At 42.0% G+C, this 144,179-nt stretch overlaps 1 protein-coding gene across 2 annotated transcripts; it reads left to right on the top strand.

The window, feature by feature from the left end:
• Positions 1–81,940: 81,940 nt before the first annotated feature.
• nedd9 (neural precursor cell expressed, developmentally down-regulated 9) lies at positions 81,941–143,739 on the top strand. Of its 2 annotated transcripts, none has more exons than XM_028817328.2 (7): positions 81,941–82,185; positions 109,369–109,815; positions 130,936–131,028; positions 131,187–131,291; positions 134,595–135,722; positions 138,595–138,684; positions 142,652–143,739. In XM_028817328.2, exons 1-7 carry the CDS (start codon positions 82,174–82,176, stop codon positions 143,159–143,161), a joined length of 2,385 nt encoding a protein of 794 aa, XP_028673161.1. In that variant the 5' UTR covers positions 81,941–82,173; the 3' UTR covers positions 143,162–143,739. The 2 variants fall into 2 exon arrangements, with proteins under 2 accessions (XP_028673161.1, XP_028673160.1); XM_028817327.2 differs by having other exon boundaries at positions 81,944–82,185; positions 130,933–131,028.
• Positions 143,740–144,179: the final 440 nt, after the last annotated feature.

Here is a 144,179-nt window from a genome sequence, read left to right as displayed (position 1 = left end):
CCCACTAGAGGGGGATATAGTGATAAGGGCAAATGCAGGGTCTTTAACACATCAACTGCTCAACCATTTATTACCAGGACACTGCTGTATAATTAGCAATAAACTCTATCAAAAATTGATAAAAAATGTAAAGAAAAGGATTAGAAAGCAACAAGTCCCATAAAATATCTCTCTATTATAAAAAAAATGTTTGAAGGAGACGAGACATGATTGTCTCAGAGACACTTTCACGTCCCGCGAGACAAGCGATGTAACCACGTCCAGGGCCGGAGGAGCTTATGCAAAGAGATTTGGAAAAGTCCAGTGTGGTTATGTCAGACACATTTCTTGGAGAGAAAAAGAAATGATATTCACTCACAGGCAGTTATACGTTGCGTTGTCACGATGTAAGCCCAAACGCGGAATCAAAATTCAATGCGATATTGATGAAAAGGTTAAAGCGAAAAGAGATGGAATATATGGACATAGGTGATATGACAGAAGTGCGCCACGCGAGATGCAGATCAAAAGCAGAAAGCCAGCAGCTGATCGACCAAAGAGGAGGTAAAAAAATACTGTGTGTGTCTCCCATTGTATCAGCATTTAAGAGGGGGTGTCGGAGGAGCGATCGCGTCTCCTTTTGGTGCGTTCAGCCCCCCTCCTCACAACACGAGCAGCAGAGACGCAAAGTTGCAGGCCAGGGGGGACTAGCAAACCGAGCAGGGGGAAAAACCCCCTACTCTTTATAAATGAAGACATTTATTGACAAAAGACAAATATAGGAAAATACGACAAAAATGCTCGAAGAGCAAAAAACAAGCTGATCAAAAGGCAATCAGAAGCAAACAAGTCCCGAAACACTAATCTAAAGACAGGAGCAGAATTAAATTTTAAAAACAGTAAATCTAAATACTGCAAACAAGTCCAACACAAAGTTAAAGGTCAACTGCTGAGATCCTCTCTCTGACTCATTAAATAACCAGGGGGCGGTCCAAGGAGCAGTGACGTCCAATCAGGGTGTCCCAGCCTCTTGGGGTTCCACCCACAGTACACACAGGATGGGCAGTATTTAAAGACACTGTATATAAAGGTTAAATCATAAACAGACATAACATAAATGACATAAAAACAAGTAAATAATTCTTTAAAATGAGCTAAAACACGATAAAACATTGACATCAATGCTCACAATAAGGACATTTGTATTTCCGTAAACCTAAAAAAATGTACTCTTAAATATCTTTTAGAATGACATTCCCCGTGTCAGGCACTGTATAATATTTGCTCGGTCCTTATTCTTAGTTGATTTCAAGAGCATTTTGAGAAAGCCAAGGTAATGTCACGGCCATTGAGTGGTTTCAGCATCTGTCCTCTTAATAAAGACAACCCTGTAGTCCAATCAATTGCATGTCTTGTTTATCTGTCCATCTGTCTGTCAGCACAAACCAACTCAGCTCACAGCGGGCCACTTTTATTGTTCAAGAAAATCCGTTGGGAAAGTTCAATCTTCATTAGGATATCTTGAATAAAATATGTGCTGCACAAACTTCTGAAATTTCAAAACTCCGATTTAAAAAGCATTTCTGGATTTTCAAAATTGTCTGTCTTAACACAGGGAAACACGTGCAACCTAAACTGCTGATTACTTTACTCTATTTTGAATTGACCCTTTGAGAGGTTTTTTTAACTTGTATATTTAATTTTATATGTCTGATGGCCACTCCTGACGGCAAAAACAAATCTGAGTCACTAGCACAGCACTGAGCTCGCCATCTCAGTTATTCGGGCACACAGATGCACCTCTTTACCCATCAAAGCTCTTGGTGATGCTCTGCTATTCAAAAGGATTTGAGTACAAAATACAGAAAAAATGTCAAAGCAGTTGTAAGAATTTGGTGTTCTGTTTTATGTTTAAATGTGTTGGAAGATTTTCAAGTAAAATGTTTTCATCTAAATCCATCCCACAAGATGAATTTCATCTAGTAAACCACTTCAACTGCTTTATTGCCAACTACAATGACGGACACCTCTAGCTCTGGAGGGAAATGATTAGCCATTTCATGCCTGTATTTTTAGTTGCTGTATATTTTTAATTGTGTATTTTGGAGGTTTTTGGGTTGATCTGATTTATTTTAAGAAAGTTTGTTTTTTATTCCTGTCTTGTTCCTTGTTTTTGCAATGCAGCAGGATGCAGGAAGTGACTGTAGTTATCGTATCAGTTAAATCCCTGAGAGTGACGATATAAATATGGCAGCATTTCTGTGGCACTTTATCCCTCAGTTGGCACTCTCATTAGCAGTAGTTAACAACAAAACAAGTAGGCCACAGTGTCGTGTTTCATTTCAGTTTATTAGAAATCCTTTCTGCCTTTGACTACTGCTTTCTGTCTTGCCCTTTTGTTTCAGTTACCTAGTCTTTTGTCTACTTTACTTGCGACCTCGGCTCACTCCTGTTTCACGTAAATCATCTACTGGCTATTATTTTTCTTCCTGACAATAATCCTTGGAGTCACTGACTGTCATAACGATCTCAAGAAAGAAAACAACATGCTGTGCTGGACCGGCTGACACACCCAGGATGCTAGATGGCATCTTCCCTGCAGCCTAGAAGTGCCCCAGGATTCCTGCAGGGCATCATGAGAGATGGAGTTTGGCTTCACAACCCTGCTGGGTACCGTGGGTGCCAGCGTGTGATGCTGCAGGGAGATGCAGGGATTTTTGTTTCCCATATAGCTCGGAAGTACTCCCAAGTCATGGGGACGGAAGAACAGAAGTACTTCCAGGCTGAAGAAAAATGTAACTCCTCATTTAACAAGAAGTGCTGACAAGTCACATGAACAGAAGAGGAGAAGCACTTCCGGGTGAAGGACTATATAAAGGACTGGTGGAGACCCAGCAAGTCACTTTGTGACAATGCTAATAAAATTAAAACATACAGGGGGTTCTTTTTATAGATTTTTTGTGTATACTGAATTAAACTCATATGGCAACATTAAACATTTTAATAGTTTAATTTATTTGTTTGTTACTTATGATTTTTACTGCAATGCTACTTTGGTTCCTGATTGCCCCTGTTGTTTTGTGATTGGGTTGATAGGATGCAAACACGGACAGGCAACAGCAGTCAACTTGTTATATATAATGTCATCTTCTGCAACTGTATTTAATCCCCTCTTTGGGTAGTGCAATCATCCGTCTTTTAAAAAGAACATTACAGCAAATTTCTCTATCTTAATAAGTCTTTCTGGTTTTCCTTGGATTTTGTCTTTCAGTTTGCATGTTGGGTTAACATGCTTCTCTCTGGATGATCTCCCATTTATGACTCCTTGCTTTGCTTCTCTACGTCGCATTTTGTTGTTGCGCTTCTGATCCTTTCTTCCTTTCTCTCTCTGTCTGCACTACAAGCAGTATACTCGCCAAATGGGATCCTGACTCCTTTACCACGCAGACACGGGGAGAACATGCAAACTCCACACATGGAGGACCCAGGAAGCGAACTCAGGTCTCTTTACTGCGAGGCAGCAGTGCTACCCACTGTGCCACCGTGCCACCCTCACTTGGGAAACAGTCAGTCAAGTTTACATTTTAAAGATAGGACTGGGACTCACCTCACATACAGCGTTAGTCTCTCACAGGCCTAACTGCACTTTTGAGAAGATAGCTAAACTAAGTTTGAATGAAAGTCCACAGTAGCATCTGTGCAGACATTAGGAGAGCGTGCTCGCTTGACACAGACAGAAGGATCTGGACACAGGACCTGGCAGCACAAGCACACTGTGACGTCAGCATTTCAGTCGGAGGCACCAACATTCATTGATTCAGGCCTTCCAGTTCAGAGAGTGTGGTCTTGAGGCTGAGACTTTGGACCTTAAACCACAAGCTTGCTGGTTCATTTGCCGCTTTTGTGTGTTTCTAAACAAATCTGTTTATTGCTGCTAGGGCTCCAATTTGGATATTTGGCAAAAAATGACGGCACACTGTCACTACGAATGAAACTACATGGAGTTACACCACACTTATAGACACTCAACATTAAGGAGAAACAATAAAGTGCAATGGAAACTGAGTTCAACTTAGGGCTCCTCAACACCCCTCAACACCTGGCTCTTTCACAGAGAGATCATGATAGATAGATAGATAGATAGATAGATAGATAGATAGATAGATAGATAGATAGATAGATAGATAGATAGATAGATAGATAGATAGATATGAAAGGCACTATATAATAGATAGTGTGGTGGATTGCCGGCATTTTACTCCGGCCCTCACCCCCAGGCCGCCAGGAGGAGCTCTCCCGACAGCATGATCGTGCCCCGAGTTCCAGCAGGGCCTCATGGACTATGTAGTGTTTATACACAACCCTGCTGGATACCTTGGGGGCCACCGGGAGTCGCTGTAGGGGGGCTAGCGGGCTCTTATGTGCCCTATAACCCGGGAGTGCGTCATCATCACGTGACAGGAAGGAACGACGTGCTCCCGGGCTGAAGAAAGGACTGTTTACCCTGACCCGGAGGGAATAAGGACTTGTGGGGTTGGCCAGGAACCACTTCCGGGTCAGGGCACATACAAGGACTGTGGGAAAGCCCAGACACTGAGCTGAGCTGGGAGGTAGGAGGGCGAAGTGTCTGGGCAAGGAGGATTGGTTAGTGAGAGAGAGAATTGTGTTTATGAGTAGTGTGGTGTGGAGAGTGCTTTGTGCACAGTTTAAGTATAAAATAAAGAAGTATTATACTTTCACCTGGTGTTCAGAGTGGTACCTGAGGGTTCAAGAGGTGGACAAAGCCTCAATCTGTTACAATAGATAGATAGATAGATAGATAGATAGATAGATAGATAGATAGATAGATAGATAGATAGATAGATAGATAGATAGATAGATAGATAGATATGAAAGGCACTATATAATAGATAGTGTGGTGGATTGCCGGCATTTTACTCCGGCCCTCACCCCCAGGCCGCCAGGAGGAGCTCTCCCGACAGCATGATCGTGCCCCGAGTTCCAGCAGGGCCTCATGGACTATGTAGTGTTTATACACAACCCTGCTGGATACCTTGGGGGCCACCGGGAGTCGCTGTAGGGGGGCTAGCGGGCTCTTATGTGCCCTATAACCCGGGAGTGCGTCATCATCACGTGACAGGAAGGAACGACGTGCTCCCGGGCTGAAGAAAGGACTGTTTACCCTGACCCGGAGGGAATAAGGACTTGTGGGGTTGGCCAGGAACCACTTCCGGGTCAGGGCACATACAAGGACTGTGGGAAAGCCCAGACACTGAGCTGAGCTGGGAGGTAGGAGGGCGAAGTGTCTGGGCAAGGAGGATTGGTTAGTGAGAGAGAGAATTGTGTTTATGAGTAGTGTGGTGTGGAGAGTGCTTTGTGCACAGTTTAAGTATAAAATAAAGAAGTATTATACTTTCACCTGGTGTTCAGAGTGGTACCTGAGGGTTCAAGAGGTGGACAAAGCCTCAATCTGTTACAATAGATAGATAGATAGATAGATAGATAGATAGATAGATAGATAGATAGATAGATAGATAGATAGATAGATAGATAGATAGATAGATAGTGTGACCTCCAGGAGGGATTGCAGTACCCCCAAACCCCAGACACAACCACACCAAGACAGTTCCAGGTGCAAATAAATGTTTTTTATCTTCACAAATACCTCTCTGAGTGTTCATAACACATTCTACAATTCCCAATAGCTCCTTTTACTCCTCCATGTGAGCTTTGCCCTCTGCCACCCAACTCCAGCACAGCCTCTTGTATGTTGGACCCAGGGCTACTTACGGTGCCATAGCACTAAATGGCAGAAGCACTTCCAGGTCATGCAGAAACCCAACAAAACAGGGAGTCCTTCTCCCTGCAGTGCCCTCTGGTGACACCCAAGGACCCCGACAAGGTTGACCCTCAAGACTATGAATCCCATGGATCACTGCAGGAGTCTGTACTGGGACCATACCAGAGGAGCACTGCATTCTATTGTACTAGGGCAGGAACTACTCTTGACAGACAACCTCCCCAAAATCCATCCATTAATTTTTCACCCTGATTGGGATAATAATCAGCCGGGTATTGCCTCCTATAATGTTGTCCTTCCATGCCAGTTGCGATGCCACTCTGTCCACCATGGCACTTACAATAGTTTTGCCTCTTGTGTTTTAGAATTGTGTATAAAACAGAAAAAAAAAACAGTAAGATGGTAGATACTGAGAACTAACAATTCAGTAAGAGCAGACACAGCAGCTGCTGCATTGAGTATGAGATCACTCAAAGTGAAGACTCAAACACTAAGGCCAATGACACAGCTACCAGGATTAAAGAGAACATTTCAAATTCTGGAGCCTTTCAGCTCCTACAGTAGTGACTTTTGCCAATGCCTCGATCTTATGACAAATACAAAGAAAGCCACGATTAAAGGGACGGAGGTGACCGCGAGAAAGAAAAGGTCAAGAAAACAGGCCACAATTGTCATTAACAGAAGATCCGTCCTTTTATCTGTCAATTTAAAAGGCTGACCAATAAACTGAAGTCTTTTTGCCGGAAACTAGAATACCTAAACACCAACCACCACTGTAAAGAGGACTGCTTTGGATTTATCCTCAAACTCAGATGACATCAGTGCCACACACCTCCTTGCACAGTGTCTGTTTTGATTTGGAATCTTTAATTAATTTTATGTGATTTTCCCAATCATTTTGAACGATCGAGTTAATGGTAGAGTGGCTAGCAAGAAGCCACTCTTCAGTAGATGACGGCCTGCAGAAAAAGATTTTCTGGGGTGATGAGACCAAAACTGAAAACTTTGGGCAGAACCACAAGCAGTGTGACCGGTGAAAACCACGCATTGCTCATCACCTTCCTACAGTGAAGCACGGTGGTGCCATTGGGGTCCTCCTGGGGACAGGGAGACTGGTCAGAAGTTAAGGAAGGAAGAATGCAGTCAAATACAAACAAGTTCTTGAAGAAAACCTCCTCCAAAGTACAGCCAACATCGGAACAGGGGCGACAGTTCACTTCTCAGCAAAGCAATGACCGGAAACCTACAGCCAAGACTACCTTGGAGGGACTGTCCTTGAGTGGCTCAACCATAGAAGAACCCTGAGGGAGACCTGAAGGAGGATGTTTACAGATGCTTCCCAACCAACGTAAATGAACTTCAAGGATCAGCCAGGATGAGTGGGATAAATTGTTCAAATCCGGGTGTGCTAAGCTTGAGGAGACTTAGCTAAGAAGACTTAAACCTGTAATTGCTGCCAAAGGGGCTTCTACAAAGTACTGAATACTTACATGATTAAGAGGTTTCAGTTTCTGATTTGTTCTCATTAAGGGTTATTACAATACAATACAATACAATTATTTTTGTATAGCCCAAAATTTCACAAAAAGTGCAGCAGTTGGCGTTAACAGGCCCTGCCTCTTGACAGCCCACCAGCCTTGACTCTCTAAGAAGACAAGAAAAAACTCTTGTAGGGAAAAAATGGAAGAAACCTTGGGAAAGTTCAAAGAGAGGCCCCTTTGTTTGTAGGTTGTGCGTGCAGTGGGTGTCAAAAAAAGGGGGTCAATACAATACACAGAACAGAACACAAGTCTTCCTCAATACAATAGAAATATTACAAGTACAGAGCCGAATTCAACACTAGATGATATCCCATAATACAATTCTGAATGGTTCAGAGTCCTGGAGACCTCAGCTATCAATCTGCCTCCCCCTATTGGCCATTCCACAGCTGAGGCAGTGCTGGGCCAGCCAATCCGATGAAGGGACCCCCTCTACCTGACGATTCCTGCGCTCCTCCATCAGAGATGACTTTACCTTAGGCAGGCAGAATAACTTGGCAGGTGGGCAGTGGCACCAAGTGCCACATTTGAGTACAGTTGAGTGTAGATTGATGGGCAAAATGGCAAATCCATTTAAAATTAAAACTACAACACAATACATTGTGCTAAAAATGATCAGGCCCGAATCCTTTCTGAATCCACTGCATACGAATGCCACGTCATTTTCGAACGTGCTGCTCACTGAGCTTGACCCCGCTGTAAACTTTTCTCTGTTTTTTTTTTTTCTTCCATTGCCGTGTTTATCAACTGGAAACCTTATCTCTGATTTACCTGCAAGGGGAAAAACAATATAATGTGCTGAGTTCAGCGAAGGCTGGCTGCACAAATCCTGACAGCTCCAAACCACATTGTAATAGCACATTTAACACATTGCGCTTAAGGCTACAATTTGGAGATGGTGTGCATGTAAACAATACACTGACAGGAGGGTGGAGGGGGGCTTCCCACTTGTTTAAAAATATGGATGGGTGGGGAGGAAAGGCTTAAGGCGAAAGATTAACTCAGAGGGCTCTGAAAACACCGAGACGGGCTGCACGAGCATTCGTGAGTCTGACTGAGGGTGGGACGCGCCATTCTTCAGTACTGCAGCCTGACGTTCACACTGCGCTTGTCTAGAAGACCCGTGCGGCATCTGGGATCACAGATTTCACCTTTACTCCTGACCTTATTTGTTCAATGTTCATATGTGCTGGATGACTGCTGAACTTTTTGGGGTTTTTTTGGGTCAAATTTTTTAAACACAAGAGTTAGCATTTTAAAGAGAAACAAAACTATTTTAACAAGTCTTAAAATAGTAACCCAATACATGGTGCCCACCCTGCCCCATAACACAACACAAACTTCCCATAATCAAAACTAAAAACAAGAAATCCACATTCATTTATGGACGCCACAATGTTGGTTCCTCCCCTGGCTGGGCTTCAATTCCTTGTTTTATGTCCTTTTTGTTCATTTTTGTCTCATTTACTTTTGTTTATTATCTGCTTTGTTTCATGTGCCTTGGGTCTTGTGGGTGGTTCCCTAAGAGGCGGGGCCACCCGCCAGTCACTGCCAGGGACCGCCCTCATCCCTATAAAGGCCACAGTCTCCCACAGTTTCTGGCAGTTCATTGCAAGTGTGCTAGGGAGATGGAGAGGGGTCTCCTGTGATTTTTACAATTTTTATTTCTGGATTCCTGACCTTTTTTTGCTCATCCCTTGAAAGCCGAGGGTTTCCCACAGTTCCAGGTGGTTCATTTGAATACGATAGGACATTCAAATCACTCAAAATTGGTCACCTTTAGAGTTGCGGTGGGTCTTGACTCACCGTTATATTCAATGGGAAAGTGTAGTGAACAGTTTGTGAAATGTCTCGTGATGGGTCACCATTGCTCCGCTATGACTGTCACCAGCAATTCCCCCCCCAATCTGACAGTCATCATGGACTGAGTCTTGAAGATACTAAGAGGAGCAAGATTGATGTACAAGAAAAGAAAGTTTAAGAAACACTGTGCCAGGCCGTCAGTGAGGCTACTTGTGTTTCTCCTGTGCTTTTGTGATTTTTGACTTTATGTTCTGTTTTTGACTGCATTTCTAGATTCTGTGTTGGGACTTTGTTTGCCTTCGATTGCCTTTGCCATTCCCCGGAGTTTCATTTTGTGCATCAGAGCATTTTTATGAAAATACACCTTTCATTTTATAAAGATCCTGTGTTTGACCTTATGTCTAGCCAGGGTTTGATGGTCATACCCCACCTAACCTAATCTTCTCAACTGCGTCTTCATCTTTGTCATTGTCCCATTTTGTATCCAGCACTTAGCGCTCAGTAGATATCACTGCTGTTCTTCTTTTTCTTCATACTAACTAGGGGGCTATGCACCCTACTCGCTTCTCTCACCAAACCCCTTTCCACCCCTGCCAGCACTATGTGCTGTTGTGAAGAGGCGGGCTGAACGCACCCCAAGGAGATGCGGTCGCTCCTCCGAAACCAGTCTTAAACTGTGATACAACGGGAAACAAATACAGGTTTTTTTACCTCCTTTTTGCTCGATCTGCATCTCGTGTGGTGCTTCAAACATTTAAAAGCCTGTACAGCACCTGTCCTTTTGTCCGACTGCCTTGTCTCTCTTGTCCCCCAGACATCCTCACACACAATTCAATCTCTTTTCACTGTTCCGTTATTTCACAGAGTAATATTTTCCATATATTTGAGCTAATGCGATCTTTACTCTCATTTTTTTGAGACTTTTGGATTTTCCTACTTCCATTATCTCTAACCTGCTCTGCATGTGTATCACGGGACTTGCTTCCTAAGGTCGTAAGTATGACGTGACTTGACCGTCTTGCAGGACGTGAAAGTGTATCTCTGTCTCTCTGTCTTTCATCAAAAGATCACATCTCATCACAGGAAAAAAGTCTTGTATCGTCCCAAGATTTTTTTTTTATAATAGAGAGATATGGTATTCTTCATCACATAATCTGCTTCTGCAACTTGCTTGGTGCTCAGCAGATGTGACTGCTCTTCTTCTTCTTACCGGTATGGTATTCTTCATCACTTAAGCAGCCTTTGTGATTTGTTTGACGCTCAGCAGATGTCGCTGCTCTTCTTTTTCTTAACCGCCATGTCACTTGGTTTCACAATACCTGAGGCATAATAAACACATAATCAAAGGTCGCTTGCCGAGGTTGCTGCTACTTACATTTTTTTAAATTTTCAGAATGTATCAGGTCATGTGCTTTCACTCAAGGCCAAAGTTGAGGTTCTAGCCCCATTATTTCATGTGTAATCGTGCCATCTCTTTGACCCCATTTTCACTCAAAACAGCTGACACCCTGCACAAACACTACAGGAATGGCTGGATGTGTTTTCATGAGTCCTGCCGCTTGATCGAAAGGAGTAGAACAGGTAATCGAGGGAGGACTACTCTGTAGACAAGTGGGGACAAATGAAGAAGACAAGTCAGTCCTCCACAGCCAGATTAGGGCTGGTTTCCTTCTTTCCCATAAACCCTAATAAGCCTCGAAGTTGACTTGGCTTCCACCTCACAGACCTCCCATCGTGCACTTTCACAAACTGGAATCTTTCTAAAGTGGAAAGCTTTTCTCTCAATTGAATACGCTGTGAGTGCCATTCCCTTCAATCAACTAAAGGACAATGCCATACGGTCGGGGACAATACAGCGTCACCTTCCTGCTGACATGGCTTTTTTTTCTTTCCCAGAAAAACTTCCTTGTCACAGTAATAAGGTTCTTTGTGACACCATTGTCTGAGCTTTGTCCTGTGATCCACCCAAAATAAACTCAAAATCCCCTCTTTAAACAATTAAGGAAATGCTTTCGCAATCTCGTTTTGCCTCCCTTGTGCCATTTCAAACTGGCGAGGCCTGCCTCTCATTCCGTGCAGCACAGCTGGCTCCCGTGTGACAGGCTGGTGGGAATTCAGCACCTCCCAAAGCCCCAGCAGATTACAAAACCTGATGTAATTCTTATTGAGTTTGTGTAGAGCTATGTCAGTGTGCATCTGCAGAATGAAACAGCAAAATTAAAGCTTATATTCACGAATAAACTGTTTCAGCCTTTTAGTTTAATGTGCAGCTGAAAGGAAAAACAGGTGACATATATGAGAGGGGAACAAGGAGGAAACAACACCAAGGTAGATGAAAGGAGAAAAGGTGAAGGTACAGTGGGTACAGAAAATTATCGCCCCCTTTGAAATATTCCCATTTTTTTGCTTTACAGCCTTAAATGAAAACACACAAACCAATATTTTTTCCAGCTTTACTTACTCAATGCAATCTATGACATCCAAATGAAAGATATCACAGCTACAGTTCAGAAGAATTTTAAAAAATCAAAAACAAGAAATACTGAGATTAATAAAGGATCCCCCCTCTCCTAAACTCAATCAGGTGTAAGTGCCCATCATTTCCATTGTGGTTACTGGCTTCCTTCCACCTGTGATCAATTGTAATCTGTGTGATTAGTGAAGCTGTTCCTGGAGCGTTCATTCCCTTGCTTGGCAGTGCAACTGACAGCAAACAAGCTGACTGTGGGTGACAAGCCACGTTCAAAAGATCTCAGGGATAGAGTTGTGGACAGACATAAGGCAGGAGATGGATACAAAACAATCTCAAAGGCTTTATCAATCCCAATGAGCTCAGTAAAGTTCATCATAAAGAAGTGGCAAGTGTTTGGTACTACTAGGACCTTTCCTAGATCCGGCTGTCTCTCCAAACTGGATGGAAGAGCAAGGAGGAAACTGGTAAGAGAGGCTACCAAGAGGCCAATGGCCACTTTTGAAGGAGTTACAGGATTTTATGGCAAAGAATGGTCATTGCGTGCAGGTGACAACAATTTCACAAGCGCTCCACAATTGTGGCTTGTTCAGGAGGGTTGCAAGGAAAAAGCCACTTCTCAAGAAAGGCCACATTAAGGCTCATTGAAGATTCTGATGCCAAGTGGAAAAAGGTCTTATGGTCAAATGAGACCAAAATCAAACTATTTGGCCTCAATACCAAACAGTACACCAAAGCAGCTCACCATCCACAACAGACCATACCTACAGTAAAGCATGGCAGTGGCAGCATCCTGTTGTGGGGGGCCTGGGGCTCTCGTTAGGGTAGAAGGAAAAATGAATGGGGCAAAATACCATCAAATTCTTGAGGAAAACCTGCTGCATCTGCCAAAAAGTTGAAGATGGGCAGAATGTTCACCTTTCAACATGACAACGACCTGAAGCACACAGCAAAATTGACCACACAATGGCTGAAGGAGAAAAAGGATTTGAAGATAGCAGTCCACCAACACTCACCATCCAATTGGACCGAACCTGAACAGTTAAACTGTAAAGAAGAGTGGGCAAATATTGAGTGGGCTCAATCTACAGTGGTGTGAAAAACTATTTGCCCCCTTCCTGATTTCTTATTCTTTTGCATGTTTGTCACACAAAATGTTTCTGATCATCAAACACATTTAACCATTAGTCAAATATAACACAAGTAAACACAAAATGCAGTTTTTAAATGATGGTGTTTATTATTTAGGGAGAAAAAAAATCCAAACCTACATGGCCCTGTGTGAAAAAGTAATTGCCCCCTTGTTAAAAAATAACCTAACTGTGGTGTATCACACCTGAGTTCAATTTCCGTAGCCACCCCCAGGCCTGATTACTGCCACACCTGTTTCAATCAAGAAATCACTTAAATAGGAGCTGCCTGACACAGAGAAGTAGACCAAAAGCACCTCAAAAGCTAGACATCATGCCAAGATCCAAAGAAATTCAGGAACAAATGAGAACAGAAGTAATTGAGATCTATCAGTCTGGTAAAGGTTATAAAGCCATTTCTAAAGCTTTGGGACTCCAGCGAACCACAGTGAGAGCCATTATCCACAAATGGCAAAAACATGGAACAGTGGTGAACCTTCCCAGGAGTGGCCGGCTGACCAAAATTACCCCAAGGGCGCAGAGACGACTCATCTGAGAGGTCACAAAAGACCCCAGGATAACGTCTAAAGAACTGCAGGCCTCACTTGCCTCAATTAAGGTCAGTGTTCACGACTCCACCATAAGAAAGAGACTGGGCAAAAACGGCCTGCATGGCAGATTTCCAAGACGCAAACCACTGTTAAGCAAAAAGAACATTAGGGCTCATCTCAATTTTGCTAAGAAACATCTCAATGATTGCCAAGACTTTTGGGAAAATACCTTGTGGACTGATGAGTCAAAAGTTGAACTTTTTGGAAGGCAAATGTCCCGTTACATCTGGCGTAAAAGGAACACAGCATTTCAGAAAAAGAACATCATACCAACAGTAAAATATGGTGGTGGTAGTGTGATGGTCTGGGGTTGTTTTGCTGCTTCAGGACCTGGAAGGCTTGCTGTGATAGATGGAACCATGAATTCTACTGTCTACCAAAAAATCCTGAAGGAGAATGTCCGGCCATCTGTTCGTCAACTCAAGCTGAAGCGATCTTGGGTGCTGCAACAGGACAATGACCCAAAACACACCAGCAAATCCACCTCTGAATGGCTGAAGAAAAACAAAATGAAGACTTTGGAGTGGCCTAGTCAAAGTCCTGACCTGAATCCAATTGAGATGCTATGGCATGACCTTAAAAAGGCGGTTCATGCTAGAAAACCCTCAAATAAAGCTGAATTACAACAATTTTGCAAAGATGAGTGGGCCAAAATTCCTCCAGAGCGCTGTAAAAGACTCATTGCAAGTTATCGCAAACGCTTGATTGCAGTTATTGCTGCTAAGGGTGGCCCAACCAGTTATTAGGTTCAGGGGGCAATTACTTTTTCACACAGGGCCATGTAGGTTTGGATTTTTTTTTCTCCCTAAATAATAAAAACCACCATTTACAAACTGCATTTTGTGTTTACTTGTGTTATATTTGACTAATGGTTAAATGTGTGATGATCAGAAACATTTTGTGTGACAAACATGCAAAAGAATAAGAAATCAGGAAGGGGGCAAATAGTTTTTCACACCACTGTAGATGTGGAAAGCTGATAGAGAAGTATCTCAACAGACTCAAGGCTGTCATTAAAGTAAAAGGTGCTTCAACAAAATATGGACATTGGGGGTGGGAGGTGATCCTTTATTAATCTCAGTAGGTCTTGTTTTGGATTTTTTATCATTTTTCTGAACCGTAGCTGTGAGATCTTTCACTTGGATGTTACAGGTTGAAATTGAGTAAGTAAAGCTGGGAAGAAATATTTTTTGTGTGTGTTTTCATTTAAGGCTGTAAAGCAAAAAAAAAAATGGGAATATTTCGAAGGGGGGGATTCTTTTCTATACCCACTGTAGGTGAGAAAAAGCTGCCATTCGAGAAGAACAAGGCAGGGATTCAAATGTTAGTTGGCCATTAAGACCTGGAGAATCACGTGATCTGACTTTGACTTTGGCTTCTTCTGTACTTCTATGAAAGAATAATAATAATATTAATAAGTTTTATTTATGTGGTGCCTTTCATACACTCAAGGACACTTTACAATTCAACAAAACACATTAACAAGACAATAGAAATTACATACAAGAAAATGAATAATACTCATTGAAGAGATGTGTTTTTAACAGGAGTTTGAAATGAATAGTAGATTTTTCCTCACAAAGGCCAAGAGGAAGAGCATTCCAAATTTTAGGGGCTATCACACTGAAAGCTTTGCCCCCCATAGTTACTAACCTGTATTTAGGTATAGTGAGTAAGTGAGCGTCCGATGATCTTAATGCACAGGCAGGAGTGTAAGGAAGCAGCAGCTCAGACAGATAATTGAGGGGCTAAACCATGAGGGGCTTTAAAGGTGAGGAGAATAATTTTATATTTGATTCTTGAAAAGACTGGTAAGCAATGCAAATCCTAGAGGACAGGAGTGATGTGAGTAGATTTTTTACTGTGTGTAAGTAGACGATAGTGCCGGGCGGTATGACCAAAATTCTATATCACAGTATTTTTCAAAATTGTACCGGTTTCACGGTATTCGACGGTATTTTTTTCCCCATGCATGAATTAACCACATTTTCCATTGCAATTACTGCTAAGTAATAACTAAGAATAACCTATTCCACTGTCATGAGAATTGTACACTGTACAAAAAAAACATTTTAATGTGCACACAAGTATTAATACAGGCTTGCATGGCCCCATAAAGTGATAGTTTTCAAGGGGGTGGCACTAATGAAGAGAAGGAATCACATTGCATGACAGTTGCAGTCAAAATATAAAACCTTTTTATTGAACAAATTTTGCAAACAACTTAAACTAAAAATTTGACAACACATTGTCAACCATCCAAAGAGGCATTCAGACTTAATAAAATATCCAGAGGTGCTTGTCAAAAGTTGTATTGCACTGAACATGTCTTAGAAAAGAAATAAAGAGTAAATATTTTTTGTAAACCAACTACACTTTGTTAATGTTAACAATCTCTGTCCACTGACACATTAATGTGACTTTTTAAAGAACCTTACCATCATTAAAATGCATAATATTTAAACTAATAAATGATAACAATAAAATAAATAATAGTGCAACTTCCAGTACTAATACTATTACCTCAGAACTTCAAGCCCAGGTACATTACACAGTATTCACCAAAATAAAATAAAACAAGTGCAACTTGGTGATGATATCTTTACCAACTGAACCGTCATTAAGGCAAATTGCATTAATATGGACCTTGCTTCAAACTAAGCTATATACATAAATAATAAAACTGCAACTTGCATTTATAATACTACTAGCAAAATAACTGAGGGAAAATATACCAATAATTATTTGTTAAGGATCTCTTTGTATACCACGTTGTCAGTTCGCCCTCCGGTTGTAATATGACGAAGCTGTGCGCTGAGCTTACTCTTGAGCATGCAACGTATATAGTTAGGTCCATAAATATTTGGACAGAGACAACTTTTTTCTAATTTTGGTTCTGTACATTACCACAATGAATTTTAAATGAAACAGCTCAGATGCAGTTGAAGTGCAGACTTTCAGCTTTAATTCAGTGGGGTGAACAAAACGATTGCATAAAAATGTAAGGCAACTAAAGCATTTTTTAACACAATCCCTTCATTTCAGGGGCTCAAAAGTAATTGGACAATTGACTCAAAGGCTATTTCATACCATGTGAAAAGCAATCTTGCCTCAATCAATGCCAACCTTTTGTAGGGTCTGTCCCTGAGACTTATTAATTGTCATTGCGAAGCAGAACCTTACTGGAAATTGGAGGCATTTGAATTGAAATGGGTTTCATCGATAACTTCGCATCCAGCTTTTGAGAGTTTAAACATTCATAAACATCAAAGTGTCCACTACTCAGATCATCACCTGTGAATCTAAGATGTGTAAGAAGCATTGGCAGTTGTCCAAAGGTATAAAATATTTGGCCATTTCGGTACACTTGAAAGCAACAACTGAACAATTCAGCGGCAGCCATCAACTCACATGCAAAACCATAGGTGAAGGGCTTAAGCATTTCACTCTTCTAGTGCTCCTGTGTAGTATAATTATCTCCTGTACCGTCATCAGTCCACACCTTGAACCTGTCCCAGTCATTTAATACATACAACACAATGTTCTTCCGGATATCAAGAGTGTGCCTGATATGGCCGTGCAATATGTAACACAGAGAATGGAAAAGGCAGTCGCCATCTCCGGGCATGGAAACCACTCAGTAAGTGACAGTTCTTTGATCGATGGTGATCACCTCGATAGACATGTTAATGGGGGTACGGTTGGAACGATAAAGGAAATGGGTACCTGAACAATGTAAACTAAGTCTAAAATATCTACACAATAACTATAATAGTAATAAACGAACAATAAAACAGCGGAGAAGCCATGGATTAAATAAAAAGGCTGCAGTTATCAGCAGGGAGACGTGAATACCGTGGCGAAGCAAGGAAGGGAATGAAGAGACCGGCGCGACAGACAGCCTTATATAGGCAGGCAGCCAACTACGTGGGAGGCGTGGGAATGGGGGACCCAACGCCGCCTCACACAGCGACTGAGCTACAGGCTATGGACGTATATATGTACGTAAGAAGGATTCAGTTAGCGTTGCGAACCCGCGTACCAAATTTCTTGAAGATGGGCCCATAAGTAACAAAGACTGTTGGAAAGTTCAATATGGCGGCCGACGGTGGCGTCATACCACCGAAATAAGTACGTATATCACTTTCGGTTAGCGCAGGGAAGCCGCCTACCAAATTTCGTGAAGATGGGGCCATAAATAAGAAAGTTTAACATGGCGGACATTGTCGACCGTTATGACCATTACGTGTAGAATTTCGTAATGAAACCTGCTTAACTTTTGTAAGTAAGCTGTAAGGAATGAGCCTGCCAAATTTCAGCCTTCTACCTACACGGGAAGTTGGAGAATTAGTGATGAGTGAGTCAGTGAGTCAGTGAGGGCTTTGCCTTTTATTAGTATAGATTTGTGGTATGGCGGGTCTGCGGCTTCAAAAAAAAAGGTCAGTTTATAAATCCAGCTCACCTTGTCTGTCTCCGTGGGCGCGATTGCACGACCGTGGGGAGTTGATAAAGTAATTGGGGCGAGTCGCACCCAATTGTTCTCAATTGTTTGATTGGCTTAGTGCGGTGTGTGAATAAGGCGCTGCACCCACAGAGACGTATATTTATGGGCCGGCACGATAGGAGGAAGGAAAAAAGAAAAGATAGAACACAAAGAGGTTAAAGAAGGGAAAAGGCAGTCATGGGAGACGATCCAGACACCAGGAAGGTGAAGGCAGCATGAGCTGGGGCTCTGTGAGGGGGCGCAGGCTGAGGCGATCTAGGGGCTGGTTCACCCCACTGACTAAGCGTGTAGAGTGGGGCGAGTGAAATGTAAGACCTCCCAATGGATCTGAGGAGCGACTGAGTGAGTGTGAAGGAAGATGGGAGGTGTGCCGACCTTGGATGGTCTGGCTGCGCAGTGTGGCGGCAACCAAGACAGGGGTTGGCAGAAAGTAGTTTGTGCTGCAAAGGTTCCGACAGTGAAGGGTGACCCGTGGTGACAGAAGGTGGTGTGCTGCGATCAGACGAGAAGAGAGACTGCATTTTAACCTCTATTTTAATGGATTTATTTATCATGGATTTTATCTCCACGTTTCACTGGTTTTATGGATTTGCTATATATTTGGGTATTGTATTTTTCTGAACACTACACAATGGACAATTTTGGTTTTACTTTTGACTGTCTTTAACAAAAGCACTTGAGCACTTTCCACCATCCCCTGGCTTCAATGTGATTTCTCAGCTCATCTCGGTCATAACTATCGACGGTGTTGGTTCAACAGACTCCCATGTGGGAAGAGGGAGTCTGTAGGGGACCGGCATCGTCACACTGTTACACAGTAACCAGATAAATTACACAGTATTGAAAAAAAATAAAACAAGTACAACTTGGGTTGCAGTATTATCCAGTAGTATAGAAACAGTATTCACACATTTGAACATAATGGTCCACATCCGAACTTTTAAAACCAAACTATCTTCAGACAACACAAACGGCTCCTTTTCTCATCAAAAGTTCTTCTGTGTCATCATGTTCAACTTTATTGTCTGCTACAGCTTCCATTTAGGAATGTTCTCTGTCCATTTTCACGGCTCAATACCTCCACTAACGCATGTACTCCATTGCATGCCTGTTTAGCAGTGCAGCAGTGAAAAAGGTCCCTCCTTAAACAGTTTCACACTACACCATGTTCCGAACGTTGATTAGGCTATTTAAACTGGTGTTCCGGTATAAGAAAAATCCATATCATAAAAAAAATTAAAAACGGTTTTTGGTATGAACCGGTATACTGCCCAGCACTAGTAGACGAGCAGCAGAATTCTAAACATATTGTAATCTATTGATATATTTAGTCGGGAAGCCGTAAAAAAAATGCATTACAATAGTCCAGATGGGTGGTGATGAAAGCCTGAATCCGTGTTTCAGTATCCTTCACACTGAGGAAAGAGTGCAGATGAGCAATGTTGCGGAGATGAAGAAAAGCTGTCTGTACCATTGAGCTAATGTGTGGTTGGAAAGTAAGGAGCTGATCAAAGATGACACCCAAATTACGGACTGATGCTGAGGGTTCAACCGGGATCCCATCAACATCAATTTTTAGCCCACGAAGGGTAGAGAGGGCAGATTTGGTACCAACTAATAAGATTTCTGCTTTATCAGGATTAAGTCGTAAAAAATTATCTGTCATCTAATGATTGATTTCCCGAATTCAATCAGTCAGTACAACAGGTTGTGTAAGAAAGTTGTGTTCCATTGGCAGAGCAGTGGAAGCTTAGACCATCCTGACGAATAATCTCATCTAATGGGAGCATATCTCTCTATTATAAGAAAAAAATCTTAGAAGGTTGGAAGGAGACGAGACATGATTTTCTCAGAGAGACACTTTCACGTCCCGCGAGACAAGACTTTGTGCCAAGAGATTTAACCACGGCCAGGGCCAGAACTAAAAGACAAAGAGTAGATGACAAAGTAGAATGTCGTAAAGAATTCAAAAACGGCGCGGTACACATGCAGAGCAGGTTAGAGATAATGGAAGTACGAAAATTTGAAAGTCTCAAAAAATGGATGGGAAAGATCGCATTAGTGCAAACAAACGGAAATTATTATATACGGAACAGCGAAAAGAGATCGAATATATTGTTCGCATTTAAACTTTTAGTCAGAGACTTGTAGATCGTCTAATTCGTGTTGCCATCAGGGAAAAAAAAGCAGTGTTTCCTCCCAATGAAGAGGAGCATCCACGAGAATTAAAAGATTTGTTGTTTGGTGAAAGTGAAATCCCGTGAGAGAAATCATTTCTTATTTGTGTGAATGCTATTGCCAGACACATTTCTTGTAGAGAGAAAGAAACGATATTCACTCACAGGCAGTTATACATTGCGTTGGCACGATGTAATTCCAAACATGGAATCAAAATTCAATGCGATAGTGATGAAAAAGTAAAAGAGAAAAGAGATTGAATATATGATTATAGGTGATAGTTTCAGTGCTATGTAGGGCTCTGAATCCAGACTGAAAAGGCACAAGCACGTCATGCAAGTTTAAATAATCATTAAGTTCAGCAGCAACATCCTTTTCTAAGATCTTAGCCATAAATAGAAGATTAGAGATTGGGCGATAAAATTTAGCTGTAACGGATCTAAACCATATTTTTTCAAGACAGGGGATACAGCAGCAGTTTTTAAATCACTTGGAACAACACGGGGGTGGAAACTACAGTTGATAAAGTGAGAAATGGGAGCAGAAAGTTTATCAGTACAAGCCTTAATCAGTAAAGTAGGGACAGAGTCTAAGTGGCAAGTAGATTGAGAAAGAGTCTTTGAAGTCCAGTGAAGGAATACAAACAGAAAGATCAGTGTGGCTAAGAACAAGGATGTGAAGTGTTCTACAAAAGGCTTTGCAAGGTCTTTGATGTTAACGGTTCGAACATGCACCCCAAACTAGTCTGTTGGTGGGACACTTGTGGTAAATATCATTTTTATGGCTAAATTGAAATAGTAAATATGGCTGGTTGATAGAAGGAGATCAAGGAAGGGTTACTTTTTTGGGATTTTTTTTGTGAGGTAAACTCCATTCCCAAAGTCACTCCGGAATGCACAGGAGATTCCCTGGGAAGAGAGAAAGCACTGTCCATCCAAACTTGGAGCCATTGCCCCTTATCCCAGCAGTTGTTTGGTATTCTTGTATGGGCCATATCTGGGTACAGAGAGTGGATGGTGTCCTTAGAGTTATTGGCTTGTTTGCTCTCATTCGCCAGTCCCCCCATGGCCTTGTGGGCTTTGAGTTAGGGTTAGGTTCTGAGAAGTAGCGTCCTTGCCTCTAAGCTCTGCGGTCTTCTCCTTTGGCCTTGTGTGCTGTTATTATGTGGGCCATATCTGGGTTCAGATAGCGGAGAGGGTCCTTAGAGTTACAGCATCTGCTTGTTGGTTCTCCAGCCTCCCCTTTGGCCTGCGGTATGGGTCTGGCCATGGAGTAACCAGCCCTCGTCATCCAGGCTCCCTGATAGGATTTATTCCTGGCCATGGAGTCTTATGGCTTTCAGTCCTGGTCTCTGAGTCTTATGGCCCTCATCATCCAGGCTTGCCCCTTGGGTGTAGTCCTGACCCTTGTCATTCAGGCTACCCTGGCCCTGTAGGCTTTGAGTAACCTGTAGGAGAGACAGTATGTTAGGGTGGAATGGGAGTGGCTGTTACAAGGTCTCCTCCTACCTTGATTGAGGGTCCTGTCTACAACAAGTGGAGGGTATCCACTATCATTGAAGAAATTCCTCATTCTGTGTGCTTCATCTACCCAGGTGGTGGAGTCTAAGATGCTTGGAGAGTTTGAGAGTTCGAGGCTGAGAGTTTTTAGAAGGCCAAGGACTGAAGGAGCTGCAGAGATAGGAACTGTGTGAGTCAGTTGACTTGTAATAGACAGAGGTTTCAAGTCATGGAAAACTGGCAGAAAGACTGATATCTCAAAATGGTAAAGTTGTGGTGGAAGCCTGAGAGATGGATGCAAACTAGTAAAGCCATTAAAGAACTCCTGTAGTTGGCTTCTGGAGCAAAAGACAGCACCAACACAGCCATTGATATATCTTTTGTACAATGTAGATGTCGCATGGGCTGAACCAGCATTGCAGCCTGAAGAGGGAATGGGAGACTCCTAGTAGGCAGACAGGCATACCAGCCGGGGAGAAGAAGGGGATCAGACTCAGATGGAAGGGATAGACGGACAGCCCACTGAAGAGGGAATATGTCGCTGGGGACTTTTTACTCCCCCCAGACGCTAGATGGCAGCAGCCCTCCATGAAGGTGCCCATTCAGGAACCAGCAGGGAATGCTGGGAGATGTAGTCCAGCAATACAGCCCTTCTGGGGCCATGGGTGCTGCAAGAGGGCGCTGTAGGGAGTTGTGCTCCCCAATTTATGGGATTTCCATGTGACCTGGAAGTACTTCCATTGTGCAATCACCCTGGCACCAGAAGTACTCTGTAATAAAAGGGACCGCACTCCCTTATCTAGGCAAGTCAGAGCTGGGAGGACGTAGAGCAACACTTGACTGGAGGAAGGCAGTGTGGCGGTAAAAGGAGAGAGAAAACTTCTCTGTTTGTGCTTGTGTGACTTTGTGAAGGAATTCCATCACAACTGGTTTGGTACAAAGCCCAAGAAGGAAGAACATGAAACGATCTTCCACTCAGCTGATGAAGATGTTGGCATAGCGACATCCCATTCTTGTTCTTGTTGCAACCCCATTGACCTGGTGAAAAAAGTTCAAAAGATCAGAAGAGAAAGCACTGAGAGTAAGAAGCAGCTCTGCCAGTCTAATGAGGGCGCTCATGGGAGGAACCTGGACTGGACATCTGTTGAGTGCCTGCCTGTGGACAACAAGACCTCCATCAGGAGGAATGACTCTGTACAGGCTTCTTGTGTCTTTCATGGGATCTTCTTTTTGAAAACACAGTCACAAGGTATTCAACAATGGTTCCTTATTTTTAGAGCAGTGTCACGTCAACCTGCAACATGAGTGGAGGGGTTTGAGCAAAAGCTCAATATAAAATGTATTTATGTGGCGCCTCTGCACCGCGAACAGCACATTACATTTGGAGGTCTGTCAGATAAAGTGGGCCACACTGGGGTGGGATTGAACCAGTGGCCTGGTGGACTACAATGCAGCACTTCAAACACTAGCGGGCACAGGTTTCCATGGCAACTGCCAGTGCAAAACACCTCCAACCAGAAAAAAAAAAAAATAACCTAACAATGCCACATCATTTTGCTTGCTACAATAAGGACTGATCACAAATCACGAGGACCTTACCAAATATTTTCTCTTCGTATTAAAAACCTGGACACTGACACAAACAGATGAACAAACACTAGCTTGGTCCACAATAGAAATGAAATCCTGCAGCACCTCTTTATATTCCTTGCTTTGTACTCCAGTAAATATGAGTTATCGCCAATACACTAACAACCCGATTGTGCTTCATTCACTCAGAATACGGAACCAATGTAGGAAGCACTTCAAGTTAGAGAATATTTAATCTGTGGCCCCTCTACATGATAAGCACCTTTTTCCACCCTCTCAAACTTATGCAGTTTTTAATGTTTTGGAAAACGTATGGGATAAAATCATTTAGAGATTTGTAAATAAGTAGGGGGCTCTGCCCCCTGCTCGCTTTGCACGCCAACCCCAAGGCAGGAGCTATGCGCCAGCCACTTCACGTCTCTGGATTTCACTTTCAACAAACAACAAATCTTTTAATTCTCGTGCATAGGCCTCTTCATTGGGAGGAAACACTACTTTAAAGTTTAAAGACGAACAATATCTATATAATTCTGTCATATCTCCTATGACCATATATTCGATCTCTTTTCGCTGTTCCGTTATTTCACCGAATAATAATTTGTGTTTGTTTGCACTAATGTGATTTAGTACTTTCATAATCTCTAACCTGCTCTGCATGTGTATCGCGCCAATATCTTTGAACCTCTTTACGATGTTCTACTTTGTCTTCTACTCTTGGTCTTTTATCTCCGACCCTGCTTGGAGGTGAGAGTGCAGGAACTGTGTCTGACATAGCATTCACACGAATGAGAAGTGATTGGACCGTGGGCGCGGTTGTAAATGTTTGAGAGGAAGGTGTGACTTGTCCAAATTTCTTGGCAAAAAGTCTCATCTCGCAGGACCTGAAATTATCTCTCATGGGAGTTGAAATTATCTCTGAGAAAGTCTTGTCTCAGGATTTCCTTTTATAATAGAGAGCTGTCTTTGTATCCCACACTCCAACTTTAGTCTCCCATCAACACAATGTTTCCACACTCTCCAAATTAGAAACTTTGCTAAACAAAATCTGCCCAATTTTCCTAACCTCTCACCTATTTCTATTCCAGAAGAGATATTGATCAGTCTTGAGGACTCAGGCATCATTTCTGTAATATATAAAACCATTTTAAAGTCCTTTACTTTTAAAGATCCCAGAGTACAGTGGGAAAAGGATCTCTCACTCAACATTTCAGAAAAGGAGTGGAAGGCAGCAATACACAGAATTCACTTGAACTCCATATGTGCAAAGCATTCAATTATTCAACTTAAAATCTTTTATCGAGCACATCTGTCTCGTTTAAAATTGTCCAAAATGTTTCCAGGGTAAGATCCAACCTGTGAACATTGCAATCGAGCTTTAGCCTCACTGGGTCACATGTTTTGGGCCTGCACCAAACTAACATCATTCTGGACCAGAATCTTTAAATGCCTATCAGACAGCCTCGGTGTGCCAATCCCTCCTAAGCCACTAACAGCTGTGTTTGTGTTTGGTGGCCTCCCAGATGGGCTTAAAGTGGAGAAGGACACACAAACTGTGATTACCTTTACCTCACTACTGGCACGTAGACTTATCTTGCTCAACTGGAAGAATCCTACCTCACCTCTGTTAAGTCAGTGGGTAACTGTTATATATTATTTGAAATTGGAAAAAATCAAATTCTCTCTTAGCGCATCTATGCAAAACTTTTTTTTATAACTTGGCAGGATCTAATCAATACCATTTTAGAATAAACATTTAGGACTTCTTTCTCTCTTTACTACTCTCAAACTTTTATTCTGCCGGTCGGCCTTCCTCTCTTTCTCAAGGGTAGGGGAGTTAAATTGAATTTAGTTGTGTTAAGTTTGACTGATTTTATGGAAAGTTACATGCTTTTAATAAATTCAATAAAAGATATAAAAGAGTAAATACGTCCAGAAGGGAAAAAATAAAAAAGGTGCCCAGTGACTAATTCTCATTGACGGACACAGCAGTTCCTGGACCGAATGCTCAGATTTCAATGCTGGGCTATGCCACTGGTACTGTGATCAGCTGAGTGAATTCCAATAGGGGGGCCACTAGGTGGCAGTAGCTTCAGAAGTGGAGTCACGATGTGGAAGGGAGACCTTCCTTTTTTTTTTTTTCTTTGCCACTGTGATGTCCCTGTACCTGACAGGCGACAGTGGGCACCGAGAAGGGTTACTGGAAGTTACTCTTCACAAAAGGAGGAGAGTGATTCTTTCTATAGACATGATATTAATCCTGCCGATTTAACAACCCAGCCTTTTATGTGTAACTGAGGCGCTTTGAAAACAAGTCCCGTTTTGTCTCCCTTGAGCTTAACACTTTTCATCTGAGGTCACGCACAAGGAAAAAAGGAAAGAAAAGCAAAGCACGAAGTGAACAAAGGGCCGGCCCGAGTCCCAGTGGGAACAAGCCTGGCACACTGTAGCATTTCACATGGCTCTGGCTGAAGAGGTGGGCTTTGTAACCCCTCTATCTCTCTCGGTGACAGACCTTAAAAATAATAATACACAGACATCAGAGGCTCATCTGGATAAAGAGCTGGCCAGACAATGGACGCATTTGTTTTGATCAAAGAACAACAGCCGGTGTTGGGGTGACACACTGGCCTTGGTGCTTCTACTAATTCTAATTTGGAATGTTTTCCTGTGTGTTGTATATAGCGCCCTGTTACTCATTGCTCGAGAGTGTACCGATCTCTCCATGTTTGCATGGATTATTAGCTACTTATTAGATACACCAATGAGACGTGATGTTTGATGCTGTTTGTGTTATTTAGCAGATTCTTTGATCCACAGCAGCCTATGAAGTGAATGATGTGTTAGTGGACATCACAGTTCACACTCCTAGAAATAAAAAGAGCCAAAGTGGTTTTTGAGAATGATGCCTTAGGGCAGGGGTCCTCAATCACGGTCCTAGAGAGTCACAGTGGCTACGGGCTTCCATTCCAGCCTGTGTCCTAATTAGATCTCAGTCCTTGCTGATAATGAAAGTTGGTGTTTAACTCTATGCCTTGTTAGTGCCTTCATTCATCAAAGACAAATTTGAGTTACTTTGTAGATCAGCAGTCCTCAATGACAGTCCTGGAGGGCTGCAGTGGCTACAGGTTTTCACGTTAACCAATTTCTTAATTAGAACCCTTTTATTTACTACTAAAGCAATATGTTTTTGGGCTTAATTTTAGTTCTCTTGTCTGTTACCATTCAGAACCCTCAATTGCCTATTTTAGATTTTAATTGTTGCCTGTTTTCTTAATCATCCATCCATCTATCCATTTTCCAACCCGCAGAATCCGAACACAGGGTCACGGGGGTCTGCTGGAGCCAATCCCAGCCAACACAGGGCACAAGGCAGGAACCAATCCCGGGCAGGGTGCCAACCCACCACAGGACACACACATACAGCACACACTAGGGCCAATTTAGAATCGCCAATCCACCTAACTAGCATGTCTTTGGACCGTGGGAGGAAACCGGAGCGCCCGGAGGAAACCCACGCAGACACGGGGAGAACATGCAGACTCCACGCAGGGAGGACCTGGGAAGCGAACCCGAGTCTCCTAACTGCGAGGCAGCAGCGCTACCCACTGCGCCACCGTGCCGCCCTTTTCTTAATCAGACATTGATTAATAATGAGACGCAGATAACCAACAAGCCAGCAGCTCTCTAGATAATGTGCATACGTGATAACAAATGTTTAGAAATGAATGAGAGGGGAATTGGAAGGACCATTAAGTTAAAATCTGTCCTTGTCCACAAAACACGCGGATTAATGTTCTCACAGAAGGAAACTGTACAGTGCAATTCAAGTTGCTCTTGGATGAATGCGAGCGTTAACAAGCTACATAGTTCAACACCAAGTTTCATTATCAGCATGGACTGCTTTCTAATTAGGAAACTTGTTGGAATAAAAACCTGCAGGCACTGCGGCCCTCCAGGAGTGTGATTGAGGACCCCGCCATAGGGCAGTGCTTCCCAAACTCAGTCCTGGGGACCCCCTGTGCCTGCAGGTTTTTGTTCCCACCAGCTTCATAATCAGTGACAACACCTCATAATACTGATCTCATTTAATTAGCTTTCATTAATTAATTTCTCTTATTCTACATTTAGAAAAGCACAGCAGCAGGATTTTTACATTTGTAGGACATATAGAAATATTTCTGCTTTTGCTAGAGATTGAAATGCTTAATTCTCTTGTGTTGATTTCATTATATTTTACCCTTTCTCTGTGTAGTTTGCTCTCTTCGTTGTATCTTATTAATGACAATTAAAAATGAGCAGAGCAGACACGCAGGCAAACAACACAGAATTGTGAAAGGCTGCAGCTACTTTAGCATCAGACCCACTAATTAGTAAATAATGGATTAATTAAACAATTAGAACACCTGGAAAAGTAGAGCAAAAGCAAGATGAAAATATTGTTAAAAAGAAAAAAATACATTATTCCTATACAACTGCTTGATACATTTTAATATACATTTTTTTTTTTTACCAAACTTAGTTTTCTAATTTCTATATTGTTCCGAAAACACAGAACTTATCAGTTCACTTAATTAGCCCAGGAGCCCAATTAAAAACAGAAGCTGGTGGGAACAAAAACCTGCAGCCACAGGGGGTCCCCAGGACTGAGTTTGGGAAGCACTGCCCTATGGCGGGGTCCTCAGTTACACTCCTGGAGGGCCGCAGTGACTGCAGGTTTTTATTCCAATTAGTTTCCTAATTAGAAAGCAGTCCATGCTGATAACAAAACTTAGTATTGAACTATTTAGCTTGTTAACACTCGCATTCATCCAAGAGCAACTTGAATTGCACTGTACAGTTTCCTTCTGTGAGAACATTATTCACATGTTTTGTGGACCAGAATAGATTTAAACTTAATGGTCCTTCCAATTCCCCTCTCATTAATTTCTGAACATTTGTTATCACGTATGTACGTTATCTGGAGAGCTGCTGGCTTGTTGGTTATCTGCGTCTCATTATTAATTAATGTCTGATTAAGAAAACAGGCAACAATTAAAATCTAAAATAGGCAATTGAGGGTTCTGAATGGTAACAGGCAAGAGAACTAAAATTAAGCCCAAAAAACATATTGCTTTAGTAGTAAATTAAAGGGTTCTAATTAAGACATTGGTTAAAGTTTAAACCTGCAGCCACTGCGGCCCTCCAGGACTGTCATTGAGGACCTCTGATCTACAAAGTAACTCAAATTAGTCTTTGATGAATGAAGGCACTAACAAGGCATAGAGTTAAACACCAACTTTCATTATCAGCAAGGACTGAGTTCTAATTAGGACACTGGCTGGAATGAAAGCCCGTAGCCACTGTGGCCCTCCAGGACCGTGACTGAGGACTCCTGACATGAAGGTTCCAGAATAAATCTCATATATTTATTTAGATCTACGGTGGGTTCCATAAATATCCATGACTAGATGGTAACAGATCTGTCAAAAACCAAAGGGTTGCTGATTTGAGAAGGACGCTCACAACCACACAGGCCAAGTTCAAGTTTACTGATCCGTTAGTAGCCTGCTGGGTCACCTCCTGTCCATTAAAGACACTAGGGAGGTGGTGAGTGTACTTGTCTTTATTGTGATTTTGAATTTATTCCATCTCTGATGTTTCGACTTTCTGCTCTGTTTTTGAACCTTGCATTTGGAAGTTGTTTGCATTCACGTTTATTTGGTTGGCAGACGCTTTTATCCAAATGCGACTTACAAAAAAGGTCAACATAATCGAGAGCTAGGGGCCTGTCTGTTCCGCAAGTGTAGTAGGACGGGTAATAAAAGTTGATTACCCCAAGAGTAAAGATGTAATAACTCAAACATTTACAATCAAAGATTACAATCCGTAAAGCAATTAAACTTAAACAAATTAACCAAGAATACAAAGTATCGCAGAGTAAAGTCATCAATTAGACAGGTGGGTCTTCTTAAATACAATGAGGGAGTCAGCAGTATGGATGGAGGTGGGCAGCCCGTTCCACCAGCTAGGGGTTACACAGAACTTGAGTGGGCGAGAAGGGGTACAGGGGCTTGACCGGTGTCTCCAAATCCTCAGTGCTGACCCATCGACTACTCTGAGGGCAACACCAGGGATTTGAACTTAATATGTGCAGCTACAGGGAAACTGGATTAGGACTTGTGGCTTCGGATTGCCTTCGTGTTTCAGGTGATGCTATTTCATTAAGACTGAATGTAATAAGTGTACAAGTTTAATATGTCACTGTGCTCTGTGCAAATATATTTTATAAATCTGCCTATTTCTACTCACATGCACAGTTGACACAGAGCTCGATTTAGCACAGGGACTCACCATACTGTATAAGAACTGCTAGGCAAGCCTTATAAGACAAGACAGATAAGGACAACTGCGAAATGGGCAGTCACCCTGAGGACCATTTTATATTATTTTTGTGGGTCAAAGTCAGCATGAAACTGCATCCTCTTTTGCCTTGTGGGAATCTGAACATGAAGAAAGAGTATAAAGCCTTGGAACATTGCCGAGCACACCTTTGAAGCCCACAGACAGATGGAAGATGACGTCATCTGATCCTGAAAATCCTTCCAACGCAGCAACGAAAATGGCAGATTCTACACACTGGGCCCCCACTCCCGAACTGGGCTCTTGCCATTGGCTTCCTTCATCTGTTATGCAGCGTAAGCCGTCATTAAAGAAAGCGAAGTTATTTCTCCTAGGTGATTTCTTACCACCGTATCACTAAGGGATGGGTATCGCCTTTTAATATTGTATCTATATACTGTAGATTCTTGTTATGTAACACGCCGCAATTATAAAAGAACTCATTCCCAGGGAGCTAACGCCCCCGCTGGATACACTGAAATACTTTTTTTGTGTGAAGGAGTAATCTTTTATTTATAAGGGTTTGGCTCTTGCCCTTATTACTAGCTGGGGTTTGACAGTGGTGTCCCCCTCTAATGGGCATCATTGGAAGTGCATTGGAACTCTTGGGTGCTTAGGACTTCTAGTTAACTAAAAAGAATGTAAAGTTACGACTATCCGACACGATCATCTAGGGTGAGACAAATAACACGAATCTCTTAGGACTGAGAGAGGGACAACGTGCTGTGTGTTAGCTGGACATGCAAGTACTCCACACATGATGACCACAATCCTCCTGCGATCAGGTACAGCCAAGATTCTGCTTTACTGTTGTCTTTCTTAATCTTCAATGATCTTATACTCTGTTCTTGTGTTGTTTATGTAATGTTTGCTTCTTATTTAATCATTATGGACTGTTTCTTTAACTTTCTTTGTGCTGCCAATCGTGGTACTTTGTGGGTTGGGCCCCAGGAGGCGGGACCACCCTTGTGTCACTCTTTCTGGCTTTATATTGCAGTCAAGAATTGGGACCAGCAGTGGATCATTGAAAGTCTTTGGTGTTCGTTTTTCATTTCTCTTTTTTAATTTGTCAGTCAGTCAGACAGTCATTGTCTAACCCGCTTTGTCCTGAACAGGGTCACAGGGGTGCTGGGGCCTTTCACAGCCAGCATAGGGCGCAGGGCAGGAACAAAACCAGGACAGGGTGCCAGTCCATCACTGGGCGAAGACACACACACGTTAGTTTAGTATCGCCAATCCAGCTGACTTGCATGTTTACTACTACAAGGTGCAGCCATGTACTGTATTAGCAAAAACTGACTGATCACGTCAGCTCGTGTTGCAAAGTTGACTAAGAGGGTCGCTACGTGACATAAAGTCAGCTTATTGGAGGAAACACACACAGACACGGGGAGAACAAGCAAACGCCATGCAGGAAGGACTCGAGACGTGAACCCTGGTCTCCTTACTGCAAGGCAGCCGCACTGCCACTAGCCCACCACGCTGCCCCCGTTCTCAATTACTGGATTCTGTTTTGCTTGTGATTTTCCTTGGATAATTTATTGGGGTTTGTTCACCTTTGTTCACCTTTTAGGCAAATCAGTTTTTACACTTTTCTTATTTGTTATTCTTGTCTTGTATTTATTTCGACAAATGTGTCATTTATAAAGAATCAAGTCAGTTATAGAGTTTTTCTTCTCCATTGTGAGACAATTTTTTTTGGTAAATTTTGGAACTTGGATTGCATTTTGAACTTTTTAAGCCCAGCTCACCATTTTGGGCCTGCGAAAGCCAAAGCCTGCATGTAGTGTCCAGGGTACAAAGGAGAATAGTGACCGACCTGACAGACCTGCAAAAACGTGTAAAGAGAAACAGACAGAGGTCAAAAACCAAAAATCAAGCCAACCAAATCATCAAAATACAGAGCGCCAGGTGGAAATCAGAAACAAAGAAATGAGAGCTCAAACTACAACATCGAGAGATCAAAAATAAATCCATCTGAAGGACAAGGCACACAAAGTCAGATGCGATGACATCGGGTTGGACAATCTTTAAACCGATCGGCAATTAGGACATCATCAGTGCTATGCCTCCTGTGGAATGCTGGGATTGTTCCCATGGATACAGGCGATATAAACAACACAAAATAGTGGGAATCGAAGACAGTATTGTGGTAAACAAAATAAAAAATGAAATTAGAAAACTGAAGGAATTTTCAGAAACCTTCATCTAGGAAATCCATACAACCATGGACAGATCATGGCCAGGGATGTTACAAAGCCCGAGAAAAGAAAAACAGAAATAACTCCTATAATAGGTAGTAGTTGGGGTCTGGCTGGCTTGGGGTGCTGAAGGTCCTGGCCTGCTCTGTGACTCATTTTGGAGGTCTCATGCCCCTGTTTTGTTGTGTTCCTGTCACCTTATCATAGCACCAAGGTACTGAATGATCACATCAGCACGTGTTGTAAAGTTGACTAAGAGGGTCGCTACAACAACAACAACATTTATTTCTAGAGCACGTTTTCATACAAATGATGAAGCGCTTTACAAGATGTAGAAAGAAAAAAGAATAAATATAAAAATAAAATTGGGCAGTACTAATTAGCAAAGAATAAAATAAGGAAAAAACAAAAAAACAAAATCTGCAGGGGTTCCGAGGCCACAAGACTGCCAAGCCCCCACTAGGCAACGTGAGGTAAAGTCGGTTCACAATTTGTCAACAGAGTAGAGCAGAGCGGTCCATCAATTAGGCGACACAGGCAGGGCAGTCTTATCTCAGGGGTGCCATTTATGAAAGTTAAGGGAACACCCGCTCCAGATACTGTGGGGGACCCCTTTATCCAAATCTGGTCGGCAAGCTATGATAATCATGAGTGGGTACTGTTAATGAAGGTAAACCTGAGGGGGGCACACAGTCCTTAGTGTGAAAAGGTATGCTGTTTGTGCTATTGAAGGGCCACAAGCTCTGGACTTGACCCCCCTAAACCGGGTCATCAAAGTCTATCAATTTCCCGCTATGAACAACGAGGGGCAATATTGTTCAACCCCACCAAGGACAACAAATGGGTTTCAAGTAGAGGGTAATCCAATGGTCCCACAGGTGGTGCTGCTCCCTGACAGCCCTTGAGCCCCCCGTCCTTTTGTTGTTTAACCCTTCATGTCAAGGCTCATATGGATTTCTAATGTCAGCCATCAGCTAGACTGGAGTTTTTCATTTTTGCCCCTGGTTGGGCATCCAGAGTGGGTTCCTGCTTTGCACCCATTGCTATTAGAATAGGCTCTTCAATGCACAGGATTATTATAAGGTGGCATGTCTGAAGCATGAATGGGGGGCCAACTTCCACCAAAAAAGACTTTTCATGACAAGGCGCACGTGAATGACATTCCCACACTCTGAATCGCTTTCAACAGAAGGAGCTCACAGCCCCCAAAAGCCAAAGAAAGTGACGGCTCTCCTAATCTGACATCCAGTCAAAACAGCGGGCTGGTGGTGGAGGTGGAGGGGGGCAGGCAGGCAGGCAGGCAGGCAGAGAGCTGGACTGGAGCACTTGCCTGGGAAGCAAACACATTACATAATGGACCCATTGGGTGATCCAAGTCACTGTGCCTTTGAAACGATTGGACGAGGCTCTGCGCTTGGGCACTGTGACTTCGTGGCAGTATGCCAGGAGGCGCCTTTTATGCCACTTTCATTTCCTTGGCTTTTGTGGTGGCCTTCAGTTCAGAAATCCTACCACCCTGTCCCCGCCTTGAAGCACTGATTAGATAATAGGGAGGCTGAATGCCATCACCCCCCCCCAAACAGCCCCCCCCAACAAACCCTACGAGACAGACTCAACTTTAAGTAACATCTACCTTGGCACCAGAAAAGCTTCGACCTTCAAAGGTGGAAAAAAACAGACGGTCTCTCGCCAAATTTCCTGAATATTTTCCACGCTTTCCCAGCTGTTAGTCTGCTCTGTGCGTCTGCGCATACCACCCGTTGTTAAAGTGCTATTTCGTGCATCAAGAACCTCCATAGTGGAGATGCAGGAAACACGCAGGAGGAGCACTGGCACAAAGGCAAAGTTCTACTTTGTGAGGTGGGCCTGTTGTTCCTAAGCCTACCTGCTCGGGATGAAGTCGAGACCACCCACACTGTGAACGGCGGATGGTGTCACAGTAAAGGTGCAGATGCTGCCTTAGCCTAACAGCAGACCTTTCATTTATATAGCGCCTTTTTAGATGGAGCTCCATTCAAAGACATCTGCCAGTTAGGCACACGGCCACAAGCCACAAGAGACCCCTGGGGTCAGTGACAGCCCCAAGTCCTCCTACATGCTGACATTACACTTTGATGACCAGATACCCAGAACTGCCTGTCCTTCGTGAGCTCTTTAAGTGGCAGGTCACTAAACGGTGAGATGAGGCCGTGTTCAGTCATATCACTGGACGCCCATCTCTTTTACTTCAATGCCAGCCCTTGTCTTCTTACTTCTAACCTTTTATTGACTCCAGCCTAATGAGCGGGTGGTCTACTCTAAGTCGGTCCTGAGACTTCAGCGTTGTGCAGATTAAAATGCTACTATCCAGACACGCCAACCATAAGGGATTGTCCAAGGCTGCCCCTATATGTGCCAGTGGAGCTGTGGTCGCCATTGTGATCTAACGCTGCTTGCTGCTTCCCTTAGACCTTGTAATTATCAATGGCTGAAGTATAATTGTCTCATTTTTTCCTATTACATAATTAGAAAAGCTTCCTGTAAATGAGAAGAGATGCAATTGTTTACTTTGCTTTCATTAGTCCTCTAAGTCTTGAATTACCAGCACCCATGCCACCTGCACTTCAGAGGAGGCCATCCACCTGCAGCTAAGCGTGTTCAGGCCCAGCCAGGACTCGGTGGGAGACCAACCAGGAAAAGGGATAAGGCTGCTGCTGGAAGAGGAGTCGGTGAGGCCAGCAGGTGATCTGAATGCGGACCCCAATGCCTCAGTGCAGTGATGGGACACTCTGCTGTAAAAATGAGACATAAAACCGAGATCCTGACTCTCTGTGGTCATAAAAAATCCCTGGGCATCCTTGTGCAGGGTGCATCCCGATGTCCTGTCTAAACTCCCCACCACGGCCTGGTCATTCTGGCCCGCCTAATCATCTCCTATCTCTCTTACCACCGAGCAGCTCGTATGTGGTGACCATACTGGCATAAAAAATGGCTGCCATCGTACCTTCCAGGTGGATGCTGCACATTAATGGCTCCCCACTTACTAAGCGCTTTGAGGAGTGAGAAGGGCGCTATATAAATGGAAAGAATTATTACGATGAATTTCTAGGGAGGCGGCACGGTGGCGCAGTGGGTAGCGCTGCTGCCTCGCAGTTGGGACATCTGGGGACCTGGGTTCGATTCCCGGGTCCTCCCTGTGTGGAGTTTGCATGTTCTCCCCGTGTCTGCGTGGGTTTCCTCCGGGCGCTCCGGTTTCCTCCCACAGTCCAAAGACATGCAGGTTAGGTGGATTGGCGATTCTAAATTGGCCCTAGTGTGTGCTTGGTGTGTGGGTGTGTTTGTGTGTGTCTTGCGGTGGGTTGGCACCCTGCCCAGGATTGGTTCCCTGCCTTGTGCCCTGTGTTGGCTGGGATTGGCTCCAGCAGACCCCCGTGACCCTGTGTTCGGATTCAGCGGGTTGGAAAATGGATGGATGGAATTTCTAGGGATCCCCTTTTATCCGTTTACAGCATTCATCAGCTTGTACTTGAGGTGCTGCAGGACTGCACTGATGATGTCAAGCAGGGGGGGCTCAGTCTCTGTAGGTGGAGAGCCACGGTGGGCTCTGCTTGCAGCCAAAGGGCTCATTCCATCCTCTGAAGGAAATCCATGGAGAATTTGCCTTCTTGATTCTGTGGATTTTAAACAGAGAGCAGGGTCTCAGCTAATAAAGGTGTCAGTAAATGTAAAGGACGGAGCCGACTATACTTCCTTAGAAGGCTGGCGTCCTTCAACATCTGCAATAAGATGCTGCAGATGTTCTATCAGACGGTTGTGGTGAGCGCCCTCTTCTACGCGGTGGTGTGCTGGGGAGGCAGCATAAAGAAGAAGGACACCTCACGTCTGGACAAACTGGTGAGGAAGGCAGGCTCTATTGTAGGCACGGAGCTGGACAGTTTGACATCCGTGGCAGAGCGACGGGCACTGAGCAGACTCCTGTCAATCATGGAGAATCCACTGCATCCACTAAACAGTATCATCTCCAGACAGAGGAGCAGCTTCAGCGACAGACTGCCGTCACTGTCCTGCTCCACTGACAGACTGAGGAGATTGTTCCTCCCTCACACTATGTGACTCTTCAATTCCACCCGGGTGGTAAACGTTAACATTATACAAAGTTATTGTCTGTCTGTATACCTGCATTATTATCACTCTTTAATTTAATATTTTCTTTATCAGTATGCTGCTGCTGGAGTATGTGAATTTCCCCTTGGGGATTAATAAAGTATCTATCTATCTATCTATCTATCTATCTATCTATCTATCTATCTATTTAAAGAATTGTGTTTTATCACCTTACTCTGTTAATTCTTCAGTTAGCTCTGCTGCTCCTCATTGTACACACACACATTATTATTACTGGAAAAAATGGGATATCCGCACTCTTAAAAATCAAGGAGCCAGAGCGGCTCTTCAGACCGATGTCACAGGTCAGTGGTGTCGAACTCCGGGCCTGGTGGGCCGCAGTAGCTGCAGGTTTTCATTCTAACTGTTTTCTTAATCAGGGACCAGTATTCACTGCTAACTAAACACTGCTAGCCCCGTTTTTAAGGATTCAGTCCTCTGAATTCTTTTCTTCATTTAATGGCAGCCAAACAGCAATGAGATGTGAAACGAGCCAACAGATGACCAGCTAAATTGGGGCTTCAAACTCCAACCAATTCCTTAATGAGAAGCTGATACTCGCTGTTAATTAACCCTGTTACTTAATCCCACGGCTTGTTGCTGCTCTCATTCTGCCATGGCAGACATTTCCAAAACTGTTGATTTTCTGTTTTTTCTAAGATCACCGTCAAAATGTTTTGGTTACCTGAGAGATCAACCTTACTGAGACCTTTCTTTATTTTCAGATATTGTGTGATGGGCACAGGTCAGGTGGTCATGTGGCGGCTCCTTTTGTGTCTATTACTATTGTTTGGCTGCTAATTAAGGAAAACGAAAAAAACAAAGGGGCCTGAGTCAAGTTAATTAAAATTAAGAAGTTAATTAGCAGCAAAAATTGGTCATCCATATTACTAACCGAGAATGCTAAACCGGATGATGGACGCAGGCACATCCGGCCATGGGCCGTAGCTGCAAAAAGACGTACTGCGCCGGCGCAACAAACAGTCCGCGAGAGTCGGCTGAGGACCCGAGAAAGGCGGACAAAAGAGGGCGAGAGAGGCGGATGAGGGTCCGCGAGAGACGCAGGCGCAAAAAGAGTCCGACAAGAGCACAGAAAACAGGAGTGAGCACATACAGAAAGGAGTCACAAAAATGAGGCTCAACAAGCACCAAAATAAGGAAAAAAAACATTACAGAGTACTCAAACGAGGGGAAAGCACGAAACACATTGCACACGAAACTAAACACAACAAAAAAAAAAGAACAGACGAGCGCACAATAGCAAGGCACGACCATACCCCCGCCACCCTACAGGCACGGGACGGGACACACACCAAGAGGGGGATTCAACAAGCCCATGGAAGACCAAAAAAAAGAACACAAAACCACCCCACAGACCCTACAAGCAAGGGACGGGACACACACAAAGAGGGGGATTCAAACAAGACACAGGAACACAAAAAGAAACAAAACGCTCGCGCAACAACGATCCCCCCCACACATCCATAAGAAAAAATGTCTCGACTCCAAAAACGCAAAGCTCAACTAAAGCTTCTAACTAACGATGTACCTAAAAGTAAAAACTTTATGAACTGCATTAGATCCTACAATAGTTCATTTGCTTTTGCATATACCGGAGTAAATATCAGGCCACCAAAAGGCAATGGCCCATACTGCTTTCGCATATGTGCACAAATACTGCATCGCATTGGAACAGTGCACCCTGAAACAAATCAACAACGCAAATATGCACAAATCTACATCCTAGATCCACATTACGCAATCTATCAATCAAAGTGTTGCATCGCAACAGGCACGGATTCAAAACGAAAAACCTCCCATCTCAGACATACGTTAATGGCAGCGAAGGCTACAACGGGCTTCTCACACAGCACAGGCAAATCGATTACAGCTCCAAAACAACACGTCCCAAATACTACACATGCAACAACGCGCCTCTCAAACGGCACAAGGAAAACATACACCAGGAAAATTCATTCGGATTAATGAATGTCATTTGCAATCATTGTCATTCAGTTCACTTCCCTGAAGAAACAACTGGCAATACAAGTTATACATTTACACGTTGTTGTCAAAAGGGTCAAATTAGACTGCCTTCTTTACATTCATATACTGAATATCTACAGAAGCTTATAACTGACGATGTACCTGAAAGTTAAATCTTTATCAACTGCATTAGATCCTACAAATCGGTATCCACTATGAACATTAACGGTGGCACTGCACGTGACATCCGTCTTGAAAAAATGTTGTTTATTGATGAATGTTCAATGACATGAAGTCACTTACTCAACACCATTCATAAACTTCTACAAACGTTTATGAATAATAATATTCGATTTGGAGGAAAGGTACTTTTATTAGGAGGAGATTTTAGACAGTGATTAGCTATTCTTCCAGATGCCATGCACTCAGCTATTGTTCAGTGCACCTTAAAATACGCAGACAATTGGCATTACTTTCAAAAGATACAGTTAGGGTTAGGGTAAAAAAGATACGATGTCCAGAACCAGATCATAACAATTGCTTATTACAACTGAGAGATGGTACACTCACCAATACAGATGGACTTCAGCCACATATTATTACAATTCCTCAAGCCTTTATCTGCGACGACTTAGTTACAGAGACATTTGGAACAGCAATCTCATTAGACCAAATGCCCCTTTTAACACAACGCACTATATTATGTCCAAAAAATATTAATATGGAAAACATTAATACCCAAGTCATTCCATTACTTCCTGGAGAGACACAACTCTTTCTAAGCTCTGACAAACTTGACTCTGATCACAACAATAACCATCTTAAATGACCTTACAAGTTCTGAGCTGGAATTACCTTTTACACTTAAACGGCGTGTACAAAGAAATTTTCAAATAAACCTTTACACTGTGCCACACACTTTATTGTTTGATTTCTATTTGCATCATCTACACCGTCACACTATTCTATATCTCATTCATACATCACGCTCTTTGTCATTCCCAACACCAGGGGTTGGCAAGCGAAGCCCACCCCACAGACCCTACAAGCAACGGACGGGACACACACAAAGAGGGGGATTCAAACAAGACACAGGAACACAAAAAGAAAGAAGATGCTCGCGCAACAACAATCCTCACCCCCCCCCCCCCCACACACACACACACATCCATAAGAAGTGACACCCAAAGCCACATATTCTAAAGTGAACGTCAACACCTTCACACTAGACAGCATAGGTGTCAGCATAGGTGGATCTCCTTACAATAAAGCACTATTAACCGTTCAACTGCAGAAAAGGAAACATATTAACAGTGACTGCGATCCTCCGGAGTGGCAGCAAATCTGTTAATAAATGGTTTTACATGTCACTCAATATTCAAAATACCGGTCCCAATCACAGAGACATCAGTATCTACTATGAACATTCACAGTAGCAATGCCCGAGACATCCGTCTTGCAAAACTGATAATTATTGATGAATGTACAATGGCATCCAGTCACTTACTCAACACCATTGATAAACTTCTACAAACGTTGATGAATAATAATATTCCCTTTGGAGGAAAAGTTCTTTTATTAGGAGGAGATTTTAGACAATGCTTAGCTATTGTTCCACATGCCATGCGCTCAGCTATTGTTCAGTCCACCTTAAAATACGCAGACAATTGGCATTGCTTTAAAACAATACAGTTGGTACAAAACATGCGATGTCCAGATCCAGAATATAACAGTTGGCTAATACAACTGGGAAATGGTACACTCACAAATACAGATGGACTTCACCCAGATATTATTTCCATTCCACAATCCTTTATCTCAGACGACTTAGTAAAAGAGATATTTGGAACAGCAATCACATTAGACCAAATACCCCTGTTAACACAACGCACTATATTATGTCCAAAAAATATTAATGTTAATCACATTAATAACCAAGTCATTTCATTACTTCCTGGAGAGACACAGATCTTTCTAAGCTCAGACAAAGTTGACTCTGATGACGACAATGAACATATAAATTTCCCCTTAGAATATTTGAACACTATTAACCCTGCCGGATTACCACAACACGACCTTGCCCTTAAAAATGGAACAATAATCATGTTATTAAGAAACCTTAACACAAAACAGGGTTTATGCAATGGCACACGGTTAGTCGTCAACACCATGACACGCAATGTTATTCAAGCGACAGTTCTTACAGAATCACATGCTAACAATACTGTTCTCATTCCTAGAATTGACCTTACAAGTTCTGAGCTAGAATTACCTTTTACATTGAAACGCCGACAGTTCCCCATTAAACCTGCATTTGCCATGACCATCAACAAATCACAAGGACAAACCATGGACAAGGTTGGCATCTACCTCTCTGAACCCGTTTTTGGACATGGACAACTTTATGTTGCCTTCTCACGTGTTCGCCGTTCATCTGACGTTAAAGTTAAAATTATAAATAATCCATGCCAAGGAAGACTCATTCAAGGACAAGACACCATCTTTACTGCTAATGTTGTATACAAAGAAATATTCCAATAAAACATTAATATATGACAAACACTCTATTTGTTATTTCTATGGGCATCATCCAAAGCTGCACACTATTCTATATCTAATTCATACATCTGACTCTTTCTCATGTCCCAACGCCAGGGGTTGGCGAGCGAAGCGAGCAGGGGGCGGAGCCCCCTAGTTAATGAAGAAGATGGTTAGAATGAAAACCTGTAGCCACTGCAGCCCTGCAGGACCGGAGTTGGACACCCGTGGTTCCCAAAAGACCCATCGACATGAACATTCCAGAAAGACCCTTCATTTATTTAGATCTATAACATGCTCCATACAGTAAATAAGCAGGAATAGATGGTAGAGGATTTGTGAAGTCGGGATTTTAAAAGGACGCATACAGCAACATACGCTAACTGCAGGTTTTCTTAATCTATTAGCATCCTGCTATATCACACATTAAAAATGTCAGCTTTTTCAAGCACAGAGAACCAACTTCATGTTGAAAGAACCCACCCCAGAATGGAATGGTGCTTTGTCAGGCAATGGAGGAGCCAAACAAACCAGTAAAGAACCACTGTAATAAGCGGTCTGTGCTGCTGTGAGGGTCACCCCAGGCTGGACGCCAGCGCACTTCCTTACATCCGTTCCTCCAGCTTCTCCACACTAGAGCTATTGCCCCCTAGTGGCTATTTCTAACCTACAGTCCGAGCTGCAAAGGTCCTGCAAACATCTGCATCCCAATGACAGCTAAAGACCCGCCTGACGGCGCTGTGGACCGGGCCGAATCATTGACGCTGTTGATGCCTCGGGGGGTGGGCTCCCTCTTGGAGTTTAACAGCTGTGAAAGTTTGAGGGTGTGTACCCTCTGTCAACATTGGAGGGTGGGGGAAGGAGGGGATTAGGGTCTTTGGGTGGTCACACAAGCCTTTATAAAATAGCACCAAAAATGCACACCACCAAAAGAATATTTTCCCCCCACACAATGATTTCAACAGTAGCCCAATTTGGGGTGAAACCTGCACATCTGGCCACCCTGCTTACAGTGGCTTCACTCTCTTGTATCTTCCTACTCAACAGATGACTCGTCTTGGACATTTTCCCAGACCTTTTGCCCTCCTGGCACCCACCTGTCTAAGAGATGCCCTGGACACAAACTGTGAACTACAGAGACTTGTGGCGAGGGGGCGTCTCATGTATTAAAGAATCCGTGAGGGTCTTATGGTGAGAGCCACGACATGAAAAGATTGGAAGTGAAGGTGCAGCTCCTTCTCCAGCGCTGTTCTGCTTTCAATTATCAAAGCTGCGCTGCCAGTTTCTTCCACGGTAGCCTCTTGAGCGGCTCACCAACTCGGATTATAAAAAAAAGAAAGCAGTTGCACACTATAAAACTAGCAAAACTCATATTTTTAGCCCACAGCTGCTCCTCAGACTCTCTAAATGCATTTGCCAGCAGGGGACTTTTTTTCCAAGTTACTTTTTTTTTTAACATAACTTTAAATCTCTTCTCCATCTTTTATTTTATTTTAATTTATGTTCATTACTGTTTGCGGAGACAGGCATTCTAGGATGACACCACAAAACTTAAGGGCATATTGATTCAATCTTACGCTTTCCATACTTTTCTTTCTCAGTTTAGCATCTTTAAAAGTGCAGCTTCTATCCTTTCTTGTGCATATTTTATAATTCATATTTTCACAAACCTGCGGTGGGCTGGCGCCCTGCCCGGGGTTTGTCTCCTGCCTTGCGCCCTGTGTTGGCTGGGATTGGCTCCAGCGGACCCCCGTGACCCTGTAGTTAGGATATAGCAGGTTGGATAATAGATGGATGGATATTTTCACAAACAAAGCAACTCCGACAACGCGTCGTTCACACTTACCACTCGCCCATTGATGACTTCGAGTGCCACTGCATTTGATTTTACAGGCTATTTTTTTCCTCTGCAGCAGCGTGTGCTTATTTTTAACACATACAGTGTATTCTCTGCACATGTGAGGCACGTTTACATGTCTAATGGGGTCTTTTTTAGGAGACTTTCCTACTGGAGACATCACAATCAGAAGCTTTCTGTCTGTCGGACCGGGTTAACGACAGCAAAATCTCCGCCCCCTGCTTTGAGCCCCGCCTCCAGGAAGCGTTGGATTGGTTTAGAATTGTGACACTCAATGAACCTTCTAATTGTTCCCACCCACCTTCCTTCTACTATACGTGCCACAACTACTATTAAGGCAACTCCATTTTCACCTTCTGTTTTTTACCTTTTCACTATTGTTCTTCTTTTTCTGAATAAATCCTTCATTTATAAAGACTAGGGGGCCTGTTCGCTTCACTCGTCCACACCCTGGTTTGGTTTACTGGATGTACAATTTAAAGAGATTGTTATTATCATGGGAATTGTTACATATGCATTATTTTCACTTTTACTTTAAAACTTTTGTAAAAACAATATTTGGAATTAACTTTTCTTCAAGATCACATTGAATTTTAATTCCATGTTTGGACTTACATCGTGACAATGCAACGTATACAGCCTGTGAGTGAATTTCGTTTCTTTCTCTCTAATAAATAAAACGACTTTCTTGAATGTTTGTTCATGCTCTTTCTTCTTCACTTTGTCATTGACGTGTCATTTAGAACGTATAAAATTATTGTCCTGATAAAATTTATAAGAGCTGAGAGCGCAGGAAGTGTGTTTGACAAAAGCATTCACACGACTGAGGTTAGATGACCGTGGTCTTGTTTGAAAATAGTTGTAAGACGTGTCTCCATCTCACGGGACTTCATACCGCAACAATGTTTTTGGAATCTTTAAATTCTCGCTGGCAACACAAATCAGATGATTTATAAGTCTCCCACTCAAAGTTTAAATCTGAACAATATATTCGATCTCTTTTTGCTGTTCCGTTATTTCACTGAGAAATAATTTCCGTTTTTTTGCACTAATGCGATCTTTACTATCCTTTTTTTGAGACTTTGGAATTTTTGTACTTCCATTATCTATAATCTGCTCTGCATGTGTACCACGCCAACATTTTTTAATTCTTTACGATTTTCTACTTTGTCATCTACTCTTTGCCGCGGGTGTGGTTAAATGTCTTTGTTTATGGGACATATAACACTGCTCGTGTTGTGAAGGGGGGGTTGAACGCACACTAAGGAGATGCGGTCGGATCAGCTGTTGTTTTGCTTTTGCTGCTGGTGAGCTGTGTGTTCTGCTTGTCACGCTGCGGGTCGATCATTTAAAAGCCTGTACAGCAGCTGTCCTTTTGTCTCACTGCCTTGTCTCGTGTGATGTCAAAGTGTCTTCCAAGAATATCACATCTCGTCTCCCTCCCAAGATTTTTTTTTTTATAATAGAGAGATCTTTTGCTTGAGTGGGTGGTGCAGTTGTAGCATTGCTGCCTCACACTATGGGGACCAGGATTCGTGTCCCAGGTGGTCCCTGCATGGAGTATGCATGTTCTCTCCATTGTCTGTGTGGGCTTCCTGCGGGTGGTCTGGTTTCATACCACTGACATCCTCATACATGCAGGTTAGGTGAACTGGCAAAGCTAAACTGGCCCTGGGGTGTGTGTGTGTGTGTGTGTGCGTGTGTGTGTGTGTGTCTGTGTTTCTGTGTGTGTGTCTGTCTGTGTCTGTCTGTGTCTGCGTCTGTGTGTGTGTCTGTTGTCTGTCTGTGTCTGTCTGTGTCTGTGTGTGTCTGTCTGTGTCTGCATATGTGTGTGTCTGTCTGTGTGTCTGTACGTCTGTACGTCTGTCTGTGTCTGTGTGTCTGTGTGTGTCTGTCTGTGTGTGTGTCTGTGTCTGTGTGTCTGTCTGTCTGTGCGTCTGTGTGTCTGTCTGTGTCTGTCTGCGTCTGTCTGTGCGTCTATGTGTCTGTCTGTGTCTGTCTGCGTCTGTCTGCGTCTGTCTGTGTCTGTCTGTGTGTGTGTGTGTGTCTGTGTGTTTGTTCGTCCTGTGATCGACTGGCACTCTGTCCAGGGTTTGTTCCTGCCTTGTACCCCTTGCTTGCTGGGATAGGCTCCAGCCAACCAGGTCTGAAATAAACAGGTTAGAAAAGCACACAGCATGACTTTGCTTGGGTTGTTTCTGTTACATTTTCCATTTTTCTTCATTTTTTAAAATTTTTTTTGAAGTGTTTCCTAAAATATTTACAGGTATGTTTAGCTAAGGGTTTTTTAAACCCAAAGATTCTGGATCATAACTTCATTTTTTTTCTCCATCTTTCCCAATATGCCATCCTCTTTATCATTTGTGTCGCCATTTTATGGAACAGTTGCTGCCGGGTTGCTTAGGAAATGACACGATAACGGCCGTGACATCACAGGGTCATGGGTGTAAAGATCACAAAGAGTATTTCCCTTCTATCAGAATTTACCAAAAAAAATTAAAAATAAATAATAATAATAATAGAGGGTTTTAATTTTTAATATGCTCCTGGTAAGCCACGTTTTAGGGTTTTAGGGTATTTGATTTTTGGCTTAACAATAGTGTTTAATCGACTTCCTTGTTGGAATTATCGTTGCTTATTTTTTTGGTTTATGTCTCTTCTTCTGGGTCTTTATTTTAATAATGTATTGTCACAATCGTCTGTGACAGAACATTTTCAATAAGCCAGTGGTTTACAGTTACCCACTTGCATAACTTGGGGGGTGGGCAGTGGGGGTGGTCCGCCCCAGGCAGCTCTTTTTAGTAAACTTTAGTACAACATTTTACACTTTTTTGACAGTTTTCTTTGATAGGGCTTTGGCAGGCTAATGTGTGTCATCTATGTCAAAACAACACCATTTTTGCTTTGCACCCTCCACCTCAATTACCTATCGTCTATGGGGTAGAGGAGCAAAAGATTTAGATTCATCAGAAATTCCGATCACCGCTTTTCGATGGATCTCGGTGTTTTAGGGTCCTTTGATATCGAAACAACAATATCTCGATGATGGGTGTGTGTCAGTCTGTGTTTGTGTCACAGTTTCTTGAGGATGGTCTCGAAACTTAAGCCTGTTATGAGATGACGACGTGCTGAGTAATGTTTGAGCAAAATTGTGCAAGAGAAAGAGGCCCTCTAAAGGAACCCCCGTAATTCTAAAATTAATTATGAATTCTTCTCGTCAGCTGTTATCATAATGACCTAATTAATGATCAGAAGGATCAGCATCAGAGTGGTAAAGAATTACTGAAATGTTAGAGAATAGTTCAGGTAACTTGGTTCCTAGAGCACAAAGCCTACCGACGCTCACGTCCAAATTTTTAATGCTTAAAAACTGTTACAAATACATATGTTGCAAAGTTATATTTTACAAATGCAAATCTCGACCAGTTCACCGACTTATTCCGACCAAAAGAGACAAACCCTTCAGTCCCTTTATGAATATTTTATTATTCTCTCAATCCCAAGATGAAGTGAACAAAAGAGAGCAGTGCTGCTTTTAGAAAAAGAAAAAGGTGAGGGAAGAAGTATGAAAAAACAGTGAAGGAGCATTTTTGAAATACCTCAATCGTAATTAGTAATTACAAATGTAGTTTGTCGTTTTCATTTTTTGTATGATATGTATTATGTTTTACAGTAACACCGCACTGCACGTTACACTTGACTTAATCAATCATGGTTTTTATCCTCTTCTTCTGTACGTTTAGCATTCGTTTGCTCAGAGGTTGATGTGCTTGCTGCTTCCTGAGCAGCTCTTCTTTTCTCCACCCTGGTGGCCCGCTTCTTCTCTTCTTCCGTCGGCATTTTTTGCATTAAAACTGATTAAGTCAGTGTTTGTGTTGCAATTACTTAGTACAAGTCAAGTTGGGGAGCATGCACTGGTACAGTGTATTCCTGCACCCATTACACGACGAAACAACTCAGGATCCCGGTTGGCAACCCCCCTGGCAGACACGCAATCCAGTCCCACCCTCCGGAAATGACCCCCTATCTGCTGCAGCCAGGTGTTACATGGGCGACCCCTTGGCCTGGTCCAGCCACTTGGGTCCCCAACAATGAAGATCTTACGAGCTGGATCACCCTCAGTGAATCACGCAACATGGCTGTAGTGCCGTAATTGATGCTCATTCGACACAAAGTCAAAGCAACGGTACCCAAGGATTCTCCGATGAGACACAGTACCAAAGGAGTCCAATCTTCATCTCAGGTCACTGGATAGCGTCCATGTCTTGCAACCTTAGACAGACAGACAGACAGACAGACAGACAGACAGACAGACAGACAGACAGACAGACAGACAGACAGACAGATAGATAGATAGATAGATAGATAGATAGATAGATAGATAGATAGATAGATAGATAGATAGATAGATAGATAGATAGATAGATACTTTATTAATCCCAAGGGGAAATTCACATATTCCAGCAGCAGCATACTGATAAAAAAACAATATTAAATTAAAGAGTAATAACAATGCAGGTATGACAGACAGTAACTTTTTATAATGTTAATGTTTAACCCCCCGGGTGGATTCGAAGAGTCGCATAGTGTGGGGGAGGAACGATCTTCTCAGTCTGTCAGTGGAGCAGGACGGTGACAGCAGTCTGTTGCTGAAGCTGCTCCTCTGTCTTGAGATGATACTGTTTAGTGGATGCAGTGGATTCTCCATGATTGACAGGAGCCTGCTCAGCGCCCATCGCTGTGCCACAGATGTCAAACTGTCCAGCTTCGTGTCTACAATAGAGCCTGCCTTCCTCACCAGTTTGTCCAGGCGTGAGGCGTCCCTCTTCTTTATGCTGCCTCCCCAGCACACCACCGCGTAGAAGAGGGCTCTCACCACAACCGTCTGGTAGAACATCTGCAGCATCTTATTGCAGATTTTGAAGGACGCCAGCCTTCTAAGGAAGTATAGCCGGCTCTGTCCTCTCTTGCACAGAGCATCAGTATTGGCAGTCCAGTCCAAATAATCACCCAGCTGCACTTCCAGGTATTTATAGGTCTGCACCCTCTGGACAGTCACCTCTGATGATCACGGGGTCCATGAGGGGCCTGGGCCTCCTAAAATCCACCACCAGCTCCTTGGTTTTGCTGGTGTTCAGTTGTAGGTGGTTTGAGTCGCACCATTTAACAAAGTCCTTGATGAGGTTCCTATACTCCTCCTCCTGCCCACTCCTGATGCAGCCCACGATAGCAGTGTCGTCACCGAATTTTGCACGTGGCAGGACTCCGAGTTGTATTGGAAGTCCAATGTATATAGGCTGAACAGGACCAGAGAAAGTACAGTCCCCTGCGGCGCTCCTGTGTTGCTGACCACAATGTCAGACCTGCAGTTCCCGAGACGCACATACTGAGGTCTGTCTGTAAGATAGTCCACGATCCATGCCACCAGGTATGAATCTACTCCCATATAGCAAGTCAAGGAGCACCAGGACTCTAAAGACTTGGACCTTCATCCTTTTGTATAGATATCAGAAGCGCCACACACCCCTTTATGGTGACCTCATTACCCCCTATGCCCAAACCATCTACTGACTTCATAGGAAGAGTCACCAGAGACATGAATGTCACTGCCAAGGTAAGTAAACCTCTCGACAAGGTCGACACTCTCTCCGCAAACAGACACACTGCTGATGGCTGTGCTCAAGGGGTCATTATAGGCCTGGATCTCAGTTTTTATCCCGGACACTCGTAAGCCCAGACACTCAGACTCCTCACTCAGTCTCTCGAGCGCCCCAATCAGAGCCTCCATTGACTCCGCGAAGATCACAGCATCGTCAGCAAAGTCGAGATCCGTGAATCTTTCTTCACCAACAGATGCCCCACAGCCGCAGGACCCCACGACCTTGCCCAACACCCAGTCCATACAAGCATTGAACAGAGTAGGAGCAAGAACACACCCCTGACGAACCTCAGAATCAACTGGGAAAAACACAGAGGTCCTGCCTCCACTCTGCACAGCACTCACAGTACCAGTGTACAGGCCGGCCATGATATCCAGCAACCTCGAGGGGATATCGTGAAAAGTGTCAAAAGTGCAAGAACAATGCATTTTCAAATATAATAAATAGTGAAATGAATAAATCTACCCATAAAAACAAGCCTTGGAACAAATGAGTGTCTTTGGTGTTCAATAAATAATAAACTCAAATAAATAAAGTTAAAGTCAACCAAAGTTGAGTGGTAACCCTTCCTATTTCTCTCTCTCTCTGTCATCATCAGGATGACAGGAGACTTGCATGTCGCAGCCCCCCCCGGCATCCCCGGTCCACCACACAGACCTAAACTGCACCATTCAGGGTTGCCACAGCTCCCATGGCACCCTACCCTTCTACGGATGCCACTCATCTTACTTCTAACACAGCTGAGCCCACCATATTCCTGGTCCACCACACAGAACTCAACCGCGCCACTCAGGGTTGCCACAGCTCCCATGGCACACTATGGGTGCCACTCATCTTACTTCTAACACAGCTGAGCCCACCACATTCCTGGTCTACCACACAGAACTCAACCGCACCACTCAGGGTTGCCACAGCTCCCATGGCACTGTGCCCTTCTATGGCTGTTGCTGTGTCTTGCCTCACACACGATGTAGCCCACCACATCTCCGGTCCACCACACAGATGCGAACTGCACCATTCAGGTTTGCCACAGCTCCCATGGCAACTTGCCCTTCTATAGATGCCAGTGCATTGTGCTTCTCCCACAACGTAGCCCCCCACATCCCCGGTCCACCACACAGAACTCAACCATGGCATTTAGGGTTGCCACAGCTCCCGGGTGTTTTGCTCTTCTAAAGATGCCTCCGTGTCTTGCTTCTCCCATGACCCAGCGTGGCACATCCCCAGTCCACAGAGAGACCCAAACTGCTCAAGGATGCTGCAACTCTCAGGTCGTCTTGCCCTTCCACAGATGCCACCGGGTCTTGCTTCTTCCACCTTCTGCCAACTCCCGTGGTCTCTCTCTTTCAGTGGTGTAGATGGTGGGGGGGCAAGGGGGGACATCTGTCCCCAGGCGCAACATCCAGGGGGCACCAAATTTCCCTTCCCCATTGCATTTTGGCAAACAGGAGGGGGCGCGAAATCTTCAGTTGTCCCTAGCTATGAAAACCCTAGCTATGCCTCTGCTCTCTTTCCCATCTTCTCCCCAGCTTAGCAGACAGGAACACAGCCACCTCAAAGGGTCTTCACACAGCCCCTCAGCCTTGCTCTCTGTTGTAAAGTCAGCCTGGTCAATGCAGGCCATCCTGTCTTCTATCCAGCTACCCCTCCGTTTCTCTCCTCCAAAGACAACTCCTTTCCTGCGCCATTCCGCTCCTTCTTACGCCGCTCAATCCCAGCCGGCTCCTGTTCATTTTCTCACTGCAGCTGCTTCATGGTAATTGTCAGCTACTTGGCTCTGGCAAAAGCTAAAATGGGGTTGCACATAAAATAAAAAAAAAATTAAGAAATTAATGGAAACACCTCCTTACTTGTCTTGCCACAACTGACTAACATATCTGGCGGCCCACCAGAGGGCAACACAACTGGCGAGGTTGATGTCATTAAAAAAGAACAATTCCATGTTTCTAAAGATTCCCTTTAAATTGCCTTTAAAAGCCCTAATAAAACATAACTCAAAGTGTTCTTCAATTGTTGCATAGAAGTAGACCCCCGCAAAACGTTGTAGTTATCGCGTGGCTCTGCTGCAGTTAAGCATTTGCTCTGACTAATAGGTCTGCGATTATCCAAAATTATACATTAGCAATGCCCAAGACAGATGATCATGTTCAGCTTAGCAGTATTTGGTTCATATTAGAAGGGGGGTCCTAACTAGATGATACAACATTTAGGAGGTCTTTGGCCTAAAAAGGTTTTGGGAGCACCTGGACTATCCAACTGCCCGTCCTCAGTCCTTACATGTTGACACTGAGCAGTTCTGTCAGCTCATTATACAGTAAGGTTGGCACAGGCCCCTCCAGGTGCATCTAAGATGCCAACATCCAGTTTCTTGAACGTGTGTTTTACGTTATGACAAGAAGGTGTCAGATTATAGCAGCCAACAAAGCAGAACCCTGTAGTAAAATAAATATTGGCCCCCTGTACCCCCACCAGCTGCACCTAATATCTTAGCTTCACAACCTTCAGTCACCAGTCCATCAAGCCAGTCTCATTCCATATAGTGCCTTTCACATCAAGCACTGTGCCCCTGTGAAGTTCAGTATTTCAAGAGTACAAACGGAGCCAAAGCCGTTGCAGATTGTTTTCCATTGCTTTAATTGCTTTTTCAAGTCTGCACACCCCTTTAAGGCAGCTGCGTGATTCAGTGCCAGTCCCAGTTTAGGGCAAAGCCACAAGGAGCACAACAAAGCCGGCTGCCCACCACAGACCACAGAGAGCCAGGATGCGCACGAACGTCTATTACTAGCACACAAGCCTAGCGTCCATTTCTTTGAAGGAATTAATTACAAGCTTAAAACAACAGTCTCAGAGCATTCCACAATCCCCTCAAAGGCAGCCCAAGCCTTCAATAAAATAGAGAAGAAACACTTCAAACGCCTTCTGCCTGCTCTTGTCTTGTACGCTAGAAGGTCTGTAAATATCCAAAGTGGGCATGGCAGGGCTGGTGCCCTTCATCAAAGAGAGGCGCATCACCCTCTCACTCTCTCATGCTTTGTCTATTCTCTAATGTGCTGTCAGTCAGTGTTCCGGAATATTCTGTACATAAGCCATTGAAGCCCATCCAGATGGTTTCTCTCACTAGCCCATCATGGACTCAGGTTTAGGTGCTTTCTGAAACTCTAAGAGGGTTATGCAGCTTAATGTGGACTGATGGGTGCCTGCACTGTAAAACTTGGGGTCCGGGGCATGAGATGCCACCACCCAATATTCTCTCATTTGTCTTGAACTTTTCCTTCAGTGAGGTTGGGCCTATAGATTTCCATTTGGCTAATTAATTAGAGTGAGTGGCTACTAAAACATATAAATTACTTGGTCTTCACAGTTATGACAAAATGTTTGATATACCGTAAAACCTGGCACGCTAACATACCAAATCTGCTAAATATTTTCAGTGCTATTACATCTTCTCAAATGGAAAATTATGGTTTGAGATTTTTTTAAAGTCAAGCAAAATGACACCTTTAATTGGCTAACTAAAAAGATTAATACCTGCAAGATTTCAAGACAACTCAGGCCCCTTCTTCAGGCAAGATGAATTCTTGGACCTCTGGTCCTCGAAGTGCACTTCTTACAAAAAATGGCACCCCAGATCACTCCGTGAGGGTGCCACCTCCATTTTAATGCCCTAACGGTGTGTTTGACCGCCTTCTGCACTTAGAATGTATGACTGGCATAGGTGATAAAAACGATCAGTAGGTCTGTGCAATATGCTTCACTGTTTGCAGATGTCGCTGTGGTCCTTTTCCTGTCAGCCACGTTGCATGGTATCACTGCCACTTGCCATGAGAAGGACCTGAAGCCCAATTACATCACACCTCCAATTTCTGGGACACATTACATGTATCATGTCATAAGCTCTTGATTAAGTCCAAGATCAAGGTTCAAGGGCCAATGATTTGTGAGTTTTTCTGTGACAGATTATCAACCCTTAGATAGATAGATAGATAGATAGATAGATAGATAGATAGATAGATAGATAGATAGATAGATAGATAGATAGATAGATAGATAGATAGATAGATAGATAGATAGATAGATAGATAGAATGTGGCCACCAGGAGGTGCTCCAGAGCCCCAAACACCCTACACAAACAGGATTGTATAAGTGTAGAAAGAGATTTTATTATGGGAAACTCTTCTTGAGCAAGCATTTCCCTCCACAACCATAGTACAAAGTTCTAAGACACTCAATATACAGTACTCCTAAATACTTTGTTTTCATTCACTTTTTCTCTCAGCCTCCTCCGCTCCTTCTCACAACCTTCATCCACCACCTCCCGACTCTGGCTCCCTGGAACTGAGGCAGTTGGCTTCTTTTATGGAGTACTCGGAAATACTTCCGCTGTCTTAAAGAATTGACCCTGGGAACACTTCTGGATGAGATAGGAAACCAACAAACTAGGGCTCCTCAGTTCCCACAGCACTCCCTGGTGGCACCCACTGAACCCAATAGGGTTGAGCCAAAGAACTCCATGTCCCATAATGCCCTGGGTGAGGCAGTGCCCTAAATCCCTCCACCTCATGGTTGTTCCAGCCGGGTAAGGATGCCGGCCATCCCTTACATTAGATAGATAGATAGATAGATAGATAGATAGATAGATAGATAGATAGATAGATAGATAGATAGATAGATAGATCAAACTTTATTTGTCCCCAGGGGGAAATTTGTTTTTTTAACAGGTACTTGATAATGTTACATTTAATATGCTGCTTATTATTCTTTACTGGACAGCTGATGAAATTGATCTCATCGTTCAGGATATGACTCAGACATGGTGTTAATTAGGGTTGTGATTTATCCCTCAAACTCTACAATTATCCTAACCAGGACCTTCACTGGCCAGCCTTAGAAACAGAGCTCACCTCGGGCAGCCAAACCCCAAACTCCATAATTCAGGCACCCAAGATGTCCACAGGTCCAAAATGGGCCCTTGCTTTCAAAGTGCAATTTGAATAATCCCGAAACACAACAGTGCCCTAAAAGGAAGAGAAATTCATCAAATGTCTGGCTTGGAAGGACAAGGCCAATACAGAATTGTTATATGCAGTATGAAGACTTTGTTGGTATTAACAAAAGTAGAACACAAAAATAGCAAAAACAGATCAAAATACCAAAAAAACGCCAACAAGTCAGACAGTGTACACATGACATAAAATTCAGGTGCATTTGAGGACTGTGCATGTATTCTGTAGCCCTCAATGGACTGAGTTCAGTAGGTCAGTTCTAGAACTTTCTCAGTACATTTCAGGGTTGTGGGGGCCAGGACCTATCCCACCACTACTGGGCAAAAAACTGAAAACTGGCCTGGGCAGGACTGTAGTGTGTCACAGGGACCCCTTTTATTCTCACACACACCATACATCAAACATATTCACACACAGTGACACATTACAAACAACAATTGACAAAACCTAAATGAAAAAATAATAAATAAGTTTGTTTTTGTAATTTCTTCTTTGCTTGAGCACATCTGGCCTTAGTAGTTTTCATGAAATGGGACTTGCAAAGTTGTTCAGTTATGACAAACGTTAGAGGATGACCAAAGTGGAAGGCAAACTTTATAACAACGAGTGACCATCATGGATACCAAGAGAATGTGACACTCTGACTGTAAACATGAAGGAGTGACCAGATTTTCATTAACCCAAACATGGACACTTGTGTAGCAAGTATGCTCACACATAAAGCCCCTCCTCATTTATTTAATGGCTGCTTTATCTCAACGTCATCAAAGAGGGATCAGGGGACAGAAAATAAAACCCCTTTCACAAATGAAGGTGAAGGAGCCCACATTGTGCTTGAAGTGGAAACAAATAAATAAATGGCAATGCCCTCTGTTTCTGTCTGCTTCTTACTCATCTTCGTGATGCTGTTCAGATTCAACCCAAGTTCTTGATGAAGCTTTCCCTGTGCTATTAACACATATTCACTCACACAATTAAACGACTATTTCACTTGAGTATATTGCAGTCTTAAATTGTTCGGCTGTGTTGCTGCACTCTTGAAGGTCCTGGAGTGTAGAGGGCCCAAAATCAGAGGTGCAGGAGCCATGGTGACCTCATCTCCTTACCAGTCCAAAGCCACACTATCAGCAGTGTGCAAAAAGTCTAATTTTAGAGGACCGCCAAAATCTCACGGGTGGGCACTTTCCAGCAAGCAAATGTGACTTTGGACAGCGATGAATGATCTGCATGCATGTCTGTAACAGAACACAATCCCTGATTGTCGGCTCAGTGCTGGGAAAGGTGGGCTGGCTCTGCAGGGATAATTCAGTTGAAAGGCTTCAGGAGCGGGTGAGACGCAATGTGTGACACCAAGTGTGCCACCTAACCTGCCCGGGCCTCAGCTGCTGTAACACGGGAACAGCTGCCCCATTGTAATCAGGACGCCATGTTAACTAAATCAATAATTAATTAAATACATAAAAAAACAGAACTTTATTTATTTCTTAGAGGACATGTACTGCCAGTGCTTCAAGGCATCAAACACATGATATTTTGTTTAATTTTTTTGTGCAAATACTGTTTAATTGCTATTTTCATATAAGTTAAAATCCAATTGTTTCTACAAAGCATTTGCTTTGTTTTGTTTTTTTTTTCCTTTCTGTCTTCCCACCATCTCTCCAACTACTCACAGCATGGAAATTACGAAGGTTCAGATTTTAAGGACAACAACACAAAGCAAACAAATTAAGGTTCACTGTCTTACTTTCACTAACTTGGGCTTAACCCTAACCCTACCCCTAACCCTAATTCACCATCTGCAAAATACTTTCAGTTGAAATATTTTCACCTGTGGTTGTAAATGTTGTGTTAAATAATCAGACCTTGACACACAAAGAGGTTTGGGGCAGCCTCCCGAATACTTGACAATTGGCTGCAAAATTCAAAAAATGGTCTTTACAGACAAGAGTCCAAAACAGAACTGCCCAGGTTAGTAAACATGGTGGATATACAGTGGAACGGCAGGAAGAGGAGGGATCTTGGGACTGGAACCGGAAATGAGCTCATTAGCCTGCGACTTCTTGGAAGGCCGAACTGGAAGTGACATCTTCTGGGTCAGAACCAGGTTGAATTTCTCGCATTTGGTCTGCAGGGAGATAAGAGCAAGGATTTCTGCACTCTGCTACCCCCTGGTCTGATCGGGAATTACCTTCTACTAAAAGCCCTTTAGCTGCCTCCCATGCACACGTGTGTGACAATGTATAGCTCGCATGATATGGTGTCCCACAGGTTTATGAGGAGTCAGTGATGGAGTCTGCTGCCTGGTATGTCAGTAGCTCCGTCAATACTGAACAAGAAGGCTGGCGCAGACTAATTAGCTGATAGGTGATGTAGTCCCAACTGCTGAAACATTGTCTCTGAAGACCAGAGAGAAGACGATTACAGAAGCCTTATGTACAGGAGGTGACAACGTGATGAAGACCTGAAACCAAGCAGGTGGGCTGTATTGTCTCAGTGTTTTCTATTTGAATGAAATGAAAGCATTATTTGGACTACCACCAAGATGCAAATAATGTGTTGGCTACTGGCAAGTGCAAGTCCAAAGATGATGGAATCCTTCAAGGTTTGATGAAAAGAAGTCAAGCTTGCTGAGTTCAGCTGGGCCTGGCATCAGAAACATCACAGCCCCTGTGCTCTTGGGGCCCCCTGGCCAGTGTCCATTGTACCCATATGTTAAGATGGCCCTGGCTGGCTGCCCCAGGAACGCAGGGGCCCATGATGTTTCTGATGACTAAGTATGTTTCTGTTTTGGGGGCCTCAGCACACTACTTTGCCCAGGGGCCTATGATGCTGTTATGACAGCTCTGGCCAGTCCCTCAGGAGTCCATTTCATCTGAGTGGTGCTGATGTTAACCCTTGCCATCAGTATGTCCAAGATGGGAGTGCCTCCAGGACTGTCATCAGCAAACAAATAGAAGAAGAAGCCATATCGGCTAATTAGGTGTCCCTTTGACTGCATTTAAAAAGAAGTGGACTGAATGGAGAGACATCACCGGAGAGAGACCATCCTCACCCATGCCCATGAGCTGTAGGCAGTGAAAGAAAGAACAAGGGGGTTCCTGCACAATATTGCCTGCCTCACTCACCATAGAAGAATGATGACCCTATCAGTTCAAACAGAGAAGACTGATAAGATCCAGATGAGGTGTTGGGGTCATCTAGTGAGAATACCTTCTGGTCATCCCTCACACGTAGTGTACCAGGCACTACACTGGAGATGAATCCATGACACAGTTACAGCGAGAATGGCCTTGAAGTGCTTGCGATTTCCACAGTAACCACTGGAGACTGCTGCTCTGGGCAGGGAAGTCTGTTTAATTGCATCACAAATATCACGAGAAGTAGTCAATAGAAAGTTCATGCGTCTATGTGCTTCTGCTGCCTGGGCTGATCCCTCACTACATAAAATGTCAGAGGTCTGTTCTTTCTCTTTTCTAATCATATGACGATTTCTTGATTGACGCTGAACACTGAAATCAACAGTGGCTCACGGATCCGGTTACATAGCACTAGCATTACTACAAGAAGAAGGGCTTTACAAAGTCATTTATAGAAAGGATGTTCACGAGCAGTACAGAAACAACTTCTAGCCCTTCAGTCCCAATATGTAAGCTGAGCACGTCCCAGAGGTCACGGCAATGAGCAGAAAAATGACCAAATGTTTATTTTGTCTCTTCACATCCGTCTCACCGTCTCCCTCATTGTGGATGTCTGTATCCTGGCAACTCGACAGAGCAGTCAAAGCTGAGAACTCCATCCGTGAGCCATGACAACCATGGCGCACAGGCTGGACTGTTCATGACGTCATGAAGCACCCAGCCCTCCTGAGGTTAGGGGGTAGGCCTGGGGTTGAGATTCAGTTCTCTTTCTCTTACTTGCTTGTTGTTTGCTCAATGGCTTGGACTGCAACTGCTAAGTCAGATATTGACTATGAATTCCTCCTCACCTTCCTCTTTGAATTAAAGGAGCTGCTGATCATTTACATTTGTCAGTGGCCCAGGAGTTAGTGCTGCCTACAGTTTCAGACTTCTGTCTACTGTTTATCTGGAGTCTGCTTGTTTTCTCATTGACTATTGTGACTGGCAGCAGGGAAGCAGAGAGAACAGGGAGAATCATTGGGATGCCAACCCCGGTAATCCCCATTTAATTGTACAAACAAAAGAAAAGCAAAAAGGGTGCGCTGTGGCATAACAAAAAAGACCAGAAAATCAGCCAGTACAGAGTTTGTATCATTACAGTGTATCAGATTTCCTTCGTTCTTGCTCATGAGCTCCTTCATACTCAAGTCCTGGTCATGAGTGAGACTCCACTTTCCGGGGCCATCCCTTTTCATGGCGTCCCGACTGGAAGAGGTGGGGCCTGTTCAGAGTGTCAGTGCCAATGTTGGGATCTCTCATTGGCTATCTTCTCAGAGGTGTGAGGGAAAGAGAAGATACCATGAGTGAGAGCTTACCTCAGTCGAGCCGGGACGGCCAGTCACACTTGTGTGACATGATGCAGATTTCTCTTGAGGTACTCCACTTTTCCTCACACGTATCCCAAAGATGTGCTTGCTAATTGATCAATCAAAATTGCTCATCTGTAAGTAAGTGCATTGGTGTGCGTGAATGTGTCACATATGAGCTGCTGCTCCTGCCTTGTGCTAATTGCTACCAAAATAAGCTGGCTTCCCATGATCCTGAACTGGATAGGGAGAGGGAGGAGGTTGGGAGTGTGCATTGATAGCTCTTTGCCACACCCACCACATGACGAACCACCTGGATTGGTGACACCTCAGCACCACACTGGAACAGCGTGAGGTTTTTTTATGGAGGCTGGAGTGCCAATCCTGCCACCAACTCAGGTGGCTTACCAAGAACTCAACAGTCGCTCTAACAGAGCTTCAGAAGTGCTCTGCTGTGATGGAAGAACCTTTGGGAAGGATGGATAAGCATGTTAGAAAATGAATGGATGGATATACAGTGGATTCAGAAAGTATTCCAGACCCTTCACTTTCTGTAAATTTTATTCTGTTGCATGTTTAGTTTTAAATTCATAATTTTTTTCATTTTTGCCCATCAATCTGAACTCAATAACCCATAACGACAAAGTGAAAACATGTCTTTATAAAGGTTTGCAAATTTGATAAAAATCAAAAAATGAAATCTCACATTCATTGAAGTCTTCAGACCCTTTGCTATGGCACTTCAGGTTGTGCTCAAGTGTATCCAGTTTGCTTTAATTCTCCTTGAGAGGTGTTGAGAACTTGATTGGAGTCCACCTGTGGTAAACTGAACTAACTGGACCTCGTTTTGAAAGGCTCACGCCTGTGTGTATAGAAGGTCCCACAATTCACACGGCATGTCAAGACAAAAACCAAGCCATGAAGTCCAAGGAACTCCCTGTTGACCTCCAAGATCAAATTGTGGTGAAGCAAACACCAGGGCACTGTTATAAAATCATGTCAAAAGATTTGAGTGTTCCCCGGAGCATAGTGGCGTCAATAATTATTACATGGAAAAAGTTTGGGAACCCCAGGATTCTGCCTAAAGTTGGCCTCCAGCCAAACTGAGTAACCAGTGTCACACATGTCCGCATGGTTAGACAGTTTACAGGCGCAAATAGTGTTATTTCTCAGCCAGACCAGGGGTTGGCACTGTCATCTGATCCTTTCTCCTATTGTCCCTCTGCAGTCCAGACCGTGCCTTATAGTGACATCATTACCGATTCTCCCACTGATGATGTCACTTCCGGCCCAATGTGACAACATCACTTCCAGTACTCAGAATCCATCTACCTGCCACATCAGTTCCTGTTTGGCCATCCCTGACTCCACCTTTTCCTGTCTTCCACCATATTTATAACCCTGTTTCATCAGGCGTGTTTGTGAAGACGTTTTTGTTTTCATTTTGATTGCCTCCTTTTTTCAAGTATACGGGGTGGCCATCCTCAAACCTTTTTCTATCTATTGCCTATTTTATTACACCAGGTAAGAAGGACTTGGGTCAGGTGGCTTACCAAGAACTCAATGGTCACTCTAACAGAGATTTAGAAGTGCTCTGCTGAGATGGAAGAACCTTTTGGAAGGATGGCTGTATCAGAAGCAATTTGTCAATCAGGTGTTTATGGTAGAGGGGCTAGAAGGAAGCCGCACTTGAATAAAAAGAATTCATCTTGACGGAGCAAAAACTGACAAATATTCAACAAATCAGAACAAAAGCATGGACCGATGTTTCCATACAGGTCCCGAACTGAAAAATTTGAGGGCCACAAGGGCAGAAATCATGACGGGTTAGAAAATGAACTCTAAATTAGGAAACGAGACAAAGTCAAAACCAGAAAATCAAGACTAAGCAGCATCTAAACCCAAAACATAATTGAAATCAAAGCCAGAAACCAGTTGTTAATGTGTGCCTTTAAACAATAACGTGAAACACCTTAAATAGGAAATAGAATGAGTCAAACTTGGACAGTGAATGTACTGTATGGCTGGCTTTCAAATCTCTGCTGTCAAAACGTCACTCAATGAAATTTCCTGGTAACCCACAATCACGTCCGTGCACAAAATGGCACCACCCATAACAAAAAAAACACTATTTTGGAACAGATGATTATCATTAGTCTGGCAAAGAAGAGGGTATGGAATGCCAGGTGTATTCTAATAAGGAGAAATGCAAAGAGAAATGGGTACAAAAGAGTTTGGAAAAGGAGCTAGACGGGCAAGTGAAGAGAGATGCTGAGAAGTCTGGAAGGAGAGATAGAAGGGTTTGCGGTTATTGGGAAATGGGAAACAAGGCATTTAATGGGAATTGTGCTTTAGTCAAAGATAAATGTAAGTAAAATGGACATTGGTGCAAGAGAATACAGAATGTAGTGGGGCTGTTGTGGGGAAAAGTTCTCTCTCTTTAAAGATGGCAGTCTCGGAGCCCAGATGGTAATGCGGAAAAAATCTTATTAGACAGCAATGTAACAAAGAGACTTGAGCTTGGTGCAAGTGCTTAAACTAGGAAATGCATCGCTTTATATTACATCTCTTATCATCTATGCCAAATACTCTCCTCCTTGTGGTTCTTCCCACCATTACCTAATGTCCATCACTAGCCATCATTACTTCACACCGTGAGCAGGTGTCCAAAACGTATTCACTGATCAAGTACACAATTTAAGTTGAAACCACCAAGACACACATATGAGATACCAGGCCGCTCAAATGAAACTTGATGTGCAAGCATCTCTCAAGGTTAAAGTTTTATATTTTTCTAAAACAATGGCCTGCTTGTTTTTTTTCATAGTACACACTGTCCTTGGCTTTTCATTGCATCATATTGGTGTTTAAGCAAGCAAGTATAAAGCAGTGCCAGGCCACTGCCTGGAAAAGCAAGTTTAGCCATCTTTTATCCTCTCTCATTAAAATTATCTTGACTCGAAGGACACATTTGCCACCTGGCCCAGGAAGTGACCATCACTTATTTTGTTCTCACATTTCTAGCCTTGGGCTGATAAATATTGGAATTTTTCTAGGAATTTAGAAGTATAAAAAATAGAGGCATAAGCTTTAAATATTTAACCCTTATATAACCTAAAGCTAGCTATTACTATATGCTTTGCTTTCATCTGATTGAAATTGAATTGATACATAGATATAAATTCTCTGTAGGGCAAGTCCAAAAATACTTGGGGTGCCCACCGGGAAGACCCTTTTTAATTTGAACAAAAAAAGATTGAACGAAAACACGTGATCGATGGTGCTACAATAAACTGTTGGCTTGTTGCAATTCTAAGTTGCTCTGGTGGTGTGAAGCAGACCACTCGTCTGGAGCTCTCCTTGCTAGTCGAACTCTCAGGTACAAATGAGACGCCACCTTCCAGGAACATCTCTCTTTTTTACCGGATGGACTGGATGTATGGGGGGCGGGGCTTCTCTGGGGTAAGGGGAAAAAGGAGACAAAACTGTTAGCAATAACACCCCCATTTGGCATGGGGTGGTACAGCATACTTTAGATGAGCCCAGAAGGTGATCCTCAGGCAGGCAGGCATGACAGGGAATAGGAATGTTATTATATTTTGTAATGCTATAATAGCAATTGTAATTTCTTTTGAGAGAGATGATGCAACTAGGGGAGAGATATAAGTAAAACAAAGGTGCTCTGTGCTTTGTATTTTGTACTGTGTAAATAAAATGTATCTATTATAAAAAGAAATCCTGGGACGAGACTTTCTCTGAGATAATTTCAACTCCCGCGAGAAATAATTTCAGGTCCTGCGAGACGAGACATTTTGCCAAGACATTTGGACAAGTCCCGCCCTCCTCTCAAACATTTACTCACTTCTCATTCATGTGAATGCTATTGTCAAACACAGTTTCTGCACTCTCAGCCCCAAGCAGGGCCGGAAATAAAAGACAAAGAGTAGAAGACAAAGTAGAACGTCGTAAAGAGGTTCCAAAATGTTGTCGCGATACACATGCAGAGCAGATTAGAGATTATGAAAGTACTAAAATTCGAAAGTCTCAAAAAACTGATAGTAAAGATCGCATTAGCACTAACAAACGGAAATTATTACTCGGTGAAATAGATAGAATATACAGTATGGATATAGGTGATATGTCCAAAGTATGTAGGGTATTGTTTGGCTTTAAACTTTAAGTCAGAGACTTGTAGATCATCTAATTCGTGTTGCCATCAGGGAAAAGTAGTGTTTCTTCCCAATGAAGGAGCGTATCCGCAGGAATGAAAAGATTTGTTGTTTGGTGAAAGTGAAATCCATATACGCGAGTGGTAGACATGTGAAGTGGCTGGCACATAGCGCAGGCAGGGGGTTGGTGAGCGAAGCCCCCTAGTTTTTATTAAAGAAATGCAAGTAAGCATTTCACTATACTGTGTACACATGAAAATTAAATTGAACTTGAACTTTCCTACCTCACTTATCTCTTCACCCCTCCACTTTCTAAACCCATATATCCACTTGTTTAATTAATTCAATTTTAAACTCAGAGGTGATTTACTGTTAAAGCCTTTGAAACAGAAAACACAAAAAACAACATATCGTCTATGGGATTTCACAAATTCACTTATCTCTTTTGCCATACCCTGGCTTCCTGTAGTGACACTTCATACAGCCAGCATACAAGATGCAATCATTTCACTTTGAAGATAAACAATAATTATCAGCCATGACACCCCCCCCCCAGCCCCCCACCCCTCCACAGTAAGAAACAAGGGCAGTAGTCACCCTCATCTAAGGAGCTTCATAAACGGCACATTGTGAAAACTCTTGCATCACCCTGACTACAAAGATGGGGAGCTCTTCAATCACTCATGAAGCCAGAAGAAGAGCTTTGAAAACTAAACACGCATCAAGCGGCTAAAGGTGTGCATAACTCTGCAAAGTGCCTTAACCGTTATGCACGCTGCATGACTTTGGACATTTTGCTATTTACTTTGCTGCTTCAGCTGACACGTAGGCTGCTGCTGCTCTGATTAATGAGCTAATGAGACAGAATACCGGACACCAGCACATTATTACCCAATCGTCGGTTTCTCAACCTGTTTCTTCAGGTCAAGGCCACTGTTTAGCCATTCAGATTGGGTGCTATGAGAAATGTTTTATTCACTAGTATATTTTCTTGATTTTTTTTTTTTTATTTGTTAAAATATCTTATTGTTCACCTATCGTGGACTATCTTAAAGACAGACCTCAATATGTGCGTCTCGGGAACTACACGTCTGACATTGTGGTCAGCAACACAGGAGCGCCACAGGGGACTGTACTTTCTCCGGTCCTGTTCAGCCTATATACATCAGACTTCCAACACAACTCGGAGTTCTGCCACGTGCAAAAGTTCGCTGATGACACTGCTATTGTGGGCTGCATCAGGAATGGGCTGGAGGAGGAGTATAGGGACCTAATCAATGACTTTGTTAAAAGAGTGCGAATCAAACCACCTACAACTGAACACCAGCAAAAAAAAGGAGCTGGTGGTGGATTTTAGGAGGCCCAGACCCCTCACAGACCCCATGATCATCAGAGGTGACTGTGTGCAGATGGTGCAGACCTATAAATACCTGGGAGTGCAGCTGGATGATAAATTAGACTGGACTGCCAATACTGATGCTCTGTGCAAGAAAGGACAGAGCCGACTATACTTCCTTAGAAGGCTGGCGTCCTTCAACATCTGCAATAAGATGCTGCAGATGTTCTATCAGACAGTTGTGGCGAGCACCCTCTTCTACGCGGTGGTGTGCTGGGGAGGCAGCATTAAGAGGAAAGACGCCTCACGTCTGGACAAACTGGTGAGGAAGGCAGGCTCTATTGTTGGCATGGAGCTGGACAGTTTAACATCTGTTGCAGAGCAAAGGGCACTCAGCAGACTCCTATCAATTATGGAGAATCCACTGCATCCACTAAATAGTATCATCTCTAGACAGAAGAGCAGCTTCAGCGACAGACTGCTGTCACTGTCCTGCTCCACTGACAGATTGAGGAGATCGTTCCTCCCCCAAACTATGCGACTCTTCAATTCCACCCAGGGGGGTAAACGTTAACATTTAACATTATACAAAGTTATTGTCTGTTTTTCACCTGCATTATTATCATTCTTTAATTTAATATTATTTATTGTATCAGTATGCTGCTGCTGGAGAATGTGAATTTCCCATTGGGATTAATAAAGTATCTATCTATCTATCTATCTATCTATCTATCTATCTATCTATCTATCTATCTATCTATCTATCTATCTATCTATCTATCTATCTATTGATGTCATTGCACCACCATTTTGGGCATTTCATTTCATGAGCACCATCATTTTGTGTATTGCTTTGCCATTTTGAATTTTGGGTTTTCAAGGGAGAACACGGATGTATTCTGTCACAATGTTTGCTCAACTTGGCATTGGCCAATGTACTGAGGTAGGATGATGAAATAGATAATGGTGGTGGACTAGATAGAGGTAGAGCACCAGAGAAAGGTCATGAACATGCAGACAATAGGGCACTTCTGACAGCAAGCAACGGCACTAGTAGAGGTGTTCAGATTATCTGGAAGAGAATCAGAGAAGCAGGGATTAACTATAAGCAATGCCAAAACAAAATGGATGAAGGTTGGTGAAGAAGAAGAAACAAAAAGATTGGAATATAAAGGTCAAGAGCTGGAAGGAGTGGAAAGATTCACATATTTGGGAAGCGAGATTGAGGCGAAAGGGGCTGTGAAATGGATGTGACAAAGAGATAAGGGTTGGCAGCAGCAGTGTTTGTTAGGTTAGAAGGAGGACTTTTGGAGGTGCAGGGACATCAGACTGTGGACAAAATGAAGAGTCTATAACGAAATAGCAGTGCCGGTCGCCTGAAAGCTGGACACTTGGCCAAGCAATTAAAATAAGCATGGATATGTTTGTTTGATTATGGGAATAAGATGGCCAAGAACTATTAGTAGAGAGAGAGAGAGAGAGAGAGAGAGAGAGAGAGAGGGAGAGAGAGATGTTGGGAGCATGCACTGTGCACCCACCACACCCCAAACCACCTGGATTGGAATCCAAGAGCAGTGGATGACACCTCAGCACCACACTGGAACAGTGTGGGTTTATACAGTGGCTGGAGCGCCAATCCTGCCACCAACCCCCAAGTTTTTCCTGTAAGTTGGAGGACCTGCTTGAAGGGCTGGATGCAGTTTAACATCATACCCAGGACAGAGCAATTGCAGGTTTAGTAAAGAGGATTTAAGAGAAAAGACTGGTTAAATGGAGCTGAGTGGAACAGGCATATCAAGAATGATAATATGGGCAGGATATGCATGGCGCATGGATGACTCAAGGACAGCAAGAGAGGAAAGATGATTTCCAGGAGGAAGGAGAAGAGCAAGAAGTCCAAGAATGAGGTGGAAAGATATGGTGATAGAGGAAGCAACAGAGTAAGGAGCATGCGGAAGAAACCTGGAGGAAGTGGCATAGGATAGAGAGAAGTGGAGGAAGCTTTATAACTGGTGGGGATGCAGTGCCAATGATAACGGAAGCTTAGCTAATTAATTTACTAACTAAGGGTGAGCACGTATTTGCGTTTGCATGGGCCATTTGACCTGTGACATCTTGGAGGCCCATGATATACACTAATGAGCTAAAAATTCTGACCATTCCCATGTGAAGAGAGTGACTGTTTGGTAACAATGGTGCATGTCAAGGTCTGGAATATAAGACAGTAAGCTGACATTAGGTACCCATAGTCAGAGTGCTGAAGGCAGAAGATATGGGGATTTCATGGTCAGGGATACATTAGACAGTATCCTGACATTGGGTACCCACAGTCAACGTATTGAATGCAGGCAATATGGGCAGGCATAAATACATGAGTGACTTTGATATGGTCCCAATCGTTAAGGCTGTATGACTGGATCAGAGCATTTCCTAAACAGCAAGGCCTGTGGGGTGCTTACAGTCAGTCATGGTGACTACCTACTGACAGTGCTCCAGTAAAGGAAAACCACAGACCACCAACAGGTTGATGGATGGCCAAGACTCACTGATGCAAGAGGTAGGTCAACAAAGTCTATCCCATCTGGTACGAACAGACAGAAGAGCAACTACAGTGGCACAAATCTCAGATCATATTAATGATGGTCACAGGAGTAATGCATCATGGGACACCATGCATTGAACCATGCTGCATATGGGACTGCACAGACACAGGCCAGTTAGAGTACTCATACTACCTCTGTCCACAGTCAAAAGTGCCTATAATGATCATGCGAGCACTGGAACTGGACCTTGGATAAATGGAAGAAGGTCACCTGGTCTGATGAATTCAATTATCAACTGTACGATGCGGACAGCCTGATAAATGTGCAGCATTTACCTGAACAAAAGATGGCACCAGGATGCACTGTGGGATAAATACAAGCAATGGATTGAGTACGATGCTTTGGGCAATGTTCTGCTGGGAAACCCAGGGTCTGGACATTCATGTGGACATTAATTTGATGCAAACTACCTACCTAACTGTTGCAGACATGGCATGGGATTACTTAGCCACAGGTCAGTCACATTGCCTATGCAAACCCCTGTCTATTATCAAAACCGCCTACAATAGACACACAAGTGTCTGAACATGGACCTTGGATCAATGGAAGAAGATCGCGTGGTTTGACGAATCCCATTTTCTCTTGCATCATGTGGACGGCCAGGTATGTGTGTGCTGTTTACCTGAGTATGAGATGACACCAGGATGGCTGTGGAATGAAGACAAGCAAATGGAGGGAGTGGGATGCTTTGGGCAATATTCTACTGGGATAACCCTGGGTTTCGGGCATTCATGTGGATATTAATTTGACACATTCTATCTTCCTAAATATTGTTGCAGACCAGGTACACTCCTTCATGTAAATAGTAGGGACTCCTTTCAGCAGGACAATGCACTCTGCCACACTGCACTAATTGTTGGGGAATAGTTTGAGAAACATGATGAAGAGTTCAAGGTGTTGCCTTGGCCTCCAAATTCATCAGATCTTATGAAGAGTTCAAGGTGTTGCCTTGGCCTCCAAATTCATCAGATCTTAATCTAATCGAGCAACTGTGGGATGTCTCAGAACAGTAAGTCCAATCCACAGAGGTGTTAGAAGATCTGCTGCTAATGTTCTGGTTACAGATATTACAGGACACCTTCAGAGGTCTTGTAGAGTCCACGTCTCAGCATATTAGGCAGATGATCGTAATGTTTTGGTTCCTCAGTGTATATGATGGCTACCTACTTTACATAGCATCTGCATTTTGAGAATTTAAAGAGAACACCTCACCAGATACTAACATACAAGCAAACAAATGAGCAATCAAGTTATTTCAGAAAGCTGTGAGAGCTGTGGTATAGATTTTAGTTTTGTTTCTAGTACATCTCTGGTTGAGCTCACCGCCTTTGTTGCGAAATCATAGAACTTCAGTGCTCAGACCTTTGCTAATGGCAACTACTACTGTTTCACTTTGCACTTTAAAGAAAGACCTTATGATAAGATTTTTCTTACATCTTATTCCACTATGACAGGTGCACCAGTCGCTCACAGGGCATACCCACACTGGTCACTTTACAAGTTTCATTTAACCTAAGCTGGCACACCTTTGGGATGAGGATGGAAAGCTGGAGTACCCACAGAAAAAACAATGCAGCCAAAGGGAAAGTACGGTATTCGCAACTAACATCTGAGTCACCACGGCCTCCTCATTCTGGACAGCCATCTGCCATGTTCTGAGCCCTGTAACAAAGCTTATCTAAGGTAACACCAATGACTCGCATCTCTAAAAGTCATTGCTGGCTTTGGGCAGCTCCGATCATGATATGATTCATTGTATTATGTATGATTCACCATATTCCAATGTATTAGCAGTGGTGGGGACAAATGAAAGATAAACAAGCGGAAGGTAGAAGCTGGTCCGCTGAAGCGATCAAGACAGTCAGGAATTGTTTGGGTTAATCTTGCCACTGATAACATGCAGGACATCATTGAGTCAGCAGGAGCTGCCTGAAGAAAGTGTGCATGTAGTCATTCTAAAAAAGAAGTTTAAAATTTATCTAAAACAATTAAGCCTGGGTCACCACTGAATTAAAAAAAAAGTCATATCAGAGGAAACAACTATACAAATATGGGGGCCAAAACAGAAAAGACATCAGTGCAGAAGAATGTTAAAGGACAAGATAAGGCAGGGAGTTGTCCCTGCACCACAAGATGAAGTCCTCCACCCGCTGTACATAAAAGATTATAATCGTTTGTGCGTTTTTAGTGTAGGCATATTGTGTCTGTCTATACTTGTGACTTAGATAAAGATCAGTCCACATTTTATGACCAGTAAGTTCAGAAACCAGGTAACGGGTTCACATACTTTTTCTTGCCACCGTATCTGCTATGTGATGTGCTCTGCTTTTTGAAGGCACACATGCTCAAGATAAACCAAAACTGCAACACGATTATAAATGGATGGACTGGCATCCCAACAGGGATGGAGGAAAATTCCTTGCCCAGCTGGGAGACCTTGACTGGAGGTGCAAACCGGCCAGGATAGTTTTTAATTCTTATCCCAGTTGGGGTGAAAAGATAATGAATGGACTGCAGAAGACATTATAGCAAGAACAATTCATCCCCCAGTACAAGAGGTGGCAGTGCTTCCCAGTTTGGTCACCTGCAGGGTTGCCTGGGACTTGTAGTTCAGAAAGGTGACCCTGTCGGGGTCTTTATGTGTCACTGGTGGGCACTGTCGGGAGACAGCCTCCCTGTTTTGCACAGCTTCCATATGGCCTGAAAAGTGCTTCTGTCGTGCAAAGCTGTGGCACGGGAAATACTTCTGGGTCCAACATAAAAGGAGACATCTCACCGCACTCTAGGAGTTGGAGTTAGGTGGAAGAGGACAAAGCTCACCTGGGAGGAGTACAGGGAAAGAGAGGAGAGAAAAGAATTGTGTTGTGCTTGTACAAACCTTGCAGAGAAGCCTTTGTTGAGGTATTGTGTTACAATAAATTCTTATTCGAATCCAGAACTTGTGTGCGTGGGGGTGTGTGTGTGTGTGTGTGTCCTGTCTGGTATTTGGGGCCTTGTGTCCCCCTCCATACAGATCACAGTATCTATCTATCTATCTATCTATCTATCTATCTATCTATCTATCTATCTATCTATCTATCGTGCATCCGGAAAGTATTCACAGCGCATCACTTTTTCCACATTTTGTTATGTTACAGCCTTATTCCAAAATGGATTAAATTCATTTTTTTCCTCAGAATTCTACACACAACACCCCATAATGACAACGTGAAAAAAGTTTACTTGAGGTTTTTGCAAATTTATTAAAAATAAAAAACTGAGAAATCCCATGTACATACTGTAAGTATTCACAGCGTATGCTCAATACTTTGTCGATGCACCTTTGGCAGCAATTACAGCCTCAAGTCTTTTTGAATATGATGCCACAAGCTTGGCACACCTATCCTTGGCCAGTTTCGCCCATTCCTCTTTGCAGCACCTCTCAAGCTCAATCAGGTTGGATGGGAAGCGTCGGTGTACAGCCATTTTAAGATCTCTCCAGAGATGTTCAATCGGATTCAAGTCTGGGCTCTGGCTGGGCCACTCAAGGACATTCACAGAGTTGTCCTGAAGGCACTCCTTTGATATCTTGGCTGTGTGCTTAGGGTCGTTGTCCTGCTGAAAGATGAACCGTCACCCCAGTCTGAGGTCAAGAGCACTCTGGAGCAGGTTTTCATCCAGGATGTCTCTGTACATTGCCACATCCCCAAAGCATGATGCTGCCACCACCATGTTTCACTGTAGGGATGGTATTGGCCTGGTGATGAGCGGTGCCTGGTTTGCTATAAATGTGATGCCTGGCATTCACACCAAAGAGTTCACTCTTTGTCTCATCAGACCAGAGAATTTTCTTTCTCATGGTCTGAGAGTCCTTCAGGTGCCTTTTGGCAAACTCCAGGTGGGCTGCCATGTGCCTTTTACTAAGGAGTGGTTTCCGTCTGGCCACTCTACCATACAGGCCTGATTGGTGGATTGCTGCAGAGATGATTGTCCTTCTGGAAGGTTCTCCTCTCTCCACAGAGGACCTCTGGAGCTCTGACAGAGTGACCATCGGGTTCTTGGTCATCTCCCTGACTAAGACCCTTCTCCCCCGATCGCTCAGTTTAGATGGCCAGCTCTAGGAAGAGTCCTGGTGGTTTCGAACTTCTTCCAATTATGGATGATGGAGGCCACTGTGCTCATTGGGACCTTCAAAGCAGCAGAAATTTTTCCGTAACCTTCCCCAGATTTGTGCCTCGAGACAATCCTGTCTCAGAGGTCTACAGACAATTCCTTTGACTTCATTCTTGGTTTATGCTCTGACATGAACTGTCAACTGTGGGACCTTATATAGACAGGTGTGTGCCTTTCCAAATCATGTCCAACCAACTGAATTTACCACAGTGGACTCCAATTAAGCTGCAGAAACATCTCAAGGATGATCAGGGGAAACAGGATGCACCTGAGCTCAATTTTGAGCTTTATGGCAAAGGCTGTGAATACTTATGTACATGTGCTTTCTCAATTTTTTTATTTTTAATAAATTTGCAAAAATCTCAAGTAAACTTTTTTCACGTTGTCATTATGGGGTGTTGTGTGTAGAATTCTGAGGAAAAAAATGAATTTAATCCATTTTGGAATAAGGCTGTAACATAACAAAATGTGGAAAAAGTGATGCGCTGTGAATACTTTCCGGATGCACTCTATCTATCTATCTATCTATCTATCTATCTATCTATCTATCTATCTATCTATCTATCTATCTATCTATCTATTATATACTGCCTTTCCTATCTATCTATCTATCTATCTATCTATCTATCTATCTATCTATCTATCTATCTATCTATCTATCTATCTATCTATCTATCTATCTATCTATCTATCATTAAACATTTATGATAAACTGGCAAGTCTTCAAACTAGTGGAATCTCTATAGTCATCATTCTTCTATGGAAGATTATTTGTACCAAAATTAAACTGCAGTCAAACGTGTTAACTCCACTGAAATGGTTTTATCGTGTTATAATTAAAAACATTCTAACAAAATGATCGATTGCTTTTCACCACAGCATGTAATTTTTGTGAAATGCAATACAAAAGCGTGTTGTAATTTAATTCATGTCCACAGATCGCAAGTCATAACTAAAAGTTAAACGGCTATATTGCATTTTACCGTGTATATTACATTTTGATTCGAGACTCCACTTCAATCGTTCCAAAACTAAATGTAATCACATGACCAATCAGCATCAAAAGGTGGGGCAAGGGACATCAAAAGTTGGAGAAAGACGCATTCCAATCACAAGTGTGTTGTACTTGAAAAGAAGATGAACAGAGAGCTGGAGAGGCAGGGGAGCTGTTGTCTCAATGAATGAGTAGAAGCTGGTAATCTAAATGACAATTTCATTCTCTTGCATATTGAAAGTAGGAAAAAGGTATAAAACGCCTGTTTATCACTGAAGGTGTGAATAAAATACTATGAAGAAACCAAGCTTAGTGACACTAACAAATTTTCTTCTTCTTTCGACTGCTCCCGTTAGGGGTCGCCACAGTGGATCATCTTCTTCCATATCTTTCTGTCCTCTACATCTTGCTCTGTTACACCCATCACCTGCATGTCCTCTCTCATCACATCCATAAACCTTCTCTTAGGCCTTCCTCTTTTCCTATTCCCTGGCAGCTCCATCTTTAACATCTTTTTCCCAATATACTCTGCATCTCTCCTCTGCACATGTCCATACCAACGCAATCTCGCCTCTCTGACTTTGTCTCCCAACCGTCCAACTTGAGCTGACCCTCTAATGTACTCATTTCTAATCCTGTCCATCCTTGTCACACCCAGTGCAAATCTTAGCATCTTTAACTCTGCCACCTCCAGCTCTGTCTCCTGCTTTCTGGTCAGTGCCACCATCTCCAACCGATATAACATAGCGGGTCTCACTACCATCCTGTAGACCTTCCCTTTCACTCTTGCTGATATCCGTCTGTCACAAATTACTCCCGACACTCTTCTTCACCCATTCCACCCTGCCTGCACTCTCTTCTCCACCTCTCTTCCACAGTCCCCATTACTCTGTACTGTTGATCCCAAGTATTTAAACTCATCCACCTTCTCCAACTCTACTCCCTGCATCCTCACCATTCCACTGACCTCCCTCTCATTTACACACATGTATTCTGTCTTGTTCCTACTGACCTTCATTCCTCTCCTCTCTAGAGCATATCTCCACCTCTTCAGGGTCTCCTCAACCTGCTCCCTACTATCGCTACAGATCACAATGTCATCAGCAAACATCATAGTCCACGGGGACTCCTGTCTAATCTCGTCTGTCAACCTGTCCATCACTATTGCAAATAAGAAAGGACTCAGAGCCGATCCCTGATGTAATCCCACCTCCACCTTGAATGCATCCGTCACTCCTACCGCAGACCTCACCACTGTCACACTTCCCTTGTACATACCCTGTATCCTGTGCAACTCTTACATACTGATGTGAATTTCCCATTGGGATTAATAAAGTATCTATCTATCTATCTATCTATCTATCTATCTATCTATCTATCTATCTATCTATCTATCTATCTATCTATCTATCTATCTATCTATCTATCTATCTACTTCTCTGCCACTCCCGACTTCCTCATACAATACCACAACTCCTCTAGAGGCACCCTGTCATATGCTTTCTCCAGGACCACAAAGACGCAATGCAACTCCTTCTGGCCTTCTCTATACTTCTCCATCAACACCCTCAGAGCAAACATCGCATCTGTGGTGCTCTTTCTTGGCATGAAACCATACTGCTGCTCACTAATCATCACCTCACTTCTTAACCTAGCTTCCACTACTCTTTCCCATAACTTCATGCTGTGGCTCATCAATTTTATCCCCCTGTAGTTACTGCAGTCCTGCACATCCCCCTTATTCTTAAATATCAGCACCAGTACACTTCTTCTCCACTCCTAAGGCATCCTCTCACTTTCCAAGATTCCATTAAACAATCTGGTTAAAAACTACACTGCCATCTCTCCTAAACACCTCCATGCTTCCACAGGTATGTTATCTGGACCAACGACCTTTCCATTTTTCATCGTCTTCATAGCTGTCCTTTCTTCCTCCTTGCTAATCCATTGTACTTCCTGATTCACTATCTCCACATCATCCAATCTCTTCTGTCTCTCATTCTCTTCATTCATCAGCCTCTCAAAGTACTCTTTCCATCTGCTCAACACACTCTCCTCGCTTGTGAGTACGTTTCCATCTTTATCCTTTATCACCCTAACCTGCTGCACATCTTTTACAGTTCGGTCCCTCTGTCTAGCCAATCGGTACAGGTCCTTTACTCCCTCTTTAGTGTCCAACCTCTGATATAACTCATCATACGCCTTTTCTTTAGCCTTCGCCACCTCTCTCTTCACCTTGTGCCTTATCTCCTTGTACTCTTGTCTACTTTCTGCATCTCTCTGACTATCCCACTTCTTCTTTGCCATCCTCTTCCTCTGTATACTCTCCTGTATTTCCTCATTCCACCACCAGGTTTCATTTTCCTCCTTCCTCTGTCCAGATGTCACGCCAAGCACCCTTCTTGCTGTCTCCCTTACTACATCTGCTGTAGTTTCCCAACTGTCTGGTAATTCTTCACTACTACCCAGTGCCTGTCTCACCTCCTCCCTAAACTCAACCTTACAGTCTTTCTTTTTCAACTTCCACCATTTGATTCTTGGTTGTGCCCTCACTCTCTTCCTCTTCTTGATCTCCAACATCATCCTACAGACCACCATCCTATGCTGCTTAACTACACTTTCCCATGCCACCACTTTGCAGTCTTCAATCTCCTTCAGATTTACTCTTCTGCATAGGATGTAATCTACCTGTGTGCATCTTCCTCCACTCTTGTACGTTAACCCTATGTTCCTCCCTCTTCTTAAAATACAGTTTCACCACAACCATGTCCATCCTTTTGAAAAATCCACTGTCCTCTGACCTTCTTTATTCCTCTCATTGACACCATACCTACCCATCACCTCCTCGTCTCCTCTGTTCTCTTCACCAACATGTCCATTGAAATCCGCTCCAATCACCACTTTCTGTCCCTTGGGTACACTGTGGGGCATATGCACTAACAACATTCATCAACACATCTCCAATTTCTAGCTTCTTAATCATTACTCTACCTGACACTCTTTTCACCTCCAAAACACTCTTGACATACTGTTCCTTCAGAATAACTCCTACTCCATTTCTCCTCCCATCCACACCATCATAGAATAATTTGAATCCACCTCCGCTCCACCTGGCCTTACTCCCCTTCAATTTAGTCTCTTGAACGCACAATATATCAACCTTCCTTCTCTCCACCATATCTGCTAACTCTCTCTGACTGTTACCAGTCATACTGCCAACATTCAAAGTTCCTACCCTTAGTTCCACTCTCTTTACCTTCCTCCTCTCCTCCTGCCTCCAGACACGTCTCCCCCTTCTTCTTGTCCTTCTTCTTCTTTGGCCAACGGTAGCCCAATTTCCGCCTACACCCTGTTAGCTAACAGTACTGGTGGCGGTCGTTGTTAACCCGGGGCTCGACCAATCCGGAATGGAAATTTGTATTGTTGTCCACATATTGATTTGGCAAAATTTTACATCGGATGCCCTTCTTGACGTAACCCTCCCCATTTATCTGAGCTTGGGACCAGCATGAAGAAACACACTGGTTTGTGCATCCCCTGTGGCTGGGTTAGTGACACTAATAAATGTTTTCACTATATTCAGTGTTTAGTTAAAAAATCATTAACAAAATTTAACTGCACTGCTTAATTAACATGTACAAAAAGAAAACAACTTTAGACATCTTAACATCAGAGTAAACTTTTTCAGCGAGACCTAAACATACTTTCCGCCGTTCCCATTAAGCACTCCACAGACAGTACTGACTAAACTTATGCTCGCCGCCAGAATACAGAAACGTTTAGAAGCAGACCGCCTCTTAGCTCAATTGTTGACGCCCCTTGCTCCTCCTTTTCACACTGATTGGTTATTTGATTACTTTCAGGTTTTGCACAATTAAAGTACAACCTTGAATCACAATGCAATCAATACACAGAGCTGCCGCTAAGCGAAATTGAATACATCTGCTTTTCTTTCAGTTATGGTATATGATCTGTGGACATGAATGAAAATGCAATATGCTTTTATAATTGCATTTTAAACTGATAATACAGTTGTGTGCCATAGTGAAAAGCGTTTGATCGTTTGGTTGATATGTTTGAAGGTGATCAAACTCTGCCAAAATCAAATGTCCCACTTGCATGTGTATTGCATTTCAATGACGATAATATGTTGGGTTGCATTTAATTTTGGCACCAATAACCTTCTATATTCTTAATTTAAATGAAATAATAACATTACCAAATAAGACCTAAGCACTTCATGAATCTCGAAAGTGATGCAATAGGAACAGAAGCACGGCTCAGTAAATAACACTATTTAAAGCAATGGATTGCAAAGTTCTGAGTTGTAACAAGAAAGAATAATTAGGAATAAAACTGAAAATGCTAAAATTCAATAAGTAAATAACATATTCTGGGATGCCGCAACTGGCACATGGATAGACGGATTGAACAAAGAGGAAGGGTGAGAAGGTCCATTTAAGTTGATGCCTTCCCACACAGATATTTTTTTATGTTGCCTTTTTAAAAATTAATGTAGTTGGCAGATTTCTTTATTTGAAGAAAATTCATTCCAAAGTGTGGGCACAACACAGCAGAAGGTCATGTCACCCACAGAGCACAGGTTAGTAAGGGGCACAATAAGATTGCCATTGTCTGTGGGCCATTATGGACAAACAGGACTGTTGTGCTACAAGAACTTACTAATGTAGTATGATGGGAGGCCATTTAAAGTTTAATGGGTGAGCAACAGGATGTTGTGTTTAAACTTTAACTACTACTTTAACTATTCATTAGATCATAAGATACGTTATGTGCAGGATAAAAAGAAGTGTACAATGTAATATTATATAACAAATGTGACCACTACATCTGGAAACAACAATTGAGAATATATGGGATGTGTGAATGTCTGAACATTAATTTGACACATACCACTGGTGCCTTAGGGGGCAGTACTCTCGAGTGCCACGATACAATAAGAGTCAATTGACGGGCACATGAGGAGGTTGGATAAGTGTGATGCATGCCAGCCAGCACACAACTGCTAAAATCTAAGAAGTGTCTGTAATCCGTATGAATGGATGGGCTTACTACAAGCGCTGCAGCTATCTAATCAACCTTGTAGATTAAGGTACACCCCTTTATGGCAACTTAAACATCATGGCAAGTGGCATTTTTCAGCAGGATGATGCGCCTGCCACACTTTCACAGATTGTTCAGGGACATGATGAAGAGTTCAAGGTGCAGCCCTGGCCTCCATATTCCCCACATCTCAATCTAATTGAGCATCTGTTGGATGTATTGGCAGCTCTACCTTGTAATTTATAGGAGACAGAAGATCTGCTGTTAATGTTCTGGTGCCAGATACCACATGACACCTTCAGAGGTCTTTGGGAGATTTTTCTTGTCTTCATAGAGATTCAAGTCTGAGGGGGCTGTCAAAAAATAGGTCCTGTTAAAGCCCATTGAGGCATTTCTTGTGTGATTTTGCCCTGTACATAAATTACATTGTAGTTGTTGTTGTCTTGTAGAGTTCATGTCTCGGGGGGTCAGAACTGATTAGGTGAAACGCAGAGGAGCAAACGCATAGTAGACCTGTGGCCATAATGGTTTTGGCTCATTAGTGCATATTTGCATAAATTGAGTGAGCTCTACTGGTAATAATAAACTGCTAAGATTTCTGTAAATTGGAAGGTTCTTATTATATGGCACTTGCAGCTTTCCAACTTTAATTCTCAAAGCAGCCCACAATTACACCTTCATCCTAATGGTGATGCTGAACTTTAACTCTCACTGGAGGATGATAACTGAGTTTCCGAGACGTTCCTTTCGGATCCAGCAAGATTTATGATATATACGAGGATGTGTGCGAGTTGCTTGTACCCCAGGCTTAGTGAAAACAGTGCTAAGTAAATGGCGTGCTTTGGATCCCCACTCTATCACCCTGGCCCAAATTAAGAGCTACTTGAGGATGATAATAAATGTGTCATGTACAGTCTTGGTTTTCTAAATTATTTTTAAATCCTTTACAGTTTCATCTTCATATCCACTTCACTACTAACACTTATGCCCGTTCACTAATGAAGTGGATGTCACGATCGTTGCTTCAGGTCACCATTTTAAGTTAACACTTCATTTTGCCTTCTAAGTTTAGTGATTTTTATTGTATTCCAAAACTGGTCCTTTTTTTCATATCAGCAGAGCAGGAAAAACACCTTGCAACTTTTAGCTAGCGAGATGTAAACTCCAAATGGTGCCAGCTGATCTGTACAGTCCCTACCAACATCTTGCTGATGATGACAACATTGTTTCCTGTGGCTCTGTGAAAGGAAGATGCATCCCACCATTAAATACACTGAGTGACGTCCCAACTAGTACAGGGCCAAAAGCTTGCGATCCACCTACAAGAAGGTCTCAGAAAGTTCCTTCAAAAAAAAAAAGTGCATTCATTTTCTAAATTTTACTACACAAGTTTTTCATTAACTGCAAGTCAGGGTAGAAGTGAAGATTGCGTACATTTATGCACATCACATCAGGAGGACAGAGTCTTGTTTTAGATTTGTTTTCATTTATTTCACTTTCTAGCATTTGTGAAACATACACAATTGTTATGAATTTCTAATGGCGACCATCACAGCATCACACTGAGAAATGTAAAATAAAAATACTTCATGTATTTCAGCGTGATGCCACAATGACGGAAGTAGAACTTGAGAACGGGACTCGAAATTCCTAAACGCATTCCTAACTGTGCAACGGTGCATCCCTTCTTATACAACACTCAGAAACGAGAAACAAAGTGAATTTGCGTAAAATAGAGTGTATTTATTTTTTTATTCCATCTGGAATTAAACGTAACATCTGTCTATGGTTAAGCCGTCCCATGTATTCAATCAAGCATTTTGTGCACAAGTCTTGAAATCTTGAGGATGAACCTTAATTTGGCAACATATACCCAAAAGATTGTGACCAAGGGATTGGATGTGGATGTAGATTCATTTGTAAAAAGTGACTTTCATCCAAAGTCTAAACTACTGCTTCACAACTATGGCTGCTGCCACAGTTCTCCTCTTATCTACATAAGTCATTCCTCCTTTACGTGAAGAGAGATCTTCTTCCCACTTTTCTCAAGAACCATGACTTCAGGATTCTAGGTGATACATTTAAACTCAGTGGAGTGGGCAGAGACCACCACAAGGTGTGTAGGAGATCACAGTCAGACTGGGAAAGAAGGACAACATCAGCGGAGATCACCAAAGATATCTTCAGTCCTTAAACTGGATTGCAAATTTCATTTGCATCTACGGTACCAGTCAAAAGTTTAGACGCATACGGGAAGTTTCATGCTTTTGATAGAAATGAAGACGTTTTATTATCAAGATACTATTACATTGATTTAAAACAAGGCCAAGACATTACTAGAGTGTATAACGGCTATGACTGATTTTTATTTTATTATTCACCTATGACCGCAAAGCCCCACTTTCAGCAGCCATTCCTTCAGTGTCCTAATGATCAGCTCCCTTAGTTGATCTTTAACTAGTCATGTTTACATCCTAATGGGTTATTAGAGAAACCATGAGCTCTGTTATTCTGTTCACTTGAGATGCAAGATACTTGCATTCCTAAAGTTCAGCTCTGGGTTCAGAAATGGCCAAAATGAAACAGTTTTCTTAAGAGGACCTGGTCCATGTACTTTTTGGTATTTGAAAATTTTGTTTCAGAAAATATAATTTAAAAAAGAAAAAGAGACACTTATTTGATTTTCAACTTAAAAGGGAAAAATGAAAAACGCAAAACAATTACTTTTTTCCTTTTGTTCTTTCGCACATCAGAAAAGAAAAATGCAAGAAACGAGAATGAGAAAACGGCCTTTATTTCGCAGTAACAACAATAATGTTCATAAAAGAACTGCTACATCAATGAAGCAAAGTTTGCAAAGCTTGTGTTTTTACCTGAAAGATGTGACTCAGTTTTCCTGCAGTCATGTCCTTGTCCCGGAGTGTCACTCTTTTACTGCTCCAAAAAACAATGTAATGGTCCATCCTCTGCTGATGCCAGTGTAACTTCAAGGCCGTCGATCAATGTGTTGTGAGGAAGACTGCTCACACATGTCGTCAAAAATCACGCAGAAGAAGTACTTCTGGTCTCACACAATGAAAATGCGTCTGTTTTGTTGTTTTTGTGTTATTACACTTTCATTATTTGAATCACAAATAAATCCAAAAAAGTATGTGTAATTTTATTTTCCCTCATTTTATTCTTTAATCAAAAAACAAAATCTGAAAATTCCTTTCATTTTTGATTTTTCATTTTTGCTTCTAAAATGAAATTTCAAATACCGAAAAGTACACGGATCAGGTCCCAGACATGACAGTCTGTTGTTTTGCAGAGTGAAGCCTATAACATGTGACAGATTGTCAAGAAACTGAACATTTCATACAAAGGTGTCTGTTACTGTCTTGAGAGAAGAACGCAAACTGGATCCAACCAGGACAGAAAAAGAAGGTGGAAGACCAAGACGGCCAGCTGCATAAGAGGAGAAGGACATCAGAGTGTGTAGTTTGTAAAAGACTGAAGGAATGAACACAAAGCAAAACAAATTCTGGGTCATTTAATGCTCAGTATTTGGACAGGAGGTTTGTTCAGTGTAAGACACACCATGCCAGGAGTCTCTTAGTTTTATAGCACAGGAACCGGAATCAGTTTCCCTCTTTGGCAGTTTCTTAGAGCTTCTGGAGAAAAAGGAGATGATATTGTCAGTGACAGTGCCCCCTCATGTGCCAAAGTGGTATTGCTTACCTTGGATAAGCCCCGAAGGCGAACCTCAGGCACAAGTGTCACAGGGTTGAGAAACAAATGCCTTACTGGTCCTCAGTTGACATCTTCTTTAATACATGCCAAATACCAGTGTCATCTGCAACAGAGAAAAGACAATTCTGGGATGCTGGCCTAAGAAGCAGAACTTCAAAGAAAACGCCATATCCATATTACTAACCGAGAATGGTAAACTGGATGGCATGGACGCAGGTACACAGCGATGGGACCATGAGATGTACTGCGCAGGCGCGTACAGCGCACGTCTCAGAAACCGCAAGCGAAGTCGTATCCACCGCGCACGAAGGAGTCACGGCCCAAAAAGGTAAGAGCTCAACTGACGTGAATGAGAAATAAAGCAACAACGCGCCCATAGATAACGACTAACGACACAGACACACAAAAAAGAGGATTCTGCGCTGCAGCCCAGATTCAAACGGAAGAGGCTACGGAGGCCCCACAGGTCCACAAAGATAGTACGGAAGGCGCGGGACAGTACAAAAGGCAAAGGCGCCTACACACCATAGTGAAACCCGACATAGTACAGAAGGCGCAGGCGTCACCGCCATATTGTGGGTGGCACTACTGCGGAGTGAAGGCGCAGGCGTCACCGCCATATTGTGAGTGGCACTACTACAGAGTGAAGTTAGGAATAATGTGCTGCTTGGGATTGTACAAACCGCTGAACGCTTTACACCACATTCAAACACAATACAGCTCAACGATACAAACACGAGCCCACCTGGATAAGATCAATGAACGCAGGCGCCTACAACGCGCGTCTGAAACTGCAGAAGCAAAGCAGGCACGGGTTCAAAACAAACGAGCTCGACTGACGGATATACAAACCCGAGCCCGCCTGGATAAAATCAATGAACACAAGCGCCTACAACGTGCGTCTGAAATGCCGCGGGCAAAGCGGGCACGGCTCCAAAACGAACGAGCTTGAGTAATGTATTTCAGGATACCCAACGCCGGGTGTAGGCGAGCGAAGCGAGCGCCCCCTTGTCTGAAACTGGCAGATAAAAAGAAAAGATAAAAATGGGCAAAAGAACACTGACATTGGACAGAAGATTACTGGAAAAGTATATTCTACTCAATATATTGCAGTCATCCTTGCTCTGTTGCAGAGGACACTGGGATTTGGTGGGTATTTAAGGAAGAACACAAATGAGGACCTGTAAGGCATCCATCCATCCATCCATTGTCCAACCCGCTGAATCCGAACACAGGGTCACGGGGGTCTGCTGGAGCCAATCCCAGCCAACACAGGGCACAAGGCAGGAACCAATCCCGGGCAGGGTGCTAACCCACCGCGGGACACACACAAACACACCCACACACCAAGCACACACTAGGGCCAATTTAGAATCGCCAATCCACCTAACCTGCATGTCTTTGGACTGTGGGAGGAAACCGGAGCGCCCGGAGGAAACCCACGCAGACACGGGGAGAACATGCAAACTCCACGCAGGGAGGACCCGGGAAGCGAAACCTGTAAGGCATTTGTTTTTCAAACAACACACACTCTGATATGCTTATCCTCTCATTCAGTTGCCCATCTTGACCTTCCCCATCTTTTTCTGTCCTGGTTAGTTCCAATTTGCCCTGTTCTCTCTAGACAGTAATAGACACATTTACATGAAATCTTCAGTTTCTTCTATCACATGGAATAACCTTCATTCTGTAAATATAAAACAATAGACGGACAAGTTTCTCAAGAAAGCTGTTTCATTTTGGCCATTTCTGAACCCAGATTTAGGAATGCCTTATTCTTGCGAATTGTGTACTTCTATCTAAAATCATTACATTTCTTATGAGCAACCCTCTAAATCTGATTTTTTAACATTTCAATAAAAACGATTTGCCCTCCACTTCCCAAATGTTTGTCTGTATATAAATCAGCTCACTGAAAGTAACACCACCTTGCTTTACTGCTTCTCTTGATTTTATAATTTCTGATTTTCTCCTCTTTTTAATGTTGGGTATTTTCCAAGCTCCTTTAAGTAGTATTCCAAAACTTTTTTCGACTGTAAAATACCCGATGAAGATAGTGTATGCTGTTAATTACGCTAAATGAAATAACGAATGACCGTTATGTGGTCACCTCGGTTATGTTTATATCACAAGGCAAGCTGAACACTTCTAATACGACTCGACTTTCATTACAATCCCCCCACCCCGTGTTGTCCTGCCTTGCTCTTCTTCTACCGTGTCGGCAGAACAAAGAGAAATGTGCGCTCTGAGTCAGCGGGGGTGGCCCTCTGTAAACAGAGTGCGTTTTGTCTCGGACCTTTGAAATCGTGCAATTGACGAGACAGTTGCCAAGGGTGCGGAGAACTGACCCTGTGAGAACTTAAGCAAACCTGCCAGTGTTATGTGTAAGTCTGTGTATGCATGTGCATGCGTGTGCGCGCCTTTGCCCGCCCTCACTAGACTTACCTAAAAATGGAGACGCCCCTTTCACGAGGCTCGTTTAAAGTTAATAGGAGGAGCTACGAGTGACCTGGGCCAATTGCAGCCAAACTATGCAGATTTCCTGCTGAGTTGCTGGAGTGGCGAAAGCATTTGGATTTTTTGCATCCCGACCAACGTGGCGTAGGAGTTTGCAAGCTACTGTTTCGGACCAAGTCTACAGCGTCCCGAAGCTTTCATGGCAGCTTGACCTTGAAGAGACGCGGAGCATCGCAAATGTGTTGCAGGTTGAGTGGCAAAGCGGATATAATTTAGACGAAAGAGGATATAAGCGGTAACGTAAGACACGATGAAGCATAAAGTAAGTAACCCCGTTCAAGACTTCCTCTAAGTTGCTATTATTCGAGTGAAGCTCGGATTCTAAGTAAAGCGCGAGGACAGACAGGAGGAAGATGTGGGTGCCGAGCTACGGGAGGGGGAGATTTCGTGATTTCTGCATTAAGCTTGACAGTTTGTATCTCTCGAGATTTTGGCCCGCGGGCTACTTTGTTTTCTTACTCCGTAGACAAGCACCAATGCTTCGTGGATACTTAGCAGTTTCCAAGCAGTAAAACTCTTCGGCTTGCCCACAATTGCGCTGACTTTTGCTTCTCGAGGGCAGGAGCTGGCCGCTGTTCAGATGATAATTACAGGGAGTTTAAAAAGAGCTCGCATGGGAACCAAGATCGTCTGCTTTAATTAGCTTTGGGGGAAAAATTGATACACAGTACAATTCTTGGTCGCAATCGTTAGTCGGTGATGGGATACGGACGTCTTGTTGAAGTTAAAAGTTAGAGCGCCTGCTTGGAATCTTGAGCCAGACATCGCGAGCTAGCAAGACAATTAGTAAGTGTCAAGGCCACTCTTACAGCCCACGGACACGAGCGACTGACTTGTCAAGGCCACTCTTACAGCCCACGGAGACGAGTGACAAAGACGAGCGACCGACTTGAATGTATGCTCTCAATACGCACAGTTGAGACCACTGTTACAATACCATCGCCGAAAATAATGCCACCTTTGTGGGAAACACATGTAACAAGCTGAGCCCACCGAGTGCTTACTTCACAGCAAATAGTATGTTTTTCTGTAGAAGCTTCATGGGAGTGGGAACCAGTCACTACAGCAAATAGTGAATGGCAGGAATGAACTGGGGGAAAAAATGATAACAGTAGTACAAGAGACACAGGAGAACATTCTAACTGTACAAGGAACAGCTTAGAGTGGAAACTGGACTGGAGCAGAGTAAAGACAAAGTATCCCACTGCACATTCATACTGCCCAGTCATTTATTCTAAATATTATGACGTTGGATTAGCTTTGTTGGTATCCAAACGTGAAGCTACATTATGGCATTGGGTGTTCAACAAGTCATCAAATGTGCACATACTGAGAGAAATTGTATATGTAAATAAAAAATGTTGACACCATAAGACAAAGTACCATGAGAAATAAAATACATAGTTTGTGGTGTGTCTGTATGTGATAATTGTTTTTTCTTTCTAAAAAGAATAACGTTTTCTCTATTGTTTTGTAATTAATCCTTGGGATGTAGCACTGGTTCTTGGTCAAACTGTATTTTTATGGCACCTTAGTCATCTGTCCCCTTGTGCTTCCTCGGTCAGTCTGCAGTGTGTGACTGTGCAAGCAAATGTCCATCCTTGTTAGAGGTGTTGTGTTCAGATCTGATGCTATAGGGTCTGACACTTGGCCAGCCAGGAGTGGTTATTTGGTCAGTGTTACAGCTGGGCTGTTGTGCCACAAGCATGTTAGTTACCAAGAGTTGAAAATTCTGTTTAATTTGCAAATAAGTATTTATAAGTGGTCATGCAGCCTCTTTACACTTAAAGACGGACTGATGGTAATGACAGAATGTTTCTGTAAAGACCTGCACCATGTTAGTAACATAAGACTATTTTAATAGGGGTCTGAATCCCACATAAACATGTATTGAATAAGCAAACTGTATGAAAAAGGAAGGCATCCTAATTCTAGGTTTCCAGGACAGTGAAGTGACGATACTTCACGTGGGCATTAAATATTTTATACATAATGTACTGTTTATAATTTAGATTTCTGATCGGAATGAAGTTCTGTGGAGAAGGAAATTTGGGGGGAAAAAAATAAGCCTCTTGGTGTCCAGGACCATGAGAAACTCTAAAGTGTGTTGGACCAAGCTCAGCTTGATGGCCTTCTCCTTCCTAAAACTTACCCTAGGACTATGTGCTGTGTTAAAAGAAAGTTCATATTCTGGGTCTGTTGTCTTTACAATGAGCAGTCACAAATTGTCTGTATCTGTTGGGCAATTCCTCCACCTCATAAAGTAGCCTTTAATAATTCAGTATTAATCTTTGTTATGTAGCATCTTTCCCAGTGATCACAATCGCAAGAAGTAAACTGTAACAAAAAAAAAAAAATGTAAAAACCATAAACATAATGATGTTAACTTATGTAATAGTGGGTTATGTAATAAGAACCGCTAAGCCATACAGGAAAGAAAGGGTCAGTATGAACTCCATAGGTATGAGCAGTTGATCACAAAAACAAAAGTATGAGTTTCGATAGTTATGTCAGAGTGAAATACAGAAGCCATAGATCTGAAATGCTAAAGAATGGTAAATAAATGCGGGGTCAACCAGTGCTTATGTTACTAGATCTGCAGAGAAAATGATCAGCATGTCCTTTCTTGCATGCGCCTATGTCAGTCTTTAGTACTGTGGTTACCAAAAAAAAATTGCACTGAGCTGAAGTGAATATTACATTTTTAGAATTTAAAACTATGACAAGCTGACTTTGTAAGATCTTAGGAGATATTGCAGTCCGTGCCCAGTTATTTCCATTATAGGATTCTTGTTTTGTCTGTGCATGTTATTTATTAGTGAGGTTATTTGATTTAATAATATTGTCGTTGTTCATTTCTGCGGTAAAGCGCTGTAATAACTATTTATTTATATGCTTATTTGGCTTTTTTGCTCCCCTGAAGCGCTTCATTTACGAGTGGCTGGCGCTTTACGCACGAGTCTTAGTCATTAACATTCTTCACATTGCAGGAAAGCTTGGCAGAGAACAGCATCATGATTTGTTTGTGTTAATGTTGTTTGGCTGTAGCAGGAAGCGTTTTATTTGGAAACATTGCACCGGAGATAGACGTTCACGAGTCTGCATTCATTCCTGCATACTGGCGAGACTTTATGCACACCAAAGGCTTGGTCCAAACCCAAAAGTTAGTGTTATTCATGCAGTAGCCACACAGAGAGAGAGAGAGAGACTTATTTTTGTCATTGCCAGTGATTACCTGGCACCTCATAACAAACCAGTTAACGACTGTGTCTTGTGGCAATAAAACATTCAAATAAATTCCACTTGGACTGACAAATCTCAGTGCCATAGTACGGCTTGTGTGGCGGTCCTGCTGGCTTCCCATAGTCCGTGTGATTTGAGTATAGTCAAGGAGTTGAGACGTCTTGGTGTTTTTCCTCATTTTCTTTGGCTGAAGTCATAAATGGCCTAGACTTGGGGATTGTACTGTAGTTCTACTTTTAGACATGACGTGAACGCCCTCCATAACACCCCCTCTCCCCCACCATCCTCCTCACTTATGCATTTTTGTGCTTCTGCATCTTATTTATGCCCAGCGACTGATTTTGCAAGAATGTTCTGTTACCCCAAAAACAAGTTGTTTTTGTTACTTTTTTTAGATCCGGGTGTAACCTGAACAGCATCCTCCGTGTCTCCACAGCAAATCTGATTGCTGCTTTTGCTTGCAGGCAGTGAGGTACATCCAGGGTTACGACAGTGGAAAATTTATGTCAAGCAATTTTTTTTTTTTAAACCCAGAGGCACTTTACTGTGCCATTGCCAGCTTTGCCATTGTGGCAGTAAACACTTTTCTGTGGCTTCAAGCAGAAGGTAAACTTGGAGGCCTAACAGCAAAGGGATTCTGGATTGAAGTGTTTGTTGGAACAGGCAGTGCAAGCAGGGCCATGAAACAAAGGCATCCATAGAGCTGTTTGAACTGTTTGTGCTGCGTTCATACTGCAGAGCTCGACCACACTGCCCTCATAGACATTCTTCTGAAGCTTATGTAACTGCTGCTCAAATGTCTCAAGATACAGGGTTAGGTGATCCAAATTTGTAAAAGTGGTTTTTCAGCCTTTAGGAATGAATCTAATGTTGCCCTTAAAAAAAAAAAAAAAAAAAAATGTGGCAGAGAACTGGATCCGTTAATGCCTTGGAGTGCTGCAGTCCATTCAGTGGGTACAAGTTGATTTGAGCACTGCTGCGACGCATGGTGGAGCACGGTTTGAGTGTAGGTGGTCAACCTGCCAACCCGACTTTTGATTTCAGGAAGACCTCACATGAAATAGCGCAGGTTGGTCAGGGGAAAAAAATGCCTTTTTCTACTTTCATTTCTAAAGATTCTTTCATTTAACTCTTCAATAATTTTGAATCAGCTGGAAAGCTTATCCTAAATATGGCATGGGGTCTTATTGTGATCATATTGTTTGCCAAGTATCTTCAGCTGGCTCCGATACTGGGTCAGATCTGCAATGAACACCTGCTTATACACACTGCAGCATGGCACTGAGCAGCTTTAGAATGATTTACAACTTGGTGTGGAACTTTTGAGAATCTAATATGGTGAAAAACAATACTCTTGCCCTCCACCTCACACATCTCTGAGAGCTCACTCTTTGAAAAAGGATTTGTTCTATTCATGCATATTTTTTTTCCTTAACTTGCCCAATACTTGGCATCTGTAAAGATCAATACACCATAGCCCAGAAAGCCGTGGATCACCTCATGCACACACATGTATTGCAGAGGCACTTTCCTTAAGAGGCACGGCCTTCATAAATTTCATTTGTAACTTATCATTGGCTCCGTTTGGACCCTCCTAGTGACTTAATCCCAGTGTAGACAAATTTTAGTTAATGATTGTTGGAAAGCCACCTGTGCAGATGACACTGTGGTGCTGCGTTACACACAGAGCACTTCACTCAGTTTCTTGTTTGTGTGTTTGAAGCCTCATTAAACTGTCACCCCAGCAAGCACTCGGAGTATGACGTTCTTCCGTGAACAGTCACTGTGTAATTCTTCTTGGCACCAGCCTCTACCAGGGTACTAGGCTAAGGCCAACTGTCCCTGGGTGGTTAAAAAATGTTATTTGTGTCACACTAGCTTGTTATGATAAGAAATGTTGATGTTTTGTTGATATTTTCAAGATTGATAATAGTGGGAACCTGCAACCCTGCCTAGGATATAAAGCAGGTCTAGAGAATGGATGGATAGGTAGAAAAAATAAAATTGCTCAAAATTACCCATAGTGCAGTGAGTTGGTATTTGGTAAAGGTGTATTTAGAGTTTTTTTTTTTTTTTTTAAAGAATAAATGGTTTGCATTCAGGCCAGTTTCTCTTAACAACATCCCACCAACAACTGGTACAAGGTAGGAACTAAAGAGTTGTGGGACTATCCATTAAATGGAGCAAACTCCTGAGACATGTAGTTGAAAAGCAGAAACCTTGACGACGTTTAAGAAGAACCTGGGTGAGATATTGGGACATCTTAGCTATTAGCTAAATAAACAGGCTTGATGGACTGAATACTCTACTCTGAGTTTGCCAAATTTCTTGCATTACATTTAAACAAGGTGAATTGAGAGGCATCCATCAACATAAATTGTGTGTGTCTGTGATGTGGGAGAAAATATTTGTGGACGTGTAGAGTACACGCAAACTCTACAGAGGGGCAGGCTGTGTTTGAAACGATCCTCACATTGTCGGCCCTGTGTTTAGCAATTCTCATTATCTGGACTGAGTTAGTTTATGAAGAGTTTAATTTATTCTCATTTGGATTGTTGCAGGTCCTCTGTACACTGCAGCAGGGTGTCCTTCTGCACTTCAGTGTGGTTTTTGCTATCCATTTCTCTTCAGTGCTTTGTCCAGGGCATTGCACAAGTGAGCACACCTGTAGTATAACAAGGTCCGTTCTCCACTGTACACCATAGAAGGCAGTTTATTTTTAGGAAGATGAGCAAGATTATCCACGTTTCAACAGCTATGCAAGGAAGGCACTTTTGGCTTAACCCAAGTTTGATCATCTCTTCTTCCACTTGGCCTTAAAGACACCCATGTGTTGACATTTGATTTGTGCTGCTTTTATACCTATGGCTTTAACTTGACTTATTTCCCATACTCATTTTTGCTATATGTACTATTTTCTTCCATATCAGTCATAGAAGACTCCTTCCTTGAGTGTAGTCACTGGGATCTCAATGAATCCTCTAACTCTAACTTGCATGCAGAGAATTTGTTTTATGCTGTTTTTCTGGTTGATGGTTTTAAGTGACCTAATTTGAGATTTGCTCATTTGTCATTATTATGTTGAAGCCATACTAACTCATGGAGGACTTTAGTTGCACACCTGTAATTATGTGGCTGCTCAAACCAGTAGCGCCCATTTAGGTTTGTTACACACCAAGGGGCGTAAGCTTCAGTCCTTTGTTACCTCGAACCCCCTGTGTACGGCTGGCCATTGCACAGTGTAGTCATTCATTCATGTCCTTAATTATTGCAGTTATCATGCCTGACAAATGTCTAAATGAAAGTTATTCTACTTCATCTTCATAATGATTCCAGCCAAACATTATACATACCTATGAAATGAATGACCAAACCGCTCAGTTATGAATGTTGTAATGGGACAAAAAAAAATAAAGGATGTGACATTTGTGTCTTTGTAGATGATGACAGATACGCTTTTAGCAATTCTCTGGAAGTCGATGTGGTGTTTGTCTGACATTACTCTGATAGTAAAGGGTTGGTCACTGGCAGCATTTGGTGACAGAAAGAGAATCTCTTGGGCTCCAAGTTTTGTCTCAAGGTTGGTGTCTGGGGGTTATTTTTCAGTGGGGTGCACTGTGGGGAGGGTGATCTTAGACAAGATTAGATAAACTTTATTAATCTCAAAATCTCAAATTACATCTTGCCTGAAGAAGCTCTGAGTTGCCTTGAAAGCTTGTATATTGTAATCTTTTTAGTTAGCCAGTAAAAGAGGGGTCATTTTGCTTAACTTCTCACTTAATCTCAAAGGGAAATTCAGCTGCATACAGCAGCAGAAACAAAACAAAGATTCACAGGACAAATAATGCAATCAATTAATCAATCAATAAAGAAATGTATATTGTGCAGATAGTTCAAAATGAACTGAAGTGTATATCTGGTGGAAGCATTGAATTATCTGATATCAGTAAGCAAAAAAGACCCCCGCAGAGGTACTTTTAGCAGACAGTGGTGGAATGAGCCTCTGGTTAGGCGATGGCCTCCTGGAGGGAATGGAAGAGATGTTTCATGATGGCATCCAACTTTGCCACTCTCCTTTTTTTTCCCCACAGCAGCTTCCAGTGTGCTCAGGGTTCACCCTGTGATAGAGCAGGTTTTCCTGACAAGTTTATTCAGGCACTGCGCTTCTCTTGAGCTCAGGTTGCTTCCCCAGGAGACCACAGTGTAGAACACCACACTGGCTACTATGGACTGATGGAACATTTCCAGCTGATGACTGCACACATCAAAAGACCTGAGTCTCCTTAACAAGTGCAGTCTGCTGTGGCCCTTCTTGTCCAGCATCACTGTGTTATCAGGCCTGTCCAGTTTGTTGTTTATGTGAACTTGTAGGTCTCCACCACTTCCACGTACTATCCCTGGATTGTGATGGGTCTCAGAGGCCCCTTGGCATACCTGAAGTCCACCACCAGCCCATGTGTCTTGCTGATGTTGAGTTGCAAGTTGTTGTCCCTGCACCACAAGACAAATCCTCTACAACCTTCCTGTACTCTCCATTATGAATGCAGCCTGTGATGGAGGAGTCAATCTGAAAATGTCTGTAAATGGCAAGCACTGGTATTGTGCTGGAAGTATGTTGGGTAGAGGATGAACAGGAGTGGAGATAGGACAGTTCCCTGAGGTGCTCCAGTATCGCACACCACCATTTTTGACACACAGACCCTCGGCCTCACAAACTGCTTGCTGTCTGTTGGTCAGGTAGTCCATGATGCAGGAGATTGTGGGGTTTCTCATTATTGTGTATGAGGTCATCAGGCTTCTTTTATTTACCATTCTATTAGGTCATCCCTTGTTCCATATCTTGAAGTAGCTATTCTAATAGTTAAAGAGTATGACATTAAAAAAGCAGGGGTGAAATTAACAGTAGTTCTTGGCACATCTATTTACCATTGTGAGGCTGACAACAATGGAACAAAGTTGATGTTGGTTTGGTGGTGTTTCATTTTTTTTAATTTTTTTTTTTATTGGTGGCAACTGAAGGTATTGGGGTAACATACAGTAGGATGGATTTTAGTGTCCCAAATCCCTCAAAATGACATTTTCCTTAGTAGTAAAAAGTCATGTACTGCATATTGGTGGTCTGACTTTTATCTTACGGCATGTGAGGGCTTCTGTTTTGTACTAGGAAGCTGAAAACTGCTAAGCCAGAGTCATGCATCTGTTTGTATCTGCTGTGGGGAACAGCCCGGACACAGACAGGCAGACATGATGATTTTACCACACACGTGTTTATTTATATTATATACAGTGCACATACCCAGTGCCTCGGCACCAATCACCCCTTTAAGTCCTGGCCACCACACAATGCTTTATCAGTCTCTGGTCCGCCTCGACTCCTCTCCACCAAGCTTCGTCCTCTTCCACCCGACTCTCGCTCTGACTGGAGGGAGGCGGCCCCTTTTATTCACCCCGGATGGGCTCCAGCTGCATCCTGAGGGCCTGTAGCCACACCCCTGTGTGGCAGAAGCCCCAGCGGTGAAACCGGAAGTCCACCGGGTGTCTCCATCTCTCTTCCCCCCCAGCACTTCCCGGTGTGGCGGAAGTACTGAGGTCCAACATTCCCAAGGTATTGGGGCGCCCCCTGGCGGTGACCACGGGCCCCTACAGGGTTGAGCTTCCAAGCTCCATACCCGTGGTCCCCAAAGCCACCAGGGAGGACGCCCCCTCATGTCTTGGAGGAGGCACAAGCCCTCCTCCACTCCTCCTGGGCGTCCCGGCCGGGCATGAACGCCCGCCGGGCACCACACTGCACACACTGAGAATTCAAATGAGGAAAAGATAGAAGGAACTAAAACGGAGGGCAAGATTTGAGAGAATGGCTTTGCAAGACAGTCCCACACAGGAAATTAGTGGCATTAGTGTCCTGTTCTGTTCTGTCACTGTAATAGTGAAATACATCCATCCATTTATTTATTTTATCTGTTTTTATCCCCCAATGCAAGTTTCACGGGGGACCAGGTCTTATTGCAGCAGTAATGGGTGTTGAAGCAGGAAGCAGTCCACAATGGGATGCCAGCATAGCAGAGGGTATTGTTAATTGTCACTTGTTTTGTGTCAGTTTAAAGTTGGACCATTGGAGGAAATCCACATTCATCAGTCAAAAACGTGCAAACTCTTCACAGGAGACGCTGGTCCCACAACATACACTAAATCATTAATCTGATTGCTAAGAAACAGATAAAAAGCTGTTTTGAAAAAGCTTCCACCATTACCCATAAGAGGAATCTCCGCTCCCAGCCTGGTTACACCCAGGTTGGCCACAGGTATGTTGCCAGGCTGAGGTAAACACCTTTTTTGTCAGGGAGTTTTGTACTCCAGTTTCATCAGAAGACCAAGGTGCTCCTGTCAGCTTAGGTGTACCCATTTTTTTTGTTTTTTTTGTGTTCCTCCTGTTCTACTGATTTATTTTAGCTCGACTACGCCAGTTCTGTGGAATTTCAAGGGCCCAGGTTTGTGGCTTTTCTAAAGTGTTACATTTAGCACATCTGTAAATGTACTTGCCATTCTTGCTTAGCTTTGCCTTACCTTCAAAGGCTTGGTCTAATCCCTACATTTCTCTTAAACATATTTCTTCATCCCATTATTGCAGGAAACTAAAGCTATTCTTAGTAACAGTGCTATTTTTATTCACTCATCCATCCATTTTCTGAATCTGCTTAAGCCGACAACGCATTATACAACTTTTTCTCGTGGGGGTATGTCAGATTTATCAATCACAGTAACTGATCTCATTATTGCACATTGTCAAATTACACGACTGAAACTTTCAGCTCCTGTCACAATTCCTAACTGAGAACTGGTTTTCCAGTTCAGTTGCTGAACTTTATCTGACAACAGTAGTGTGTTGCTGAAGTCGGCGCTGTACGAAGGGTGAACAGCTACAGCGAGCTGAGCAGCAATCTCTGCTCATATGTTTCCTTTTTCCATTCTCTTATGGTATGTAAAATGCGAGACATCAAACAGAGAAGCTCCTGTTCTGTTTTTGCCTGCGAGTTCCATATCCCTTGTGCTGCTTGGCAAAGCTGGTGCTGTGCGAAGGGTTAATGGCTGTGGTGTGTTCAGCTGCAGTTTCCACCCTTTTTGTTTCTTTTTCCCATTTTGTTTTAATATATAAAACACAAGACATCAGACAGATAAGCTTCTCTTCTGTTTGTGAAGTGCAAAACACGCGTGTTCCTTACTCCTCATCGCTACAGTCTATGCATTACACTTATGGCTGATCGCTTTTTGATTGTCAGCCCTCTTGCACACATAGCCCATCCCTCTGACAAATAAGAAATCGGATCAGTTTGAATTTATCGTAGACAGTCACAGACTAGTTGGTCTCAGTTATTAGGTATGTCACATTAGGTGATCATCTTCACGGGAGCATACCGCTGATTGCCTCCAGCTGGCTTAAGATTTTGTATATTTAGAATACAACTAAAGATCGCTGGAAAAGCCATCTAATGTGACATTAGAATAGTTCATTGTGTAGTTGCATAGATTCGGAGCCTATATTAACAACTGCTTGTTCTAAGGGGGGCACCAGCCTGTTATAGAGCATGCTCAGTAACATAGCAACTGTCACTCCTGCCAGGCCAACATACACCTGCCGTCACTGTAAAGGTCCCATCACACAATACGATTTTTTGAAGCAGTTTGTTGCAAACTTCATGTACATAATATAATCTCAGCGAATCGGGCAGTCACTGCATGCTCCTTTGACAAAATGCCATGTAGTTTGATGTCCCTAGTGTCTCAGTCAGGCTGGTCTGTGATTCATCCCAACAGAATACAAACTGATTTGATTTTGTCTTAAGTTATAGAAGCAGGCGCTCGGCTCTGTCAGCTGAAAATCAATGAGCATACAAACGGAAAACTACAACGCATAGAATTCAGCCGCAGGGAAAGAATGAAAAGTGTTAATGTGGTGTGGCGCAAAAGAAAGAGAGGCTTATTTGTCTGATATCGTGTGCTTGTCGTGGGACAGCAGATTGGATAAAGATGTGGGAGGGTTCATCCACAATCTCAGCCCTTGCTATACCTGGAAAACCATTCATACATTTCCCGACACCCAACCCCCTTCCCCGGTGCCAGTATTAATTATAGTTATGAGAATGGAAATTTTAAAACTGTGTCGGAAACTCTTCAGAGTCATTTAATGTGTCGTCCCGTAATCTGACATCCTTAAGGCAATAATATCCTACAACTGTTGCCATCAACTTTGACAGCCCCTTCAACTAGAAGTCGTTTCATGAGCTGCTGGCATAAGTTGATGGCTTCTTTGGACGTACTGGGATAATCGTGTACTTGGTGTGCACATGCAGGTAAACAGCCACTACGCAAGAGTTTTGCCAGGTCAGGATGGTGTCCTAGATGCTAAACTCTTCTGCCACCTGCTTTGACTCGTCCATCTTTATGATAGAAACAGTGCTGATACTGTTTGGTTTTTTCACTGTAGGCAGTGTGGATGTGCTAAACTCCAAATGTGCAGCTCAATTATACTTTATATAAGGTCTGACCCTACCTCTTAACATTACAACAGTGTAGGCTGGCACTTAGCGGGCACTACAGAGAAATGGGCATGGTTGACTTGTAAAATGTATTTTTAGACTTCGTCTTGCAGTTCTGAATGCCCCTTGAATGATGTGTGTAAAGACAGATCCTGGAAGTGAATCACCTCCACTTACCATACAAAAGAATGAAGTTTGACACCGAGCTGTGGCTCATTTCGTACACATGAAGTCATCCAAATCCTAGACGCCCATTACTTAACAGTTTATTTCTGCTGCTAAAACTGGCTGAGGCGTAGCTCAAGCCAAGACATTCTTTCCTTATGTTACGCTGATGAGGTGAAGTTAACCCCTTGCTCTTTTTGGCACTGTTCGCTAGCCCACTGATTTGAGTAGAGATAAACTCCATGTTTCGGGTGTCTTTACACTTTCAGTGTTTACTTTTACAAAGATCTATAATTCCTGTGCTTGATCTCAGGTCTCTTCCTGACGTGGGTATTAAATGCCGTTTGTTCCACCTATCAAAGGGAAAAGGCGCTCATCCAGACACTCTGCTCAACTTTATTTGTCTGCCAGGTCTTCATGGCACGAGAACAAAGGCATCCTTTGAAGCTGCAACCAGAGACTGTACAGTTCTGTATATTGCTAAATCAGGCCAGCTCAGCTCATCCACCCCCTGTTTGAGTCTACAGACTATCCTCTCACCTTGCTAGGGAAAATCCACAATTGAGAAAGCCACCGGTGGGGAAAAAATGGGTACACACACAACAGACTGTGGGGAAATACTGCCAGACAGAATGTGTGCATAGACGCCTGTGTTCCTGGGTAAGTTTCCATGCACCTAAAGATTTGGACCCAACTTAGACTTCATGAGGTCCACAAAAAACATCTGATTCATGTCCACTCAATAGTGGCTGGACGGAGTGGTGGCTCTCTGGCTAAAGGATCTGGGTAGGTAACTCGAAAGTTAATGGTTCGAATCCCAGCAGTGACAGAAAGAATGCTACTCTGTTGGGCCCTTGAGCAAGGCCACTAAACTGCAACTGCCCCAGGGGCGCTGTACAAATAGCTGGCCCTGCGCTCTGACCCCAGAACTCTGTCTCTGGAGAGTATGTTGGGGTAAGTGAAAAATGACAAATCTCTAATGCAAGAAATTGTATATGAAGAATAAAGGATTAAAAATCACTAAAGTCCAATAAAATCTTCATTTGCAAGAAAAGAGTGGGATTTCTGATCAGTGACACCCTCGTGATTCATCTCTGCTCAAAGCATTCTTGTTGTTACCCAACTCCGACGGGAAAATTTGGATGTCTCAGCACACGGAGGGATTGATGAACTTCTGTGGCATAAAGATGAGAACTTTTACATGGGACACAGGAGGGGGGTAGTGAGTGCAGTGCTCCTCTTTGAAGTGAAAGCGTATCCGTGTCCCCACTGGCTTTGTGCTTTGAAGACTCTCAACCTTGCTGACAATTAGCAGCAGATGCATGTCTGAATTGTTCTCCTTTTCAGTTGATATTATTTTTCTTCTCTATGTGTAAAGTTTCACTGCACCTGTATGATATGCTACTGGCAAATTGCTCCAAAGTGTTTGGTGCCCTCTGTCCCCACCAATGTAAGTTACACTTCACCAGCCACTGGGATCCTGCTTTACAATTTAGAACTTCTTTCTTAGGGCCTTCATTGGTGTTTAATATAGCAGGCCGCTGACACAGTCATCTGTTGAAAGCATTGTAACTCAGTTGGGGCCACTTCACAAATATGTGTAAAGACCATACCTGGACTGTGAGACTACTGGGCAGGCTTTTCAGAATGAGAAGTTTCTAACTGGAATTACAGTTTAAGGTTTAGCCCCACTTGAACTGCACTGAGGCCATTTCCTTTCTAATTTAAAAAAAATAAAAAGGATCAAGTCTAAATTTATATGATTATCAGCAGTTCCTTAAGACAACTCTGCTCCATTCCTGTTTGACATTATTATGTGCATAATTTTGAGGACCTCTTCCTGTTTTTTTTTTTTTTTTTCCATTCTCAAGATAGTGTGTGTGTACGTGTGTGTATGTATATATATATATATATATATATATATATATATATTAATATAATATTATTGCTTTCTACCTTACTAAATTAATCTCTTTGGGCCTTTGCTGTCCTGCCTCAGAGTCCCAAATGGCCAACTGTGAACGCTGGATTCCTTGTGCTTTTGTCTGGCTGGTTGAAAACTGAGCTGTATTTGGAGATGTACTTCAAGTCATTTCTTAGGATTAGCTAATCTTTGATATTCGACAGGCAGCTTGGTGTAGTGACATTAATCCCTGAGGTTTGCGGATTGAAATCCCATTTCATGAACAAGAACAAGTCACATCACAAGCCTGTGCTCCAATTAGAAAAAAAAGGAATGTAACCAGTTGTATGTCTGAAATGTTGTAAGACACCTTGATAAAGGCATCATCCAATTAATAATAAACTATAGCTGTGTAAGCCTGTGCTGTATAAAGCCCAGGGTCCTAGAAACTATTGAAATCGTCAGAAAAAAATTGAAATGTAGAGATGTCAGGTAATTGAAAGGAACTACTCTGGGCATCTCTCTCCTAGGAGGATTAGTTTTGCCGACGTGCTCGCCTCGCTTGTGTTTTAGTGGCTAAGCGAGTTTTCTGTTTCCTCAGAGGTGGAGCCCTTACCCTGACTTCACCTCTCACTTCCGTGCCAGACAGACACACACACACTTCCATGCATAGACGTTTATATACAAGATGCTCGGGAAAGTAAAAAAAAATTGAAATCGGTTCGCTTTCTTTGTCACCCTGACATATTTCCTGCTCCTTTAGCTACAAAACAACTGCTTCGGACATTTATTTTAAATAAGAGAATTTCTCCCACCCTCAAAATAACATTTTATTTATATAGCCCCTTATCATATCCTCAAGGTCATTTTAAAAATATAATCAAGATTATCTTTTGACAGTAAGATAGGGGTCAGCAGAACCTTGGGCCTCTTTCAAACACAAACCAGTCAAAGCTCTGAACTAGTTGACTTTGTGATCTGGACGCTGTCAGGTCTGAATCCATACAGTCCATTTTAGATTGCTGGTACATAATGTATTGAGGTAAACCCCTTCTGTAAAGTTTTCATCTATCCATCCATCAGATTCTTGAACTCCCTTATTGCCACATGACTAGCAGATTCATGTGGAAGGCAGGCACCAGTCCCATCATGGCACACACTACATACTTGCACATATTCATGGACAAGCAGTCCACCTAATTTGTCTTTGGGAGGTGGAAGAGAAACCGGTGTGCCAGGAGATTTCTATATGACCATGAGGTGAACATGTAAACTGAACAGAGAGGCCTAGTAGGGAACAAATGCAGATCTTGGGAGCGGCAAGTAACAATAATTACTATCTCACCTTTTGGCCCAGTTTTCACTTTAAAAGTTGCTAAATGAAGGCACTGCGATCTTTCTTGAACATTGCATCTGCAACAGCGACAGGTGGAGTGTACCCTTGGGGGCCAACACTCTTTTAGAGTCACATTTTAGGACGTAGGGTGCACTGGTGACACATACCGTGAAACACAAGAAATTTCACAAAACAACAGTCCATCAAGCTAAGCTGTCCCAACATCTCATGCAGATTCTTCTTCAAAGTTGTCAAGGTTTCTGCTTGAGCTACATCCTGAGAAATGGCTAAATAAATGGCTGGCTTATCCTCCAGGTTCCTGTTGCCCCAGCTTTTCCCCTTTGAGTTGCAGTATTCTTTTTTTATGACAAGTGCACTTCTTTATTTCTTCTTTTTGAGAGACTTTTGTCTGTTGTTCATTCAATGCGTTAGCCATGGCCGGAGGCGTCCCCTTTACTTCTTGTGCTGCACTTTTCAGTCTGAAATGCCTTTTGTGATAAAGCACAGCAGGATCCTTGTTTTGCTCACCCACTCTCAGCCCACCTCTAGGTGTTATCACGTGTTGCACCACAGACATTTTTTTGACTTTGTGCCTCATGTCTATTGGTTCCTGGCATGATTTGCACTAAAACGCCTAGCTTTATAGCCTTGCGGAAGCACTTGGACTCTATATATCTCTTTTTTAATATTCTTTCTGATTTAGTGCTTGAAAGAGGCTTAAGGGTATGAGGGTCTGCTGACCCCCAGCTTAGGAGTCAACCGGCTCTAGATTTGTCTTGTGGCCTTCCTCCCCACACCCACTTGCTGTATTTACACAGATTAGACTGCCCAACAACTTTTATATTTTTATTGTATCTTTTTCAGTACTCGAGTGAAGCCAGACTCTGCAGTGATTCACTTGTTGCCCGCACGCCACTCTAATCTGTTTACTCTGATGTGTCTCTAGCCACTGATTGCCTCTAGCATTCCTGCATGCTCTTTATGGCTTCGGGGTGAGATTTTTCTGGCAATCTTTTCTCTAAGCAGCTAATTACAGGCACAGCCCATTGCCTCAAGGAGCACAATTTTGCTTCTACTTACGGGGGGGAATTTCACAGTGGGTGTGAGATCATTCCAGCAAAGCCGCAATCATTTAGGAGACAAGTAGGCTGCAAATCGGTTGTCCGCTGTGAAAAGCAGAAAGCATCCCTGGCTGTTGCAGGGAAACCTTTGTTCAGGCATTTTGTGTTTGTTACACTAGAAAAGCTGTAAAAAGGAAGTTGCATCTTTTAAATGTTCACTGGTGTGAGGATTATGATGGGATAATTGTGTGGAGATGGGAGAACTTGCTATGCTATGTCCAGTAGCATTACCTCTTGATAGCACTTCTTTGGAAGGAGCTCCATTCCCCTGAGTTGACCGTAAGGTTCTTAAAGCACTTTAAGAATAATATTTAAATAATACGTAAAAAACATCTGGCATTACAGTAAAGGAGAAATCCCTGCTGACACAGATTCCACCTACCTCCCTGCCCAGTTGTATGTAGCCTTACTTTGAGCACTGACAACTGGGCAACATGGCCGGGCAACATTGACTCTGGCTAAGTAAATAAATGAATGAACATAAACCTGGAAAAACCTTGTCGATTAATTCCCTTTGAGTCGGGGAAAGTGAAGCCCAACAGATTGGCATCCTTGATTTCTGAATAATTTAAGACAGAAATGTGTAGGATGGCGGTCCTCTTAGTGCAATTTGCTATGTAAAATGCCTATTTGTTTGTCCAGCTGTGACATAGTATGGAGAGAAAATAAGAGACAGATGGGCACCACCTTTTCGTGTGTGTCTCTTACCAGTAAACATAAGTAACACGTTTTTGTATCTACTTTCTCCACACATTCCTGATCTTGAAGTGGCAAAACTGTTAGTTTTTGTAAAGCAGCACCATAAAGAAGGGACTGACACTCCTAAATGGTGGTCAAAGATGTACTGAGTTGAGGACACACAAAGGTGTCCTCCTTAAGTAACATCGTAGTGGGCTCCTCAAACATATGTGCTGTAGAATACTTCCAGGGTCTTCAGTATACTTTCTTAGAAAGTAAACTCTCCTTTGTCATGCAGGTTTTTTTTTAAAACTGAGTCTTTGCATTCATTCCTGCCTATGTCAGTCAGAGCAGACACCAAACCAACATTTGCACTGTACAGAGTCACAGTTCCATCCATCTGTACATTGCCATTTTTGAACCTGCTTTTTTTCTCTTACAGGATCATAAGGAGCTTAACAGCTTGAGTGACAAGGCAGAAGCCAACAGTGGAGAGGATGCCAGTTCCATTAGCCTAAACACTGAGTACCCACACAGTCAGTCCTTCACATGAGACTTTTACAGTGTCAAGTTAAACACCTATGGAGGAAACTTGTGTACATCTGGAAAAGTCCATGTGTCCACTAGCAAAACATAGTGCACCACAAGATTGTCACTGGGCAAATAACGGAGTTCAAGTCTTGGGAGTGTTGAGCAAGCAGCAGCACAAACAACTGGGCCTCTTTGCCATTCCCATTCAGCTCAAATGATTTCAAGTGATAGTTGGCATGATATGATGCCTTTCTCGCTATACTGGCACAGTGTACCGTCAACAAATACATACAAATGTAGTCGCGTACACTGTATGAATAGAGCAGTGTAGAGTCCAAAATGGAGCTCACTGCATGTGTTTGGGCCATCGGAGAAAACCCTCATGAAGGGTAAGGAGAAAATGAAAACTCTTCCCAGTAGGCATCCAAACACACGATTCTGTCTATGCTGAGCGTTGCCCCCAGCCACACTTCTTAGTTGGTTCTGCTTGCCATCACCTGTGCATCTTGCTCAGAGTCTAAGCAGGCTATTTGAACATAGTCGGTGTTCAGCTGATGTATCTATTCTCATATTGCCTAATTTTAGTTTTGTAAAATCTCATCTGTATTTAATCTTTCTGCATATGTCTCTGCTGCTGGGTTTGATTCTTGGTGTTGTAGATCTCGTGACTCGTTAGGTTGAAATCCCAGCCTAATTGTTGTGCGAGGTGAATGTTTTCCTCGTGACTGGTTAGGTTTTCTGCTGTTAGGGTAGTTGTGACCCATTGTAACTGTGTCCTAAAATGAAAGGGTAGCCCATTCAGGTTTGGTCCTGCCTTACCCCTTAAAGAGCTAGAGATGGGTTTGATCTTCCCAGTAACCATGTAAAGGACTGAGCAGGTTTAGAACATGTATGGATGAATGGATACAGTATCTATCCCAAATCCAGTAACTTTTCAAAAAAAAAAAAAAAATTATGATATTAAAATCTTAATACTATAAACAAAATCAAAATTTCTCTCTAGTGCAGAGGTTTCCCAACTTGGTCCCGGGCATCCACAGTGCACACATTGAACCATTGCTTGAGAAATCACCATTTCATTCTGGGATGGGTTCTTTGCATTTAAAGCTGGTTCTTTGGACTTTGACAAACTCCCTAATATGTTAAAGAAATAATAAAACCTGTTATCTTTAATGTATGGTAGGCTGTAGGACTCTTGACAGATTAAGAAAACCTGGACCTGTACTGCATTACTGGATGTATGTGCCAAGAGTGCTTTCAGAATCGTGAGCCATTGGTATTTCACAAATCTTTACCATATTAATTGTTATTTACTTTATGCAGCCTGTTCCAGATCTGAATAATAAATAAATGGTTCTTTCAGGAACCTTAATGTGGATGAGTCTTTTGGGAAACTAAAAATGGTTCCTCTATGGCATCGCTCTGAAGAGCAGTCTGGCAACGTTATTGTTAAGAGTGTGGCTGTAGATTTGTGTTCCAAGCAGATTTATAATCAGTGGTAATAATAGATTTCTTTTAATTAGCTGGCCTTAATTTCTGTTCTTATTCTGCATTCAGAAAAGCACTGCAATATGATTTTTACATTTATAAGACATTTAGGACCATGTTTTTTTGTGTAGTTTTAAATGCTTACCTCTCTTTTGTTGTTTTCTTACTATTTTGCACTTTTCTGGGTCATTTGCCAGAGAAATGCATGTCATGCAGGAAATTTATGGCTGTTGGTTCAGATGTTTTAGGGAGGCAGTAGCGTGCTTTTCCAGCCCTTGTAGCGTGGCTCTGAACATTTTGAGTCGTCCAGTGTAGATGGTATAAAGGCATGCACTAGACTAAACATTACACAGGCCTCTATTTTCAAGAAGACGGGAAATGTTTCTTAAATTAAATAACAAGGTTTCAACAGGGTAGTTAAAGTGAGTCTCCAGTGGTACTTGGGATTAAATACGAGTATCACATTTCTGACAGTAGGAGGTAATATAGCCATCTGCCTTCAGAAGATGAAGTCGGGGAGAACTTCACTGTAGATGAAGAAAATAGGGAGACTTCATAGGAAGAAGAGGAGATCTGTGGGACTTTTCTGTTTCTTTTACCACCATACCGTTCTTGGGAGACTGGTAGGCTCGTATGGGAGATTTTTTTTATTTATTCTGTTTTGTCAGCACTGGTGCAGTGCACAGTAAATATGATCTACACAGGAACAGCTAAACCGCAAAAAAACTTGATGCTTTCCTGTTGTGGAGGAACTTAAAGACACAACCCACAGTGTTATCTGTCAGTGCTTGAATATTAGTTTTAACAAGTAACAACTTCATTTTTGTTTGTGTTCTGCTTGTAAGTACCCAATAGAAAGGATATTTGATCTTCTGTCAATAAGTAGAGTATCGAAGAAAGGAATTTTCTTCCAGCTGAAGAATTCTTCCACCGTAACAGAAAAGAGTAGCAGTGCTGCAGTCATTAATCATGGGCCCCCTTCTTTGACTTTACTTTGCATTCCAAATGTTTGGGACCATCTAGGTATTTCTCCATAACTATCCATCCATCCATTTTCCAACCCGCTGAATCCGAACACAGGGTCACGGGGGTCTGCTGGAGCCAATCCCAGCCAACACAGGGCACAAGGCAGGATTCTCCATAACTAGAAAATATCAAAAGAAAAAAATGATTTACACCAAGCAACACAAAGAGAAGTAAATAATCAAGAGAGAATAGAAAGTGATCAACAAAAGGTATAGGACATACTGTTTAGGAAGGGTGGCTTCCCGACATTTACACCTACAGAAGGCATAAAGCACTCCTCCTCACCTTTACTCCTCTCCGTCTACTCTGTCCTTCCCGGACAGGGAGATTTTGACTGACTTGCCCTCAACTCTAGAGGCAGAGGGCAGCGAGCAGCTTTAAAATCTATCTGACTCTGATGAGCCCTTAAAGTGCCAGACCTCCAAAGAAGTGCTGATTGCAGGACTCCACTTGTCCTGAATGGATGGTGTTTACTCCTTGGACATTTTTCCTATTGTTTCACTGAATTAAAGATCTGGCAGTAAAATGCCATCAGCCCTGCCTTGATTAATGTGCGGTTCTCCACTGTCCTGTTGAAGTCTTATTAGCTTGTTTTCGTGACAACAAGGACCTCACTGTAAAGGCTGTTCTTGAATTCTCTGTGTCATCTAGCTCTATAGAGCCGTGCGGAAACTGTGAGTGTAGGTTCTCCTGTCTGTCTAGTTCCTAAAGCAAATGTGCTTGTTTATTCTGGTGCACCACTAACGTTTCTTATCCTATGTGCATACTGCAGTGATCTTCTTTCTAATGTTAAAGAGGTAGTAGCAAATTAATTTAAATGAATGTTATATCACATAGGTGTTCATTGGTGGGATCTGTATTCATCACTGCCTGAAAGTAGGTCACAGCACCTAAGTTGCAGTGATGCTTTCTTCAAAATTCATTTCTGTCCCCTTGGAACATCCTAACACTTACCCACTGGCCTGTCTAAAAACATTAATTGTGTTTGCGTAAATATTTGGCAGAAGGATATGGCTTTACCATAATGCAAACACTTTTAGCTAAATATGTTGTTACTCATTGTGTTTTTATTTTATCAGGTAAATCAAAACTGTGCATTAACATGGGCATAAAGTTTGTTTGCTGTTGAAGCTGTATGCACTATTTTTTTTCTTACTTCATAAGTCAACAAAATATATAATTTGTCCAGGGGTGTCCACACTTTTTTATAAGGAATGTGGTAATGACATTTCCAAATACATCTGCAGAGTTTAGCCAAGTATGCCCACGACAAAAAACAGTTTGCCTTTCTCATTCTGTCAGCACCTTGGCAAAGCTTCTTTTCCAAATATAAAAACCCCTGTGTGTGATTACAGGCTGGAGCTAGCCAGCAGCCACCAAAGAAGCAAAATGAGCACCAGCGGCCATGTCCATGTGCTACTTTCAGGAAGTCTTTAAGTTTAATACTGTCTAGTGTGAGGCATTAATAGGACAGCTTTGTAAAGCAAGCAAGTAGAAAAGTTGAATTTCACGAGGTATTCATCTGAGGGTGTCGGACAGAAGGAGTTGCAAGGGTACTACTGCAGAATGCAGCCACTCCTGTTTATAGAGTTGATTAGGTGAGTTTCAGGTTGTTCTCACCTTTTGAAACTTCACCGACAGGAATTGGTAACTCATCCAATGACTGCCAATTGGCAGTAGGCACCACAGGTGAATTTCCCCTTGGGATTAATAAAGTATCTGTCTATCCATCCATCCATCCATCCATCCCTTACTTATAGAGTACCACTTCTCCAAGGGTCTGGTCAAGGGGAAACGATGATGGCAAGGGCTGAAAATAATCTCAAACCAAAAACTTTTAGTGTTTTATGTGGTAGTGAACAATCAAAATAGGTTGGAAAACTATGGATATCTAAACATGTCATCCAAAGACCGAGAGCGCAACCACTTTTAAGCTATGTTCATAGTCTCCCAGCTAGTTAAGCTACTCCTTAACATTTTGAAAAAAAGTGTTACCACTAAACAAAAGTAAAATATCTGCCCAATAGTAGTAAAGTAGGCCTGCAAATCAATCCTATGTTCCCTCAGTGCACATTAATATGTTTGCTCATGTTTTCCTTGCTAATGTCTGCGCTCAGTTAGGTCACTCTCAGCGACAGCTAGGCCTGTCCAAGCTTTAAAGCATATTTACATGATGTGGTAGATTTGTAAATGGTGGAACCGATCTGTGGATTTGGAGTCAGAAGCAATTATTGGGTTACTGGAGTAGGAGTCAGTAAAAATGTACCCATACCGACTAAATGTAAATTCTAATGTGTTAAAATTTCCATTTTCACATATACTTATTCGATTGAACTATTTTTTTTTTCTTCCAGACTTTTGATAAAAATTAGCTTCTTTTTAAATTTTGTACGTTTAGTCTTATGTTTAATGTTGCTTAGTGTTGGTGAGCCACAGTGGCATCACTACATCCTTTAAACCTGAAATTTAACAAGTTAGAGTGCTAAAAAGTAGCCTGATAATTCAAGCTGGCAGTGATAAAGTGCCGTGTATCTTGTACATTTTGTGCTTTCAATCAGCATAGTAAATACATTTTAGCCTAATTACAAGGAGTCTTAGAGGGTGCTGTTGTACCAGAAATTGAACAGTCGGAGTCGAAGGGTTTGTGTACTCTTCACAGCCACAGCCCTGGGTAGAACATCAGCTTGGACCACCCTGATGGAAAGCAACATAAACAATACAAGAATAAATGCCAGGGAGAATGGATTGTATAATGTTGACAGTGTGTATGTGCAAATCTTTTTATCAATCCAGTTATTTATTTTCAGTACTGGGCATCACTCACTAATTTTAATTTCTTTATTCCTTGTGAATCCATGCTGAACAGTCAACATGTGTTCAGAAGAAGTGGAGGTCATGAGGAAGCAACAAAAGGGTATGACCAGAGTAGAGCATATGATATTATTTATCTTGACTTTGAGAACGGTGCCACATGAGAGGCTGGGCATCAAACTAAAAGAAGTGGGAGTTCAGGGTGTTGTGTATAGATGAATGTAAAACTGGCTCAGACACAGGAAGCAGAGGGTGATGGTACGAAGAACCTTTTCAGAATTGGCGGATATTAAGAGTGATGTTGCACAGGGGTCAGTGCTAGGGCCGCATCTATCTATCTATCTATCATATATATATAATCCAACATCTGTATGTCTGTGCGGTTTACATGAGAGAACTATTTAACGGATTTAGATCAGGTTTTTTTCTATAATTTGCTTGAACATTCCAGTTGATTTTTGCAACTTCTGTCATCGCGCTAAGTATCATAGTTTGGTTGCAGCACCGATTTATTCGTGTGGACTGAGGGGAGGAGGAGGCGGAGGTGAGACCTCAGGAGTAGGGAACCAGGCGGGGCCTTCCTCACTTACACATCACCCTCCGTTCAAGTCGATGTACGTCTCACCACGTGTTCGGGCGTACCTTGCCTCCGCTTAGCTAGCGATACCTATTTGTTCAGCAGACATTATCATCTACAGATTGTTAAAGAGTAACATTTTGACGTTTTTGAGAGAGAGATCACAGCTATGTGTGTTTTAAAGGGTAGCTGCTCACTGGCAGAGATACCACGGCCACCTGCTCTTTTCCCTATGTGGGGGACGCTCCCCTGTCCGAACTGAACACAATCAGATACAGTGGCAACATTTCACATTGGAGTGTACCTACCTTATGCTTGGCCAGAGATACCTTGCCCACTTTTTACATTCTTGGCTGATAGCAAAACCAAAAATATTGTATATCAAGAGGCCCTCAGATACAAATTCTATCAGTTTAAATTCTTCTCAATACAAAGTATTACATTTTTAAATTTTTTTTTTATTGATTTTAAAAGTTTGTCCTGTTTCACTACTACACGGGCGGAGCAGCGGGGGGCAGCTAGTTTTATACAAATGCTTTGGATATGAATATAATTAACAAGCTGGTTAAGTTTACAGAGGATACCAAGTTAGATGGATTGATAGTCCCTTAGCATTTTATGAAGAAGGAAAGAAAGACCAACAACCTGGTATTCCTTTTTACTGTGCTGTTTGTGCTTTATATGTTTTCTTTTCATTTGAGCGTTGGGGTGACGCTTTTGTTATTGAACTTTATTTGGTTTACACACTTCCTAGAAGAAAATAATAAAATTTCTATTTAATATGCAGTGATATTTCTTTGGTTCAAAGGTCTAAATTTTTTACTGCTTTGCTTTCATAGATGAAGTTCTCAGTTTATCAGTCTGTTTCCATCCAGCCATCCATTTTCCAACCCGCTGAATCCGAACACAGGGTCACGGGGGTCAGCTGGAGCCAATCCCAGCCAACACAGGGCATAAGGCAGGAACCAATCTCGGGCAGGGTGCCAACATCACCGCGGGACACACACAAACACACCAAGCACACACTAGGGCCAATGTAGAATCGCCATCAGTCTATTTCTCTGTTAGTAATTAGATGTATTGATAAATCGGTTTTCACTTTTTAAATACTTGATGTAGAAATTGTCTGCATGTATAGTCCTTTTAAAGCAATTTGCCTTTGGCCAGTCAGCGTGTTTTTATAAGGTTCCAGTTATGCATTGACATGTTGGCGGGCTTACCACAAAACCTACAAACCTAACAGTGCAATGGCAATCATTTGACTTGTCTTTGGGCCAATGTCCTTTCAGATGGCACGGGGCTAGGTGAGGTAGGGTACCCTCTCTAGTAGCAGGAGGAAAGGCCTGCTGCATCGATACACTGGAGAGATGATGACGTGTGTTATACTCGCTGTGTTCGTTGTAGATGGGGTAAAATACAGTGTTAAATGTAACGTTTAAATAACAGTGGTGGCAAATCCAGTTCTAAATAGTAGTGCATTACACCATACAGAGCATATTGGGCAGAATGTGAACACATAGTGATCCATGCAACAATATTTTTGAAGTCAATATCTACTCATGAGTCATCTTGATTATATGACCATGTCATTTACAGAAACTGATGTAATAGTGTGCTGTAATAGGAACATTTCACAATTCATATCCAGCTTAAGTGCAAACTAACGGGCAACAACCATTCTGTCCATAACAAAAATGAAAAAGTGTTGCAAAAATAGGGGTTTAGGACCACAATTATTAGCACTGCTGAACAGCTGCAGGAGACTGGGTTTGGAGTTAGGCCCAGTCACACTCTTTGTGGTGTTTGCACATTATACTTGTATCTGTGTGGGTTTACTCTGAATACTCTGGATGTCTGGTTTCTGCCCCATCCCACAGACATACAGTTTAGAGTGATTGGCTACATGACGATTACATTAAATAGGCCTGGCTAAGGGAGTCTAGATGTGTGTCACATGATGGATTGGTGACCTATCTGAGGTTGGGTCCCGTCTTGCACCTCACACAGCAGGAACTGGCACTGGCTCCCCTTCTCTATTTAATAATCTGGTTGAGAAAATGGATGGATGGAAAAGTCATTATCACGGAGGTGGTCCAGGAATTTGTGCAAGTCCCACTGGCCAGTCTGTGGCTATTATACTTCCTTAGAAGACTGGAGTAAAACATGACTTGATCATAAGTAGATAGATAGATAGATAGATAGATAGTAGTCCTTAATCTTATTGTATCTAATTATTTATATCTCTATTTCAAAATGTTACCCTGCAAGGAAGGGAAATCCCCTGAGCCATTTGGTTATCTAATGGAAGCAGGGGCATTTCTTACTTCATTTGAACTGTATGTTTGTTACAGAAGAGGTCCTCATCAGGATTTGTGTCCCTGCCCTTTCTCTTAGATTACACGATGTAGGGTGTAGTCAGGTAAAGTGACACTCATCGCTCTATTACAACATAATGAAGTTTTAGAATCACATGTTTTTGGCCCTTCACTTTTTAATACGGACAGGCCTCCAATAAACCAGTGGTGTAGGCTTTTAATATTTTTTCTCTTTTCTTCTTTCTCCTGGTCAAGGAAAAGAGACGGAGCCAGTTTCTGAGCCCAATCTGTGGTCTGTGGGGTGCAATCGGGGGCAAAGCACACGTAATCTGAGAAGTTCGAGCAAAGCATTGTTGACTGGCATCGCCTACTGTGGTTTTTTTGAGATTCAATTATAGAAGGTCGTTGTGCTTGCTAATTTGTATTTACTAAAACAAAAAGTTGCTTGTCAGCTACTATTTCTCAAGAGCAGATGTGCTTTCTTTCTTTCTTTTTTTTCCCTCCTGTTTTTCGAGGTTGCTTTTAATAATCCTGTGCAATTTGCACAGACCTTACAGCCTGCAACACAAAAAGCATCCAGTTCCAAACATTGTTGAGATTTTTGTTTTGTAGGCAGGCCCAGTTTTGTTTGTGACTGCCTCTCTGGTTGCTTTCTTTTATAATTTCAGACATTTTAATTGCAGGTTTCTGCCTGTTTATTATTCTTCTATTGAAGTGACCTTGGTGGCATTAAAGTGAACTTTCTGAAGTAAACAGGAGCCGTGAGAAACTTTGCACTGTGGAGTACTGAAGCATGTACTTGTTTTCCTCCTTTTGCTCTCCAGCTCACTATCTCCCTGAACTAGACGGGCATTCGTATTCAAGCTGAGGTTGTCAAAAGCGCACTTTTGCCAAGTGGTGGACAGTCCATTGGAATGCAAAAATACACCAAAACTTTTAGGTTACCAAAAACTGAAAAATAATGTAATTATAAGGGAACATGTAATGAGTTATTAATTTGCAGCTTTGCTGCAGCAGTTAAGGCTTGAAAATTGATGCAAACAATTTGTACAAGTGTCCCAACTTTTGTTGATTACTTACAAACCAAATACTCTGTCTGTATAAAAGCAGTGTGAGCACGAACTGTGCTGCTTCACCGTCTGAAGCATTATTCGGACAATATAGCAGTGTACACTTGCCGGCCACTTTATTAGGTACACCTGCGCAACTGCTTGTTAATGCAAATCTCTAATCCGCCAATCACATGGCAGCAACTCCATGCATTTAGTCATGTAGATGTTACAGCCAAAACCCAAAGTTCTGTCAGTTCCTGGCTGAAGAGAAATACCTGGAGTATATGATGAGCCCATAAGTCATGGCAGGGCAGACATGAACGTTTGTATTCCCCAGAGGAGATCCACTATGCCGCCAACCATTTTTAAGTCTTTAAAAGATTAAAAGCCTTTCCTATTTTTCTTAACTGTAAACCGAGCTTCCAGTTGATATTTATATTCCTTAAGAGCAACTAGCAGTGCTGTCCCTTTGATTTTGTTCAGCCCATATTCAACAGAAGCAAATGAGGCATTTTATTTTGGAAAAGATTAAACCTGATACCGACTTTTATGGGGTGTACTTTGAACAGGGCAGGTGCTTTCTGGGGCAGTTTTTATTCATGCTAGGTGTGCATTTCACAACTTGAATCTTCTAATATGTGCCCTTTTGTTTTCAATTCCTCCAGAACCTGATGGCAAAGGCCTTGTACGACAACGTTCCAGAGTCTCCTGAGGAGCTGGCATTCCGTAAAGGAGACATCCTAACAGTGATCGAGCAGAACACTGGAGGCTTGGAAGGATGGTGGTTATGTTCCCTGCATGGACGACAAGGCATTGCTCCTGGAAATCGACTGAAGCTCTTGATTGGACCTATGTTTGAGAACCAAGCTGCCTCACAGTCTACCCACTTCCAGGTGCCAGCCACTCAGGCGTTCCTGCAGCCAAGCTACACTGTTGCTGTTACTCAAAGTGGTGCTTTCAGAGATCCTGTCTATCAAATACCTCCAGCCCTCCAGATCCAGCAAAGCATCTACCAGGTGCCCCCAGGACTCTCTTCCCATGGCAAAGACGTATATCAAGTTCCCCCTTCCAGCCACAGAAGCCAGTGGGGGGCTGATGCCAGTCCTGCCAAGGTTAGCTTTTTTATTTTGTTTGTTTGTTTTTTTGGAGGGAGAACACGGAAGAACATATTTCAGTTCATAGAATAATGGGGCTTTAGATTATCAAAATGCTGTTACAGCAATCCCCACCCTATCATGTAATCAGTCACACCCTTCTGTTGGGAGGAAGAGGGGATTGCATCAAGGAAACAAATGTTTGCCAAATGTTGGGACATACTCTATACTTTTAGTTCAGCTGTCAGCCATGATATGGCAGTTACTATGATTAAAAGTCATTGCTCTAATTTTTGTTAAGTAATATCTAGAAAATATTTTACCTAGATGTATTGGTATGATCACAACAAGGGTGTGTATGTCCACAGCATAACATTCAAAAGACAACATGTGGGAAAATACACAAATAAAGTCCACCCTAAAATAAACCTTCAAAAGTCATTGTCTTACATTCATCATGTTAGGTGATGGAATACTGATATAAATTACAAATCGGCATTTGTTACAGCCTGGGCCATAAACTGTCTCCTGTATCCTGCCATTTGAAAATAGTGGAACAGATTTAATCTAGAAAAAAGTTCATTAAAAGTGACATGTATCAAATATATCAATCCGTTCTTTTTCTGGACCCACTTGTCACATAAAAAATTTTTCAGGAATACACCGGTAAATGAGCAAGTTCTGGGCATGTGCGAGTTTAGTCCAGTATTCCAAGTCAAATGTCCAGGAGAATATCTTGTATTAATTACCTGGAATTGACTAGGTCTGCTAGTACGTGAGCCAGACTTTAAACACTGCTGGGACAAGCTTGTAAATATCAGGACATTCTCACACAAGATGTGCTGACAAGGCTATGTATGTGAACAAATCATAAGAAACAGGGCAGTGATTATTTGAAATGTATGACTAGCTCAGTATCCTTTAGAAGCAATCCTGTAAATGTGTGTAGCAGAGTTAGCTGCTTAAAAATGATATGTAAGCTAGGTGAACCAAATATCCACTTCTACAGCACCTCCAGTGGGATTAAAACAGAAGTGAAGTGGTTATTGATTTCCCAAGAGTAACCAACCTTTGTCCACTTTTTGGCAGATCTGAAAATCTAATAACATTTGTCTTGTCCTTGCTACAACAAGTTTGGTTGCACTGTTCTTAGTTTCCTGTCCATTATATTTTTGGGTATCAAATCTGTCTCGGATTTGTGCACAATTTACTTGTTTGGAAAATAGCAGCGAGTAGAATAAGTGCAGCATTTGGCGGCTGCATGTTGCTATCATTTTTCCTTTAGAAAAAACACTTGTGACGTCAGTGAGCACAGAACTATTGTACACCTTCTGAACCTTTGCCCCCTTACTTCAAGACAGCTTTGTGAATGTAACTGATCCGGAAAATTGCTTGTTTACAGATGACAGGAAGTCCTGGTGGATTCCAGTAAATCCCTGGGCTGATCAAGTCAAGAATTTCCTGGGTTCTGTTTATGAATGAGGACAGGTAGTATGGATTTAATTTTAGTGTTTATAGTGAACAGGTACCCTGCACCTCTGTATATTCAGTGCAAAGTGACCTGTAACCTTTAGGAAGTGAAAGTTCAATGGTTTTAGCTGCTCAGTTTTATAACTGGAAGTGGTGGGGTGTGAAGATTTCATGCCCGTGCTTTTAGTCAAGGTGTGCAAAGTGCCTTTCATTTTATTTGCATTGCAGCAAATCTTCACCATTCTGTTGAAAACATAATGTGGCTGGCAATGGTAAAGACGAGAGGGGTGATTGTTTCCAAGGTGTTTTAGTTTGTATGTTTCCTCTTCTATTATCCCAGATGCAGCATTTATGAACCTTTCACTTTGTGAGACTAGTAGGGTTTAAAGATTTTATATCTGTAACTTATAGTCAGATTTTCATACCACCGTTCATGCCATTTGCATAGTAGCAAACCTCCACCATTCTATTAAAAACATAACGTGTCTGGTAATAGTAAAGAGAAAGAAGGAGGTTTGTTTCCAAGATGTTTTAGTTTGCATTTTTCAGCCTTCTGTTGTGGGTAAGCTTACAGATGCAGCATTTATTGACTTTTTTGCTTTGGTAATTTCACTGTTGATAATTTCGGTGTTGCTTCTACTACACCTGGACAAGATAAAACCAAGGTAATCATTTTTCTTAACTCGTGCCTGCCTTGGCAGACAGCAACTCATCCCCTGTTCCGTTCCACCTTCTTGCCAAAGGGTTGTCATTGATCTGTAAAATTTGGCAATGATCAGCAACAGTTTAGAAAACAAAGTTCAAAGCATAAGATTGAAGCCTTGGAGGAAAGTTTCAGAAAAGGAGGAGCTGCAAGGAATTCTAAAGATTACCCTCTGGGATCACTAGAAAATTGCCACCTCCTTTTCCAGGAAAAAAAGTCAGTATTTTTGGCAATTTTGTGTTACACAGCAAAAGGATCACACAGACGGCTATATCTGCCTTTGAGCTTCAGCCGTCAGCACATTAAGAAAAGTAGGCAGCATTAGATAGAGATCAGCGAGCTCTCTGATCTTTTTGCTGGATGACACGATGCAGACAGTGTTTAACTGGGAAGATAAAAACATATTATATCATGTTATTAACTGTGAGAGTAAATGAGAAAAGCAGCATAATTCTAACATGGCAATCGGTAATTAGAAGCTTACTGCAAATGCTGTGTTTGCGGATGAAGTAATTATCACTGCTGTGGAGGGCTTTTTTTTTTTTTTTGGGTGCACCTTCTCTTACTCATTTGAGCAAATCAGGGTTTGCTGGATCATCTGCTATTATGACTAGCCCTAATTTCACTAAAGTAAAGAATGCAAATGCCAGCAAAGGCTCAAGTGTCTGCTATGATGTGTACTTTAGCAGGATGGCATATGCAACTCCTAGCAGAATACTCTTCTAACATGCCAATTATTCTTCTTTCTTGCCCTAGCGTAATGTCGCGTCAGCTTAGTTAAGGAAACATTTGTCGTGTTTGCGTTTAATTTTAGTTTTCTTGAAACTACAAGGTCTTGGGTTCAGAAGCTTTACTGTGTGACCTTGAAAAAAGTTGCTTAACTTACAACCCTGAAAGGAAAAAATGCCATGCTGCAGGAATTTTGGCCTAGTCCACCATCATACATTGGAGAGAAGGCTCTGAGGCTAAGGATCTCTGCTGGTATCTGGAAGGCTACTGCCAGAAAAGATCCCACTCTGTTGGGCCCTTGAGCAAGGCAATTAACCTGAAATTTGCACCCAGGGATGCTGTACATTGGCTGACCCTGAGCTCTGACATTCAAAAGGTCATGCAAAAAGACAAATTTCCCCTCAGTGATTAATAAAGTATATGAAATAAAATCAAAAACAAAAACTTTGGTATGTAAATATAAATATTATTAGTTTATATAGTATTTTTAATTGCTCTAAAAGTACCTAAATATCAAAAAGTTAATGGTAATATTTGAATATATTCTGTTAACACTAGCTGGCAAAGGAGAAGGTAAAAATTGAATCCAGTTTGCAAACATTAAAGTGAAAACTAAACCTGTGGCAGGCATTGGTCATGGCCATCTTGAAGGGCCTCTCCCTGGTCTGACATTGAATATGTCATTGGTGGTAACACATCTATTCCAATGTCCAGTTACAAAATAGTGGCAACAAATAGTGCAATTTTAGGATACAGCGTAGAGAAAGAAAATGAGGAACGCTTATTAGTAAAGTTAATAAAAGGTCAATAAAAGCAGCCTCACTAACGAAGCTATCAAGAATGAGTTTTTAGCCATGCGTTAAATGCACTGTGCAATGGTGCAACATCATTAGACTTTGTGATATTCAAGAGTTTAGCAGCCCTGTGGTTAGACTTTGCTTAACTATGAGTAAAGCAGTTTAATTTATCATAAGAAAAAAGACTTAACATCTTGTGATCACAGTGTATGCTTTGAATCATAGCCTCGATGTGTTATTTAGGGTGAAGAACGGGGCAGGATTCAGAGTCAAAAGTCATTTCAGAGGTTGTTCTGCTTAGATCTAGGTACAATTGTTGCTGCAGTCATTTAAATTAACAGAGTAGAACTCAAGAGGATTCTGGGAATGCGATACACAACTATTGAAGTAGTGCGTTGTGCTCAATAGAATAAATGAAATGGCTTGTTTTTACTAATACTGTATGTATTAGCATGTAGTAACCAAGGTGCAAGGTTATTCATAGGAGGTGCCATGTTAATACACTCCACTGATTCACTGTGTGGCCTTGAGAAAGAAATGTAACCTTACAGGAAGAGTAGAGCATACCAGTCTGAGTGGGAGTACGGACAGGGCTCCCAATTTATAAACCCTATCTTTAATGAAGGGTTAATCTGCCAAATTTCTTGCTAATATCAGGACTAGAGCTGTGACTTGCTATAGTTCTGTGCAATTCATTTCCCAGTTCCCTTTCTATTGTCCTATTTTTATTTTGTTTAATATTTATAATTTCACTCAGATCCTTCATGTACATTGATCTGATTTTGTAAGGGTGTGGCCACCACCAGGATTGCTCTTCTCCATTGCAGCAATCGCCTGAGAGGGTTATAAAAGACCTCAGTTGCCCATAGTCTGTTTCTGTGACATATAGCTACAGTAGCTAGCAGTGTTTTTGATCCCATCTTTTGTGCTTATTCCTTTTGGTTTATTAAGATTAAACTGTTTTGCTATGTTTTTGCCCATCTGTACTTTTTGTTTAGGACTTAGCCAGAGGAATAATGCAAAATAGGAAATCCTAAGATAAATTAGGAGTTTATCTGTAATTTGTTTGGTTAATTTGTAATTTAATTGTAAGCAAATAATTGCTAAAGAATGCTTTAATTTAATAATTTAAACATTTCAATATTGTGTTTTTGTTAGTTACATTTTTTGGGGGGGTTAGGCCTTTGATCTTGACAGATATTTGAAAGTTGTGTGGGGAAAGGGAGTGCCAGAAACTGACCATATTCTGGACTTTTCACACTCCACTTAATCACTGTGCTCTCTGTTTGTTTAACTGGCTTATCCAGTAGAGAGCTGTGAGGAGCAAGGGGCATTTGTGAAAATGATTCTTATTACAGCTTTCACCGTGTTTTATGGTCCCATGTAGACGGACTTCCTATTACCTTTCTGCTTTGGACTTTATGTATTAGGGGGCTCCGCCACCTGCTTGCTTCGCTCGCACACCCCCGGGTTTGGTTTACTGGATATACAATTTAAAGAGATTGTTATTTTCATTTTACTTTAACTTTAAAACTTTTCTAAAAACAATACTTGTCTTTTATTTCCGGCCCCGGGCGTGGTTAAATTTGTTTCTTGCAGGACATATAATGCTGCTCGCGTTATGAAGGGGGGGGTGGGTATCTGAATGCATGCTAAGGAGATGCCATCGGATCAGCTGCTGTCTTTCTGCTGGCTTGTTGCTGCTGGCGAGCTGCGTGTTCTGTTTGTCGCGCTGTGCGTCAATCATTTAAAAGCCTGTACAACAGCTGTCCTTTTGCCACTTTGCGTCCCTGCCGATCACATTCTGAAGGGGGGAAGGGGCGGGGGCTGAACGCATGCTAAGGAGAAGCGGTCGGATCATCTGCTGGCTTCCTGCTGCTGCTGGCGAGCTGCGTGTTCAGCTTGTTGTTTTAAGAGCTGGGAGCACATGAAGTGTGTCTGCCAAAAGCATTCCAACAACTGCTAGGTTAGATGTCCGTGAACTTGTTTTAAATGTTGTCTCACTGCCTTGTCTCGCGGAACATCAAATTGTCTTCCAAGAAGATCATGTCTCGTCTCCCTAGTCTCCCTCCCAAGGTTTTGTTTTATAATAGAGAGAAATATTTATGTAAGTATCTTCAGTATCTTCTTAATAGTGAAAGAGCTGTAGCATGTGGAGTGAGTTTAAAATTGTTGGAAATGGTGGAGTAAGCAGCACAAAACTGAAGAGACCATTCATCTGTTGACCACTGGTAGGCTTTCTCAGATTTCCATCCGCAATCCACTATCAGGTTTTTGTATAAGTGCCAAAAATGTGTTTTAGCTGTCATGGTGACAAAAAATAAATGAAGTGTATTTTGCAATGAATATAGCAATTAAGGGTCTATAGGGTGATCCAGACTTGCCTTCTGTTTTCCAAGCAGTTTCATTTTTTATTCTTTTTCATTATGAGTTTAGTTTTACTGCCAGCATAGAACAAGCACATTTATAAAACACCATGATTATAGTTTTGAATTGCAGCTCAATGCAAGACTTCTGATTTTAGGGTTGGGAATGACAAAGCGGCCCCTGTTTTGGCTCAGTCGTCAATGTGGTCATAAGTATTTTCTGAGACAGGCCAGCAAGTGATGTGTATTAGCAGGACAAGCATACTAATTCATAAATTGCTGTGACAGCACTGTCAACACCACTACTTTGTGGCAACACTTTGGACATCACTAAATGCAAGGTAATGGCTACTGTCCAATTTGTACGTAATCCTGAACTGCTCTTCCATAAATAGTAATGGAAAATAGGAACAAATAACTCCTCACTTGTGAAACAGTTTGATATCAGCAGTTGTGGCTAGCAGTGTTCAACTTTGTAGCACATTATAGTGGTAAAATGAGCATTGGCTCTCTTGGTACAGCTTGTGTATAGTTGATGACACCCCATCATCACTGACTACCCCGTGTCAGGATGCAAGCCACACTCAGAGCATTTTGCTCCTCATACATTTTTTACTTTTTTTTCTGGTTTAGAAGCTAGGATGTGATATTATCACTTTGTCTTTTTGAAATTTTGTTACCGTTACAATAGCAAAAGGGATTGAGGGTTTGTCATACGATAAGAGTGATCACATTGTCTTGGTGATCTTCGTTTTGGGGGAAGCCATATGCTCCGTAATGGTGTGCACGTTGCTTTGGTCAACAAATGACTTTATTCCCTAGTGATAAAATGTTGGTTGCTCTGTCAGTGTCTTTCTGAGGGCTTTTGGACTATATTTTTTGACTGATGTTTTCCCTGACTTCAAGCCTTTTTTCCTTCTTATTTTTCTTGCAAAGTATCACAGGCTCACCCTGGTTCTTTTACACTTTCTGATTTTTAATTTTAAGAAAAGATCAGAATGATTATGACACCTGGCAACAAGTGAAAACTAAATTTATTCCCAAAGATACTACATACAGCTGATTATTTATTTATTTTTTGTTAGGCCGGGGATATACTTGACGCTACACAACGTGTATGCTTACGGTTGCTACTACTACACAAGCAGTGTACTGACTATACTTGCACTTGTAGTTTATGTAAATCTGGAGGATTCCACCAGGTGGCAGTGCAAGAAATCCTCATGGTGAGGAAAAACATCCGGTTTTGCTGTGTTGTGAATTGAGGGAAGAAAGTTAAGAAATTAAAAAAAAAAAAAAAAGGAAACAGCAACACAGAAGATGGTGTGTGAGACTCTAAATGAATCGCGTCATTACGATAAAGGGAGTATGTGACACTTGTATTGCCTATGCGAGAAATGGATGAAAAAAGCACCATAAATACTTTTGCATGTCTGCATTTAAGTTTAATGATTTGCTTTACCACGTCAAACCGTTCATTAAACACTGAACCATGCACATTGATCCTGGTGGAGCTGCAATGCGGTTTCCCCACACGTTGATTGTAAACAGCAATGATGACGTCACATAGCAAAACTTGAATACCCGCCACCCAAATTTTTGCTGCTTTTGAAAATTGCACACGCGTTGCGTTAATTTCTGAGGATGCGCTCAGAGGTCATGTCAGAAGTAACACTGGGAACGCATGGCAGATATGATGGGTGCATGTAAGCGTTCTGAGCGTGAAGTATAAACTGGCATTAGACTTAAAAAGTTGGTGTGATGAATCATCCTTCCATTCATAAATTTACCGAACTCATCCCTACAAGAAATCCCATGAAAACTTGTCACAAGAGAGAAAAGTCAAACAAATTCCAACCACTTGGGACAAATAAATACTATCACTTTATCTACAGCAATCAAGCCAACCATGCCACTGGCAAGCAGGCATTTAAATTGATCATAGTGAAAAGTTAAAAACAAAAATGCAAAAAAAAAAAAAGTAAAGTTACTGCCAAGATGCATCACTGCACCATGTACCATGTCCCAACCACACATTTAAGCAAACTCATAATTTGGGCGGAGTGGTGGCTCTGAGGCTAAGGATCTGCACTGGTATCCCGAAGGTTGCCGGTTTGAATCCCCGTCACTGCCAAAAAGGCCACTGCTCTGCTGGGCCCTTGAGCAAGACCCTTAACCTGTAATTGCTCCAGGGGCGCCGTATAATGGCTGACCCTGCGCTCTGACCCCAAGGGGTATGCGAAAACTACCAAATTCCTAATACAAGAAATTGTATAAGGCGAAATAAAGAACAAAAAAAAAATAAATAAAAATTTGCCAACAGGCTTGAACAACACTATGATAGCTTCATTACACATCACAATAGGCAGTCAGCTTTTAATGAAGTTGCTTTCCTACATCTTGGAGGCGCTTTAGAATTTCACCAGTCACACTCTACATTTCCCATCTTCCTTTCATGTGGCGAGACCAAGTTGCATCTCATCTCAGTTTTCAGTCAAGTCTTTGCTTTTCAGCCTTAAGGCTCTGCATGTTTTCTTCACTGTCTCTGCACCAACAACTGAGTTCTTTGTGTTTCTGGTATATGGTGGTCTAATGCAGTGCACGCCTTGGTTGTCTCGGAAAAGTATAATGCCAGGAGGACATGGCAGAATCAGGGAAACGGCATTATTTCTGTAAATAAAAAATTCTTCTCTTTGTACAGTATGTGTGACTCCACACCACACCCAGTTAGGTTTGCTGAAAAGATTTCTGTAATTACATACAGAGTAGCAAAGATGAAAAGTAGGAATTTCTTTGCTGAAAGGTACAACCTCTGCAGTTTTACATGCAGTTTATACTGGCAGAAAGGTCTTTTTTTTTTTTTTTTTTTTTATTCCTCCGCAAATGTTTCTCTCTATGCCATTTTTTTACATTCTAAAATGGTTTTCTTTGGAGAGTATCTTGTACTACAAACACCCCCACCAAAACGTCGACCCCATTTAAAGTCACACTTGACAGCAGTGAAATCAAGATGATCTGTGGATTAAAAGAACCTGTTATTAGTGGGTACAGAAGCTGAACAAGCAGTTAAGGTGTTAAACAGCGCACAAAATGTTCAGATGTTTCAAAGATTAGCAACCAAATTCAAGACATATGGGCACTGAAATAATTCAGATTACAGCAACTGTGTGGCAAATGATGGTTAAAGTTTTACATGTAGAAAGGAAAATATTACATAACTAGAATGAGGTTTGGGCAGAACTCATAACAAAGTGATGAGAACCCTAGTGGATTCATCACTTGTCAATACTAGACAGAAAACAAAAGTATTTAGGCTGCAGATGGGATATTGGGTTACAAACTAGCAATGGATTTGGGTTATCAAGTTATCAATTGATAGCATCTGCTGCAAATAGTAAATGTAAAAACAAGGACTGTGCAGCACCGGTGGTATTTGCGGCATGAAAATTCTGGTGTGCCTACAGAAAGCTGAGAGATGAATGTAAGGATGGAGTCCATGCAGTGAGAGAGAGAGAGAGAATCAAGCACTTAAACGAGCAGTAATTACAAGATCCACTCCTCTGCTTAAATCCATTGGCCTGTGTACATGACCACAGACGAGTCTCAGAAAAGATCCTGGCTTGGATCAGCTGCCAGAATTAGGGAAAGTGAGTGCAAATGATGTTGCTTCTGACCTCACGGTGAGTGGTGTGAGGTGGAGCCGGTGGCCTGAATATGCAGGAAGAGGATGCCACAGAGAAAAGGTCATTGGCACCACTTTGAACAAGCCGTGGAAGATCAGAGCAGCGACATTGAAGGGTGGCTGAAGAAGGAACCCTGAATGAGAGTGAAAGGCTACGTTCACAATCTATTGAAGTTACCAGAGTCTGTGATGATAAAATGTCAGCCAAATAATGCCTTAAAAGTTTCCCAGAATGAAGATCTCTCCACATTATTTTTCCATACAGTAGAATCATCAAAGGAAGTATTAAATGATAGCTCAACATCAAATAACACCAAAACCAGAAAAGCAAATGAATATTCCGAATTTCCCATTTTTGTTCAATAGGCAAAGCACTGAATCATATTATATATACTGTAAGTAACTGATAAGATTCCAGAATTGCAACATATTCAGTTTCACACACCTCTTTTAATTTGCATCACAAAATAATGAATCAGTGTGAAGGGCTGCAACGTAATCTTCACCATATGGCACATCAAGTCTGAGCAGAGATAAAAATGAGAGAGTTTCATTTAAAGAATTTTTAGTAAGCAATTAAAATTTAGGTGAATAGCCAGCTGTTATTAAGCAACAAACTACCCCCCATGTAGCTTGTGAGAAAAGGTGCTGCTTGAGTAACAGGCACCATTACAGTTTTTTATAAAGACAACTGATGAATGCAAGCAGTTAACTTGACCGTGTTTATACTTGATGAAATAGACAGAGATGAAAAGTAGGTAACAGATGAAACACTGTGGATACTTAACACATTTTAGAAACGGAAAACTGTAACCGTAATCAAGCTTCTATCTTAGAAGTGTGATAGAAATTACCACTTCCATGGGTCTTTGAAATTGTATAGAATTGTGCAGCAGCCATACCACCTGCACTTCAGAATAAGGTCATCAACCTGAAACTAAGCCCAGCCAATACTTCCATGGGAGATCATCTAGGAAAACCTTGGTTTGCTACTGGAAAAGGTGTTGGTGAGGCCAGCAGGGGGTGCTTACTCTGTGGACTGAATATGGATTCCAATGCCCAAGTGCAGTGATGGGGACACTGTGCTGTAAAAATGGCACTGTCATTCAAGTGAGACATAAAAATGTGGCCATAAAGATGGGCATCCTTTGTAAAGAGCAGGGTGTATCCCCATGTCATGGCGAAATTGCCCTCCATGGCCTAATCATTCAGGCCTCCTAATCATCCCCTGTCTGTAATTGTCTCTTTCTCTCTCTCAACACTTCACCACCGAACAGCTAAAGTGCGTTGAGTGTACTGGCGCAAAAATAGTTGCCATTGTATCATCCAGGTAGATGCTTTACATTAGTGGTAGCTGAAGTGGCTCCTCACTTGCTACGTAAAGTGCTCTGTATAGTGAGAAAAGCACTATATAAATGTAAGGTATTATTATTAATAATAATAATAATAAACTGGGTAAACGGAAATCGACAAACTGTATTATGCTACTTGACGTTTCCATCCAAAATCCTAAACCTACAATTGCTGATGTTGTTCGCGTCCCAAAGTTTTATTAATGAGTTAAAGTTAGCCTTAGCATGACAAATGAATACCAAACCTAGTGCTGTGTTAAATTTTCTTAGTCTGTGTGTGAGTGAGCTATTTATCACAAAAATGAGACTGTCCCTCAATGGCATCACAATGCCTGGAACATCAGGATTTTGTATTAATGCTGAAAGTTTGAACCAACTTTCACACAGTTGCCAGTTAGCCTGTTTGTATACAGTATTTCAAAACAAGCAACCGCACAAGGCAATTTACAAAGTAATATAAAAAAAAAAAACCACAAACTTTGAGGCCGCAGTCTCCACGTACCTACAGCTAGACCCTCTGCCCTAACTCCAGAAGCACTTGCTTTAAAAGATCTTTTTTGAAACAACCTTTTCCATGAAAAAGCATAAATTAAAAAAACTAATGGTAGGTACAGTAACCTGTCTAATGGCAAGTCGCAGGCCAGTTCCTGCTTGGCATCCTGTCTCACTGTGTTATCGTCATGTTCTACAATCGTCTCTAAATAGCTCAGTATATAAATAAACTTGACATGTCTGTGCACTGGATTCAAAGGAACAATAAAGCATAAAATAGGCTTTGAATATTTCCACCTCCTCTTGACATATCAGCAGTTATCAAAGCTGTACATGACAGGGCGTGTGCCAAGAAGTCCGATGTTGCCGCACAAGTCCTCCTAGTGACCTTTCAACTGGTCTTCCAGCCTTCATTCTTGTAAAGTCCACTCATTGTCTATGAGCAGTTGTCGAGAGTGTTGGGTGAGTGTCAGACCATATCAAGCTATGAATAGGTGCTGCTGAAAAGTTTAACATGGAAAGAATAACGGTCAGGCTTGTCACTGTCACTAATTGAGGGGGGAGAACGGGTGCCATTAACTGTCTAAACTGGAACAGTCACATTTCCCAAGTGCATACCAAGTGTTGAATGTTTTGCACAGCTTTATACATTTTGAGCTTCAGCCTGGCCAGCTGTCATAAAGAATTGGCTGCGATCACTGGATTGAGATCTTTTGCTGGTTCTTAAGTTTTTTTTTTATTTTTATTTTTGCTGAATTATCTGTAGTGATAAGTTAACCAAATTACATCTTTTATTGGCTAACTAGAAAGATTACAATGTGCAAGCTTTTGAGGCAACTCAGGCCCGTTGTTCATTTTGCCTGAAGAAGTGGCCTGGGTTGCCTCAAAAGCTTTCATATTGCAATATTTTTAGTTAGCCAATAAAAGGTGTAATTATGCTTAACTTCTCACTACATCCATAATGGCTAACACAGTACAACACCCTAGTACTACTGAATTATCTGTAAATAGATCAGAGAATGCACTCTATTGCTTGATGACACACACAAAATCAAACACATGTCCAAAAACAATGCATATAATGTAAATAAGGGCTAGGCTACCCCAATTCTAATTCCGTAACAACTGTATCTTTGTCATCATAGATACAGCTGGGATTGTCACCGTAGAATACATGACAGGTGTGTTTGCATTCCCGTCTAATCTCGTAGTTTTGTAATCAGAGTGGTGGCTCCAACTGTAAAATGTGGGCAGGCCTTCATTACCATCCTCTTACACAAACTAGCTGCGTTCATACATCAGCCTCTCCCATCCACTCATCCTGGACCTGGATTTGTGGTCATCCAGCCTTGAATGTCACCTTGCAAGCGGTACAACAAAAGCTCAGACCAAAGTGGCACTAATGCCAAGTGACTGTGACACAGATGGACTGTATTGTCTTGTTTGTCATCTGTCTGTTTTAATTTTAGGAAAATTGATGTATGTTAACATACAGTTATCATGTGAACAGAAATTGTTGAATGTTGTGATAACCTGTTAAAAAAAAAAAAAAATCCTAATGAACTGGGGGAAGCGGTCTTATACTAGGGAGCAGGTCTGTGCAGGACCCAGTCACCTAATAATGTGAGGGGTCAAATGAAGACGGCACATGGAGCCCACCACTGATTTATTTACAGTAATTCACTTGAGTTGATCTTTACATAATTATCTTTACCGAAGATGCTCATGGATTGCTTTCACAAATTTAATATAGCAAAACAATTGACATAGCCATACAATATTTGCATACAATATGTAACATGAGGATCCAGAAACTATTGCTAAAACCTAAAAAGTCATAGCAAGCCAAAGGTGTGGCCAGCTGACAGTGGTGGCAGAGCCCAGAAGCTATGTCCTTAATTCGAGAAGGGCAAGCTGCTCATGAGCAGTCCGTGGAGACAAGTTCACCAGGAAGCCGTGGAACAAAGCTGTGGCGTGTCCAGATGTCACCCAAGAGTACTGCAGTGTATTGGTACAACTCTAAGGAGATCTTCAAAATAAAACCGTAGAGGAGATAAAGACAGTGTTGTCTTGTCAAGGCACATTGACAACAGAGACAAGAAGGAGAGTGAGAGACTGCGAACTAGCAGGGAAACACAGAAGAGACAACAGAAATGTGGGAGCAGATGGCGGAAGCAGGCAAGCTGCTGTCAGAATTAGCAAGCCCAGTTGATTTGATAGTGTGCCCAGAAGAACCAGAATGATTTTACTGTGAGTTTTTATATATGGTTCAAGGAATGGATGGCATTCCTTGTTAAGTTACAACTTGCTAAGTTATAACTGTCTGGTTTGGTGTTGCCTCTGTTCAGGCTAAGACCAATCTGCAACGCATCATCAAAGCCTGTGAAAAGATCATAGGCTGTAACTTACCACACACTGAAGTCTTCAGGGTAAGAAAGAGGGCCATAAAGCTCATTGCTGATCCGATACAAACAAGGCATCAACTGTTCCTAAACTTCCCTCTATGGAACATGTTTGTGCAGTGAAAGCTAATACAACCCATTACTTTTTTCCACATGCAGTTATTCTTAATAATTGGGTCTAAGCTTCTACTCAATATCTATGTACTGTATACCTTCACGCTAAAATGCCTGGACATTTTAAACCTATCTCTTTATTTTTGTTTATTGCCCTTGTATGCTGTATCATATTTTATCGTTTTATATTTTAACTTCTTATACTTGTCTTTTGTATTCTGTGTTGTCCATGTACAGTATGTTGCACCAATACTATCAGTATACTATTAGTAATAATTGTGTTCATTTTCTGCAGTTATATTCTTGAATAAAAGTGCACTTGTTTTTTAATATTTGTACCTTTTGTGAAAGTGTTCATTTGATATTTGGACTTCAGGCTTCACACATTGTACGCTTCATGTCTACATTTTGTCAGTTATTACTAAAACATGAAAAACGTTTCTGTTTTAACAATTTGTTTACATAGATTGTTGTAGACACAGAACACACATGAAATGCATGTGTTCCAAATAACGATATACATAGTATTTACTCTACAACTCTAAGCAACTGACACGCAGGTAAACAAACTTGAGCTGAGAAAACTGTGCACAGTGGGGGGATGTGATAGTAGGATGCTTGCTGCTTATCGACACATCTACAAGACAAAAGGTGCTGACGGAGAGGTGCAAAGGGATTTAAGGTGGGACGGATTTACGAGTATTTTCGTAGGCTTTGGTAATTCTAGTGTTAAGTGTAATACCCATTGCTGTTGTAATTCTGAACAGCACAAAACATCAGCTTATGAAGGTGCAGTTTGGGTTCAAATCTGTGTAGATTTATTTTTTTCCATGACATCCTTTTTGAGTACATCTCCTAAACCCCCTTGTCCCCAGTATGTTTGAGAGTGCCAGAATAGACAGCCTTAGAAATGGAGTTATGAGTTGCACGCTTCACTGGTGACATGCATGGGCGCTTACAGCTAGTTGGGCGCATTTTGTTACAGTATATTGATTGCACAGTCCCAACCCCGAGTATATAGGCATGCATGTAGAGGTTAATGATCCTACCAGCTGACTTATTTTCAGTGGAATTCTGGTCAGAGACTTAAACTCTGACAAACAATAAACCATCATACCGTTGCCAACATTTTCTACAGTGAATACCAACATGTTTAAAAGCGCTGTAAGGGACATATATTAGGCAGCTGTGTCTTAGTCTAAAATAAAAAGGGAATCGAGAGAGCCTAGGATGTGTGAGGGGAATGGAGTGGTCACAAAAGGGAAATAAAAGTAAAATCAGGGAAGATGAAGGAAAGGAAAGGTAATAAAAAGGGAAAGCAGGTATAATGAACTTGAGGTGAAGTGAAGAGGCTTGAGTTAAATTAAATAGTAGGAATTAAGAATGAACATTGATATGAAGAGAAAGGTGAAGTTTAAGGACAGAAAGCAAAAAGGAAATGTCAAAATTAAGTGTAGCTGCTCTAATTCAGGGTTTCATACAAAATGTAATGATTTACTTCATGAGGTAGAAGCATATAAAAACAAGAATAGTTGCATCATCCATCCATCCATCCATTTTCCAACCCGCTGAATCCGAACACAGGGTCACGGGGGTCTGCTGGAGCCAATCCCAGCCAACACAGGGCACAAGGCAGGGAACCAATCCTGGGCAGGGTGCCAACCCACCACAGGACACATAGTTGCATCAGGTATTTGAAATATTAAAATGTGTGCTTTAATTATATTTTTAAAGTCTATAAATATTCTTAACTATAATAGAAATGTGTTATTTTAAATCCACTGCTAGTGCTCCATAGGGGGCTATTTCTCTGCTAAAGGATCAAAAATTTTAAATAACCCCTTCGTAATAAGTGACTTTGAAATAGTTTAAAATCATACCCCACATGCTTTGCAGGTGGCTTTTAGAGGGCTATGTCCACCGGTAAAGAATCAAATATCCAAAAAAAAAAAAAAATAGATTTGTGATGAGCAACTTCAAAATAGCATAATACAACAGCCCACATATTACTAATCCCTATTTTTGTTCAAAATTTGGTGAAAAGGAGTAACTTTGACCTCTCGTATCCCAATAGGAGGTGAATCCCTGGATCAGCTGATGTGTCCTGTACAACTTCAAGGTTAAGGTGTCTGTTGATTTACTCTTGTGAGCCACCCAAACCTGGACACAAGACAGGTTTTTCCACACTACACACGTTTATTTACAATTTGACGTGCCCAAAATACCAGTCAACACAACACACCAATACCATTCAGTTCCTTCTTGCCACCAGTCCTTCTCCCTCCACTCCTCTTCAGGCTTTGTCCTCTCCTCCCAACTCTGGCCAACTTATGGAGTGAGGCAGCTCCTTTTTATAAAGCACCTGGATGGACTCCAGGTGCCTAACGAGCTTCTTCTGGCCATACTTCCGGGTGTGAGGGAAGCATGACCAAATAAGACCCTGGAAAGGTCCATGTATCCCCTGGCAGTGGCTACAGGTTACAACAGGGTTGAGCTCCCATGCTTATAACCCGTGGCCTCACTGGAAACCAAGGGGGCTGCCTCCTATCGGCCTGGAGGAGAAACTGTCCCACAAATACTCTCTCCCCTGGTCCTTCCACACTCTGGGTGTCCTGGCCGGGTAAGGATTCTGGCCACCCGCCACACACTTCATCATCACAGTGTAATTTCCTACACCAACCCAGAAAAATCAAAAAGCTTGACGTTTTGTATAACATCAGCATGAATCAAATGTCATGTGTTTTTTCATACCAGTTAGTCTGAAGCTTACATGAAAAAATTAAAGTGATTTCAAAACCTTCATAAAAGATTTTATGAATGCAAGTGGAGTTGCATTTCAAATTGAGTAGAAATATTAAATGTATTGAAATCGAGGGGAGAGTTTATTGTTGAGGAGTTCAGCTTAGATACAGTGGAAGAATGGAGAAGTGAAATGAAGTATAGTGAAAAATGAGGTGAATTATGTAAAAGTAAGTGAATTAAATTTTAGTAGAAAGACAAGAATTGAAGCAGGAATAAATTAAATGAAAAGAGGAGGTGGGAAAAGGATTTGAAATGGAGCAGAGAGAAAGATGTTAAACTGCAGAGGGAGACGAAGTACGGGAGTCGTGGGAAAGCTGTAGTGAAGTTAAGGGATTTGACGTTCAAAATCACTTGAAGTGAAATGTAAAAGTAACCATATATAAAAAGAATTGAAGTAAAGCAAATAGAGTGGATGGGATGAAGGTAATGGGGAAATAAGTTAATGGGGCGGGGGGGTATAAGGAGTAGAAAGGGAAATAAACAAAAGGGCAGGAGTGGAGGAGTAAGAATGGAGTAGTAGAGGGGAAGTTGAAGTAAACTGAGGTACAGCCCGTTATAAAAGGAATGGCACACACCATTTCTTGTTTAGAAGATGTGGCTTTCATTTTTCTTCTTAGGTTGATTCCCTAAGCTCTCTCTTCATTTATATTGTCTGATCTTTTTTGTGCGGTTCTGATCACTAAAAGCCAAAGCCGCCACTGCAGTAGTGGCCACAGTTTTTAAACTTGACCTGAATGGGAAGCAGTCGTTAACATGGCACACTCATTAATACAGAAGACTTTTAAAAGTTGTCAGTCAGACTTAACTGCGTGAATTAATATAGTTTGAAAATTACATACACAATGGAAAAGGACAAACGCATGCCAGACAGAAGGCAGTATATGCCACTGTGACATGGAAGCAGTCCTCCAAAATTCATTTAACACAATCTAGTTGTTGGACACAAGTGAATCTTTCGTAATGAAGAGTGCACCACCATTTTTTGAATTTGTGAATCTCTGAGAGGGCTGCATCCTGAATATAGTGACACTAGCTGCATATGCAGAAAGGATAGATTTTTTTTTTTTCATATCACTCCAGCTCAGACAGCAAATCTTTCTTGTATGCTTAGGCAAATCAGCCCTTTTTTAATCAACAAAAAGAGTTCTGCCGGCCAGCAGCACATTTTGGCCTCTTCACAGTATGTGGAGAGTACATCTTCTCTGTCCATGCTGTTTGTTCTAAAGTAGCCAGTTCACACCAAACTCATTTTTGCATGCACGCACCACCACCTCTGGTTCCATTTAGTAACAGGCTGATGCACACGTCCATGACTGAGAGAGACGGACAAATGCCTGCCTGTCAGCCGGCCAACTGCTTCCCATGCCAGCTGTGTTTGGAAAGACATAAACAGACTCCTCAAGGAAGCAAAAGCAGATGTTTGAGTCTGTTTTTGCAATTAGGAATAATTCTGAGGCTTTCCCCAGACACACATTCCCCAATGTCACTTGACATTTCACCAGCGCTGTTGTGTCTGTGCGTGGCGAGTCGGCGGAAGAGGAGTTGGGGTGACTGAGGGAGGGCAGCAACTTCAAAGCCATCCAGAGTGTAATAGTCATTGTTGTATATTTGTATAGCCAGCTGCCAGTGTACGTGTGTGTGTGTGTGTGTGTGCATGTGTTATTTTTTATGTATTTATACTTTTTGTGTGGGTGTACACTTTTGTACATGTACCCAGGTATGTCTGTTTAGGTGAATGTGAATGTTCTCACCCGTGGAACTGTGGTTATGTTGGATGTGTCTGTGCATGCGTGTGTTTGTACATACATGAAACATATGCATAACCAAGTGTGTATATATATATATGTATATATATGTTTGTATAATCACCATATTTCTATGTAATAGTATTTTTATATGTCTTGTTCATTTGCACCTTCAAGATGTCATGTGTGATAAGTTAGTGTGCAGAAGTGTTCGTCGGTGTTCATTTGTTTGGACAAGTTTGTTTTCTGTTCCTGTTTGTACCTGTGCTCATTTGGATCCAAGTACCATTTTTTATGTCCATATATAAATGCTTTTTGTTGTATGAATTTTTAATTTATATGTGAATAGGTATAAACTTCATGTATGCATTTATGTCAATATTTTTGAGTGCTTGTTGCTTTTTGCGTTGCTGTCTAGTTTTGTCCTGTGTGTGTGCCCTTTTATATTGTACACGTTTTTATCTGCATGTGTGCCATTTATGTACATGCATGCATAAACACAACTGTTCTGTGTACAAGCACCTCTGTATCCTTTCTGCTTGTTTGCACGTGAGTTTGTGTATGTATACTTGTGTTGTATATGCATGTGGGAACATGTTCTTCATATTCAGTTGCATGCTTGTGTGTGGACACCTGTATTTACTAGGTGTCAGCATTTGTGAGCATATTACTGTGTCTCCTTAGGTGTCTGCATGGTCTTTTATGAATAAGTGCATGCACATATGTTTTTAGTATGCACAAGCGTGTATTGTATGTGTGCCTGCTTTTACACACAATATAGGATATCCAGTACGTCTGTATATTTATGTATGCTTAGAAACATTTGACTGTGTGTACATATCTGTTTTGGTGAACATAATGCTTCTCTGTGTGTGTTATGTATGAATTAAGTTTGTATTTGTGAGTGCACACATTTTTATCCTTGCAGGTGCCTGTGTGTATACTGGAGCCTGCTGCTTTGGTCTTAGGCTGCTTTTGTCTGTGATCTTTAGTACGGCAGCCAACTCTCTTCTGTTTTTGCTGCCAATATGAGTATCAACCCACAACAGTCGTCTTGAATAATTTTTTTTTTTCCATTTCATTCCTTTTTGTAAGCGATAGGGTCAAAAAACAGAAATACAGTAGTTGATGACAGCACTGTAAACTTTAAAGCGCCCCAGAGTCATTTTTGGCATAACTGCGAGTTACATGTGTCACGCCGTCTCATTTCACAGTCGGGCGTATGGCTTCTGTTTTTCACGGCACTGCTAGATGTGCACAGTTGGCCAGAAGCCATCGCCGCCTGACTGCAGCATTCCTCGCCTGCCAGTTGTAACTTATGGAAACCATGCAAGATTTGAATTCTCATTAGTTTTTGTAGTTTGCTAACTGAATTTTATGATAGTCAAAAAATGGTAGCCTTTTGGAAATAAACCCCTTTTTGTCTTGTCCCTTATTTTTACAGAATTAATATTCTAGTGAGAATGAGATTTGTCGACTATCCTTTGAAACCGGCTTTGTACTTGCACAGCTTCCTCTTTCCTGCTGTCAGATTTCGAGTTTGCAGTGAATGTGTCTGCCACATAAACTCACTCGTTGTTTTTACCCCCAGAATGCTCAGTCTCACCTTAAAAATTGTAGTTTCAAGGTACAAGATGTGCTACTTGCCAATCGCTGCTTACCTCCAGCATTGCCTGGCATATGTATAAGAAGTACTCTGTGTGTGTGTGTGTGTGTGTGTGTGTGTGTGTGTGTGTGTGTGTGTGTGTGTGTGTGTGTGTGTATGTGTATATATATATATATATATATATATATATATATATATATCATATAATTCAAAGTGTCAAAACAACAGCCCTCTGCCCGCTTCTACGGACCACTGCACAATCATAACTGTCAGGTAGGGGTGTGTCTCGATATTTTCTGGGACTTCAACAATAATTAGACAATATTTTGCATCCTTTAAAAATGTGGTTGTAAAACGTTTATTGATCTAGCTTGGCGTTTTTGATAGGATATTAATTGTAGTTTGCATGGACTCTCAAGGCATGTTTTTGATTGTTTTTTGCAAAGTGAATGGCATACTCAATAATTTCAGCTCACACATCATTATAGCAATAATTAAGATATTATCATAGGCGATGCATTTCACACACTCTTACTGTCAGGCTTAACATTTGAGTGTTTTGTTTTGTTTTAATATTGCAGATTAATGCACATGCAGGTGGTGATAAGGAGACTGCCCTCAACTGCAGATGTATTTTATTTTGTTGGTTTGGTTTATTTATGTTGCTGAATTCTGAACTTAGTTAAGCAGGTCTGAATATTAATGAATGATTGGATGTCATTTCTGTTAAAGCCCACTATTTTGGTATAGACTTGCAACACTCCAGGAATGTTCCTCAGAACAGGAGAATTTGAGATTTTTATGTCTAGGTTTAAGTTCTTCAGGTCCACTCTGATGGGCCTCATATATAATGACCTTCTCATATTGTTTATTAGCAGGTGGTGACCCCAACTCGAGTTGGGCAGACATACGTGTATGAGCCCCGATTCCAGAAGGATGTGTATGATGTTCCAGCTGCCCGTACACAAGGGGTAAGTGTTTGGTCTCCAGTGTGACCTTTCTTCATTATTCTTAATTACAGTTATGGCATTCTAAGATCCCCCTGCACCTACAGCGTAGTACTGTTTCCCCAACACTGTGTAGCATTCATACGTTACAGGATATCATCAGCTGTGTTTTCTGCCTTTAGGTCTATGACCTCCTTCCAGCATCGCAGAAGGGGCCAATGTTTCATAGCCCACTGGTGGACTCTGCAGCCCATGGAGTCTATGACATTCCTCCAACAACACAAGGGGTAAGCATTTCCTATAGAAATTGGGGGCTGGGTCACCTCCTCATGTGTCACTCACTATTAGTATAGAGCTAAATAATAAAACAACAGTACAGAGAGCACATGTCAAAGTTTACACCGCTCGCAATAAGGTATGCCAAGATGGACAGATATAACCGCATCAAACGTCCTTGTATATAGCATAGTACAGTACATAAACAGGGTAATTTTTTATTTCTATTTGATCATATTAGTATGAGAAATAACAAGTTGTACCTATATTCAAAAAGGTTGAGCAAACTTTATCCAAATACACATTATGGTAATAAATAGCCCCATATGTGTGTTACTGACAAAAAATGAAAATGGGATTTTATGCCTTCAGGTATAATAGTTTGTTTATATCAATATTTTCACTTGTAATACAAGTTATTTGTAATTATTATAGATAACAGATGCAGCCAAAAGTATTCATATCCTACAACTATTAAAAAAGACATACTTTTCCATGTAATAAGTTGAAACTGACAAAAGTATTTGGCATCCACCTTTCTTTATTCCATATTCCATACAGCAGACACTGCTTTTAATATAGGACTTAACGTATTGCTTAAAAAAAATAAAACAAATGAAAATGGCATGGGCAAAATTATTGGGATTCCTTAGAAGGTAAAAGATATAACTGAATGAAATCTCGAGCAGACGAATTACTCTAAGCAGTATCACAGGTGTCTTCAGTCTTATAAGCAGTCACTGTTTCAATGGAGTAAAGTCCTCACTCTGCTATGTTGTGTCATTGTGAGCATCAGAAAACCAGAGAGTTGTCTGAGGAGGAAAGGAAGAAGGCAACAGCCAAGCATGGTCATAGTAAAGAGCATCTCCACATAGCTTCATGTTCCTGTGATTATGGAAACTAAAATACTGAAGAAGTTCAAGGTCCATTGGACTGTAGCTAACCTCCTTGTAGTCGGTAGCAAGAGGAAAATTGACCTCAGAGGGATAGTTCGAATGGTGGAGAAAAGAGCAAGGAAAACCTCAACAAATTCAGGCTGACCTTCAAGATCAAGGTACAGAAGTTTCAGGTTGCACTATCACAATCTGTCTGAATGAAAGTGGCCTTGATGGTAGAAGACCCCCACGTCTGAAAGACATATATAAAAAAGCCCAGCTTGAGAATGTTAAACTGCATACTGATAAGCCATAGACCTCTAGGAGAATGTATTTGGCCAGGTGAAACTAAATTAGGGCTTTTTTGGTAAGTCAAAATAGCACAGCTGCATTCACAGAAGACAAAACAATGCTTACAAAAAGAAGAACATGCAATATGGAGGATGTACATTAATGCAATAGACTTGTGCTGCCTTTGACACTTAATTGCCTTGAATCTGTGCAGGGCACAATGAAATCAAAAAAATAATAAAGTATGCTGGAGTGAGAAATATTGCCCAGTGTCCAAAAACTCTCAGAAGTCACAGGTCCCGGGACCCCAGCAGGGTTAATGATCCAAAACAGATCACAAAAAGCACCCAAGAATTGATAAGAAGAAAACATTGGAATTGTCTGAAGTGGTCTGGTATGAGTCCTGATCTGCATCCAACTGGACATTTGTGGAAGAACTGAAACTCATAATTATGAGAAGGAACCCATCAAGCCTAAGAGAACTGGAGTGATTTTCCCAAAAAGAGTGGGTCGAATTGCCAGTATAGTGATGTAGAAGTCTCATTCAGAGATGCAGAAAGTGCTTGATTGCAGTTGCTGCCTCAAAAGTAAAGAATGTGCTACAAAATGTTAGATCGGGGTCCAAATAATTTTTGTCTATGTCATTTTTATCTATTTTATTTTTTTAAAATGCAGGTTTAGTGTATCCCTAATTCAAAATTCCAAAATTTGAAATACTCCAAAATCTGAACCTTTATGAGCACCTATATGACGCCACAAATGGAAAATCCCACACCAGGGTTCTGTCTTCTAAAACTATGTTTGAATTTGGGTGTGAAAATATGCATAAGCCATAAAGTGGATGTGAATAACGTGCAGACTCAAAATGAATTTATTCTTTCAGAGCAGGGTGGGGTTGAAGCTTACAGTGCCACAATGTAACAAGACCTGATCGATAATTTGTGGGACAGAAGACTTATCTAGTGCTGCAAAGAAATGAGACACAATCAACAGTCGGGTAATGTTAGGGGGGTGGGGGCATGGTGGACAGTCTGTCGAGCACCACTAAGCAATAAAACACAGCTAATGAGGTTTGTCCCTTGTGAAGTGACACAATAACCCCTACGTGGCTGCTCAACAGTGTGCCACTGTTAAAACTGCAGATGACTTGTTCTTTAATGGAATGTCACTGCTTACATTTAACAGCAGCAGCTACATTCTCGCTAGGTGCCCACGAGTTTAGTAGATTGCTCCATTAGGAAAACCATACACTGTTGTAAATGACCTTTTATGCCTGCAATTTCTTATGTTGGCAGAAACGGAATGTAGCGCCTCGTCTATCTTTTAATGACTTCCAGTGCAGTGGGCATGATCGGCGGAAATATTCCAGACTGATAACAAAAAGGTTTAATATGAAGTATTATGCGCATGAGTCGTCATTTAGCTGGTTTGGCTGCATTTCCATACTCAATCAAAGGTGTCTCCAAAAATATCTCATTATGTATGTCCAAAATGCTTTTGGTCATCCTGTAATATGCTAAGTCATAAATCAAAAGCAAAGCATCTGCTGTATAGAATATGGAATGAAGAATGGTGGATGACAATTAAATTTGTCGCTTTCAGCTATTTCACAGAAATTTTATATTTTTTAATTAGCGGAAGGGTGCCAATACTTTTTGCCATATATCAAAGTTTAAAGTGAGGAAATGAGAAAAAATAGTGTGACTTTTCACTTACAACCTGGAGAGTGATAATACTGGGGTTGCAAAGCTTAGGAAAAAAAATGCGTCATTGACATTCGTAAGCTTACAGAGAAATACAGAAAAAACGATGCTTTGGCTCTTTCGGGAGAGAGAGAGAAAGGTGTTATAAAGTTTTGAAATACCTTGCTTAGTATCTTCTGTTTTCTCTAAACGGTGTGCCTTTTATCTTTGATTTCCTTCAGAATTCTCGTTACGCTGTGCAGTTAGGAGGGTCTGAAAATGATTTATTTTTCTTTGCCTAAGAGGAAATACTTGGTAGCTTTTTATACTGTGACCACAGCCTCCATTCCCTAATGAAAATCAGAAGACCATTTGCCTATAATCATGCCTTTTTCCTAAGGAAAGTGGGTCCTTTAAGTTACCCTTCTAGATGGCACATCTTAGTGTTTTATGCTTATAATTTCAGGTTTATTCCATCCCACCATCTGCTCTTCAGAAGGAAGGCAACTATGATTTCCCTGCACCAACCACAGTGAATAAGCCAGAAGGAGTGTATGATATCCCACCTGCCAGCGTCAAGTCACAAGTGCAGTCCAGCTACGATTTTCCACCAACCAACAGCAAGGCCATCTATGATACTCCACCTTCCCAGCTCTTTGGACTGCAACTTGGGTCTCAAAAAGATGTATATGATGTTCCAAGGGGCCTGCAAACTTGTGCAAAGCAGGAAGGCGTGTATGATGTGCCTCCTCAGGTTTCACTCGATTCCAAAGGATTCCAGGATTTGACAGATGGGATTAATCGGTTGTCCTTCTCCAGCACTGGCAGCACTAAAAGTAACATGTCCACCTCATCCACAACATCTAAAGAATCCACCTCTGTAGTCATGCTTCAGGATAATAAACTCTTTCTGGATTTGGACTCTGCCATTCAGAGATTTTCATGGTTGCAACAGCACGTTGAGTCCTCAGTGTTGTGTCTCATGGAATACGTTGTGCCCAACTGGAGATCCTTGGAGTACATGGAGAAGCACATTAATGAAATTCATGTGGCAGTAGACAAAGTTAAGAGAGTGCTATATGAGTTTCTAAACTTTAGCAAAGGGGCAGCAGCTAATGCTTTGGACCTTGCAGACTTAACCTTGCATGCGAAAATGAAAAAACAGCTTCAGAGACTTGAGGACTCGAGTCAGATCCTCGTTCAAACCAGTCAGGGCCTTGACAGCTGCAGTTGGTCCCTAAATATCTTGGTCATCAACAAGACACAGAACAAATGTGATGACTTGGACAGGTTTTTTATGGTGTCAAAGACAATTCCAGATGATGTCAAGCAACTCTCATCCTTAATAAGTTCTAATGCAGAACTTCTATTTAAGAGAGCCAGCAACAGTTTTGATCCAGCTAGTGACCACAGAGCTGAGGAGAACGCATCTGTGGAGTATATTTATGATAGCCCCCAGCGACAGACTGAGACAGATGACAAGACTGTGATCCAGAGTAGACCTCTGCTAGGATTTGCCAGCACTGATCCAAAATCGGTAGGAGACCACTCTGTCAACAGCTGGATGGAAGATTATGACTATGTGCATTTACAGGTGGGTCGCATTTTTTTCTAATCAGCTTGGGTTCACTTAGAGGGCAGCATGTTGCATATTTTGGAGGCTTCATTGCAAAGTTATCATAAAGTAACAAAGCATTAAAAAGAAATGTACAGTATATGCTGCAACCAATGGGAAGACACTAAAAAACACTTCTGTATAAGAGGCCTGTCAATCTAACATTTTGCAGATTTCCACAACCCTGACGGTTTCTGCTCCAAATTTGAACAAATTTATCTTATATATTAACAAATGTCTATGCGTGGTAGTGTGTGTATCAGTCTGTCCAGCCCGGAAATGAGAGGTGGAGTCTGAGTATGGGCTTCACCTCTGAGGAAATAGAAACTCGCTTAGCCGCTAATACACAAGCGAGGTGAGCACGTCCGCAAAACGAAATTCCTAGGAGGTTGACACCCAAAGTAGTTCCTTTCAATTACCTGACATTTCAATTTTTTTTGACGATTTCAAGAGTTCCCAGGCTTCTTACAGCACGGGCTTACACAGTTAGTTATTTATACAATGCTGGCTATTAAAATTGCAATACCAAAAAAGACATGAGATATTTAAGCAATATGTAAATGGCAGATTATTGATGATACCTGGCATATGTGTTGAGAAGTGCATCTTATTTACGCATGTGGAAAGCACCATGAGTGGAAATAACCACTTATACACAGGCTCGCATGATCAGGAAGAGGTGATGGATGTGTGGTTGTGGAATGGCATTTCATGGAGCATCTATAAATAAAAATACCCAAAGTTCATCTGTGGTTAACTGCTGGTAGTCCTGTGTGTGGTCATTGAACACACTGTCCCAGATGTGCTCAATGGAGAACAAATCCAGTGAACATGCAGGCCAGATAAGTGTGGTACTTGGTAATCAATCACTCAGGAATCGTAGGATGTTTTGTGCCACTTGTGGTCACTCATTGTCATGTTGGAATATGGCACCAGGAAAACTCTGCAGATAGGGTGCCACCTCAGCCTCTGACACCTCTATGATGCATCTGTGGCTGGTCCTGGTACTGGCAGTGTGTATGAGGTGGAAACCAGAGTCATCCTGCCATTTGGTGGCATTCTTGGTACCACTGCACTCATAGACACCTATGTTGAGGGTCAAGGTTATGCAAAGCAATGAGTGACATAGCCACTGGTTTAGAAGACTACACTAACAGTCAGCAGTTATTCAAAAGTTCCATTTGAAGGTGGCTTTTATATCTACAGTGGGGAAATCCAGGGGGCATAACTAGTCGGAATTATGTGCTGCACTTGTAATCACTGTCGCATTCTGCTGTGACCTATGCACCCTGCAAGTGTCAGACCAATATGATGCATTTTTCTCAGTACTGCAATTTTAATAGCCAGCAGCACACTTTCATGACAACAATCAATGAAAAATGTGATATTAAAACACTTTAAACTATTAAACAATCATTAATACTGGCAGATTCTGCATGAGTTGCAGGTCAGTAAGGTACATTTTATCTGACTTTTGATTGCGAACCTTTCCCCAATCTACAACCGACCCAGTCAGCAACAAACTTATCCCGACTCTCTTAAACTGACCCGGTAGCTCTTGGAGTCATTTCTGAGGATGTGGCTTTTCAAAGGTCTCAATTAGGTGAAAGCAAGTAAAATTAATTCCTGTAGGACACAAGTGTAGGTTAAAAAAAAACAAAACACAATTCAGCCAATCAGATCTCACGCTTATTTTAAGTGCTATTATTTTGAACATGATTGCCAGTTAAGTTGATTTTCATGGCATTTCTTGTAGTAGGATGCTCATACTAGGATGTTGGCTGAAAATTGCATGTGAAGTTCATGTTGTCAAAGTGCAGATGGCTCAATCCTAAGAAGCATGTTACAGACGTGGTTCACATTCTAACACAACAGATCAGGTTGGTATGTAATAAAGGATTGTAAATAAAGATGCTCAGAGTTGATGAACACTTTTAGTTTAAATGCAAAATCCAGGACTGGGAGGAGCCCTTCTAGCTAATCATAACTTGACCCTCACATTTTAAAATCGGTCCTATCACCGGTACATCGCATAATACATGTCTCCCGCAGGCTAGAAAGGGAAGATTGAGTGGATAAAGACTGTCCATGGATCTCATGATGTGAGTGCGAATGGTCCTGTCACATATCATAAGAGAGGTGTGAGAAAAGTGACTGTGCAGGATGGCTGAGATCATTAATAACGCTGTTTGCCTTTCTAAGGCATTTATGTCATATAAGTAAGTGATTGGAAGTTTTATGAGCCCGTCAACGTAATTTTACATATTGTAAAGAGATGATACTGAGCTTTTTAATTAGCATAAGGAATGAATTTCCTAAATAATGATCTCATGCATAAAAAGGATTTTGAACCAAAGCATTAAAAAGAAATCCACCTCTCCTCCTCATTCATTGGTCAAGAGTTCTGTCTTCATTTCAAAAGCTTGATCCCATATGAACATGTGTCCTCTGCATGCACTTCTCCAATTTTTACAGGAGTATTTATCTAACAAAAAATGCATGTTTTGTCCATTGTGAGCACGGAACTGGATGTCTTGATGTGTGGATTATGTAGCACAAGAGACCTGAGGTTTTTTTCATGGATGATTTTGTGTTAGCTGCAGTCCAGTATTGATCATCTTTCTATCAAGTTTATCTCTGTTCTCCATGAAAATATGAGATTCATTTTGTTTTCCCCGTTGGCCATCTCTACAAACCATTTGGGGTTTATATAACAATAAAAAAGATGCCATTTTTGGGTGGAGTTACTCCTTTAAACTAAAGCTTGAAGCTGCAAGTGTTGTTTGTTGCCCTCTGCTGGTGAGGGCAACACAGAACAAGCTCTTACTGAATTGGGTTCTTTTCACAACAGGGAAAAGAGGAGTTTGAGAGGCAACAGAAAGAACTTCTGGAAAAGGAAAACATCATCAAGCAAAATAAAATTGAATTGGAGCAGGAGCAGGTATGTAATTCAGAAATGTCTTCCTTCCATTTATTTATTAGCACACGATCGATTTGTAAGTTTGTAGAACCTGTCATGATGAAGCAGGCTTTGAGGCACTTAAATAAATAAACATTAACACAGTCCTCTGCAGTAGGCAGCCCCAGCTTCTGTGGTTTGGAATTAAGTATAATGTCTTAAGTAGTGATTTTCCTTGGGAACAGTCTGTACACTTATTTCACAATAAAACAAAAACATGTTAGGCTTCTTCACAAGAGTTCTAAGTAGACACTCTTAATTACCTCATTTGCGTCTGACATCTTTTAAGTTGCCATTACCAGCATGCAGCACTAATTGTAGGACACCTCTTTTTGGCTTTTACCATCCCTGGCAACAACAGTAATCACCTTGATTACTGCAACTCGCTGTATCCTGGGATTAGCAAATCCCTCATACGCAGGTTACAGCTGGTCCAGAATGCTGCCGCTCGCTTTCTGGTCCAATATTAGCCTCTTTACACTGGCTGCCTGTCAGTTTTCGAATTGATTTTAAAATCTTGTTGCTAGTTTTTAAATATTTACATGGGCTTGCTCCTGCCTATTTATCTGAATTGTGTGCTTTACACCAGCCATCTGGAGTGCTTAGATCTTCTGGTCAGTTGTCTCTTGTACCTCATACCAAGTGTCAAACTAAGGGGGGCAGACAGGGCTTGTGCTGCTGCTCCTGCCTGTGGAACTCTTTACCTCATTACATAAAGGAGTCGTCTGCAACTGAACTGTTCAAAACAAGATTAAAGACTCATTTCTATTCACTTGCTTTCAGTGACCTTCAGTAATACTGATAGTTTCCTCATTGTGATCTTGTAATCTTACTTCTATTTATTTTATTTATGTTCATTTATTTTATTTCTGTTTATGTTATTCATGTTAATTGTATGTTTTTCTTTAATTCTATTATTGTAAAGCACTTTGGCCACAGCATTCCGATGTTGTTTTAAATGTGTTATATAAATAAAGTTGACATTGACAACAATCGGTTAGATAAAGTCCATCCCAGTAGCACTAGGTGAACAAAAACAAAAAAAAAATGTAACCACAGCCCACAATTGTCTGGTTATACAAGACATCAAGCTTTTCATCCCTCCAGACCTTTTTAGGCCATTTAGACCATATTGTGGCCTGGACGTTACACCCTTATTGTAAAGAGTAAACCATAGGTGTCTTCAGCAAAAGTGATGAGAAGGACTTGAAGTTGTGCAGGACACATCAGCCGAACCCCGGGGTTCACGCCCAAATGGGATACAAGTGTACAAAACCTGGGGGAAATTGGTAATTTAGATATGTGGAGTGTCATTTTATGTTATTTTTAGGTTGCTAATCATGAATATGATTATATTTTTGACAGTTGATTCTTTACTAAGCCCCCAAAGAGCCCACCCCCATTAGGGTAAAAATGACAGATTTCAAATATAAGCATGAGGGATATAGTTTTAGACTACTTCTATTAAAGTCAGTGATTTATAACAAACCAGTAACGGCACACAGCATGATAACGTGCAGTGAATACACCCGACTTGAGCATTCCTAGTTTTCAGACTCTTTCTCTGTACGTTTAGCATTCGTTTGCTCAGGCGTTGATGCACTTGCTGCTTCCTGAACGGCCCGCTTCTTCTCTTCTTTCGTCGGCATCTTTTCATGTTAATTAAAACTGATTAAGTCAGTATTTGTGTTGCAAATACTTAGTACGTTTTTCTTAATTTTTCACTTAAGCGGGCACTTAAGTGTTCAATCTGCCTCAAGAATGATTGAAGATATGAAAAGGTAGAGGAAGTGACGGCGAAGGTGGGAAGGATAAGAATGGTGCCCATACGCATGCACCACATGGCCACCCTCCTGCTAAGAGTTGATTCTACAATAAAATACAGTAATCCTTCGCTATATCGCGCTTCGCCTTTCGCGGCTTCACTCTATCGTGGATTTTATATGTAAGCATATTTAAATATATTTCGCAGATTTTTTGCTGGTTCGCGGATTTCTGCGGACAATGGGTCTTTTAATTTCTGGTACATGCTTCCTCAGTTGGTTTGCCCAGTTGATTTCATACAAGGGACGCTATTGGCAGATGGCTGAGAAGCTACCCAGCTTACTTTTCTCTCTCTCTCTCTCTTGCTGACGTAGGGGGATTGAGCAGGGGGGCTGTTCGCACACCTAGACGATAGGGACGCTCGTCTAAAAATGCTGAAAGATTATCTTCACTTTGCTCCCTTCTGTGCAGCTGCTTAGTGAAGCGACATGCTGCACGGTGCTTCGCATACTTAAAAGCACGAAGGGCACGTATTGAGTTTTGATTGTTTGTTTTTATCTGTCTCTCTCGGAGGGGGTGTGAGCTGCCGCCTTCAACAGCTTTGTGCCGCGGTGCTTCGCATACTTAAAAGCCAAACAGCCCTATTGATTTGTTTGCTTTTCTCGCTCTCTCTCTGACATTCTCTGCTCCTGACACGCACTCCTTTGAAGAGGAAGATGTTTGCATTCTTTTAATTGTGAGACTGAACTGTCATCTCTGTCTTGTCATGGAGCACAGTTTAAACTTTTGAAAAGAGACAAATGTTTGTTTGCAGTGTTTGAATAACGTTCCTGTCTCTCTACAACCTCCTGTGTTTCTGCGCAAATCTGTGACCCAAGCATGACAATATAAAAATAACCATATAAACACATGGTTTCTACTTCGCGGATTTTCACCTTTCGCGGGGGGGTCTGGAACGCAACCCCCGCGATGGAGGAGGGATTACTGTAAAATAAAAAGAGGAATAACCTTGGAGGTCAATCATCACCCCGAAAGAAGATAGTAGAAGTCACATAGTATATAGGTGTACCAAATTTCACATCTATAGTTCAAACTGTTTGTGAGCTACAGGTGATTTAAAACCTTGGACAGGCAAACAAACAGCCACGGTAGCGTATTATATAAGAAGATATACCGTATATACTCGAGTATAAGCCAACCCGAATATAAGCCGAGGTACCTAATTTTACCTACAAAAACTGGAAAAACTTATTGACTCGAGTATAAGCCTAGGGTGGGAAGTGCAGCAGCTACTGGTAAGTTTCAATAATCAAAATAAATACCAATAAAATGACCGTACATTAATTGAGGCATCAGTAGGTTAAATGTTTTGGAATATTTATTTCAAAGAAAACAGTAAACTAGTTCTGTAAGTGGAGAAGAGGGTCAACAAAAACCCTCGTTCACTCGCGCGCGCGCTCTCTCTCGCTGCCCAGGGAGAGACTGAACACGTGCGGAAATCGTCAGTGCGCAAAAACCAAAAGGGAAACTGGCTTGTCCATATATGGGGGTTAGTGGGACCTGACTCGAATATAAGCCGAGGGTGACGTTTTTCAGCACATTTTGGCTCCTGAAAAACTCGGGTTATATTCGAGTATATACGGTATTTAATTTCTGTTCCTTTACTAGGAATCTGGCCCTCTGTGAACCTCAGAGGGTGAAAAGTGACAAAATATCTATTAGAAATAGAGAATATCTGCACTTTAAACGTTTAAATTGAGGCATACAGTTTAATATTTAAAATGTTTGACACAATTATTCTTGTTTATTACGTAGTTCTACCTTGTGAAGTAAATCGTTACATTTGTTATAAACACCACAAAATAGGGTGTCTTACACTAATTCATACTTGTTCTATCTTTTAATAGCAAAATGTATTCTTTTATGTGGGAGTTTTTAAAAAGTCACCAGAGAAGAACGGACCAGTGAGGCCAGTGGTCTAGTCTTGAGCTGGCTGCAGAACTCAAAATCCCAAGAATCAACAAGGCAGTCGGGGGGGCAGGCTGGCCATGTATGGCATTGCTCACGCTGCCATGTTGATTCTTGGGATTTTGAGTTCTTCCCTCTTGAGTGCTTAAGCCCAGTGATCGCTTGTGTTTGTAGAAGGTAAAAGCTGTGCAACTAATCCACATGATGTGTTTTTCAGCTGAACCGCTTTAAGGAGCTAGAGAAAGAAGTCATCAAACCAGTGGAGAACGACATCTCTACATGGAGCGCTCTTCCAAACCTCACCCAGACGAAAAGCGGCTTGTGCAGCAAGGACAAGCAGCTGCTGTGCTTCTATTCAGAACAGTGTGAAACTCACTTTGTTACCCTCCTCAATGCCACAGATGCTTTTTTCAGCTGCATCAGCACCGGCCAGCCTCCTCGTATATTTGTGGCACACAGTAAGTTTGTTATCCTGAGCGCTCACAAACTGGTGTTTATCGGCGACGCTTTGTCACGCCAGGCCGCCACCTTGGAAATCCGGAACAAAGTTATCAATCACAGCAACATCTTGTGTGAACTCTTAAAGACAATTGTATCGGCTACAAAAATGGCTGCCTTGCACTACCCCAGCACAGCAGCCGTACAGGAAATGGTGGACCGGGTGACAGAACTGTCCCTGCAGGCCCAGCAGTTCAAGGTGCAGCTGCTCCAGATGGCATCATCCTAGAAACAGACTTTAGATTTGTTTTCCAGCGAGTGGCGGAACTGTGCATTTATGTATATATAGTGGGTACATATTTTTATGTTTGTTTTTTGTTTTTTAAATGAAATTTGTAGTCTAAATGCTCTATTGTTTTACAAAAGAACAGCAGAAATCCAACGGAGTCATTTAACTTTTTTTCTGGGGATTATTTGTAAGCATTCCGCAAATCCACTATGCCTCAAGTTAAGCACCTTATAAAGTCTTCTTATATTTTATCAGTAGATGGGTGTGTGTATGGTGAGTGTGTGTGTGTGTGTATATACAGTATATATAGATATATATATTGTTTTTATACTGGACATATTTTACTGGAATATATTGGGTTAGAAACTTCTATGATGAAGGCATTCTGTCACCATTCCAATTTTAGGTATTTTATAAGCAGACATGGTGCAAAATGTTACAGAAACAAACCCTCTCTATTTATTGTTCATATTTGTGTGTCAGATGAAACTTACCCTTGGTCTCCTGTCACAGAAATTGTTTTAGAAAAGCATGTAAAGGGAATCTGGGGCATGTCAGTAAAAATATTTCCAAACTGGTAGTTGGTTACGGTGTATTCATTTATTCATGCTGAACATCTCGACTTGCTTGTTATCTCCTAGCTGGAGTCAGCTAAGTGGTCTGGCACGAGTGGATTAAAGTGTAGCTTTAAATGAGGGGAGCAAAGTCTGGATGTGCCTCCTAATTTCATGAAATACTTAGAGCGCTGATGCATGTAGCCGCAAGATGGGATCTCTGAGACTTTCAAGGAGGCCCGACATTACAACCACACCCATATGAAGTAAATACAGTGATCCCTCGCAATATCGCGCTTCGCCTTTCACGGCTTCACTCCATCGCGGATTTTATATGTAAGCATATTTAAATATATATCGCGGATTTTTTGCTGGTTCGCGGATTTCTGCGGACAATGGGTCTTTTAATTTCTGGTACATGCTTCCTCAGTTGGTTTGCCCAGTTGATTTCATACAAGGGACGC

This window comes from Erpetoichthys calabaricus, chromosome 13, assembly GCF_900747795.2.
Source record: "Erpetoichthys calabaricus chromosome 13, fErpCal1.3, whole genome shotgun sequence".
NCBI classification, from domain to species: Eukaryota; Metazoa; Chordata; class Cladistia; order Polypteriformes; family Polypteridae; genus Erpetoichthys; species Erpetoichthys calabaricus.
Note: the sequence above shows the minus strand (reverse complement) of the source record. Positions and strands in the feature narration are given on the sequence as shown.

What these genes read in the sequence shown, in the direction of transcription:
- nedd9 (XM_028817327.2), top strand. An exon ending in CTGATGCCAGTCCTGCCAAG is followed by an intron (nt 109,816 to 130,932) that starts GTTAGCTTTTTT and finishes ATTGTTTATTAG; the next exon opens with CAGGTGGTGACCCCAACTCG. An exon ending in TTGAATTGGAGCAGGAGCAG is followed by an intron (nt 138,685 to 142,651) that starts GTATGTAATTCA and finishes TGTGTTTTTCAG; the next exon opens with CTGAACCGCTTTAAGGAGCT.